The sequence below is a fragment of the Sorex fumeus genome, unplaced genomic scaffold, assembly GCF_029834395.1.
Source record: "Sorex fumeus unplaced genomic scaffold, SorFum_2.1 ptg000094l, whole genome shotgun sequence".
In the NCBI taxonomy this organism is placed as follows: domain Eukaryota; kingdom Metazoa; phylum Chordata; class Mammalia; order Eulipotyphla; family Soricidae; genus Sorex; species Sorex fumeus.
In genome coordinates this window covers 2,520-145,407 of record NW_026606151.1, presented here as the reverse complement: position 1 = coordinate 145,407, position 142,888 = coordinate 2,520, and the positions used below count along the sequence as shown (strand labels likewise).

The following is a 142,888-nucleotide window of genomic DNA, read 5'->3' as shown; positions in this document are numbered from 1 at the left end:
TTTCCTGCTTATATGCAGAAACACAAATTTTCTGCTTTGTAACAGTATTAAAATATATTAATAAAAGTCTTATGTAAAATATACTATTTTATAACTGAATATTTTATTCTAAAATAAAATAATTTACTCATAACATATTTTCTGATATTTGTTGATAGATTTTAACAAGTTTTGTTTTATATATTGCCTATAAAGTCTCTATTGATACATTTAATTAGCACTGTAGCACTGTCCTACTGTTGTTCATCGATTTGCTCAAGCGGGCACCAGTAACGTCTCACAATGAATTGTGAGACTTGTTACTGTGTTTGGCATATCAAATACATCACGGGGAGCTTGCCAGGCTTTGCCGTGTGGGCGGGATACTCTCGGTAGCTTGCCAGGTTCTCCAAGAGAGGCGGAGGAATTGAATCCGGGTTGGCCATGTCAGCTGAGTGCAAGGCAAATGCCTTACCCACTGTGCTGTCGCTCCAGCCCAAGTAAAATGACATAACTAAAAAAATTCCTCTGGTTTTTAGGCCTCATTCAGGAGTGCTCTGTTCTTCCTCCAGGTACTGTGCTCAGGGATCACTCCTGATGGTGCTCCGGGGACCCTATGAGGTGCTGGGGATCAAACAGGGGTTGACTGAGTGCAAGGCCTTCACTGTCACTGTGTCACTGTCATCCTGGTCTTCATCGACTGCCTTGAGCAGGCCCCAGTAATGTCTTCTTCGTCCTAGCCCTGAGATTTTAGAAAGTGCCACATTCGAGACTCTTTCAGGGTCAGGAGAATGAGACCCATCATTGTTACTGGTTTTTGGCATATTGAATATGCCACGGGGGGTTTGCAAGACTCTGCCATGTGAGCAGGATACTTTTGGTAGCCTGCCAGGTTCTACAGAGTAAGAACTTGATAAGAGTCTCTGGGTCTTGGCCGTTGATGGGTTTACATGGCGCCAGGGCCGTTGGTGGGTGTGATGCCTACATACTGGAAGGTGGGGGATCTGGGTGGAGGAGGCCCCAGTCCCAATCCGAGAAGGCTTAAGATCTACGTCCCAGGTCCCGCACACCTGGGTTCCTCGGCCAGTTCCTTCATGCGTGAGGCTCGTCCGAACGTGTGGAGAGTGGTCTTAAGCATGGCTGTGGCTGGAACCAGTGGTCTTCAGCTGCCAGGGCTCTGCTCGGGTGGGGAGGGAAACTCAACCCACCCTCCTCCAAGGGGCCCCAGTGAGGACAGCCAGACCCGGAGGCAAGAGATTCTGCCATTGATGAGGGCATAGCTCAGTGGTAGAGCATTTGACTGCAAAGCCTTAAGCCTTGTTTTATTTCTCTGGTTGGTAACAAACTCTTTAAGTGTTTCTTCTGGTTAAGAGACATAGTTCACTGAGCAGATGAGCTCACACATTAGCAGAGAAAATGAAAAAGCTCCTACTGTTAACTTGCTGAAAACCCCTGGGATTAAAAATCAGTGTAAGAAAACATAGTAGTCACTTTCCAATAATATGGGTGCTTGTAAATTAAATAACTTAAGTTAAATAATTTTCAAATAAATATTTATGCTAATCTCAAACATAAAAAGGACATAATTATCTGAAAAACCATAACTTTTGCCTTTCAAATGGACTGATCTCTAGCCATACCTGGCCATGTAGTCCTGCTCACACACATTTGGTATCAGTCTCCATTAATTGTTAAAGATATCCTTTCATGTAAATGCCAGCTCCAAACACAGGATGCTTCACATTAACTGTGTAGTATTTTTAGAATCTTATGGTTTCTTCTGTAATGACTGTGTTGCCATTTGCATCAGTGGTGCAAGGTCGGGGGGAGTAATACGACAGGTGCCTTAACACAAATCTAAGTAATGGCATCAGACTGCGATAGCTGTTGTGTTCTTTTTCTCCACAGGTCATAGCTTTTAGAAACTCAGTTTCACTGGAGAATGTCCTTAATGAAAGTAGCAACATTTTTTAAAAAGTGAAACAAGATAGTTTTAATTTTATTATCATTATTATCATTAGTAGTAGTAGTAGTAGTAATAGTAGTAGTAGTAGTAGCAGTAATAGTAGTTTTGGGGCCACACTTAGAGGTGCTCAGGACTTACTCCGGCTTTGCAGTTAGGAATCACTCCTGGCGGGCTCCCCTATGGGGTGCAGGATATCAAACCCAGGTCAACAGCAAGCGCCCTACCTACTGTACCATAACTTAGGCCCACAGGATAGTTTTTAATTGAACTAAATTTACTTAGAAAAATGTGAGGGAAAGAAAGAGAATGATATGTGTTCAAGAGAGAACACAGGCTTCTCCAGAGTGAAAAAAGCAGAAAGAGAGAGTGTGTTCAAGGGAGAACACAGACTTGGAAGAGCAGGTCAGCAAGCAAGCAAAGATACCAAGAGAGGCAAGCATTCTAGAGAGAGCATGGGTGGAGACAGCAAATGTTAAAAAATTGAGTCTTCTTCTCAGTGTATTTTAAGAAATATTCTTTTCAAAACCTGAAACAACTATCTGTAAAATACCACTTTTTGGTCCTTTGAGATAGTAAAGAAGGTAAGGCATTTGCCTTGCACTTGGCTGACTTGGGTTCCATCCTGGACACTCCATATGCACCCCCTGTCACCCCGCTCCCTGCACCACCAGGAGTGATCCCTGAACATTGACTGGTGTATCCACCTCCCCCCCACAAAAAAAAACAGAAAAAAAAGAAAAGAAACACTGCTATGTGCTGAAATTTGGTAACTGTCTATAGGAAGAAAATAATTTTTATTTATTTATTTTGTTGAATCACCGTAGGAACAGTTACAAAGCTTTCAGTTTTAAGTCTCGGTCATATAATGATCAAACACCCATACCTTCACCAGTGCACATTTTCCACCACCATCCCACCCCTCCCCCTGACTGTGTGGCAGATGATTTCCACTTTAATCTCTCTACTTTTATTACATTCAGTTTTTCTACAGAGACCCGCCATTATTATTTGGAATTTTCCCCCAACAGTCAGACCTGTTGAAAAGGCATCATTAGATATTTTGTTTTCTATTGCTGATAATGAAGAACATATGATGTCACAGCCATGTGATTTTGGATTTCTGATATTTTAGTAATTAAGTACAGAGGGATTTCTGCCAGAGCTGCTGGGTTCCGAGATTGGTTTGTGTGCCTCTGGGATCATGGCCATTTAGGAGCCAGAGGAGCTGTTTGTGGGCAGCAAATCGGGGTCTTGTCAGGGCGGGGAGAAGGGGCAGTTCCGCCCCTCATCCCGTGAGGTTCGGCATCTCTCATCACTGCAGGCTCGTACCTCTCTGTCCAATAGGCTCTGAAAGATGGTGGTCACCATGCTGACGCTGAGGGGAAAAGGCAGAAGGGACAATGCACTTTCCCACCTGGGGAAGCACGGAGCCATAGCTTAATTCACAGACCAGAAGCATTTCTGCCAGAAGCTGCTGGGTTCCGAGATTGGTTTGTGTGCCGAAAAGAAAATTTGGGTTGCAAGTTGAACTAGCTACTGTTTTCATGGGACACATTTTTTTTTCCACCTGGAAAAACATTGACAGAAACCTTTTTTTTTTCATACTTGGGTATTTGGCAAATATTTTCCTGTAAATAAACAAAGTGTTACTGATCCTTCAAGGAAAACAATGCTTAAATTTAAATTTTCCAGTGAACATTAGAAAGTTTGAGAGGCATCCTTTTGCCACTGTGGGCCACTAAAATTATCTTTCTGACAAAATTAGCAGCTGAATTTATAAATGTGATATTCTGATATTGTATGATGTGTGCTAACATTTCAAATGTTTGCACAGTTTCAGTTAAGTTAAAATACTCAGTCAAAATCTTTGGCTAACCAGTACCTAATGTCAATGAATCATGCATGGGTAAAAGATCCTTCAAAGTGCAAGACAGAGCTACCACCTCCCACACCCACCACCATGTTGACACAGGCCCTGCTCTGCTAATTATCAACTAAATCTCTGAGGAGATGCAAGCCAAACAGCTAAAATTCATGGAAACACAGGTCCCTATGGCTGAAAACTCCATGGTGCCCTTGGATGGGAGGCCGAGTACCCATACCCCCCCCCCCCCCCACACACACACACACACTGCAGTTACGCCAAGGGCTCAACTCCAAGACTTCACTATTGTCTCTGCAGAGACACCAAACTGCAGATAATTTCAGGTAACCTGGTACTCGGCTGAGAACTCTGGTGTCTTCTTGGAGTCAGGATGGGGAGCCTTCGCCCTTCATCCCTTCCAGAAGCCCTTGCAGCCAGCATTGCCCACCTCTCACAGCTGCCACCGTGTTGACTCATTGGCCTAGACAATAGATCCTAAAGTCTCTGGATGGTGCAACTGTGACACTTCCAAGTTCCTCAATACTGACATCCAGTAGGAGCATACCAAATTAGATGGGAAAGTAACATAGAAGCCAACTAAACTCAAGGAACAAAAATAACACAGAGACTCAACTAGCCACAAACAGCTCCATAAATCCTTAGACAAGGACTTAATAGCTTCATGATGAGATATAATAATTTTCATATCAAGACTGAGTTTTTGTACTTATTGATTTTAATATTGAAGCTTTGTTATCTAATCAATCTCAACTTTAGAATTGAGATTGTATCAATTCTGTATCAACAGCTCTGGCCTTTGTCTACATTAAAATTTAAAACAAAACAAAGTGCAAGACAGACCCAATAGTTTCAAGGGCTTCTTGTCTTTATTCCCTGATGAGATATTTAGACTCTACATTCTCTGAATTCTGCTTCAGGCCTCTTCATTGTTATTTCTCAATACTTAATGGGTAAAACCAACCTCCCAGACAATCAAATTTATTCTCTGATTTCTATTACTCTTTGTAAAGCCTTCATTCAGAACGTTGGTCATTTTGTTTTTAATAAATGTCAAATCTTTAATACAGCATAGGAGGTGTTTCTTGGCTTTGCCACGGCTCACCCCCGCTCCCCATTTCAGTTCATTCTCCTTAAGCTGATGTGATTATAGCTCTTATAAAAATCATGCTGATTCATGATTTGCTGCCTTCATATTTATTTAGTTTCTTTTGCCTGGAATGGCCCCCTCCTGCTTACTTGGAAAATTCCAAGTTATATCCACTAACGTTCTCTTCAGATGTGTTTTCCTCCAGGAAGCTAGGAAGCTTTCCTTGGCCTGACTCATACCAGTAAGAATTAATCACTTGATATTTTTTATGAGTTAACTTGTATTCTTTTTCTATTTTAGTACATAATTCTGTAATATGTTGGGTGTCTGTAAAATTCTTGCCACAGAATTCTCTCTTGGTTTAAAGATAATATCTATATTGAGCAACCATGTAGGAAAAAGGCTTTTGAAATATGGTGTTGGGAGATTGTTCATTTGATTACAAGTTTTCTTTTTATAGGTATTTAAAAGAAGGAATATTTTTCTAGTATCATTATATTATTTGTGATTCTTTGAGTTTGTTTTGAATGATAGCCACCGTTATTACCTTTTATTGAGATGGATGCTGGTAAATTTTGAGTCAAAATTATTACACTTCCAGCAAAAAGATTTCGTGAATCTATAGTTAGCCTAATTTTATTTTACATATTTAAAGTCTTAGATTTTTCTTTTCTTTTCTTCTATTTTCTTTTCTTTTTCTCTTCTTTTCTTCTTTTTTTGAGGGAGCACACCTGGAGGTGCTCAGGGCTCAGTCTTGGCTCTGTACTCCCCTGAGGGAGCTCACTCTTGGAGGGCCTTGAGGGACTATGTGAGTGCTGGAAACTGAATGTGGGTCAGGGATTGAACCCTGGTCAGCTGTTTGCAAGGCAAAGACTACCCCCTAACTATCCCTGCAGCCTCTTTCCAGAGATTCTTGAGAGATTGAGGGACTCCCCTAGCTGTTACCCAGCCTGACAGGTGCTCAGCCCAGGGAGTATCAAACCACACCCAGCATGCTCTGGGACCACCAGGACTACATTGAACAAAGAGCTGGGGTGGGAGGGCATGTAGTGTGGTGGATGGAACTACTACCTCAGGCATGCCCGGTACACACACTTCCACTTGGAGCTATCACCCCAGTTCCTAGTCTAATTTTTGAACCCAGTGAGTGGTCTTGATACCTGAGAATGGAAGTCAAGCACTGTCAGTTTCCCCAATTGACAGAGTACTGGGAAACGCTGTGGAAGCTGGGGGGTAGCTTTTTGCGGATTTGTTGCCCTCTGGAGGAATGGCAAGTGGGTGATTTTGATACTTCAGAGTTTAGGGAAGCCTTAAGATTGCATTTTCTTTTCTATAATTTACATTATTTCCCCCTTGTGGAATAATTCCCAACTTTTCCAAAACCAAAATGTTTCTTCCATTGTTTGAGGTTGTCTCCTTGCCTGTGTAGAAACCACAGGTAGGGCTGGAGCTGTAGTCCAGTGGGGTGTTTGCCTTGCTTGCGGCCGGCCTGGGTTTGATTCCCTGTATCCCATATGGTCCCCAGAGCACCACCAGGAGCAATTCCTGAGTGCAGAGCCAGGAATAATCTGAGCATCACATAGTGCCCCCTTCAAAAAATAACCCCACAGGTTTATTGAGAAGTGGAACATTGGTTGTCAAGAGGACCTGGATCCCCAGACTCCATCTCTTTTGGTGCAGAAACTGCACTTAAAACAATTTTTTTTTGATAAAAAGTCCCTGGAGTGATGATCAGTGAACGAGAACATGCAAAGCTGCGGAACAAGCTTCTTCCAAACGTATCATTTTGCCCCGTGAATAATTTTGAATTGAAGGCAGTAAAGCGTCAAGGACAAACTTGACCTCTCCGTCAAAGGATTCAGGTGGGGGAGGGTAGTTTCCCGATACGTATAGAGAGCTATTATCAAGGATGGATTTTATTTGAATCATCTATCTCTATCAAACAGCTAATCTTACTGTCCTACGAATTATTCTCCTCTCCACTGAAATTCCAGACTCCTTCATTCTTTAGCTCAGCATATGTATCTCATTTGACCTTTCTGAAGTTGAACCTATCATGTATGTGGGATCCCTGTAGTGTAAAATTAAATTTGCTTTTCTTCTGTTAATCTTTCTCCTGTTCATTCAATTATTAGATCAGAGGAAACTTGAATGATAGAAGATGCATTTTCTTCCCCAACACTAGCTGCATGGTTTCTGCTAGAGGAAACATAAGGCACTCAGTTTAATATCTGTAGAGCATGTAACTCAAGGACCTGAGTCTCTCTAATTTTTCAAGGATTGGTGTGACTATATTGTAGACACGAAAAGAATCGAGTCTCCTCTGGAAGATGCTCTTAAATCGAGATGAGGTCACCAACAGGAGGATATTAGAAAATAGAAGCCAGTTTTTCTCACACTGAACGGAGCTCCTGTTTTTACTGATTCCAAGAGATTATTATTAATTTATATTATGAAACCAACATGGAAGACTCAAATTGACTTAGGAGGGGAAAAGAAATAAAACCAAGATTCCTGGGGCTGGAGTGATAGCACAGTGGGTAGGGCGTTTGCTTTGCACGTGGCCAATCCGGGGTCAATTCCCAGCATCCCATATGGTCCCCCGAGCACTGCCAGGAGTAATTCCTGAGTGCAGAGCCAGGAGTAACCCCTGAGCATCGCCGGGTGTGACTCAAAAAGCAAAAAAAACAAAAAACAAAAAGCAAACAAGATCCCTAATGCTTTAAATGCTCATAACATTTAAGAAAAATTCCAGGTTGGGATAAAATCAAAACACCCTGGGCATCATTGTCATTCCATTTCAAGACTCAGCAGAGAAAAATTCCATTTTGTAACACGCACGATTAAGTAGCACTGTAGCACTGTTGCCCTGTCCTACCGCTGTTCATCAGTTTGCTCGAATGGACCCAGTAACGGCTCCATTGTGAGACTTGTTACTGTGTTTGGCATACTGAATACATCACTGGTAGCTTGCCAGGCTTTGCTGCGCGGGTGAGATACTCTCGGTAGCTTGCCGGGCTCTCGGATAAGGGTGGAGGAATCGAGCCTGGGTCAAGGCAAACACTCTGAAAGGGGCAGAGAAACTGAACCTGGGTGCAAGGCGAATACCCTACCTGCTGGGCTATCGCTCCAGCCTGCATAATTAAGTAAGTTTAAAAAATTAGTCTTTGGAGAACTGAATATTTTATGATTTTTCTACTTGAAAAAAGTTCCTTTCAAAGTTAAAAAATGGTTTCTGGTTCAGAAGTAAATATTATATTCTGATAAGTATAAGATGAAAAGGTACAAGCCCATGTAAAAGTAAATTATTAATGAATATGTAAACAGTGATCTTGCTTTCTAATGGATTTTCTCTTCCTAAAAAACTTTTTGTATGAGAAAAAAAAGAAACTATAATTCTGGTTTAATGGCCTCTGTGTCTCTGCTAAATTATAAAATAAAAATAAAACTTTTTAAGTTGGCTGTAGACCGATGGTTTTAATAGTTATAAAGAACTTAAAAAAATCCTTCTGCACTAAGAAGTTAAACCAGTACTTGGAGATTACTTAGTACAATAAACATAAGAGAATTTCATTTTAATCTAAGTTTATTTAATATTCTTGATTTGGATAAACACTTTTATAAATCAAATTATTTTGTGTATTTTTGTTTATGTCTGCTCTGACATTTCACCATGTATAAAGCAAAAATGCAATAAAAGCATCTTAGCCCATATAAAGTTGTGAATGCATTTTTATTATTATTATTTTATTTTATTTATTATTATTTTGTGGTGATTGGACCACACTTAGCTCAGGGAATACTATTGGTTCTGAACTCAGGGCTGTTCCCAGTGGTGCTGGAGGTTTGCGGGGGGTGGGGGGGGATGTGAGTCTTACTTGGGTCTTCTATATGTGAAAACTATATTCAGCCTTGGAGTTACCGCTCCTTCCTAGCAGGGGGTCGTGGGATCACTCTTAGGGATATTCAGTCTGTCTCTACTGGTCAAGGGTTCAGTAGTGGGGCCTGATAATGCAGTACTGCTTGGGACCCACAATGCTGGGGCCCCAAAGCTGTACCTTACATTGCCCCAGGAGAGTATATGGTGCTAGGAAAGAATTTGGGGCCTTCCCTGGTGCCTTAAATAGGATTTTAAAAGAAGTCTTACATGTATCAAAATGGTGTAAAAGACTTCTCAGACTTCTATGCCTGCATTCCTCAATTTTCCTATCAGTAAATCATGAATTTTTCTGCTTTGTTTGTTATATGAGCCAATACTGATGTATTATTATTAAAATTCAAGGCTTAGAGCTGGAGATATAGAACAGTAGGTAAGATGCTTGACTTCATGCAGTCAGTCCGGATTCTATTCCCATAGATTGTCCCCTAAGCCACACCAGGAGTGATTTCTGAACACAGGGCTAGGAATAAGCCCTGACCATTTCTGGGTGTGGTCTCCAAACCAAAAAGAAATAAATAAACAATAAAGTTCATAGTTTACATTAAGGCTCATTCTTTGTATTGTATAGGCTATGGTTTTGACAATTATATAAATACCCTTGCCATTACAGTATTACTCAGAACAGTTTCACAGTCCTGAAAACCTCCTGTGCTTCATCCATTTTTCCCACCTTCTTTCCTCTCACCCTGTGCACTGTTGGTAATCATTGATATTTTTATTGTCTCGATTGCTTTGCCTTTTTTCTGAATGTCATATAGTTGGAATCATACAATATACAGCCTTTTCAAAATGCATTTTTTTGCTAACAATATACATTTGTTTCCTCTATGTCTTTTCATGGTTTGACAGACCATTTCTGAAAACCACTGAATAGCATTCTGTTGTATTAATGTTTATTTACCCATTAACTATTGAACTAACCCTCTTGGTTGCCTGACATGCTAGATTAAATGGAATGTCCTAAATTTCATGCACTTGTTTTATAGAGCCAATTATTATTTATTAAATTCACATACAGGAATGTGTACCCATGAGAGGTTAAATAAATGGGCTACAGTATTATGATTTATAGATATATGTGCATTTGATCATCCATATGAACAAATTAATTTCTCATATTTATTTGTTTTTTTGTCCATACCTCCCCAAATGCTTGCAATTTCTTAAGTGTTGACAGCGATAAAGGAATCTTCTGTTACACAAGTGAAGTGTCTTGGAGTCAAGCTTGCCAATGGATCAAACACTGTGCCTCAAGGGTGGAAAATTATCATTGTATATTTTGAGCTCTGAGGAGGGCAGAGAAATTGGAGGTCAAATCAGTAGTCAATGGCCAATGACTTAATCACATGTATGTAAAGAACCCTTCATAAAACTCCCCCAAAAGAATAGGTTCAAAGGTTTCAGGTTGGTGAACACAAGGAGGGATGGGACAATGGTGCACCAGGCAAGGACATGGAAGGGCTGCCCCTTATCTCTCTCTCTCTCTCTCTCTCTCTCTCTCTCTCTCTCTCTCTCTCTCTCTTTCTCTCTCTCTCTCTCTCTCCCTCTTTCATTTTTGGTTTTCCAGTCCAGATATAGTATTCATTGTCTAAAAGCAGCAACATGCATTAAATAAAAATACTTCATTGTAAAATGTATCTGAACTTGAGACTTTAGCAATCAGTATTGCTCTTGTTAATGGAGAGTCTAGCTTCAATGTTGATAGCTGACTGATAAAGGTAGTGATACAGAATGTGGGGGGGAAGGTGACAGTTTCTTAAAATAAGACAATTATGTTTGCTGCCTTTGTTAATACTTCCTTATGCAAAATATTTCTCTGTAGTAGGTGGGCCACATTTTATCCAAAGTAGAACCTATTTCAAAAACCAGAGTCAATTCTTTTAAACCCCGTTGATGCTTTATCCACTAAGTTTAGTAAGGGTCTAAGTAAGTTGATGTTATTCAATAATGTTCATAGCATCTTCACTATTGATTCCAGCTCAAGAAGCTACTTTCTTATTTCATTTATGAGAAGGAGCTCCTTATCCATTAAACGTTGATTGTGAAATCATATCAGTTCAGTCACATCCTCAGATTCCACTCTTTTAAAAATATTTTTTAGTTTTATAAACTAGTTCACAATATTTTATTACATTTAATATTCAAATACCAATCCCACCACCATTACACCTTCCCACCACCACATTTTTGGTGTTTCCATCCAGAACCCCAATCCCTGTCTGCTTTTAGCAGAACCGAAATAATATATTTTGTATTATTTGTTATGAAAAACTGCTGAAAGTGCTACAGAAAAAGTATCCTTAGAGGTAAGAGGGTGAGGATTATTGTATTCCACCCAGAGGCCCTTCTAACATGTTGTTAGAAGTTGAGCCTTGTATGCTTTCATATATATATGTATATATATGTACATATGAATATATTTGGGCTGGAGCTATAGCACGGGGGGTAGGGCATTTGCCTTGCACATGGCCAACCCAGGTTTGATTCCTCTGTTTCTCTCGGAGAGCCCGGCAAACTACCAAGAGTATCCCACCCGCATGGCAAAGCCTGGCAAGCTCCCCATGGTGTATTTGATATGTCAAAAACAATAACACACCTCACAATGGAGGCTTTACTGGTGCATGCTCGAGCAAACTGATGAATAATGGGAGGACTGTGCTACAGTGCTACATATGAATATATATATATATATATATATATATATGTAAAAAATTTTTTTCCTAAGATTGGCTGCCTCCTACTTTGAACTCCCTTAAATGTGGTGCGGTACTCTTGGAGTATGGGTAGGGAATGTAGTATCAAGTGTTGAGCAGCCACAAATGCGGCTGCGTGGTTCAGTAATAGTTTCACTTGTGGTTGAGACTTGGCCCAAGCATGTGGAAAGCAGCCTTAAGCATGATGATGGTTGAGTTCTGGAGGTTTTCTGCTGCCAGGACTCGGTCCCTTGGGGTGGGGAGGGTTCTCTCCTGCCCCTCTCTGGGGCACCCCAAGTGAAACAATCTGACATGGGGTCCAGTGGCATGTTTATGGTGAGCGTCATGTTATGCTCCCTTCCAGGAGAGAAGGACATGCGATCTAGATGGGGGTCGAAGGTGAGATTATCTGGCTCCAGCCAGAGGTGGTTTATGGGTGTGACTGCTGAGTCACCAGTTATCCCTTTTCTCACCCACCTTTTCCTTTGCCTCACTTTCACCTGGCTGTTAATTAGTTGTATCCTTTTTGATTTTGTTTTTTTGTTTTTGTTTTTGAGCCACACCCGGAGGTGTTCAGGGTTTACTCCTGGTTCTGTACTCAGGAATCATTCTTGTTGGTGCTCAGGTGACCGTAGGTGGTGCTGGGGATGGAACCAGGGTTGGCTACATACAAGGCAAGTGCCCTACCCACTGTGCTATCACTCCGGCTCCGAGCTAAATTCTTTTATGAAAACTTAATGATTTAGTAAGCAGAATAGTTCTCCAGGTTTTGAAAAGCACTCAAGCAAATAAAGTGTTGGGGAAATTGAGTCCATAAGTGCAGGTTCTGAGATGGATTCTCAGCATTCTGAGCTGAAGAGATTCCTTTGGTAATTCAAATTTGTGGCAGATTTCTGAAGTCATAGCAGCAAGTGGGAATATGATGTAACTTTCTGGTCGATTGTGTCAGGGTCTCATTCTCAGACACCTTGCTGGCATCTGCATCTGAGAATTGCTTGGGGAAGAATTAGAGAAGCAGCCCCTGCCCTGTCCCCAACACTCATTTTGGAATTGGACTCAGGGACCTAAAAGAAAGATAGCGTTTCAGCATTCACTGTTGTGAAATATGCAGATTACCTAAATTACTCCACCCATGGTAGCAGTAGAGGTTAGGGTGTCATGGTTCTCTGGCCATATAAAAATATCACAAACATTTATTGTTTCTTTATTACTAACTTGATGTAAACTAAAGTCTCTAGTTATCAAATGACTGGATCCTTGAATGGTTATTTTATGCTGACATTGTTATGATCCCTGAGAATACGTTTCTTTTGTTTGTTTTCTTTTTGCCTTTTTTGGGTCACACCCTGTGATGCTCAGGAGTTACTCCTGGCTTCTCACTTAGGAATTAAATTACTCCTGGAGTTGCTCAGGGATGCTGGAGATCAAACCTGGGTCCCCTTGTTCAAGGCTGTATTATTGCTCCAGCCCATACCAGTACAGATAATGTTTCATTTCTTAGATGTCTGTCAATTACTTCAGGGAAGGGGGATCCCACATGGTGCACAGAGAATCCAGGGCCATTCTAAGTGATTCTCAGCCAACTGGGTGAGCAAGTTAATGTGAGACTCCTGGGGCACTGGGACCACCAAGACTACCACAATTGTGCTCAAGGACTTCAGGATCATACCTGATAATAGGGGATGGAGCAATAGTACAGGGAGTAGGACAGTTGCTTTGTACATGACTGACCTGGGTACAATCCCTGAAACCCCATATGGTACCTTGAACACTGTCCAGAGTGGTCCCTGAGCGTAGAGTTAATGAGTTGTATCCTTTTTGATTTTGTTTTTTTGTTTTTGTTTTTGAGCCACACCCGGAGGTGTTCAGGGTTTACTCCTGGTTCTGTACTCAGGAATCATTCCTGTTGGTGCTCAGGTGACCATAGGTGGTGCTGGGGATGGAACCAGGGTTGGCTACATACAAGGCAAGTGTATGTAGTCCTGAGCACTGCTGGGTGTACCCCCCACCTCCAAAAAAACGAAACCAAAAGCAAATATAGCCAGTGATGTTCAGTAGTGGTGGGGGAGGAGATGGACTGCCAATTTAATGGTTCACGTAAGGCATGATCCCTTACCCCTGTGCTACCCTCCAGCCTTCTGAGTAGACAACTGCATAGACAGTAAAGGAAACAGGCATTTGCATTTCTAACAGTCACAGTGTCACCTTCTGCTGAAGATATTGTTAAATATTTAACTCTGGAAAATAACTAACATATTTTCTATGTGAATCCAAAGATCCAGTAATAACCTTTGTTGGACTATCAAGACAAAATAGAAAAAAAAACTTGAGACTCTAAGAACTGAAATGTTTTACATCTCACTATCATTGTGATATGAGTGAGCCAAACACTGTGTATCAAACAACTGGGGCATGAAAAGTCCCTGAAAACCTTCCTGAGTGTTCAGGATACTGGGCAGGTCTAACTTCAGAGAACTAATACTTTTTTAAAAAGAATTTAATTTTTAATTTTGGTTTGCAATACTATTATTAATGGTTCCCATGGTCATAATTTCATTACGTCATCCATCACCAGTGTACCCTTCTACCTCCCCCAAGGACCTCAGCTCTCCTTCCTTCTATCCCCCCACAACTAAATTTTGTGGATCAGTTCTCCCATTGTGGGGAACTGATACTTCTTTGTTTACTCTCAAAAAAAAATCAGAGGTTCCTGCCTTGCACTTCAAAGTTACTTGGTCTTCTTTATCCACCATGGCCTTGTGCTTGCACCCAAGTTTGCTACAGTTCTTGAGAGTGGAGTCCTCAGATTGGAATACTTGTATTTCTGGGGAGTTCAGAAAACTTTTCAAGGTACATAGGCAGATAAATTTGAGGGGGCATACCCAGGGACTACTCAGGATTTACCCTCGGCTCTGTCCTCAGAGCTACCAAGAGTATCTTGTCAGCATGGCAAAGCCTGGCAAGCTACCTGTGATGTATTCAATATGCCAAAAACAGTAACAAAAAGTCTCACAATTTGTTATATGACGTTACTGGTGCCCACTCGAGCAAATCGATCAACAAAGGGTGGACAGTGCTACAGTACTACCAAACAATAGAACAGTTTTAAACTGGTGACCTGGAAGGCACGTTTTTGGGGGCTACACCTGATTGTGTTCAGGGCTTACTTCTTGTTCTGCACTCAGGGACCACTCCTTGGTGACACTCAGGGGATCAAATGGGGATAACAGGGATCGAATCTGGATTGGCTGTGTGTCATGAAAGCATCCTACCTGCTGAACTATCTCTCCAGCCCCTGAGGACACATCAAGTCATAAGTTTATGTCCAATTTACCATATATATATATAATTTTTAAAGTCTGCTATCTTCAACCATTTTTCCCCATCTCTCTCCATCTCCAGGAGATTTTTGGCACTACCTTGAGATACTTGAGCCACATCAAGGTCAAGGATTGGGAAGAATGCTATTGGCATGTCCTGGGTAGAGGAAGGAAGTAGGGCTGTTTACAATGCACAGAATGGTCCTCAAGGTCAAGGAAGCTTGTGTTAAGGATGATATATGGCAAAAGAAATGAGGGAGTTAGGGCCTTGATTACAATATTGTGGATGCAAATATTTCTAGAGTGGAGAAGGAATAACACTGACGATGATCATGATAATTGTTATGAATTTTTTAACATCGGTGAGAAATACTAAGGGAAGTAATTTTTTCATTTAATTCAGGTAATGAACTCACAAGCTTTCAGTTCTGATTATCTGCCTGAGACTGGGTTTATTCTCAATTTATAGAAAATCATTTATAAAAATCACCAAAGAAATACAAACTTTCTACAAGCACTCACAGTACTTGGTCAACCAAGTCCCATTCATTCGAGTCTCTTTTTTTTCCCTTCTTCCTTCTTTAGAAATTTTTTTTTTATTGAATCACCTTGAGAGTAGTTACAAAGCTTTTGGGTTTAAGTATCGGTAATACAATGATGAAACACCAGTGCCCATTCACCAGTGCCCATTCTACACCACCAAAAACTCCAGTATATTCCCCATCCCACACCTCCCCCTACCTGTGGGGCAGATGATTTCCACATTACTCTTTCTCTACTTTGATTACATTTAATATTTTGACACCAGACCCACCATTATTATTTGGGATTTTACCCCAACACACAGATCTGCTGAAAAGACAATTTGTTTTCTATTGCTGATTATGAATAACATATGATGTCATGCAGCCACAGTAGTGGCCACACGATTTTGAAATTCCAAAATTTGAACACTTAAATCTGGAGGGATTTCTGTCAAAATCTGCTGGGCTGCGATTTTTATTCCTGAGTCTCTGGGATCATGGCCGTTAGGCAGCTTGATCAGGAGCCAGAGAGGCCGTTCATGGGTGACAACTCGGAGTCTTGTTGGGGCGGGGAGGAAAGGGCCGGCTCCACTCCCATCCCATGAGGCCCTGTGTGTCTTGTCACTGCAGGCCCAAACCTGATTGTCCATTGGCCTCTGGAGGATGGTGGCCACCGAGCCGCCAGGGGGAAAGAGGCTAAGGCACAAAACCTATTCCCACCTGAGGTGGCCCTGTGCCAGTAAACTACTGCTGGGACCGGACTCATTTTTTCCAAAAGCCACTGGGTTCCGAGATTTGTTTCTGAGTCTCTGGGATCATGGCCATTAAGCAACTTGATCAGAAGACAGAGAAACCTTGCCTCCAATTATATAGCTGAGCAGGAAGTATTTTGTGGCTGCGTCTCTCACATACCTAAATTTGGCCATTTACTTTCTTGGTAAACTTGGCCAAAGGCACAGCAGCAATTTGGGGGTATCTGGAAGTCTGAAGGCATCCTCAGGCTGCTGATGCCCAAGACTCAACAGGTACAGATTGACCTGCTGGAGGCACCACACCCCAATCTCTGCTGTATTTCACTTATGAATTTTGGAGAATTTCAAAAAAGTGAAGGCAACATCTTCATATTTATTCTGATAGATCAACATCCCATTTTGCAGCAAATTAATATTGGAGACTTTATTAAGTGTTTTCTGGAACTTATTCAGACTCATAGGAAAATATTTTCATCATTTTTTAACCAAATGTTACCAGATTCTATAAATATATTTTTCTTCTCCCACCCCACTTTTTTGTTTGTTTTTGAGGAATCATAGGTGGCAGTGTTCAGGGGCTCAGTGCTGGGGTGTCTCTCCTGGTGGTGCTGAGGGGACCATGTTGTGAAAAGGACCTGACCAAGGCCTCTGCCTGGAGAGCATGCCAGTCCATTGAGAGACAGCCAGTCCAGTACACCTTTCTATTTGTGTTCAACTCTATTGCTACTTCCTTGCTCTTTTATTTTTTAAATTTCATTTTGTTTCTTAAAATTTGTTCAAAATAATTTATTACTTTCAATATTCCAACACCAATCCCACCACCATTACACCTTTCCACCACATTATTTTGAATTTCACCACCACCACCCAAGCCTGACCCCAAATCAGGTCCTAAATAATCTAGTTTGTATTGCATGTTATCAATAATGTGCAAAAAAATGATCCAATAAACTTTCCTTAGAGGAAAGTGTATGAAGATTGTTATATCTCATCCTGAAACCACTAAGCCCTTGTATGAAAGATTATCAACATGTTGTTACAGGTTGAGCCTTTGTGTGTGTGTGTATATATATATATACATATATATATATATATATATATATATATATATATATATACCATATTACACACACCCATATAATAGGATGAGATTGGTTGCCTTCTATTTTACACTTCATTAAATGTGGTATGTGATGTGCTATTCCTAGTACATCAGTGGTATATAATATGAGATGCTGGTCCAAGAATTCTAAAATTTAATAGGGTGATACAGCTGGAATTAAATTTTAACTGGATGGTGATTTGGGGTCAGGAGGCATCTCTGCAGCTTGTGGCTTTCTTCCAAGATTTACTTGTGAGTTTCTGTATCATGACCGGTTAATGAGCTTATGTGGTGACAGAGGCAGTTCACTGGCATGACTGCCAAGCTCCCAGAATAACAGGGAGATGGGGGGAGGTCGCCCATCCTGGACTCCATGAGAGCCTGGAGATTTCAGTCACAAAATCTTCATACCTGAGTTTTTCAACAGATTCATTCATGGATGAGGCTTGTGTGAGCCTGTGGAGATTGGCTGTGAGCATGATGGCGATTGTTTCTGGAGGTTTTTGGCTGCAGGGGCTCCACTGGGGCAGGTGGTGGGACTCACCTGGCCTACTCCAGGGTGCCATGGATGTGAGGTTCAGCTTGGCATGGAGTCTGGAGGCATTTCTCCAGCTTGTGGCTCTCTTCTGAAATATATTTGTGAGTGTCTGGATCATGGCCATTAATGCCTTGCTTTTTTATTTATTTTAGTCACATACCCATTAGGTTCAGATTAAACTGATACAAATTATTTTGTGGATTCTGGTACAAACAATGGATATAGTAATCAGTAGTATGATTTCTATAAAACTACACTTTATTGATAGTCTAATACTTTCCCTTTATTTTTCTGTTGCTTTCTGCTAAGTAGATTAAACTGTGTACAGAAATCCACTTATGTATGAATGCAAAACAAAATGTTCCCAAATGCAGTCTTGGGTGTAATGCCTTAAACTTTAGAAATCTAGGTTCATTTATTTTGGATTAATGTTCTCCCTCTTGGTTGGTGACAGACAGCTCTACATCTGTCAATGCATGATTACAAAATTAATCATTTTCTACAATGAAATGAAAACACAAACACAAATTAAAAGGTCTCTTACTATGTTGAACTTTTAAAAGGCATTTCCAAGTGACATACAAAATGGGGGAAAGTCTTTCTTCAGAACCTTTTAACTTTAAGCATCTACTTTTGTGGCTTTTTTGTTTGTTTGTTTTAAACCCCAGTTTCATGTAACTTGAGTTTTCACAAGTTTGGTGCCTGTATGTGAAAGATTAACAGGTATTTCATAATATCCTGTAAAGCTGTTTTGGTATACTTTTAAGAACTGAGAATTTGAAAGAATCTAATAAATGGGTAAAAATAGTTTTGCAAATTAGGTAGTTTCTAATTCAACAAAATAGAAGAGCTCTACAATTGAGCTGCAGAATATTTTAAAGTAGTATTTAATAGCAGTTCACTGTTATGTTTCACTTATAATGGAGAAAGAAATTTTGAAAATTGGGTGAAGTTGCTATAATAACATTTTTGCCCACTCACACATTGTTACCATATTTATGAGAACAAGGTTCTTTAGTTTTTTTTTTATGTGAAAGTTAAATATTTTTTTGCTATCATCTAGGTAAATAGGGCTACAGAGTTTAAAAGAATGAATAAAGATAACATAGAATCTAGCTTCATGAGAACAATACATAACATTTGTAATGAAGTTGGGAAAGTAAAGACCCAGTCCATTTCAGTTACAGAAATGCAGTTGCAGTTAAATTTTATTTAATTATTTTCAAAACGGTTTTTGTACTTTTATTTTATACTTCAAAGTTTATATATTCATTTACACAGACACATTATTTGTATTTTGATCAGATATATCTCTAATAGTTGTAAAATTATATGAATCTATCTGGGTTTTGATTATTTTGTTTATGCCACGACCCCATATCTATCTCCAAAGCACACACTCTGCCACTGAGCTATGTCTTTGACCCTTACCTCATATAACTTTTTGGAGGTCACACCTGGCACTATTCAGAAGCTATACCCCACACAGTGCTCATGAGTCACTCTTGTGGTAGTTGGAGGATCATGTAGTGCTAAGAATCAAACCCAGATCTCCTACACACAAAGCATACATGCAGTCATGTGAGCTATCATTCTAGCCCATCCCATGTAACTTTTAAAGCAGTTAAACCAAGAAATAAAATATTCATTTTAAGGATGTACCCTACATACCCTGTTTTAAAAAAGCAACAGGTGAATCAGAAAAGAATTTCCAAGAATAAAAATACATCACATTAGGATGTAGGCAGAGTTGAGAAAAATAATCCTATAAGAGGAATGGATTCAAAGAGGAAAAAAAGAAGAAGAAATATAAAATGTCCAAGTGGTAAGAGGTTGTTAGTGTATTTAAAAATAAATAATGAGAAGTCTGGAGAGAGAACAGAAGGTTAAGGTGCTGCCTTGTGTGTGGCTGACCTCGATTTGATCCGGGTCACCACATATGGTGCCCAGAGCACTACCAGATGTCATTCCTGAGGAATCGCCCTGAGCACAGCAGGGTGTCGCCCCAAAACAAGAACAACAAAAAGAGTTTGGGGAGGGCACCAGGACAGGGTGAGATCCCAAAGAACTGAGCACATATGTTGCATGCGCGAGGCCCAGGGTCAACCCCCCACTTTGCACGTGCCCCAAAAGTCATCTCAGTGACTCTTGAGCACTGAGCACAAACTGAACTGGGTGTAGTCACAAACTGAAACAAAAAGTACAAAGTGATTCTTAGTTTTATTTATGTGTATGTATGCAGAATGTCCGAACTGATATTCTTTACAAGCTCTTGAATCTACACTGAAAATTTTAGGTCAAACCTTTGCCTGTGGGAGGAGACACACAGAATTTATTTCACGCCATTTCCTTTAGGAGGTGTGAAGGGGAAACCACTGAACCCTTCCCCCTCTTATAACAGGAAAATGGATTAAACAAGGGGAGAAGAGGGTCAGCCTGGGTTGGGCAGACACCAAGGAGAAGACGTTTCTTACAGGCCTGGGCCAGGAAGCCCTTGTGAGTGGAAGAAGGAAACACACATTGCATCACATCGGGGTACTCTGGGGTCGCCCCACGCCTCCAACGACCCACCTCAAAGTTCCTTCCAGTCTAGTAGGTTGTTCTATAATTTTCAGCACGATTTTTCTAGAGCAAAGAATGAATTCCAACTCAAAGTCCTCCGTCTAATTTGCCTGAAGAAGAGGGTCTTCTTCAGGTGAAGAGGAAATGTCCCACGTGGGGGACAAATGAGGCTGGGGTGGAAGTTGGGAGAGTGGGTGAAAACGGGGTTATGAGCCTGTGGCCTCGCAGTAAGTACAGGGAGTGGCACTGGAAAGGGCAGTGCCCAGGAGGCACCAGGGGACACAGTGCCCGCCTCTGCCACGCGGTCTGCCCGGCAGCAGGACAAGGCTTCGCTCCACTAAACCCTAGGTCGGGGTTATGCGTGGGGAGTGGAGGGATTGGGGTACCAAGTTTCTGTGACTCCGCATTTGCTGAGGGCCTGTGGGGCGGGCATCCCCTCTGGCTAGCTCCTGTATGGCACTTATCACGCACCTAAGTGCTCACCTGGGGTTGCTAAAACGCTTGGAGTTCTGTTTGGGGCTGCTTCTCTGTGCCACAGGAGGAGCCCACCCTGGCTCTGTGAGCGGGACCGTCCGAGCTGCGGGGGACGGGGGGGACGGGCTCGAACCCGGGTCAGCCGTGCCGGAGCCCCACCCGCTGGACTGTGTGTCCACTCTGTGTTTGTTTCTGATCAAGCCTGGTTCCTGGTTTTCTTCCTCCGAATCATGGAATATTTGGGTCAGCGCGAAAGTTCCCGGGCATCCCTCTCGTGCGTGTCTGGCCCCTTGGCGACCCAAACGCAAACTGGACCCTGCAGTTCGGCCCCACTGCAGCCGACCTACCTCCCACACCCGCAGCTGCCTGGGCGCTGCGGGGAGAAGCGGGTCCCGAGTCGGAGCGTGCGGCCTGCAGGGCGGGGCCAGGCCTGGCAGCGTCCTTCCCTGGACCGGGTCCTCCTGGGGTTGCTCCGCGCGGTTCTGGACCCGTTGAGAGTAGCGTCCCCCCACCCCACCCCCTTCTCGCCCGCTCCCACGCCAGAGCCCCCGGCCCGGACCTTCCATCCGCGCGCGGCGACCGACCGGGAAATTAAGACGTGTCGGGGGACCCGGAGCTGCGGCTGTGGCGGGCGCTCGGTCACTTCGGGGGACCGAGGCTGGGGGTGGGGGCGACGGGAGGGGCCTAGGCAGGGATGGAGTCGCTGGGTGCAGGCGCGGGGCGGGCGGGGGCTTCTGCACCGTCTCTGGCAGATGCCACCTAGAGTGTAAGTCCTCCTCTGCTGGCAAATATGCATCTTGACGCACCCTAGAACCTTCTCTATGGACCGGTGGGGAAAGGACCATCAACCGCTCCTGAACAGAGGGAGCTGTGAGGGCGGGAAGCAGGGCTGTGGGAATATGGGGCTTGGGAACCCCAACACTGTTCGCGTTCTTAGTCCATTCCCGGACCTCGTCCACTACGCTGGATGCTTGTATAGACTTATGTACTGTTCTATCGTTGTATATTAGTACAATCAAATGTGCATAATATTATTAGATTATTTTATATATAACATATTATTTTATATATAATATTGTTTTATATATAATATTATATTTTATATTATATATAAAAGTATATAGCCTGGGACCGGAGGGGAAGTACAACAGGTTAAGATACTTGCCTTGCATGCAGTGGGTAACCAGGTTCCATCATCATCAACCCTCCTTGCCTCCCCCCAGCCACGTTAGTAGTGATCCCTCAGTAAGCCCTGAGGACTGCTGGGTGTGGCCACTATATATATATGTATATATATAGCCTAATGTAAATGTATATAGATATGAACTTATAGTGCACATATTTTGCATGAAATAGAAAATTCCAGCCTTTGCTATAGACGAAACTGTAGTTTCATGAAATAATTGCTTGAATATATTTGTGTGCATAGCAGGTATATAGATATATTTTTATGTAAGTAGGTATATATATGTAAACACACACTCATATATATATGTATATGTGAGTGTGTGTATACACATATACATAACTTCCTTTTTCTTTTTTGGGGAGGGCACAACTGGAAATGCTCAGGGCTTACTACTGGCTCTGTGCTCAGGGAACACACCTGGTGGGGCCTAGGGGAATATATGGGATGTTGAGGATGGAACCCAGGTGGCCAGCGTACAAGGCAATTGCCTTACTTGCTGACTATCTCTCTGCCCCCCATAACTTCTCTTAAGATTCTTTTCTCTGAATTTCTGGTGCCCTTGCTGCCAAAGTAACCTAGAGACATTTCCCCCACTCCCACCCTGAAGTCCTTCCCATCCCCTCTAAGGAAAGGAGCCGAGAGCCAAACAGTGACCTTCCTTCCAGAAACGATCTATCTGTGATGAAAGGGACCTTGCTCTGTCTGAAAGTAGCTGATGATTGGGTGACCACACAATGATCAACTCATCACTCATCAGTTCTATTGTATCCTACACTGTAATAACTACCTCGGGTAAAGCTGATTGCTATCTTCCCACAAAGAAAGCATGAGCCTTGCACCAGCAAGTTGCACCAAACACTAAAGGCAAAAGTAATTCCAATTCTACAGAAGTTCTTGTCAAATAAAAACAGTAAGAGCTAGTGCAGTGGTTATGATGCTAATTTGTATTTGGCTGACCAAGGTTCAATCCCTGGCACTGCATATGTTCTCCCCGCCATACCCCTGCCCCAGCACCACCTGGGTCTGTGGGTACAGACACAAGAGTAACCCTTGAGCACAACTGAGAGTGATCCCAAAACAAAACAAAACAAAACAAACAAAACCAAGTATGTACCTGCTATTCCTTCTATTTGATTTAAAGAAAAAAAATTTCCTGAGTTTTGGGCTTACTCCTGGCTCTGAGCTCAGGCATCACTCCTGGCATGGCTCAGGGGACTACATGTGGTGCCAGGATTGAACCCAGGCTGTCTGTGTGCAAGGCAAGCGTCCTACCCACCGAACTATCTCTCCGGCCCCACCTGCTACTTATTTCTGAAGGCTAGTTTGCTGGAGTGATAGCACAGCGGTAGGGCGTTCGCCTTACAAGCAGCCAACATGGCCAACCCGAGTTCGATTCCTCCACCCCTCTTAGAGAGCCCGGCAAGCTACCGAGAGTATTCGATATGCCAAACACAGTAACAACAAAGTCTCCAATGGAGACGTTACTGGGCCCGCTCGAGCAAATCGACGATCAACGGGAGGGTCTTTACCTTTAGTTTAACTTTTATCTAAAACTTTGACAAAGACACAAACAGCTCCCCCAACCACCCCAAAAGGGAAAATTACAAGTCAATTCCACTCATAAATATAAATGCATCTACAGTAATCCTAAAAACACAATTCACGTGGGATCTCACACAGTGAAAATATGTCTCACACTGAAATAAAAGATGAAAAATTCTGCTCAGGCCTGGAGAAGTGGTATGGGACTAAGGCATATGCTTTGCATGCCACCAAGCCAGGTTCAATCCCTGGCACTGTTCGCTTGTCCCCCAGAAGAAGTATTGCTGTGCATAACCCTGGAGGGGTCTCCCTCCCCAGCATTGCAGGGAGCCCCAGAACCTGAGCAGCACCAAATCTTCTGGCCCTACCACTGAACTGTTGTTTGAGTTTTGCCAGGGACCTCTGAGCACTGCTTGGGAGGAACTTCCTCAAAAAGGACAAACAAAAAAATTTATTTATTTATTTATTTATTTATTTTACTAATTGGGAGAGCTGAAGATTAAATAGTGACACTTTCCTTCTAAGGGAAAAAAAGGAGAAAATACATGTATCTAGAAGAGAAAAACACACACAGAGTTCCTATGGTTTCAAAAAGCTTCGTCTTGGGTGCAAGCTGAGGGAAAGCAATTTTCAAGGATGCTCCCAATTGGAACCTGTGTCTGCAGTCTATAAGCAGAATGGGGAGTATTCTACATCCTCAGCCTTGTGTATTCCAAAGAAGCATCCACCAAAATCAGAGAAAACTGTAACTTGATCGAGTTACAAAGAGAAACATGCGTGAAGAAACATGCACCAATTCCAGATTGACTGAAACAGGAATTGCAATGGTCCTGCTATTCCAGGGCTTCTCAAAGCGTGGTTTCTGCATCAGCAGCTTCAGCATCACCTGAAAAGGTGCTTAAAATGCCAGTTCTGGGGTCTGAGAGTTAGATCAGTGAGTTGATTCCCCGGACCCCATATGGTCTCCTGGGCCCCATCAGGAGTGATCCCTGGGCCCAGAGCTGGGAGTAAGTCCTGAGCACTGCTGGGTGCGGGCCCTTAACAAACAAACCAATAAAAAACAAAAGTCCCCATTCTCTTATCCCAGAACAGACCTAATAAGTGGAAAAAGTAGGCCCAGGCCCAGGAATCTGCATTTTAACAACTCTCCAAGCAAGTTTGAGGTACACGGGTATGCTCTGATTCAACTGCCAACACAAAGATCAGCCTTCACCTGGACACACCCCTCCAGTAACTCTGCAAAAATCTTTCAATAAAACAATTAGAAAACAAAAACAGATATTTCTCATATATCTGCATTTTCAGTAAAGCTTGTGCCTTGACATTAAAGTTTTTGGGGTCAGAGAGACAGTACAGGGATTAAAGACAGCTTGGCCTTGCATAGGGCTGACCCAAATTTGATCCCTGGCATTGCATATGAATGCCCTGAACTCAGAGCCAGGCGTAAGAACTGAATATTGCCAGGTGTGACTCCAAAACAAAGCAACAAGAAAACAGAAATTACAATTTTGAGGGCCAGGGAAATATTTTGAGTGGAAGGGCACATGTGTGTGAGACTCTGAATTCTGTCCTCTGAGAACCTAAGAAAAGCACCGTAGGGTATGGCCATAGTGAGCCTTAACAGCAATGGCCACACACACACACACACACACACACACACACGCACACACAGAAAGAGAGAGAAAGAGAGAGAGAGAGACAGAGAAAGAGACACAGACAGAGAGGGAAACAGAGAGACAGGCAGAGAGACAAAGATGAGAGAGAGACAGAGAGAAAAGGAGAGAGTTTGGAGCTGGTTAAGAAAAGATAACATAGCTGTCAGGCCCAGATGAATTCCTCTTATTTGACTTTTTTTTTAAATAAAAAATTTCTTTAAAATCATGTATTCTGCTTAGACTCAGCATGGAATCATCCCTCTCTGCTTGGTTTAGTCATTGTATAGTCTCCCACACTGTTAAAGAAAAAGTCCAGTAAAGCCATTTTATTATGTGTGTATGTGGAGTAAAATGCCAATCATTTTTTCCTCCTGGATTGACGGAAAAAAAAACTCATAAGTAATTTTTCTTGTGTGTGTTGTTAGCAACATTCTCGGAGAGCACATATTATTAAGATACATGAATGGTGAAGATTGCAAATGCTTTATAGGCGAAGGGTCATTTTATCAGGTCTGATCCGAAGTCTGAAGACGAGGGATTGGACAAATTATTCTTGTTAGAAATTCCGTTTACAAAGACAGTTTTATGTTGGAAAATGCTTTCATTGTTCTCCCTAGCATTGGGGGTGGGAATGAGCTCTTTTTTCCCCCCTTATCTTGCTGAGAATTTTGTTACCAGCATTTCAAGGCTAAGAACTAAAATTCCATTATTGGCATTGAACTGAAAAGAAGCAGGTCCTTTTTGAAAGTAAAATTTTATACTGTGAAATGGAAAATGGAATAGTAGAATTACTTAGGGAATAGGGGACTTTTAAGAACAGCCAAAGAGAAGCATAGGAAAGGAAGAAAGCAAGCTTTTATTATTCAAAGGTGACAGAATTATCTACACGAAAAGCACAAAAACCTTAAGATATGTGAATTAATAAGAAAGCTTAACTAGATGATGGGGTAAATAAATACAAAATTGATAAAATTTCACCATCAAAACAAAAAAGTAGAAAATGTAATAAAATGGTCTACTTGATAGTAAACTTCTAGAAATTGGGAATAAATTCTCAGAATTAAAAAACACGAAAAATCTGCTGCCAGATCCTGCACCAGACTGTTTTATTTGGGGTGCCTCGGAAGGGGGCGGGTGAGGTCCCTCCGTACCCCAAGGGACCCAGCCCCGGCAGTTGAAAACCTCCAGCACTCAACCATTGCAATGTTCATAGCTGCTCTCCACGTTCTCAAACTGAATCTCACCCACGAGTGAACCTATTCCTGCACATCTCATACCTCACACCACTCATACTCCAAGAGTAGTGCACCACATTTGATGGGGTTTAAAGTATAAGGCAATCAATCTTAGAGGGAAATATATTTTTACAGATATATGTATATATATATATATATATATATATATATACACACACACACACATAAGGCTCAATCCTTAACTACATATTAGTAAACTCTTATCAAAGGGCTGACTGGGTGAAATATAATAATCTTCACACACTCTCCTCTAAGGAAAGTTTTTGGAGCATTTTTAGCAGTTTATTCATAACAAACAATACAAAATAAATTATATCGGTTCTGCTTTGGGACAGGGGCTTGGGTTAGGAAGGGAAACATCCGAAATATGGTGGTGGGAAGGTATAATGGTGGTGGAATTGGTGTTTGAATATTAAATGTAACCAAGTATTGTGAACTACTTTATAAAAATAAAATAAAATTTAATTTTTTAAAAAAACATGGAAAGTCTTTGGTGTCTTTTTTGGGGGGCGGTTGCATCTGGTGGTGTTCAGGGCTTAGTCTTGGCTCTGCTCTGAGGGATTACTCCTGGTGGGCTTCAGGGGGCCATATGGAAAGGTGGAGATCGAACCCTGGTGGGCCTCATGCAAGGCAAGCTCTCTAACTGCCATACTATCATTCAGATCCCCAAACAGGCAAGATATTAAGGGGGGAAATGAAAAACATTGAAAGTGTGCTGGGAGATAGATGAAAAAGGTGAAGCAAATTCATTGCATGCTGGAGGCCCTAAATTTGGGCCCTGACACTTCAGAAACCCTCCCCCCCCATCCACCCCAATACTTCTAGTGTAGTCCTGGTGGTCCTTAACCACTCCCAGTGAACAATCAGTCCAGGCCCACACTACAGGGAGTATGTAGCTCCCAGACTCCAAGCACTGAGCCTCACCGGGGAGGTTCCTATAAAAAAATTAAAGACATTGAAGAGATCTTGTGTGAATGAAAAGGTTAGTAAATCTCAATATAGAAAAACACCAGTTCCCCCCAATATGGTCTATAAGTAATTCTTTGAGTGATCGCTATAGGCTGTTTCACAGAATTTAGAGAATCTGATCCTAAAATGAAATGAAGTAAAATTGTCCAAATGGAGCAACACAAGGTTAAGAAGAGGCAAGATGCCACAAAGACAAAAAGGAAGTTGGAGTTTTTCCTACCTCTAAAGCAGCTATTATAAAGCCACTGTGGTTAATACCACATGCTTGACAGAGGATGTGTAGACAATTAAACCAAGAGAACAGTAAGAAAGGACAGTACTAGATCCCCGTGTGTGTGTGTGTGTGTGTGTGTGTGTGTGTGAAGAATGGACACCAAAGACCAGTGGGTTGCCAGGAGTGACCTCAGAGCCAAGAGGCAAGGGTCAGCCCTGACTGAGCACTGCCAGGTGCGACCCCCCGAAAGACCAGTTGGGTAAAAAGAGGTGCCACTTAATAAATAACACTAGAAGAATTGGATATATATTCAAAAGATATCAGAATAAACTCTATATAAACTAAGGATCAAACTGTTGTAAACAAAAAATGAAAACTTTCAGATGAAAATGTAGAAGAAAGAAGTGTATGACTTCAAAGCATGGAAAACTCTGTTAAACAAGACAGGCTGAGACTACAGCACTGGGGTCATGGGTTTGTGCTTTCTATGTGCAGGAGCTTGATTTGGTTCCTGGTACCCTATGGTCCCCCTCTGGGGGAAGCCCTGGAACCCCTCAAGCCCTGCCTAGGAAGCCCTTGGTAGTCCCCTTCTCTGCAGGGCTTGAGCTGCACTGGATCCTGGGGCCTTAGCATCCACCTGTTGAGCTCAGTTGGCTGATTACTGCAGGGAGTGGGCCCTGCGTCCCCTAAGCATAAAATAAAAATAAACTAAAATAAAAGGTTAATAAATTCATCCACAGTAAAAGGAAAAACTCTTATCAAAGTTTACCATATAGGGAGAAAACCCAAAGGAGATGTTTACATCACATAAAATTTACATAAGATCACGTGCCAAAAATATAACTGTATTTCAAGAGAAAACTGGTCAAAAGATGAAATAAGTATTTTATTAAAAAGGGAGTATAGATGATAGATAAATATGCTTTAAAAATCAGGCAATCCACAATAATTGTAGGATTGTGAGTTAGAAATGCCTTTGGAATCTCTAATTTTAAAATCACTAGATGGATAAAAGTGGAAATGTCTGGCATCAAGGTACTTGGCCAAAGCAGAAGGAATTAATAAGAAGGTGGTAGTCCAAGGATTAAGCAAAGAGCGTGGGTGTGATGGGGTCAATACATTTAAGAATAGACAGTAAATGAGAAATATATATATACATTTATAGGGATTAAGACAAAATAAGCAAACAATTAAAATTTGGTGACCTTGGGGCAGAGATTTTTGAGTTGAGAAACAGATCTAGTTTGCCGATTGGTCCAAGGACCCCACAGCCTGCTGGCGACTCTAAAGATGACCGGCTGGCCTGTGCCCGAGGGGACTGGCCCTGGCTAGAATCTAGCAAAATCCAGTCAGGCAGGGCTGGGGCTGAGAGGCAAGGGTCACGAACCTGCATCTAACGGAGCACACTCAGGGATTAGACTGCTGTCAAGGCCTGGAGGATCTGAGTCCCAAGGGAAATTAATCGGAGGGTCCTGGTGGCCCCAGCTGCCCTGGCTGAATCTGGTCTCTCCTTTCAGAGGGTCCCTGCAGGGCGAAACAGGTGGTAGTTAGAAACCAAATCTGGCCCCTAGGGGAAAGAGGTAGCTTATCCCACTTGAGATGATCTGCGCTTCACATTTATTAATCAGATAAAAACTGGGGACAAGCAGAAGGGAAGAGGCAAAGAAAGCGGGCAAAGACAGCTGGGTCACAAGTGCGCAGTGGACAGACCCTGGTCCAGATTAGGCAAGTGCGCCCCCTCGTGGACGCTTCTTCAGCACACGCGGGCGTCCCTCAATCCAGGGAGGGGGAGAGGAAGGTGTGCTGATGCGCTGATATTTTTACAAATTCACCCCGCCAGGAAACCGGAGCATGAGTTTTTATTATCAGAATGTGTAACAAATTATCCTAACCATAACGGACCCGTTGGTTTAGTTTCAGAAGTGGTATGTCTCAGGACGGTTTACTGAAAAGCTGATTATAGAGTAGGAAAAGCCCTACAAGAGTGTGATTTAGGACTGCGGCTATAGGGTAGGGCGCTTCCTTTCACCCGGTCGAGTTAGGTTTGATGCCTGGCTCCCCATCCAGTACCTGAGCCTTGCCTGGAGAGATCCCTGAGTTCCCAGAGAGGACTAAAACCCGAGTACTGCTGGATGTGGACCAAAACCCAACAAATAAAAGAAAACGTTCTAAAGAGCATGATGTTGTATTACCTGGCATTTATAAATACATTAAACCTTACACTAAACAAGTTAAATATTTTGTAGCTGCATGAATAAGAACATTCAGTGTTAATATTCGTTGTGATGGTGGTTCTCTACTACCATCTAGTGGAAATTCGTTCACTTACACTTCATTCTTTTTAAAATATTTTATTTGAAAAAGTGATTTATGATACTCTTCACTGTCATCCTGTTGTTCATAGATTGCCTCGAGCAGGCACCAGTAACATCTCCTTCTTCCTAGCCCTGAGTTTTTAGAAAGTGCTACATTAGAGGCTCTTTCAGGGTCAGGAGAATGAGACCCATCATTGTTACTGGGTTTTGGTATATTGAATACGCCACGGGGAGTTTGCCAGACTGCCGTGTGGGCAGGTTACATTCAGTAGCCTGCCGGGTTGTCCAAAGTAAGAATAAGATAATAAGATGTCACTTCCAGGAGCTGGGTTTTATAGTCTCTGGGTCTTGGCCGTTGATGGGATTACACAGCGCTGGGGCAGTTGGTGGGTGTAACGCCTACATACTGGAAGATGGGGGGATCTGGGTGGGGGAGGCCCAGTCCCAATCCGAGCAGGCTTGGAGATCTATGCCCTGGGTCCCGCACACCTGGGTTCCTTGGCCGGTTCCTTCATGCGTGAGGCTTGTCCGAATGTGTGGAAAGTGGTCTTAAGCATGGCTGTGGCTGAAACCGGAGGTCTATAGCTGCCGGGGCTCTGCTCGGGGTGGGGAGGGAAATTCAACCCACCCTCCTGCAAGGGGCCCTGGTGAGGACAGCCAGGCGTGGAGGCAGGAGATTCTGCAGGCAGGATACTCTTAATGATGGGTTTTATGTATACAATGTTCTAACAGCACACCCTTCACCAGAGACCGCTTCTATCCACCATCATCTCAGGCTCCGCTCCCAACCTGCCTCTCCTTGGTAAGCTGTTTTGTAAACAAACCAGTTCCCAGGTTCTGTTATTTTCGACCATTTGTTATTACCCTGTGTTTCTTTATACCCCATGTATGAGAGATCATTCTGTGCCCCTTACCCTCTGAATGATTAATTCAGCATGATGCCTCTAATCTCATTCATATACTTGAAAATTGCATGATTTCATCTTTTCTTATAGCTGTGTTCATATATATTTATATATATAGCTTATAGTATTTCATAGTGTACATGCACCCTAGTTTTGTTTCTGTCACACTCTCACTGGTGTGAGATGATATCTCCTTGTTGTTCTGATTTGCATTTCCCTCATGATAAGTGACGGGTGGATTTCATCTACCCATTGGCCACTTTCTAAGTTAGTGTCTATTCATCTTTTCTTCCCATTTTTTATGGAGTTGCTTGCTTTGTGCTGTTGTTAAGTTTTACAAGTGATTTAAATAGCTTGAGTATTAACCCTTAGTCAGATGAATGGTAGACAAATGCTTTCTACCAGCCCAAAGGGTTTCTTTTGCTGCACAGAAGCTTCATAATTGGAAGGAGTTTTATTTATATATTTTTGTTTCCAAAATCACAATTTGTTCTTACAAACCAAAGGAAATACTGAAATTCATCCTTTGTAGTAAAGGCTCAAATCACACAGAAGAGAGAAGGGGGTCCCCTCTGCATGTCTCATTCTGCTCCCGCAGGCAACCATGCAGTGTGGCTGCATCCTGTTGGGATATTTCCTGTGCACATACAGGAATATGACAGGAAACACTCTAGCCCCCATGAGAGAGCCAAGGTGAAGGCCATTTCCTCTGAGTCTTTCTTCTAGGGGCTAATAGGGCATTTCCCCTTATGCCTTGGAAGACCACAGAAAAGTAGTGAGAAGACCCAAAGATTATAGATCTTGAATTTAAATTTTACTTTCGAAGACCATGGTGGAAGCAAGAGGAAAGACAGACGTAAATCAGCAAGTACCTGAAATCCAAGTGATAGAACTGGGAAGGGCTCCTGAGGGTGCAAGAGTCACTTTCCTTGCCTTGGAGTTGATGCGAATCCACAGGCTGAGAAGAGACAATGCCAAGAGTCCTTGTAAAGTAAAAGTAAAGGCCCTCCCGTTGATCATCGATTTGCTCGAGCGGGCCCAGTAATGTCTCCATTGGAGACTTTGTTGTTGCTGTGTCTGGCATATCGAATACTCTCAGTAGCTTGCCGGGCTCTCCGAGAGGGGCGGAGGAATCGAACTCGGGTCGGCCATGTTGACTGCGTGCAAGGCAAACGCCCTACTGCTGTGCTATCGCTCCAACCCTTGTACTCTGTTTTTTTAAAAATTTATTTATTTATTTATTTTTTTCAGGCTTCTTTATTTTTATTTACTTTTTTTATTAGTGAGACATCATGAGGTACAGTTGTAGACTTACAAATTTTGTGCTTGGGTTTCAGTTATACAATGATCGAGCACCCATCCCTCCACCAGTGCCCATTTCCCACCACCACGGATCCCAGTATTCCTCCCACCCCCATCCCCCCATCCCACCCTGCCTCTGTGGTAGGGCATTCTCTTTTGTTTACTCCCTCTCTCCTTTTGGGTGTTGTGATTTGCAAAAGAGGCAATGAGTGGCAATCATGTTTGGTCTATAGTCTATTTTCAGCATGCTTCTCCCATCCTGGGAGGATCCTCCCAACACTCTTTATTTGGTGCTCCCTTCTCTATCTGAGCTCCCTTTTCCTCTAGCATGTGTGGCTGGCCTCCAAGCCATGGAGCAAAATTCCTCGTACTAATCTCGGCCATTCTTGGGTGTTAGTCTCCTATTTTGTTAGTTTATGTTCCCCAGATGAATGCAATCTTTCTATGTCTAGCCCTCTCTTTCTGATTCACTTAGCTTAACATGATACTTTCCATGTAGTACCACTTGTATGTAAATTTCATGACTTCCTCTTTTCTAACAGCTACATAGTACTCCACTGTGTACTCTGTTTTATATTCATACCCGGTCATGGTTGATCATTGTCCTCATGTATTATTAATTAATTTATTTATTTTTGCTTTTTGGGTTACACCCAGCGATGCACAGAGATTACTACTGGTTCATGCACTCAGGAATTACTCCTGGCGGTGCTTGGGGGACCATATGGGATGCTGGGAATCAAACCCGGGTTGTCTGCTTGTGAGGCAAACGCCCTACCTGCTGTGCTATTGCTCCAGTCCTGTCCTCATGTATTTTGAGAATACAAGGAAGGATGAAATGTGTGCATGTTGACTTTATTTTGCAGATTATTACACATTTAAACAACATGTTTTTTAAATGTATGGGTCAGAGAGACAGTACAGAGGGTAAGTCACTTGCTTTGCACGTGGCCCTGCAAATTCTATCCCTGGCACTCCATATGGTCCCCTGAGCCCCTGCCAGGAGTGATCCCTGAGCACAGAATCAGGAGTAAGACTGAAACACCATTGGGTATGGCCCCCAAACCAAACCAAAGAGCCTGTCCATCTTCTGACATCACTCAACAGGGTGGCTGCTTCACTGCCAGGAAGATTGAATTTCAGGTTCCCTTTAGCCTCCACTGACACTTCAGAGGGAGCCTCATTATTGTTGGGTGGGAGCTGGAATTTCTCAGGGAGGGCTCCCAACTAGTGCTCAGGGCTCCCTGTGACACTGGTCTGTTGGTGATCCTGGGCTCAGCAATTGTGTTTCTCTGGTCTAGTAGTAGTGGGGCACTTCATGGTCACCCTGGCTGTGCTGGGGGAGGGGGCGGGAGGGAGGCATACAATGCTGGGAATCGTACTCGAGGCCGTGCTCATGCAGACCAGGTGCTCCTGGGGTGGGAATTCTGACTGTTGTTCGGTGTCTGCTAAAACCATCCTGGCTGGTAGTGGTGGTGGTGGTGATGTGTGTGTAGAGGGGGATGGTGTGAGAGATGGGGAGGTTAGGTAAGCCTTTTCCTACTTCCACAGGGAAGCAGAACTGAACCCATGTTGGGCCTGGGGACTGGAGGTGGGTAAGAGCCGAGTGTTTGCCTTGCCAGCTCTGAGTAATGACAGAAGTCTTGGTTTTGGGGGGCCACACCTAAAAGTTCTTAGGGGTTACTCCTGGCTCTGCACTTAAGAATTACTCCTGGTGGTGCTCAGGGGGTCATAATGTGGAATGGCAGGAACTGAATCTGAGTGGGCCACGTGCAAGGCAAACACCCTCCCTGTTGTACTATTGCTCTGGCCTCTGGGTAGTGACAGTCTTGGTCCTCCACCAGGCACTGTATGACCCCACTGCAGAGGGTGGGAGGAGGGGCTTCATGACAGGTGAGGGGTCTGGGGTTCTGCTGACATTGTGGAGCCAATGGTCCTTTTCCACAGGGAAGGGAGGAATGTTCTAGCTCTAGCTCACTTTCTCACACCACCCAAGTACATGCGTTGGGAGCTTCTCATTCCCTGGCCTTGGTTGCTCAGAACAAAGTCAGATCTGTGCGGGGTTTGTCTGGAGCTGAGCAGCTATCTGAAAGTTTTTTGAAGTCTGGGGTGATGGGGTCAATACCACAAGGTGTTGCGGGAATTCCCACCAAGAGCCAGTGAGAAACCAAAAAACCCACCTTGAGAGGTGGGAGACACTGTTTATTTTACCTCTGGACCCAGCTGAGTTCCTGCTACAAAGACTAGGTCCTGAGCAAAGGAGAGCGTCCATTTTATAGAATATCTGGGAAGAGAAGGGACATTTGCAGGCAGCTGTTGGGGGAGTACAAAAGCAGGAATTCCCAAGCATCCTATCTTGCAGAGTAGGGTCTGACCCCCTCAAGGACACGAGCACATTTGGATTACATTCACAGGTTACCAAGGACACAAGTGAGACTAGGACATCTCAAGGACATCCTGAATGCATTCTAGGTTACGTCATGTTGCCCAGACTCGACTCAACTGCCCTTGGCATCTCCTGCTCTCTGGTGTTAGCCTGTTTATGGTGTGGGCATTAGTCTGTTTTCCTCGCAAGAGAGCCTGCCTGGCAACCATGAAGTGGTAAATTTGACTTCTGGGGCCTCTGATGAGCTAAGTGGGGTCTGAAGACAGATCCTGTGGGTGCTGACCCACCACCAACAATCAGGGGCACAGAAGACTCACATCTGGAGTATGAGAACACAGCAGCCAGGAGTGCAATCTGACCAGTCCTGCGTGATCATGAAGGCTCCAGCTAGCACTGCGGTCAGAATGCTAGAATGCATCCACAGAATGCACACACCTCAGCTCTGTGTGTGTGTGTGTGTGTGTGTGTGTGTGTGTGTGTGTGTGTTCCCTGGTCTTTGGAAGAGTGTCAAGGGGAAAAATAATCATAAGGAAAAACATGAATATTTTCTGTCTTGTCAGGCTTGAATGTTAAAGCTGAGATCTGAAAGGCAAGTTTGGTTACTTGGGCCCTGACGGCCTTATCGATCTGTCTTTTCCTCTCTACTTTTTAAAGTCTTCCGGAATTCATTGTATAGTATGTTCAGGATTTTAGCAAGAGAAGTAAAAAAAAATACATTTACGCTATCTCTTGGGAGCAGGAGGTCTTTCCTTATTTATTTGGAAAACTACAACAAAATCCTTACCTATATCTAAGTTTATGGCCAGTGTTAATATTTTTTAAATGAATCTGCTATGTCATGAAGAATACATCCATGACTTTATAGTTTCATCCTCTGTTTGAAAGATATACACATTGAGATATCTTGTATTGTTTCTTTTTTTTCAATTTCATGCTTTATACTCAATTTCTATTGTTTCCCAGATGCTATCGTAATTTAACTTGTAATTTTTTTTTTTTGGTTGATCACCATCATGTTTCTCTGCAGCAACAAAGTCCCTCAACATAAAGTTTGTATGGAATAATGCTGGAAGTTAAATGTTTCTGTTTTCTATTTCTTGGCATGAGGGAGAGGAGATTGGGCCACAACCTGCAGTGCTCAGGAGGCTTCTTCTGGCTTGGTGCTTACGTGCTTTAACCCCCGTACTTCTTTCTAGCCATGAGAGTTAGATGTTTCTATTAATTGATTTATTGCTCTGAAGAATAGTATATGATAGAGCAAAAGAATATTTTTATAAATAATTTTTAATCATAAAATGCAAAATTATGGGACTGGAGAGATCCTTTTCAGCATCTTACCTGGACTACAGCAGGTTAGATATTTGCCTTGCACATAGCTAACCTGGGTTCAATCCTAGCACGAAATATGGTCCCCCAAGTCCCACTAGGAGTGATCCCAGAGCACAGATGCAGTAGTAAGCCCTGAACACCACCAGGTGTAGCCCAAGAACAAACAAACAAACAAATAAAGAAAAAGAAAGAAAGAAAGAAAGAAAGGCAAAATTATGTTGGTAATTAATATGATTTTTCACTTTATTTAAACACTGTGGTTTACAAAGTTGTTCATAATACATTTGTTCTGGGCATTCAATTTTCCAACACCAATCCCAACATCCGTGTGACCTTCCCTCTACTATTGTCCCCAGTTTCCCACCACCCCCCCAACACTGCCCCCTTAGAAGGAACAAAATGATTTATTTTACTTGCTTGTTACAACTAAATGACTCATGGAACTATCAAGAAATATTTCAGTAAAAGAAAGTTTGTGAAAATTGTTATACCTCACCATGGGATCATGAAGTCCTTTTTTTGAGGGTTTACTAGGCTGTTCTTGCTAGTTGAGCCTTCTGTGTTATTGTTTTTATTTATTGAGCATAGTAGTCCTCTACATTAGTTTCCCATCTAATTTGCTGTGCTACTCTGGTCAGTCAGTATTATGGAATTCGGAGGTGTCACATGGCCGAGTATGTGGCTGCCCCCTCCTATAACTCCAGGATCTACAGGACTTGGCCCGTAAGTTTACAAGATGGTAGCTGTGAGATGTGGCTGCGGCTGCCAGGGTTTCTGGAAATATGGGGAGTAGAGGGCTGCCTTCCCCCCTCAGAGAAGATCCCAGAAATTTCAGTCTGCAAGCCTGTGTACCTGGAAATTTTGTTGATTTGGTATCTCTGCAGAGATTAGCTGTGAAGCAGTGGAGTTGGACAGGACTGCAGCAGCTGTGAGGTGAGGGTGCAGCTGGGCTTCGGCAGGGCTGCGACTTGGCCTGCCCCACTCCAGAAGGGGCCCCAGACTATCTGTAAATTTTTGCAGCTTAGCTTGAATCTTCTTTTGAGACTTGTTGTGAATCTGGGAAGCTAGGCTGGTGACTTTACATGACTGTGGCTATGGGATGTGGGCATGGCCGCTGGAACTTCCAAAAGTAGGGGGCGTGAGTGTGGGGTTCAGTGATGACCATCTTAATGAGATAGGTGGGTTTTTAATTTATCTGTAGATGATAATATTTTGAAAATGAGACAAAATTTAACACCTTTTTATCTTGAATTTTCTTTTTATACACATTTAACGCTACAGCTATAGCACAGCGGTGAGGTTTTTGCCTTGCATGCAGCCGGCCCAACTGAGCCAGGTTCAATTCCTCTACCCCTCTCAGAGAGCCTGGCAAGCTACGGAGAATATCTCACCTGCACTGCAAAGCCTGGCAAGCTACCGGTGACATATTCAATATACCAAACACAGTAACAACAAGTCTCACAATGGAGACATTACAAGGCCCGAAGGGAGGACAGTGCTACAGTGTTATACATTTAGCATTGGAAACTTTGTGCATATAAAGATGAAAATTGGTTATAGCAAATTTGCTTAGCAGTTGGAATTTCTTTGTCGTTGCTTTGGGGCCTCATCCAGCAGTGTTCAGTACTTACTCCTGGCTCTACACTCAGGAATCATTCCAGTGGCTTGAGGTTTAATCCCGGTCAGCTGCATGCAAGGCAGGTGCCCAACCTGCTGCACTATCTCTCCGGCCCCAGCAGTTGGAATTTCTACAAAATTATATTTTCTAAATTGCATAGTGGTGAACTACCACCAAGATTACTTCAAGTGATATAATAACGATATTCAATAATATAATATTATTAAAATAATAGCATAATTAGGTCATCTTTCTATTTTGTTGGAAGTAAAATATTGGAAACCTTATAAAAAGATTTGTTCTCTTTCATTAGACTCATTTAATGTCTAAATTTCTGGGAAGAAATCCTAAGTTAAACATGTACACATTTCATTTAATTAAAGAGTTACAAGAGATGCTTCTATTTATTTAAAATATTTTAATGCTTTTATTTTTTTTTTAATTTTTATTAGTGAAACACCATGAGGTACAGTTGTAGACTTACAAACTTTCATACTTGAGTTTCAGTAATACAATGATGGAGTACCCATTCCTCCACCAGTGCCCATTCTCCACCACCAATGGTCCCAGTAACTCTCCCAACCCCCCCTCCTTGACCCTGCCCCACCTCTGTGGCAGGGCATTTCCTTTTGCTCTCTCTTTCCTTTAGGGTGTTGTGGTTTGCAATAGAGTATTGAGTGGCCATCGTGTTCGGTATATAATCTACTTTCAGCATGCATCTCCCAAACTGAGCGGATCCTTCAAAAACCCTTTACTTGGTGTTCCCTTCTCTATCTGAGTTGCTTTTTACCCCAGCTGCTGGGTAGCTTCCAAGCCATGGAGCTGCCAGCTTCCAAGCCATGAAGCAAACCTCCTGGTACTTATCTCAACTATTCTTGGGTGTTAGTCTCCCATTCTGTTACTTTATATTCCACAGGTGAGTGCAATATTTCTAAGTCTGTCCCTCTCTTTCTGACTCATTTCACTTAGCACGATACTTTACATGTAGATCCACTTGTATGCAAATTTCATGACCTCACCTTTTCTAACAGCTGCATAGTACTCCATTGTGTAGATGTACCAAAGTTTCTTTAACCAGTCACCTGTTCTTGGGCACTCAGGTTTTTTCCAGATTTTGGCTATTGTAAACAGTGTGGCAATGAACATACAAGTGAAGATGTCATTTCTACTGTACTTTTTTGCCTCTCCGGGATATATTCCCAGGAGTGGTATTGCTGGGTGAAATGGGAGCTCAATTTCTAATTTTTTGAGAATCTTCCATACTGTTTTACAAAAGGGCTGAACCAGTCAGCATTCCCACCAGCAGTTTAATGCTTTTACTTCTTAACTTACTGTTTCTGACGAATTTTACTCAGTGCTTAGAACCATTTGATTTTTATTTATTCCACTTGCTCCCTTTGTAAAAAATTTAAATTTCACCTTCTAAATCTTTAAAGATTAATTGTGATTACATTGCTCTGTATCTCAGTTGTAATGACTTTATGGTTTGGTACTAATTTAAACTGAAGTAACAAGTGACTTTTGATTACATGCATAATTGTTATTTTTGTTTTTATTTTAAAAAAAACCAAAAAATCCACCACTCTTCCTTAAACCCCCTTCTACTGTTTCCACCAAGACACCTTTAGTTCTGTTGTTAATTCCCACTGGTTTGGTTTTACTTTTTTTGTTGTCCATTCATCAGTTGTATTGCTTTATATTTTACATGGGTGAGATCATCCAATAATTGTTTCCCACCCCCTTCTTATTACTTAGTTCTGCATACTGCCTTGAATTCCTTTCATTTTGTTGCAAAACGACAAAAATCATACTTTTTTAGAAGTTGAATATAACTTTTTATGCTAACGTTTTCATAGTCCTTGGATACACACTCAGGAGTGGGTTGCCGGATCACGTGATGGCTCTATTTTCAGGCTTTTGAGGAAGGTTCATACCATTTTCCATAAGGTGATTGCATCAATTATAACTCCCACCAGCTGTGTAGGAAGGTTTCTTTTCCTCACATTCTCACCAATACTTACTTTTCATAGTGATGTAGCATTCTCACAGGTGTGAGTTAGTATCTTATTGTGACTTTTGGTGTGCGTTATTCTAATAATAAGTGATGATTAGCATATTTTCATGTATCCGTGCGTCCACTTTAAAGAAGTATTTATTCAAACCTCCTATCCACTTTTAATTGGATTTTTGTTTTGATTCCTGGTGAAACTCTAAAAGAAATTAATTCACCAAGAAAAAGAAAAGTTACCAATGATTTTTATGAATGTAATATTGCCCATGCTTTATTTTTTCAAATCTCAAAGTGGTAAATACATTAGTGTATGATACTAATAAAGTTAACTGCATTTTATTTATTTATTTATTCTCCCAATTTTATTTTATTTTATTTTTATAAAGTAGTTCACAGTAATTTCTTACATTCAATATTCCAACACCAGTTCCACCACCATAACACCTTCCCACCACCATCATTTCGAATTACCCACTACCACCCAAGCCTGTCACAAAGGTAGGTTCTAAATAATTTATTTTGCATGGCTTGTTATGAATATTGCATTAAAAATGAGAAAGTTTCCTTGAAATAAGATGTGTGAAAATGTGTGATAATTGTTTTAGTCCACTCTAGACCATTAAGACCTTGTATGTGAGATTACTAACATGCTGTTACACGTTGAGCCTTGTGTGCTAATATTTATTTATTTATTTATTTTGGATTGAGATCTATTGTGTTCTACTTTAACCTCATCAAATGTGTTATGCTACTCTTGGTACATTTGTGGAGTAGAGTGTAAAATCTCGTGCGGTTTCAAATGCAGTTATGCACTCCAGGGATTCTGAAATTTTAAATAGGGTGATACAACAGGAAATGACTTTGGGGTCCTGAAGCATCTTGTGGCTCTCTTGCAAGATTTATTTGTGAGTCTCTGAGTGAGGTTATATGGCACTGGAGGCGGGAAGACAGGGAAATGGGGGGATGTCACCCATTCCCAAATCCACGAGAGCCTGGAGATTTTGGTCACAAAAGCTGCATACCTGAGGTTTTCAGCTGATTCATTCTCATGCGTGAGGGGTTTGTCCGGAGCCTGTGGAGATTGACCGTCAGCATGGTGGCGATTGAGTTCTGGAGGTTTTCAGCCACCAGGGTTCTATTGAGGCAGAAAAAGGGACTCGCCCACCCACTTCTCCTTGTCCCGGATGAGGCTTAGCCTTGCGCTGCGTCTGGAGGCATCTCTGCAGCTTGTGACTCTCTTGCGAGATTTATTTGTGAGTTCTTTGTTTTTTTTAATTTAATTTTTACAAAGTTGTTGACAATAATTTATTACATTTAATATTCCAACACCAATTCCACCACCATTACACCTTCCCAATACCATTATTTTGAGTTTTCCTACCATGACCCAAATCTGTCCCCAAAGCAGGTCCTAAATAATTTATTCCGTAATGCTTATTATGAATAACCTGCTAAAAATGATCCCAAAAAGTTTCCTTAGAAGAAAGTGTGTGAAGATTGTTGTATCTCACCATGGTAAAGGTAAAGGCCCTCCCGTTGATCATCGATTTGCTCGAGCGGGCCCAGTAACGTCTCCATTGGAGACTTTGTTGTTACTGTGTCTGGCATATCGAATACTCTCGGTAGCTTGCCGGGCTCTCCGAGAGGGGCGGAGGAATCGAACTCGGGTCGGCCATGTTGGCCGCTTGTAAGGCGAACGCCCTACCCGCTGTGCTATCGCTCCAGCCCTCACCATGGAAGACACTAAATACTTGTATAAGAGATTACTAACATGTTGTTATAGGTTGAGCCTTATGTACTAACACACACACACATATATACATACATTTTTTAAATTGATATCAGTTGTCTTCTACTTTACATCCCATCAAATGTGCTTTGCTACTCTAGGTACATCTGTGGCAAAGAGTATGAGATGTTGCTCCAGAAATTCTAAAATTTTATTTATTTATTTATTTATTGAATCACTGTGGGGAAAGTTACAAAGCTTTCAGATTTAGGTCTCGGTCATGCAAATATCAAACACATTTCCTTTTACCAATACTTATTTTTCACCACGAAGAACCCTAATAAACCCCCACCGCTCAGAAATTCTAAAATTTTAAATAGGGTGATGATACTGCTGGAGTTAACATGTTACCTAAAGGGTGACTTTGGGGTCCAAAGGCATCTCTGCAGCTTGTGGTTTTCTTCCTGAGATTTATCTGTGAGTCTCTGGGTCATGGCTGTTAATGAGCTTATATGGCATCAGAGGCAGTTCGTGGATGTGAATGCCAGGCTCCAGGAAGAACAGGGAGATGGGGGAGGCCGACCATTCCTGACTCCTTGAGAATCTGGAGATTTTGGTCAGTAAACCGGCATACCTGAGTTTTTCAGCAGGTTTATTTTCATGGATTAAGCTTCTCCTAAGGCTGTGGAGATTGGCTGTGAACATGATAGTGATTGGGTTCTAGAGGTTTTCAGCTTCCGGGGGTGTTTGAGTGAGTGGTGGGCTCACCTGCTCCCTGATCCCCGGGGTGTCCCAGATGAGACTCAGCCTGGTGCGGGTCTGGAGGTATCTCTGCATAAGTTAACTTCATTTTAAATCTGAAGTTTGAAGCTTCTTTTCCTTATTTTGGGGGCCACATCCAGTGAGTAGTGCTCAGGGCTGAATCCTGGCTTTGCATTCAGGGATTACTCCTAGCAGACTTGGGGAACCATATGGGGATCAAATCTGGGTTGGCCAGATACAAGGCAAATGCCATCCCTATTGTACTATTGCTTTACCCTGAGGTTGAAGCTTTAAATAATATTATCTAACTATATGCATATATATTTTAAAATTTTTATTAGTGAAACACCATGAGGTACAGTTGTAGGCTTACAAATTTTTGTGCTTGGGTTTCAGTTATACAATGATTGAGTACCCATTCTCCACCAGTGCCCATTCTTCACCACCACTGATCCCAGTATCCTCCCACCCCCCCACCCACCCCCATCCCACTCTGCCTCTGTGGCAGGGCATTCCCTTTTGTTCTCTCTCTCCTTTTGGGTGCTGTGATTTGCAAAAGAGGCATTGAGTGGTAATCATGTTCGGTCTATAGTCTACTTTCAGCATGCATCTCCCATCCTGGGAGGATCCTCCCAACACCCTTTATTTGGTGCTCCCTTCTCTATCTGAGCTGCCTTTCCCCCTAGCATGTGCGGCTGGCCTCCAAGCCATGGAGTAAACCTCCTGGTACTTATCTTGGCTATTCTTGGGTGTTAGTCTCCTATTTTGTTACTTTATGTTCCCCAAATGAATGCAATCTTTCTATGTCTGTCCCTCTCTATCTGACTCATTTCACTTAGCATGATACTTTCCATGTAGTACCACTTGTATGTAAATTTCATGATTTCATCCTTTCTAACAGCTACATATTACTCCATTGTATAGATGTACCAAAGTTTCTTTAACCAGTCATCTGTTCTCGGGCACTCAGGTTTTTTCAGAAGTGATATTGCTGGGTCAAATGGGAGCTCAATTTCTAGTTTTTTGAGAATCATCCATATTGTTTTCCAGAAGGGCTGAACCAGTCGGCATTCCCACCAGCAGTGAAAGAAGGTCCCTTTCTCGCCACATCCGCACCAACACCAGTTGCTTTTGTTCTTTTGGATGTGGGCCAGTCTCTGTGGTATGAGATGATATCTCATTGCTGTTTTGATCTGCATCTCCCTGGTGATTAATGATGTAGAACATTTTCTCATGTGCCTTTTGCCATTTGGATTTCTTCTTTGAGAAAGTTTTTGTTCATTTTGTTGCCCCATTTTTTGTTAAGATTGGATGTTTTCTTCTTGTGGAGTTCAACAGTACTTTGTATATCCTTGATAACAACCTCTTGTCAGATGGGTATTGGGTGAATATCCTTTCCTATTCTGTAGATTGTCTTTGTATTTTAGTCAATGTTTCTTTTGAGGTGCAGAAGCTTCTTAGTTTAAGATAGTCACATTTGTCTATCTCTTTTTTTCACTTGCTTGGCAGTGGAGTGTCATCTTTGAAGATACCATTCACTTCAATGTCGTGGAGGGTTCTGCCAATCTTGTCTTCAATGTACCTTATGGATTCTGGTCTGATGTTGAGGTTTTTAATTTATTTTGATCTTACTTTTGTACATGGTTTTAGGTAGAGATCTGAGCCCATTTTTTTTGGCATGTGGCTGTCCAGTTTTGCCAGCACAATTTGTTAAAGAGGCTTTCCTTGCTCCACTTCACATTTCTTGCTCCCTTATCAAAGATTAGATGATGATATGTTTGGGCGGGTGGGGGAGAATGTCAGTATATTCAACCCTGCTTCATTGGTCTGCAGCTCTGCCTTTGTTCCAATACCATGCTGTTTTAATTATTACTGCTTTGTGGTAGAGTTTGAAGTTAGGGAGGTTGATTTCTCTCATTTTCCTTTTCCCAAGAATTGCTTTACCTATTTGTGGGGGCTTATTGTTCCATATGAATTTCAGGAGTGTTTGCTCCATTTCTTTGAAGAATGTCATGGGAATCGTTATAGGGATGTCATTGAATTTGTACAATGATTTGGGGACTATTGCCATTTTGATAATGCTAATTCTCTCTATCCATGAGCAGGGGATATCTTTTCATTTTCTTGTGTCCTCTTTTTTTTTTTTTTTTTTTTTTTTACTGAAGTAGCGTTTTGTAGTTTTCTTTGTACAGGTCTTTTATTTCCTTAGTTAAGCCAATTCCTAGGGGCACAATTGTGAAGAGGATTTTTTTTTATGTCACTTTCTTGTCTCTCTTATTTGCGTATAGAAAATCCATGGACTTTTGGGTATTGATATTATACCCTGCAACTTTACTATACAAGTCTATTGTTTCTAGAAGTTTCTTGGTAGAAGTTTTAGGGTTCTCTAAGTATAGTATCATATCATCTGCGAATAGTGAGAGCTTGATTTCTTCCTTTCCTACCTGGATGCTCTTAATATCTTTTTCTTGCCTAACCACTACTGCGAGTACTTCCAGTACTATATTAAACAGCAGTGGAGAGAGCGGGCATCCTGATCTTAGAGGGTAGGCTCTTAGTTTTGAGGATGATGCTTGCCATAGGCTTGTGTTAAATGATTTTAACTATATTTAGGAAAGTCCTCTCTATACCGATTTTGGCTAGGGATTTCATCATAAACGGGTGCTGGATCTTGTCAAATGCTTTCTCTGCATCTATTAATATGATCATATGGTTTTTATTTTTTATTTTGTTGATATGATGAATTATGTTGATTGATTTCCGAATGTTAAACCATCCTTGCATTCCCGGGATAAATCCCACTTGTTCACGGTGTATGATTTTTTTGATGAGTTGTTGAATTCTATTTGCTAGTATTTTGTTGAGAATCTTCGCATCCGTGTTCATCAGGGATGTCGGCCTGTAGTTTTTTTTTCTTGTGGTGTCTTTATTTCCTTTTGGTATTAGAGAGATATGGGCTTCATAAAAACTGTTTGGGAGAGTTTCTGTTTCTTCAGTTTCCTAGAAAAGCTTGAGAAGAGCTGGCAATAGGTCCTCTTTAAATGTTTGGAAAAATTTGCTAGTGAATCTATCTGGATCTGTTTGTTTTTGGGAAGATTTTTGATTAGAGTTTTAATTTCCTTGATGTTAATAGGTCTATTCAGGTACTCTAGATCTTCTTGATTCAGCCTTGGGAGATTATATGAATCCAGGAATTTATCCATTTCTTCTAGGTTCTCTTGTTTCGTGGCATACAGACTTTCAAAGTAGTCTCTGATGATCTTTTGAATTTCTTTGGTTTCTGTTGTGATATCCCCCTTCTCATTTCTGATTCGGTTTATTAGGATTCTCTCTTTCTTTTTCTTTGTGAGTTTTGCTAGTGGTTTATCTATCTTATTTATTTTCTCAAAGAATCAGCTCTTGGTTTCACTGATCTTTTGGATTTTTTTTTTTGGTTTCCATGTCACTGATTTCTGCTCTGAGTTTTATGATCTCTTTCCTTCTGCCTTATTTGGACTCCTTTTGTGGATCCTTTTCTAAGATCTTGAGCTGTGAAGTCAAGTTGTTTATGTGGGTTCTTCCTTCCTTCCTGAGAAATGCTTGCAGAGCTATAAATTTTCGCCCTTAACACAGCTTTAGCTGCATACCATAGATTCTGGTAGCTTGTGTCTTCATTCTCAATTGTTTCCAGGTATCTTTTGATTTTGTCCTAGACTTCCTCCCTGACCCACTCGTTGTTCAACATTGAGTTGTTTAATTTTCAGGTGTTTGAGTTGGTTCTCCGTGTCTGTGTGTGATTCACTTCTATTCTTAGTGCATCATGGTCTGAAAAGATTGTTGATACTATTTCTATCTTCCTGATTCTATTGAGGTATGTTTTGTGGCCTAGCACATGATCTATTTTGGACAATGTTCTGTTTACTGTAGAAAAATGTGTATTCTTTATTTTTTGGGGTGTAAAGCCCTGTATAGGTTAATAAGCCCTCTCTCTTCTATTTCTTCCTTTAAAGCCAATGTTTCCTTGCTGAGTTATGTTCTTGTTGATCTATCGAGAAGTGATAAGGCGATGTTGAAGTCTCTGAATACTATTGTGTTGCTAGCAATGCCCTCCTTAAAATCTGTTAGCAGTTGTTTTTATTATTTAGCTGTTCCCTTATTAGGTGCATATACATTTAAGAGTATGATTTCTTCCTGTTGTACATATCCCTTGATAAATAGAAAATGGTCTTCGCTGTCCCTTCTAATCTTTTTCAACCTGAAATTTATTTTGTTGGATACTAGTATGACCACCCCATCTTTTTTGAGGGAGCTGTCTGCTTGCAAGATTGTTTTCCATCCTTTAACTTTGAGTCTTATTTGCTCTGACTGTTCAGATGAGTTTCTTGTAGGCAGCAGAATGTTGGGCTCTGTCTCTGAATCCATTTTGCCACCCTGTGTTTCTTAATTGGTGAATTTAGACCATTGACATTGAGAGAGATTATTGTTATGGGCTTTTGTGTCATCTTCCTGTAAGGGTCTGTTGTGCTTGTAGAGTTTGTCTTGTCTCATAGTAGCCCCTTTAGCCCTTCTTTTAAGTTAGGTTTTGAGTCTGTGAAGTTCCTGAGCTGCTCTTTATCCACAAAATAGTGTACCGTTCCTTCGAGTTTGAGTGAGAGTTTAGCCGGATAAAGTATTCTTGGTGAAGCGTTCATTTCAGTGAGTTTTTCACTATATCCCACCATTGCTTTGGGCTTGGAGGGTTTCCTTTTATAGGTCTGCTGTGAATCTAAGGGGTGCTCCTTTGTATGTGATTTCCTTCTTCGAACTTGCTGCTTGCATATTGTGTCTCTATCCGCGGCATCCATTATTCTAACTATGATGTCTTGGAGTGTTCTTGTTAGTGTCTCTTTTAGATGGTACCCTTCAGGCTCCTTGAATCTGAATGGCTGCATTGTCAAACTCTGGGAATTTTTCAGCAAAGATTTGTTTAACCGTGTTTTTTTTTATTGGGATTGTTTCCCTGACATTCTGGTGCTCCAATGATTCTAATGTTGCTCCTCTTGGAATCATCTCCTAGGACTCTGATTTGCTGTAGAACTATTTTGTGGCCTCTTGCCATTGTTTGTTGTTGCCTGTTGGCTTGGTGCAGCTGATCTTCCAGCTCACTGATTCTATCTTCAGTTGTGGCCATTCTACTGTTGAGGGCACAGACTGAGTTTTTTCTTTCATCTATGGAATCTTTTATTCGTGACTTTTTTGTGCGTAGCTTTCCAATTTCTGATCTCATTTCTTCCCGTATTTTCTTGATTGTTTCTCTCATGTCCTCCTTTAATTTACTGAATATCTGTCTCATGGTTTCATTGAGTTCATTAAATATCTTCATTAATTCATATCTGAATTCTTTCTCAGAGAGGTCCCTTAGGTGAGTAGCACCTACTGAGGCTTCTGAACTCTTTTCATTGTCCTCTCCGTGGTGGGGATTTATGTTGTTTCTTCATATTGGTGTGGAGGTATAGAGACTGAGATGTAACTCAAGATTACTGGGTACGAGTAGATTACCTGCAGTGTTTCCTCCAGCCCAAAACCAGGCCACGCCCACTTCCACAGAAACCACACCCACTTCTGAAGAGGTCACGCACCCTACTGGTACCTGTTGTGTGTGTGGGAGGAGGGGTACAACCTGGGGGAGGAAGAAGACCAGCACAGTTTGGAGAAAACAGGAAGAGGCTCAGGAATGGTGAGCTCCCCGGGTCCTAGACGATGCCTGGGGAGCTTACGTGGAGAAAGCCACGTTCTGGGGTCCATACTGACGGACTAACTGACCTGGGGGAGGAAGAAGACTGGCACAGCCGATACAGCCTATATGTATATTCTTGTATGTGTAACAAACATAATGATAAGTTAAAATTAAAATATAATAGAAATAATTTTTCAAGATTGTCTTGGAGCTTCTTTCTTTTATTTTTGTTTTTCTTATATTTATTTATTGAATCACTGTGGGGAAAGTTACAAAGCGTTCAGGTTTAAGTCTTGATCATACAATGATCAAACACCTTTCCTTTTACCAGTACTCATTTTTCAACACCAAGAACCCCAAGTACCCCCTTCCCACCCCTCCCAATGCCTGTGAAGCAGATGATTTCTACTTAACTCTTCTCTACAATGATTACATTCATTATTTCGACAAAAGATGCACCATTATTGTTTAGAACCACCCCCAAACAATCAAAATTGCTGAAAAGGCATTGTGAAATACTTTGTTCTCTATGGCTAGTTATGAGAATCATATAATGATTTTGGATTTCTGCAAAGAGCCTCTTGCCCCCACGCCTGGCTGTCCTTGCCAGGGTCCCTTGGAGGGGGCAGGTTGAGTTTCCCTTCCCGGCCCGAGCAGAGCCACGGCAGCCGAAGACCTCCAGAATTTGCCACAACCATGCTGAGACCACTCTCCACACGCATGAAGGAACCGGTTGAGGAACACAGGCATGCGGGTCCTGGGGCTGAGATCTCCAAACTTGCTCGGATTGGGGCTGAGCATTCTTCACCCAGATTCTCCATCTTCCAGTAGGGGTCACACCCACAAACTGCCCCTGGCACCAGGTAATCCCATCAATGGCCAAGACCCAGAAACTATAAAACCCATCTCCCAGAAGCGCGAGGCCACATTTGCGGCCGCACAACATCTTATTATCTCATTCTTACTTTGGACAATCTTGCAGGCTACCGAATGTAACCTGCCCACATGGCAGAGTCTGGCAAACTCCCCGTGGCGTACTCAATATGCCAAATACCAGTAACAATGAGGGATCTCATTCTCCTAAGCCTGAAAGAACCTTGAATATGGCATTTTTTAAAAATTCAGGGCTAGGACGAAGGAGACATTACTGGTGCCTGCTAGAGGCAATCGACGAACAACAGGATGATCGTGATCATGATCGTGCAAAGAGCCAGATAATTACGAGATTGGTTTCTGTGCATCTGGTGTTATGGCTGTGCTGGAGAGCCGCTCGTGAGGGGCAACTTGTGACCTTGGTAGGATGTGAAGGACAAGCCGGTACCGCCCCCCTTTTCATGAGACTGTAGTTGCCCTGTCACCACCGGCTCATATCTGGCTTTCCTATAAGCTCTGAGGCGGCGGCCACCTTGTTGCTTGGGGGGGAAAAAGGCAGAAGGGAGCAACACCCTTTCCCTCCTGGGGAGGCATGGTACCATAGTTTAACGCATGGTCCATTCACTTTTCTGCCGCAAGCTGCCAGACTCTGGATTAAGTCCTTTTGCCCCTGAAGCCATAGCCATGCTGGAGAGCCGCTTGTGGGGGGCAACTTGTGACCTCGGTAGGGCGTGAAGGACAAGCCAGTACTGCCCCCCCTTCCCATGAGACTGCAGTTGCCCCGTCACCGCTGGCTCATACCTGGCTTTCCTATAAGCTCTGAGGCGGCGGCCACCTTGTATGCGGTCTGGATGCATTTCTGCCAAAAGCCACTGGGTTTTGAGATTTGTTTCTGAGTCTCTGGGATCATGGCCGTTAATCAGCTTGATCAGGAGCCAGAGAGGCCATTTGTAGGCGGCGACTTGGGGTCTCGTTGGGATGGGGAAGAAAGGGCCTGTTCCATCCCCATCTGGTGAGGCCCTGCGTGTCTCATCACTGCAGGCCCAAACCTGACTGTCCAGAGGCCTCTGCAGGATGGTGGTCACTGGGCCACCAGGGGGAACAGGCCAAGGCACAAAACCTGGAATGGCCCAGTGCCAGTAACCTACTGCAGGAACAGGACGCATTTCTGCCAATAGCCTTTGGGTTCCGAGATTCGTTTCTGAGTCTCTGGGATCATGGCCGTTAAGCAGTTCGATCAGGAACCAGAGAGGACTTGCCTCCAATTATATAGCTGAACCGGAGGTGGTTTGTGGGTGTGTCTCCCACATACCTAACTTTTGGCCGTTTACTTTGTTGGTCAACTTTGCCCCAAGTTTTTGGGGTCTGGCCAAAGGCACAGCAGCAATTTTGGGGTATCTGAAAGTCTGAGGGTGCCATGAGGCTGCTGATGCACTCTCCTCACAGGTACAGATTGACCTGCTGGTGGCGCCATACTCCCGGAGAGTTTCTTCCTTTTGAGGAATTAGCTCAGCTAACAAATCTCTTCTTAAAATTTTTAAAGTTCTGTAATTTAGGTAATGTGATTGTTAAGATCCGTGTTAATATTTTTCTTGTACATAGAAACTGTTTCTTCTCCATCTTCTCCATTGCTGTTCTGTCACCTCTAGTCCTCCCCTTCCTTCCCTCCTCCCCTCCCCCCCCCCCACACTGCTTGGTAATCTCAGTTTTGTAATCCAAGCCTAACGACTTGTCATTGGCTCAGTTTTGTCTAGTCCCTTGCTTTGTTTGTTTATATACCACAGATGGGTGAGATCATTTGGAATTTACCCCTCTCTTATTTCATTTAACATGATGCACCTCCAGTTTCATCCAAGCTACAGTGAATTAGCAGAGCTTTCTTAACAGAATATACTCATGAAATATCCTGATGATTTTTAGTGGTTTGTTTTCATATTTTCAAGTTATTAAATAATTGTTTAAAACAATAAAATCCATTTGTCTATGAGAGAATGAAATCTTCTAACTGTTAAACTGTTGAACCGTCTTTACTAAAATGCTTTATTGTAAGTCTGGTCACTGTCATGCAAAAACTATTGCTCACTCTGTTAACTGTGCTGTTATAGTCATTAGGGGACCAGTTTCCTCTGAGAATTTTTTTTTTTTGGCTTTTTGGGTCACACCCGGTGATGCGCAGGGGTTGCTCCTGGCTTTGCACTCAGGAATTACTCCTGGCGGTGCTCAGGGGACCATATGGCATGGTGGGAATCGAACCCAAGTCGGCCGCGTGCAAGGCAAACACCTTACCCGCTGTGCTACCGCTCTAGCGCTCCTCTGAGAATTCTTTATTGCTATTGTACCCTGCCTAAAACCAGATTCTGAATTCAGAACATTAAACTGTTGTTACCTTCTAGAGGTTAATTTTACCCCACAAGGTAGTATCTCCCTCCTTGGCCACTAGGTTGCACCAAAGGCTTAATCTTATAAAAATGGAAGCTAAAAGTGATCAGTTACATTTGGTATGCATTCCCTCTTTATAATTAATTCTATACTATTAGAACAGGCCACCTGGTGCAATAAACCTACAATGTGGAAAATACCGACAAATGAGAAATAGAGATTTAATCTCTTTGATTATTTTTTCCAGGTACAAATATTAATATATGCTAATGACTCTGTATTCCAGGAAGGGCAATACATACTTTTTCATAATTCAAGATTTGCACAGTGAAAATCAAAATGTCACTTTTATTCTCCCCCCTCCCCTTTATTTAAATTTTGTGGTTAACAAAGTTGTTCAGATGATTTGTTACGGGCATTCAATACTCCAACACCAATCCCACCACCGGAATGACCTTCCTTCTAACCAATGTCTCCATTTTTCCAACCACCTGTCAAGACTACCCCCATAGCATCCCGCAATAATACTTTTTAATTGCTGATTACTACTAAATGGCTAATGGAATTATCAAAAATATTTCAGTAAAAGAAAGTTTGTGAAAATTGTTGTATCTCACCATGGGAACAGTAAGTCCTTTTCTAAGGGTTTGCAAAGATGTTGCTGCTAGTTAAGCCTTCTGTGTTAATGTTTTTGTTAGTTTGACTTTGTTGGTTTCCACATTATATTATATTCCCAATCTGGCATGCACCTACTGAAATGTTAGTGTTCACAGTCATATGCTTGAGGAAATTCAGAATATTTAACTGGGTAGTGAGCGTGCATGGCAGAGGCAGTGGGTCGTGGGTGTGGCTTTTGGAGCTTCGGATGTAAGGGAAGGTGGGGGGGGGGAGTGATTGACCACCCCAATTTTGAGAAGGCCCAGAGTTTTCAGCCAGAAATACCTTGTGTACCTGAAATTTTCAGCAGGTTAGTGTCTCTGTGGAGTTCAGTCGTGAGGCAATGGTGTCCTGTCATGGCATGTTAACAGCTGTTGATGTGTGAGTGGGCTTTGGCAGGGAGGGAACCTGTCCCCTCCACCTCCTGAGGTTGCCCCAGCAGTCTCAGCGGGGACCAGGTATCTGAGAAATTTTGGTGTCTAGTTGATCTCTTTAGAGGTTTAATCATAAATCTCTGGAACAGGGCCTGTTGATGACCTTACATGGTGGTGATGGTGGAATGTGAATCCACTTTATATTTTTAAATCCAGTAATGGTTGGGTAGCCTTCTAAGCATGGAAAAATTATTATGTTCACATATGTCATAGTTAAAGGGAAATACTGAACTGGATATAGCAAGTCACTGTTAAAGAGAAAGGAGTGCAGTCTGTGGGTGAACAGCCCTCACAGCACACTGGTTCATAGTTTATTAGTCCTCACCTGACAGGTGGTAAGCCAGGATCACAGGTGAACTTTGGGTGTTTCAGAGGAAATGGGACTTCATCCAGTGTAGGCCCTGCAAGCAAAACTCTGAGGAGATCAGTTAAGGGAGGGTTCTTGTAATAAATGAGCAGTTGAATGGCAATAAAAGTAATTCTGATCATGATAGAAGTGATTAAAGTTATGACTTTATGGGCTATGAACTCTCTCTCTCTCGTTAATATCATAAGGTCTTTGCTTTGTTAACTCCACAGGGAAGAAGTCTTTGGGCCTTAATCCTAAAACATGCCAAATAAAAGAATCAAATTAGTTAATGAATTGGAATATTTCTGAAAAAAATCCTATTTGCTGAATTTTATATGTTAGGAGTTGGAGAAATGCTTAAAGATTCAAAATAGACCTGTGGAGTCAGGTCAAAGGCTAATACACATGCTTGGCATGTGAGAGGCCCAGGTTTAATCCCTGGCATCATCCCGGTTGATGGTGGGAGTAGCACCAAGCTGGGAGTAGTCCCTGAGTACCAGCCTCTGAGGTACAAAACACAGAAACCAAAACCAAAACCACATTTGAAATAACACACAATTGTGCTTGTTGATTTAATATCACACTTGAACTTTCCCTTATATTTCTGTCTAGTTGAAATCTGAGTGTACTTGAGATTATAGTTTGACAAAAAGGAATCCAGCTGGCCCTGAACTATTAGAGGTTAATCTATAAAAAACTGATAAGGTTTGATGGCTTTGCCTTTTCTCTGGTAAAGAAGATAACACCAAGGTTATGATTTTATTACTCTGTAGTACTTTAACCATCTCAAAGATAGCATTTTTTTCTGACTATATTCATCATTGATTTGTATCTAAACTTTTCTATTTTTCTGGTTCCCTCACTAATGAGCTTGAAAAAAATTTCTCTCAAAAATAAGGTTTTAGGTGAACACGCTGGAACAACTGGTGGGAGACTCGTTACTAAAGGTCCGATTCCTGCACCTCAGGGCGGGTCTGATAAACACATCACAACTGCTGCTGTTTGCTTTGTTGCTAGGACCAGAATCTGACAGAAACCACCACTGGAAAAATGTCCAAAGCCACTTCTGTTCTAGAAACTTCTCCTTTCCACCGCTGCTTCTCTCAAAGCCAGTTTCTTCTATTGTCACCTTTGTTGTGAAATGAATGCAGGTCCCATTTCCTCCTACAACTCAGCCTTGAACTTTGAACTCCGTGGATGCATCTGATTGGTGGATTTAGCTCCCATATTGATGGCCCAGCTTCAAAGTGAGGTAGAGGAAGTGAGTATTCTCAATTATGCTGTCTAGAGCAGGACTCCTATGGGAAGAGACACTTTACAGTAGTCCAAAGAAATTAAAATCCAATGGGCTGCCAGGACACAAAGCTGTGTCCCAACATGGATGGTAAAGTGTCATGAGGAGTGGCCACATGAGCAAGATCTTTGGTTCATGGGTCATTTCAAGGGCTCTGAGTAAACTGGGTAAACACTAGTTTAATCGTAGACTCCTAAGAGATAATAAAGTGATTGCTTAAGTGAAGTTTCGGGGTGGTGTGCAAACAAATGTAAATTTTGTGTATTTATTTTTTAGGTGCACATTTATTTATTTATTTATTTTAAAATTTTGTTGAATCACATTGAGATAGTGACAAGCTTTCATGTTTCGGTTACAATCACACAATGTGTCAACTCCTTAATATTGTTTCTGTGAGATTTATCCAAAGTTCATTCCTTTGTATTGATTGTATATTATTTCATGATAAAATAAACAACATTTTTCTGATTGAACTGCTTAATGACCATGATCCCAGAGACTCAGAAACAAATCTCGAAACCCAGCGGCTTTTGGCAGAAATGCATCTGGTCCCTGCAGTAAGTTACCGGTGCTAGACCAACCCAGGTGGGAATAGGTTTCGTTCCTTGGCCTGTTCCCCCAGACGGCCTGGTGGCTGCCATCCTTTAGAAGCCACTAGACAGTCAGATTTGGGTCTGTAGTCACGAGACACGCAGGGCCTCATGGGATGGGGGGAGCCGGATCTGGCCTCCCCACCCCAATGAGACCCCAAGTCATTGCCCAAGATTGGCCTCTCTGGCTCCTGATCAAGCTGCTCAACGGCCATGATTCCAGAGACTCAGGAGCAAATCTCAAAACCCAGGGGCTTTTGGTAGAAATCCCTCCAGATTTAAGTGTTAAAATTTCGGAATTTCAAAATTACATGGCCCTACTGCAGCCACGCGACATCATATGTTATTCATAACCGGCAATAGAACACAAATTGTCTACTGTTGCCTTTTCAGCAGATCTGAGTGTTGGGGTAAAATCTCAAATAATTATGGTGGATCTGGTGACAAAATATTGAATGTGATCAAAGTAGAGAGAGAGAGTAATGTGGAAATTGTCTGCCCCTCACGTAAGGGGAGGGTGTGGGATGGGGGTATACTGGGGGTTTTGGTGGTGGAAAATGGGCACTGGTGAAGGTACGGGTGTTTCATTGCATGACCGAGACTTAGACCCGAAATCTTTGTAACTGCTCTCACGGTGATTCAATAAATATAATTATAAAAAATTTAAAAAAAAAGTAAGGTGGAGTTCATGCACAATTCAATCAGCTAATCAGTGGCTGAATAAATAGCAGTACTCCTACATTAAAAAAAATAAATAAAATAAACAACATCTTTTTTTATCCATTTACTGTTGAGGGACCATTTTGCTAAACCATTTGGAATTATCTGTGGGCATTATGAAATTTTATTCCTGAATAACTCATATGTTTTTTTTTTTTTTGCCTTTTGGGTCACACCTGGCAATGCACAGGGATTACTCCTAGCTCTGCACTCAGGAGTTACTCCTGACGGTGCTCAGGGGACCATATGGGATGTTGGGAATCGAACCCGGGTCGGCCGCGTGCTAGGCAAATGCCCTACCCGCTGTGCTATCTCTCCAGCCCTCATATGTATTTTTTTAAGGGCAGTTCTCCTACCTAACCATAATTCCATTATCACACCCAGGCCACTTACAGTTGACACAATCTTGCCAAATACATAGTCCAGATTTCTCATACTGTCACAATAATGCCAGTAGTAAATGCTCCTTGATTGATGTTGAGGTTTTGGTGTCATTTGTTACAGAGAAATAGTTAACTAACACAGCGGGATTGATGATGCAGTGCAGCTGCTCCATCTAGCATGGATACACAGGGATGCTTGGGGCTTCTCAGCTCTCAGACCTCTCTGTGCCTGCTCACATGATTCCCTTTCCACATTCCAGGGTCCGTATCTACTCCAACCAGCAGCCTTATCTTAGTGTAAGACACCCTAAGCAATTAATAACAGTGCTACCACTACACAACTTTTATCTTTAGATGGTAGCCTGGAAAAAACATATCTCTACTCATTCTTCTTTTCTCTAGACTAAACATTCCCAGTTCTCTAAATGCTTTCTTTCTTTCTTTTTTTTTATTAAATAAACAGGTCACTATTTATTTATTTGTTTATTTATTTTGCTTTTTGGGTCACACCCGGTGATGCACAGGGGTTAGTCCTGGCTCTTCACTCTGGGAAGAGCCTGGAATTACTTCTGGCGGTGCTTGGGGAACCATATGGGATGCTGGGAATTGAACCTGGGTCAGCCCCGTGCAAGGCAAATGCCCTACCTGCTGCGCTATCCCTCTAGCGGTCATTATTTTTTTTTTAATGAGTCACTGTGAGATACAGTTACAGACTTACAAACTTTTGTGATTATGTTTCACTCATCCAATGAATGATCGAGTACCCATCCTTCCACCAGTACCCATTCTACACCACCAATATTCCCAGTATCCCTCCTGCCACCCCCACTCCACTTCACCCTCTGCCACTTCTGCGGCAAGCACATTCCCTTTTACTCTCTCTCTCCTTTGGGTCGTTATGGTTTGCAATACAGGTAGTAAGTGGCCATCATGTTTGGTCCATAGTCTACTTTCAGCATGCATCTTCCATCCTGAGTGAGCCCTCCAAGCACTTAGTGGTTCTTTCTTTATCCAGCTGCCCTTCCCCCAGCATGGGAGGCTGGCTTCCAAGCTGTGGAGCAATCCTCCTGGCCTTTATCTCTATTATCCTTGGGTGTTAGTCTCCCATTCTGTTACTTTATATTCCACAGATGAGTGCAGTTAATCTATGTCTGTCTGTCTGTCTGTCTGTCTCTCTCTCTCTCTCTCTCTCTCTGTGACTCATTTCACCTAGCATGATACCCTTCATGTTGATCCACTTATATTAAATGCTTTCTTTTTGATCTTAATTTCCAAACTATTTATCTTTAACTCTCTTTCCCTGAACGTTCTCCAGAGTTCCAAAGAGTTGAGCCACACATTGAAGAAACCGTCTCCAAAAGAGGCTAAAGAGATTGAAAATAGAAGCGTCAAGAAGTTTCTCATGGGGGTATGGTGCTGTCAGCAGGTCAACCTGTACCTGCAGGGCGAGTGCATCAGCAGTCTGATGATGCCTTCAGACTTACAGATTACTCCAAAATTGCTGCTGTGCCTTTGGCCAGACCCCAACAACTTGGGGTCAAGTTTACCAAGAAATTAAACAGCCAAAACTTTGGTATGTGGGAGACACACTGACAAACCACCTCCGGCTCAGCTCATTTATTGGCCTTATTTCAGAGACCCATAAATCTTAAAAAGAGATTAAAAGAAGCAGTTAGGACCAGTGATGCGGAGATAAGCGGGAACCTGTGTCTGAGATCACCAAGCCCGCTTGGATCAGGACTGGACCTCCTCACCAACCTCCCAGGTCCCAAATTTTCCAGTAGCTTGGCAGTCACACCCACAAACTGTGCACAGAAGTAGAGAGAGAGCATGGGGAAATTGTCTGCCACACAGGCGGGGAAGGATTGGAAAGGAGTGGAGGGATACTGGGGATTATGGTGATGGAAAATGTGCACTGGTGAAGGGATAGGTGTTTGATGATTGTATGACCAAAGCTCAAACATGAAAGCTTTGTAACTGTATCTCATGGTGAATCAATAAAAAAGAGGGAAAATAAATAAATAAATACAATTCTGTACTTATAAAAAAAGAAGTTTCTTATATAATTTATAAATTCACTTTATTGAAGAGAAATTAATAAGGGATTTAGTGGAGAGCATTTTTTGCCCCAGAAAGTAACTAGTGTAAAAGAAATTCAGAATAAAGAGCCTATATTTTCAATTGAAAAGAAACACATTTGTTTAGAATTATTAAAAAACTAATTTTAAAGGCCTAATATTCGTTAATTTATTTAATCCAGAACTAGGTAATTCTGCACTGTTGAAATTTGGCTTAATTTATTGTTTTGTATTTGTTTCCTCTTTGTGTTTGTTTATTTATTTATTGTTTTTAGTCACACCTAGCAATGCTCAGGGGTTACTCCTGGTGGTGCTCATGGGACTATATGGGATACTGGGAATTGAATTGGAATTGGCAGCATACAAGGCAAACGCCGTACCCACTGTACTATCACTCTGGTGCTTAATTTTTTAAGCAATCACCATCCATATTAAAAAATTTCTTTGTACCCAACTCATATTTATTATTGCATTGTATGTGATTAATCTAACTATATGGTCAATTTACACTATAATTAAATGTTGAAAATGTTAAAAATATGTATTGAATGAACATGAACATTGTCTTCGTGAGATTCAGCTGCAGTCCGACCTTTCCACACTCACAGTCAAAGTCGGTCAGCATTCATGCAGCTTGGCTAATGTTTGGTGTTACTAGAACGATGTCTGTCATCAACAAAGCAGAGGTGGTATAGTTGCTGATCGTCTATCTTCACTCCCATTCCTTCCCATTCCAGTCGTCGCATGATGTTCTAGAGGTTGGCATTGAAGAGTTTCGGTGAAATGGTATCACCCTGCCAAAACCCTCTCTTTACGTCGATGATCATTTCCTTGTAGAATGATGAGATCCTGGTGGTGAATCCGTAATACAGCTCGCAGAGGATCCTGATATAATGAGTTTGAAGCCTTGTTTGGCTAGGGCTTCAGTTTCAACAGAATCAAAGGCCTTTAAATTGATGAACATTACACAGAGCGGCATCTTGAACTCTTGCGAAACCTCAGTGAGCTTGGTCATCATGTGGATATAGTGGATTGTGCTGAATCCTTTTTGGAACCCAGCTTGCTTGCTTGGTTGTTCTTCATCTAGTGTTCTGCCAATACTATTCGAGATGACTCGAGTAACAACTTGTAGATGATGAACAACAGGTAGATCGGGCAATAGTTGCCGATGTCGTGAATGTCTCCCTTCTTGTACAACAGAACATTACTGCTGGTTTTCCATTGGGACGGAACCTTGCATTCAGACAGATAGTGTGTGAAGAGCCAAGCTAGTGTATTGACGAGTATTGGTGGCAGATTCTGAGAAACAAACTAGTTTCTGACATTCCATTTACTCTCAATGGGATGAACATCTCTGAATGCAGCAGTTATGTGTACCTGGGTCGAGAACTCAACATGATGAACGACTTGGAACCAGAACTACACAGAAGGAAGAGAGCAGTGTGGAACACCTTCAGAGTGTTGAGGAACTTAAGAGGATGAAGAACCTCTGGCTCTTGTCACATCTTTTCGACTCCACCATTCTTCCTGCAATAACATATGCCTCAGAGATCTGGGCCCTATGAAAACAGGATAAGAATGCTATTCAGATCTCCCAAAGAGGAATCGAAAGAGCTATGCTTGGAGTATCATGCTTCACTCAAGAGAAGGAATCTGGTGCTCTGACCTCCATCAGTGATTGAGGATCAGGGACGCTGCCTTGTTTGCCACAGTGTCAAAAATCAGATGGGCCGGACATGTAATTTGATTTGGAGTCGACAACTGGATTCCACGGGACATCAAAAGAATGCCTGATCGCCCACCTATGAGATTGTGGGACTTCTTCGTCAAGACCCTGAATGAACGGTTTGATGCTCTGTGTTCCTGGAGCGAGCAGACGCCACTGATCTACACTAGCATGTGACAGGGATGAATGGAAATGTTACTGGAGCCCACTCGAGCAAATCAATGAGCAACGGGATGACAAGTGATACAAGTGATGTATTGAATACTTTTTACATTTTATTCTAGTAAATGTAAAGCTACAGGGCTGGGGAGATGAGTCAAAGGTCAAGAATACATGATTTATACAAGAATTTATACAAGAATACAAAGGTCAAGAATACACCTGGAAGTCCTGAGTATGATCCCTAGCACTGTATGGTCCCCCAGTACCACCAAGTATGAGACTCCCCCACCAAGAAAGGAATATTTGCTTTAAAGAGTCACATGTCACTTTTGTAGCTTCAACTCACATGCTGTTTTTGTATGTAGCCTGGGATGAGGTAAAACTTTTACGTAGTGAGCCATTTTTCCTAATAATATCTATTAATGGTACATAATTTCCCCAAGAATTTTTGGTGCTGAGTTCATTGTGTGTTAGGTTCCTGTGTGTACATGAACATGTCTCTCAGTTCTCTATTTTATACCTCAGCTTGAAATGCTGTTTACTTTTCGATTTATCAAAAAAAAAACCCTTCCTTTTATTGGTTGTCATGGTGCTGGAGATTGAACCAGGCCTTATGTATGAAAGATATACATTTTACCACATCCTTGCCTTACTATGTCCTTTTGTTTTGTTTTTGAATCTGACCTGTCACTCAGTGCTTACTCCTGGCTCTGTGCTCATGGTGGGTCCTTGGGCGACCATATGAGAATGCCAAGAGTTGAACCCAGGTCGATTGCATGCAAAACAAGTGCTTTACCTCTGAACTATCTCTACAGTCACAAGAATGTCTTTTATATATATATCATAATGATTCATAGAATGTTTTAATGTTTCTTAAGGCAAGTTTTCCCTTCATATTGTTTTTTCCCCCTTAAAGGTCTACTTAACCAAAGGATTTTTGAGGATTTTTAGTACATTTTATATATTTTTTAATTTTTAAATTGAGAGTCTGTGGTTTGCGATGTTATTAAAAATGGTTTATCTTTTGGTACATCTACATAATGAAATACTATGCAGCTGTTAGGAAAGATGAAGTCATAAAATTTGCTTATAAGTGGATGGTCACGGAGAGTATCATGCTAAGTGAAAAGAGTCAGAAAGAGAGAGACAGACATAGAAAGACTGCACTCGTTTGTGGAAATACATAATATGAGATTGACACCCACGGACTGTAGAGACAGGGCCAGGAGGATTGTTCCGTGTTTGGAGGCCTGCCTCATGAGCTGCGGGAGAAGGGAGCTGGGATAAAGAAGGGATCACTAAGTCAATGATGGTTGGAGGGATTGTTCGGGATGGGAAATGTGTGCTGAAAGTAGATAAAGGACCAAACGGGATAGCTTCTCAATATCTGTACTGCAAACCATAATGCCCAAAAGTTGAGAGAGACAGAGTATGGGGGAAATTAGCTGCCAAAGAGACTGGGGAGGGGTGAGATGAGGGGGTGGGATACCGGGGACATTGGTGGTAGAAAATGTGCACTGGTGGAATGATGGGTGTTCAAACACTGTATGACTTAAACTCAAACATGAAAGCTTTGTAACTGTATCTCACAGTGATTCAATTAAAAAATAATGGTTTTTCATGCACATAATTCCAACACTACACCGTGTACCACCAGAGTACGCCTTCCCTCTCCCAAGGACCCTAAGACCTTAAAGCACCTCCTTCCTGATCCCCCTCGCCCCCCACCAACTCAATTATGTGAATCAGTTTTCCCAGTGTGTTGCCTTTGGGCCTTTGTTGTGTGTCTTTAAGTCCACATATGAGCAAGATCATTCTGTGTCTGTCCCTTTCTTGCTGACCGACCTCACTCAGCATGATCTCTTCTAGTTCCATTCATGTTGCTCAATTGCCCATAAGAATGGCCCACAAAGCAAAAGTCTAGAAACAGTCAGTGTTGGTGGGGTTGTGAGAAAGGAACTCTCATTCACTGTTGATGGGAATGTGCTGGTTCAGCCTTTATGGAAAGCAATACGGAGATTTATAAAAAAAAAAAAAAAGAAAAGGAATAAAAATATCATACAATCCAACGATACCCCTTCTTGGCATCTATCCCCCAAACACAAAAATATTAATTAAAGAGGATATATGTACACATATGTTCATCACTAAACTTAGTAAAACGGTCAAGATACAGAACTAATCCAAATGCCTAACTACAGACAAATTAATAAAAAAAAATTGTGGTATCTATACACAATGCAGCTGTGTGTGTAAACTATGCAGCTCTGAGAAGCATCATTTTTTTATTGGCTTTTGGGGTCACTCAGCAATAGTCAGGGGTTCTTCCTGGCTCTGACTCAGAAATCACTCCTGGCTGTGCTTGGGAGACCATATGGGATGTCAGGGATTGAACCCAGGTTGGCCACGTGCAAGGTCAACACCCTCTCTGCTGTATTATCGCTCTGGCCCCTGAGAAGCATCATTTTTTCTCTATTTATACCTTAGAATACATTTCTTTTCTTTTCTCTCTTTTCTTTTTCTTTTGTAGGGTTTTGGGCCACAGCAGACAGTGATCTGAGCTAACTTCTGACTCTGCACTTAGGGATTGCTCTTGGTGGGGTTCAGGGAATCATCTGTGAGATGAAGAGGTTGTGCCTGGGTCTGACATGTGCAAGGCAAGCACCCTACTCACTGTACAATTGCTCTGGGCCCTTAGAGTAAATTTCTTAAAAAAAAAAGTCAAGTGGAATTTCTTTTGGGATTACACTTAAATATTAATTTAAGGGAAATTCATTTTATAAGATTATAGTCTTGGCAGGGGATCACCCCATCTGTCTCTCATGTGTGAGGCCCCAAGTTCAGTTCATAGTACTGCAAGTGGGAACTCCTGGCACCAGAACCACCACAACTGAGGATTGTGAATTCTTTGAAGAACATGAAATCATCTGGGCTCTAAAAAAGTTATTACTATTATTTTTTTTATCAGATGTCATTAACAACTTAAAGTGTGGGGTTTTTTGGGGGGGGGGAATTTATCCATTTTACCACATTTGTTAGCAAATACTTTTTTTTGGAGTTTTTTTGGGGGGTCTTTTTGGGCGGGCCAGACTTGGCATTGCTCAGGGGTTCTGGACTCAGTGATCATTCCTGATGGTGTTCGAGGGACCATATGGGATGCTGGGGATGAAACCTGGGTTGGCTGTGTGTAAGGCAAGCGTCCTACCTGTTGAACTATCTCTCCAACCCCTCGCACATGCTTTATGATAGTCCATATTTCTGTTTCCTCTGTACGTATTCCACCATTTTCATTGTTTTTCCCCCCTACAATTTATTCATTACATCTTGTTCAATTCTGAATATCTTTCAAATTTTTGACTTAATAAATTTTCAGTAAATGTTTTTTTCCCCTTTACTAAAGTTGCTTTCTATTCTTTGCCCAATGACTTCCTTCTTTGTTTGGATTTGGTCTGTCACTTTTGTCTACATTTCCTTCCTTGCCCCACCTTTTTATTGGTTTTGTTTTGGGGCCGCACCTGGCTGTTCTCAGGGCTTACTCCTGGCTCACCATTCAGGGACAACTCCTGTTGGGGCTCAGTGAACGAACAGGGGTGCCAGGGATCCAGCCTTTAGGTAGGTAAGCTCCCTACCTACCCTACTGTCGCTCCAGTCTCTACATGTCTTTCTTGCTCTATAAATTAGAAGTCATGCAATCATTTCTGAGTATTGCCTTAGTTGCGCCCCACAAAACTTATTATATGTAATATTTTTGTCACCATATTCTAAGTGAGTTCATTTCCTGTAACTGTCTTCTAAATTCATGTTATTTATTAGTATTTTGTTAGTTTACAACTCATAAGAATTTTATGAGAATTAGATATTCTTTTGTGATCAAGTTCTAATTTAATTTGGTTACATGATGGAGACGTAACAAGAAGTCTCATAATGGAGACAGTACTGGGCCTGCTCGAGCAAATCGATGAACAATGGGAGGACCGTGACCATGACCGTGACATAACTTAATTTCATAGATACTAAGACATTGGAATTTATTGGAGTTTTCTCTATGATGTAATGGACATTTTATTTTAGTAAATGTTCTCTGACTTAAAATTATATATGTGCATGTTTTTAGATAGCTTATTTTATTAATTCATTTAGTTTTTTTGTTTTGTGGACACACCCAGTAATTACTCCTGGTGATACCTGGGGGACCATATGGGATACTAGAGATTGAACCCGGATCAACCATGCTCAAGACAAGAGCCTTGCCCACTGTCAAGCTCTCTCTAGGCCCTGAAACAGTTTTATTGAAACTTATATAGAAAGATGTGAAGGGGAAGAATGAGAGAATTATGTGTTCAGGAGAAAATGCCATATTCTCCAGAGTGGAAACAGGCAAGCAAATGAGACAAGTAACTGAGATACAACACTGGCCTGAAGAGCAAGCCTAGGTAGCTTAATTTTTTAAAAACGGATCTTTTGATTTGAATTGTGTATATAATTTCATATCCTTCTTTGCTTTCACTACGTTTGTTTAGCTCAGGGACAACTGTTCTTACCCAACTGTAACCACATCAGATTTGTGTTCTGAGAAACAAGCAAACAGATACATATGGTAACTTGCAGTATTGCCTGTTCCTTACAGTTAACTTTCATCATAGTCTATAGTAAGTTTTAAATTGGAAATTCCTAAATATTTTGAAGACCCTTTGCTTGTAAGCCTCAAGCCTGCCTGCCTGCCTTCCTCCCTCCCTCTCTCCTTCCATCCCTCTTTTCCACAGGCAAGGCAAGAGTTCTACTGCTGACCTACCTCCCCCATCCAAAGACTTTTGCAATTTTTGACTTGTTCCAGGAGCTTTCCCATTGGTGCCGTGGGTCATCAGGGCTACACTCGACTGTGATAGGGAGGCTATGCAGTGCCTGTGATTGAACCCGGTGCCACCCTGGGCACGCCAGGTCTGGTTCCAACCCTTTGAACCATTTCATTTTCACTTATTTTCTTCATTTCTGTATGCCCCAATTTCTTCTGCTTTTAAAAAAAAGTGAAACAAAAATAGTTCATTGGTTTGTTTGGTTTTGATGAGAAATTGACTAAAAGAAGTGTGAGAAGAGAGAAAGGGTGAAATGTGTGTTGAGGAAAGCACGGGCTTTTTTGGAGTTGAAAAGGCCTCTTTTTTTTTTTGAATGTGTTTGTCCTTGCTCAGATCCTTTTGGAACTCAGAGCAAAAGGACTGTTCCCTGTGTAATAATGAAAGGTTGTCTCCTAGTTTTCAAAGGTTTCAATCTCACTTTCACTCTCAAAGACTTTATTACTCTGCGATCCCAGGCATGCCCCTTACGAGTGGTCTCTGGTACTCAGTTAGGGAATTAGGGAAGCCCCTTCTCCAATTCCAGTTCTCATTTCTGGGAGATTCCCCTGCACCTTCCCACACACAGGAGTTCCTTTTTTGGTTCCTTCTGCCATAAAGACAATGTTTCTCTTGCAGAAACAGAACCTTCCCCCCCTCCCCCGCCCTTCCTCCCTCTGGCTCTCCAAATCTTGACTTTCAAATGTCACCAGCTTTTCTCCTCTTATCTTCTTTCTTTAGTTTTTTTCTCTTTTCTTGGTTAATGAAACTCTGGTACATCTACACAATAGAATACTATGCAACTGTTAGGAGAGATGAAATCATGAAATTCACATATAAGTGGATGGACATGGAGAGTATCATGCTAAGTGAAATTAGTCAGAAAGAGAGGAACAGACATAGAATGACTGCACTAATTTGTGGAATATAAAGGTAAAGGCCCTCCCGTTGATCGTCGATTTGCTCGAGCGGGCCCAGTAACGTCTCCATTGGAGACTTTGTTGTTACTGTGTTTGGCATATCAAATACTCTCGATAGCTTGCCGGGCTCTCCGAGAGGGGCGGAGGAATCGAACTCGGGTCGGCCATGTTGGCCGCTTGTAAGGCAAACGCCTTACCGCTGTGCTATATAAAGTAGCATAATATGAGACTAAAACCCAAGGATAGTAGAGATAAGGGCCAGGAGGACCACGCCATGCTTTGGAAGCCAGCCCCACATGCTGGGGGGAAAAGGCAGTTGGAATGGAGAAGGAACCACTAAGTAAATGAAATTGGAGGGATCGCTCAGGATTGGAGATGTGTGCTGAAAGTAGACCAAGGAACAAACATGGTAACCTCTTAATATCTGTATTGCAAAGAATAATGTCCAAAATTAGAGAGAAAGAAGGATTTTGCCACAGAGGCAGGGAGCGGGGTGGTGTGGGGGTGGTGCGTGGGACACTGGGAACAATGGTGGAAATGTGCACTGGTGGAGGGATGGGTGCTCAAGCATTGTGTGACTGAAACGTAATCATGCAAGTTTGTAGCTGTATCTCACGGTGATCCAATAAAACTTCTTAAAAAATAATAAAATAAGGGGGTATGGTGCCGCCAGCAGGTTAATCTGTACCTGTGAGGTGAGTGCATCAGCAGCCTGATGGCACCTTCAGACCTCTAGATACCCCAAAATTGCTGCTGTGCCTTTGGCCAGACCCAGAAAAACCTGGGGCAAAGTTGACCAAGAAAGTAAATGGCCAAATATTAGATATGTGGGAAACACACCCACAAACCACCTCCAGCTCAGCTATATAATTGGAGGCATGACCTCTCTGGTTCCTGATTGAACTGCTTAATGGCCATGATCCCAGAGACTCAGAAACAAATCTCGAAACCCAGCGGCTTTTGGCAGAAATGCGTCCGGTCCCTGCAGTAGGTTACTGGTGCTGGGCCAACCCAGATGGGAATAGGTTTCATGCCTTGGCCTGTTTGCCCCAGCGGCCCAGTGGCCGCTATCCTTCAGAGGCCACTGGACAGTCAGGTTTGGGCCCCCAGTGACGAGACATGCAGGGCCTCATGGGATGGGGATGGAGCCGGTCCTGTCCTCCATACCCCAACGAGACCCCAAGTCATCACCCACGAATGGCCTCTCTGACTCCTGATCAAGCTGCTCAACGGCCATGATCCCAGAGACTCAGAAACAAATCTTGAAACCCAGTGGCTTTTGGCAGAAATGCGTCCGGACCCCACAGTATGTTACTGTCGCCGGGCCACCCCAGCGAGGAAAGGGTGTTGTCCCTCCGCCTGCTCCCCCTTGGTGGCTCAGTGGCCGTCATCCTCCAGAGGCCATCGGTCAGGTCTGGGCCTGCAGTGACGAAACTTGTTGGGCCTCATGGGAAGGGGGGGAGCCGGGCCTGTCCTCCCCACCCCAATGAGACCCCAAGTCATCGCCCATGAATGGCCTCTCTGGCACCTGATCAAGCTGCTTAATGGCCATGATCCCAGAGACTTAGAAACAAATCTCGAAACCCAGTGGCTTTTGGCAGAAATGCATCTGGATTTCTCAGTACTGTCGCCGGGCCACTCCAGGGGGGAAGAGTGCTGTCCCTCTGCCTGCTCCCCCTTGGCGGCTCAGTGGCCATCATCCTCCAGAGGCCATTGGACAGTCAGGTCTGGGCCCGCAGTGACGAGACATTTGGGGCCTCACGGGATGGGGGTGGAGCCGGGCCTGGCCTCCCCGTCCCAACGAGACCCCAAGTCATCACCCACGATTGGCCTCTCTGGCTCCTGATCAAGCTGCTCAATGGCCATGATCCCAGAGACTCAGGAGCAAATCTCAAAACCCAGGGGCTTTTGGCAGAAATCCCTCCAGATTTAAGTGTTAAAATTTTGAAAATTCAAAATCACATGGCCCTACTGCAGCCATGCGACATCATATGTTATTCATAACCAGCAATAGAACACAAATTGTCTACTGTTGCCTTTTCAGCAGATCTGAGTGTTGGGGTAAAATCTCAAATAATTATGGTGGGTCTGGTGTCGAAATATTGAATGTGATCAAAGTAGAGAGAAAGTAATGTGGAAATCATCTACCCCACAGGTAGGGGGAGGGTGTGGGATGGGGGTATACTGAGGTTTTTGGTGGTGGAGAATGGGCACAGGTCGAAAGTACGGGTGTTTTGTTGTATGACCGAGACTTAGACCCGAAAACTTTGTAACTGCTCTCACGGTGATTCAATAAATAAAATTATAAAAAATGAAAAAAAAGTAAGGTGGAATTCATGCACAATTCAATCAGCTAATCAGTGGCTGAATAAATAGCAGTACTCCTACATTAAAAAATAATAATGAAATAAAAAACTACATTAAAATTATGTAAAAAGAAAATAATAGTGGAGTAGGTAATCTTTTTTTTGTTTTGTTTTGTTTTGATTTTTGGGTCACACCCGGCAATGCACAGGGGTTACTCCTGGCTTTACACTCAGGAATTACTCCTGGCGGTACTCGTGGGACCCTATGGGAATCAAACCCAGGTCAGCCGCGTGCAAGGCAAATGTCCTACCCACTGTGCTATTGCTCCAGTCCCACAGGTAGTCTTCATTGTTGCTGTTGTTGTTGTTTCTTTTTGTTTTGAGGCTCAGGAGTTACTCTTGGCTCTGTACTCAGGAATCACTCCTGGAGGTGCTCAGGGATCCATATGGGATAACAGGGATAGAACCAGGGTCAGTTGCATACAAGGGATACAATTGCTCAGGCTCTGATACCAAACCCCTAAGTGCCAGCTAATATTCTAGGATAAAAAGAAGAAACTCTTATAAACCTCAAGGGAATGGAAAGTTTATGAAGTAGTCAAGGGAAAATCTAGCTTTATAGTTATTATTTTGGTCTTCGGATGACACTTTGCTGTATTCATGGCTTTCTTTTGGCTCTGAGATCAGGGCTCACCTCTGGTGGGGTTTGGGGGAACATAGAGTGGTGCCTGGCATTACACCCCTGTTTGCCACATGCAAGACAGGTGCCTTACCTGCTGTACTCTCTCCAGCCCCAAGATCTCAGCATTTGTATTTACTGTGACTGGTCTAGTGGCTTCACTCTGTGTAAGCCTCCATTTGTCCCTAAGTAGAAGTAGTAATAGTACCTATGTGAGATTTTAAGACTATATGTGAGATTTTATTTGGGTTCTAAGTGATGATTTTTTAATTTGGGGGGTCTTTTTTGTTGATGGTGGTGGGAGGAAGCCAAACTCATCTGTGCTTCAGGTCTTACTCCTGACTCAGTGCCCTGGGATCACTCCTGACAGTGCTTTGGGGTCCATACATGGTGCTAGGGATAGAACCTGAATAAGCCTTGTGCAGGATAACACCATACCTGCTGTACTATCTCTCCAACTCCTCTAAGTGATGTTTTTTCATTTGTTTTGTTTTGGGATAACACCTGACAGTGCTTGGGGACTACTTCTGACTCGGTGCTTGAGGGTTAATCCCTGAACTGCTTGGGCGATCAAATAGTGCTGGCATCAAATCTGGGCTCAGCTTGTTGAACCATTTCTCTGGTTCTAAGTGATGAAGTTTATAAGCACTTAATAATATCTGATTCACTAAGTGCTGCTTTTTCGTTATTGTTATTCTTTGAAATCCACAGCATCTTTCAAAAATGTAAGTGTCTATCATGAATTAGTCTCTCATGTGAACAAAAGCATTAAAGAGGAATTCGTTCACTTGGGAATCTGCTGGTGCTTTTAGCTGATTCTGCTATATATAGCGGACTTATATAAGTCAGAGCCTTAATAATCTCCATCTCTTCTCACACCCTCATCCTGTGGGCATCAGAATGAGGCCTTTTATTATTATAATTTGTTGGGGGGGCCATACCTGGTAACGCTTTGGCATCACTCCTGACTCTGCAGTCTGGAATTTCTTCTGGCAGTGCTCAGGGGACCATATGGAATTCTGGGTGCTGAACCCAGGTAGGCAGTATGAAAGGCAAGTGTCCTAGCCACTGTACTATCTCTTAGGCCCCTTATTGTTGTGTTTACAAATCACTCCGTATGTGTCACTTTCATATACAGGGACCTTTTGGGCCCTCTCTGGAACCACATCTTAGGGGGACGAAGGCATATAGAGGTTCTGCCACCATCTGGGGTCAAAGAGCCTCTTTCCCCTCTTAGTTGAGCTCCCTGAACACCCATCTCCCATCCATCATACCAGGCTATGTTCCCAGATTTTTTTTATTGCAAAATAAAAAAGGGGAAGCTGGGGAAGATTCATTCATCATAGAATTTTGGCAACTCATCGCCCAAAATTACTCGATGGTCCACACCAGCAGCTGTAATAGTGACCAGGTAGATGACACCCCCACTAGAGCCATCTCGGTTCATGGCCAGAGTGATAGCTGCAGAGTTTCAAGTTGGAGAGAGTGAGAGAGAGAGAGAGAGAGAGAAAGAGAGAGAATGGTTTAGCTTCAAAGATCTTTCCTTCCCCTCCTGTCTACATGCCCACTACCACATGCAGATTTCAAAAACCATCTCCTAGAGAGGCATAGTGTTGTCATGATAACCCAATATGAAAAAGAACAGTGCCTCCGTTTGTAGCATCTCCTGCTGCCCATGGCCTCAGTATACCCACTAATATCAATTTCAAGTTAAAAAAAAACCTCAACAAGCAGTTCACAAACCCTTGATTTAACCATTTGCTCCCAAGTTAGCTCCCGCACACCACGGGTTCTTAAGGCAGTGAAACATCTTATGCTAGTGCGTTTAGAACTGTCCCATTTATGCCACTTGTCTTAATGTTCCAGTGAGGTTAGCTTTTATTCTACCGCTTCTACTGCAAAGGTTTCCTGGCTTGGAAGTTAAATGATCCCCTCATATACTCCTCTCCCTCTTCTGCATACTCTTTCCCAAGTTCAAAACCCTCCCCTTGGAAGTTACCATCCGTAGTGAAGCGCCTGCACTCCTCAGGAGTCATGCCTGGTTTATATGCTGCGTCCACATAACCGTAGATGTAGGTGCTGCCAGAGCCACCGACGGCAAATGGCTGTCGAGTCAGCATTCCTTCCAGGGTAACATAAACCTGGCGAAGGCAGACACACGTCAGATCACAGAGTCATCGACCCCCTCCTTCCCACTGAGATAAGGAGGTGATGTCTGCCTCTGCAGTGAAGCCCCAGGATCTCATACCCACGGTGATTGAGACTGTACAGTGGTTCTAGAAGTAACATCTGTGGAACTCATCAGTGGAATAGATGTGATCTTCATATGACAGAGCTCTGTGGGGCCCCCCTGGGAGGAAGTGCTTTAGGATACACTTACCTGGCCTCCTTCACGGTGATCCCAGCCAGCCACCATGAGATGTGCCGACAGGTCGTCTCGATGTTTATAGGTGATATTTTTCACCACATTAGCAGCAGCCATTACAAGTGGCTGTTCTTCCAGTTCCATCCTGAAGGAAACATTAGGAACAGAAGTCAGTATAATTTTCTGAAATCCACCTCCTGTGTGCGCCATTCCGCCAGACTTGTCAGGGGCCACCGGAAACCTAGAGCTTCAGAGGTTCAAACTCCAGCCCCCAAGAATAGGGGAACAGAGTCTCACATCACTGTTTGGTAAGAAAACACCCATGTTCCCTTCCTTCACTGGCTACATTCTCCCCAAACACAGATAAATGACGTAGCTCTTTCTTGGTCGCAAAAACCCTGCCCTCACAGGTGAACGCAGATAAGCTTCATTTCCGCCCCAACGACCTTGGCTTCTCCTAGCTCATGGTGGTTATATGTTGAGCCACATTATCACTTTTCTTCCTCATGTTTTATGAAGGTAGTGATTTATAGTTTGCAAACTGCCTTCACATATACCATGGGATCCTCAGGATAACCATCGGGTGAGGTAGGGGAGATGCTATTAGCTCCACTTATTCTATATGGAAACCCAGCTTCAGCTTATTCAAGTGCCAGTTCAAAGCCAGCAGAAGCCAGAGCCAAAACAAGAATTTTTTTTTTTCATTTCCTGTTGCAGGCTCCTGGAGCACCCAGGCAGGATATGGGGGAAGGAGGACCCAGAGCTTCATACGCATGGAGTTCCAGCTGGTAGGCAGCTATGTCAGCCACGGCCTGGGCGTCAGCAGCCGAGCCAGAGAGCGCGCAGTAGATACGGTCATGCAGGGGCGACAGCTTGTCAAACACTCGGTTCACCACTGCCCGTCTGTCGGGAACAATAGGTATCAACTGAGAGTTGCATGAATTTCTGAGGTTCGTCGTCTAGTGTTGCTCATATTTATTTAAGAACAGCTCGGAGTTCAGGAAATGCCATGCTTTGATGAAAGCAGGGAGCAAAACTCCGCTCAAGTAAATGAAGTATTGCGAGTAATAATTGAAGTCAGACTGTATGCAGGGCTTTGAATTTATAACGAAACCAAAAACACTAAGACTAATGTTACTCTTGCTAACTTTCCTTTACTATCAACCATATTGAAAAAGTGATATGAGATATAAAATAGTGGGTAAGGCACATGTCTTGTAGGAAGTTGATTTGGGTTTAATCCCTAGCACACCATACAGTCTCTGGAGCACTGAGAGTGATCCCTGAGTGCAGAGCCAGGAGGAAACCTGGAGTACCATCAGGTATGGCTTAAACACATACACATACACACATTATGTGTTTACGAAACATACAGTGACATAGAACTACCCTTGTAGGTATTTGAGATTTTTGCATGTGAGGGAAAAAATAAAACTGGCCAGGGGAAGAAAGACAAAATTAGTACAACACATGATAGAGTAGAAACTAAAACCTGCTCAGCAGAACCATCTTGAAACACAGAGACAGTTGTTCTCTGAAATTGTCTTCCCTTCTCTGTCATTCCTCCCATGGACAAGTCACCTGTGCATTCAGACTGAACATTTCTCTCCGCAAACAGAAACCTGAGCACACACCAGCTAGTTTATTATGGTGGCTTTTCTGAAAGGTGAACTTCATTTCTCCAAAACATGACTTTCTTCACAAACAAATATTTTAAAAAAAGTGTTTGGGTCTATTAGCTTCTTCCCCAAAGCACCCCCCTTCACCAGCACTTACCCTGCAGATACCCGAGAATCTGAACCCACCACAACGCCCCCGTCAAATTCAACAGCCATGATGGTGGTCTGTGGAGACATAAGGGGGAATGCCAGGGCAGTCAGAATCTAGACCCCCTCTTTAAAAAATAGTTTAAGGGGTACAGCCAGTGGTTCCCAGGTCTTACTCCTTGCTCTGTACTCAGGGATCACTTTTGGCAGGCTGGGGAGGGGGGAGGTGTCATATGGGGTACTAGGAATCAATCCCAGGTCAGCCATATTCAAGGAAATTGCTTTACCCACTGTACTATCTCTTCGACCCGCAACAATAACTTTGATCCAGGTGGGGAAACATTCCCAGAGAGAGGAGACTCACTTGAGATCACAGTGACTCAGGGCAGACCCCACTCCCAGCACAGGGTTAGTTTTTCATCTTCCCTTTTCCTCCTGATTGCTTCAGGGAGTGTCACAATCAGGCTGTGGTAAGGCACTGGAAGAACCGAACCTCGAAGCCAAGAACTTCCTAAGTGAGACTCTTTCCACTGTGAAGAGAGGTGGGCGGAGGTGCCAGCAGCAGAGGTGCCCCTCTTGAGGGAAGGGCTCCATGGGGCATTTCCAAGCCTAGGAGTGATTCACCACCTCACACATGCTTGTCTGAGTTGGTGTGCAGCAAATACTATGGAGATAGGAAACAAACTCGGGTGCTTTGGGACCCTGAGGTGAAGGATTTAAACACAAGTGAGTTCTTCTGGTTTAGTGATTGCACATTGAGGGAGTCAGTGGTTAATAGGGTCGAGTCAAGGTAGGAGAGATGCTACAAGGAACATGAGATAGTTTAAATGTTTCATTGAATGGGGTTGGGAGATGGCTCAGAGGGTCAGACACAGTTGCATGGGGGAACTCTGGGTTTGATCGCTGGCTCCACCTGGGCCTCCTCCTGCCAACTATGCTGGGAGTGGCCCCCAGCACCACAGGGTATGTCTCTACCAAGGGCTGGAGAGACCACACAGGGGTAGAGCACTACCTTGCATATAACTAACTTGGGTTCTATCTCTGGTTCTGCATATGGTCTCCTGGGTCCTGCCAGGAGTGATCCCTGAGCACAGAGCCAGGAGTAAGACCTGAGCACTGCAGAATGTGGTCCAACATCAACAAATAAAATGGCTTCACTTAAAGATTTCTGACTAAGAGGTAAATAGATCTTGGTAGCCACAAGATGAGATCTATCTCTTCCCCAGGAAAAAATGTTAAATTTTTCTATCTGTATGCTGTTTCTAAATCTCTTTGTAGAGTCCTTCAACATGTGGCATCTGAATTATCTCCTAGTACTTGTTAAACTTTCTTTTTAATGGCTTCAACTTTGTACTGGTATATTGTATTTATGGGCTGGAGCGATAGCACAGTGGGTAGGGCATTTGCCTTGCACGTGGCCAACCCGGGTTCAATTCCTCTGTCCCTCTCAGAGAGCCCGGCAAGCTACTGAGAGTATCCCTCCTGCACAGCAGAACCTGGCAAGCTCCCTGTGGCATATTCGATATGCCAAGAACAGTAACAACAAGTCTTACAATGGAGACGTTACTGGTGCCCGCTGGAGCAAATCGATGAACAATGGGATCACAGTGCTACAGTGCTATATTGTATTTATAAACTTTGTACCACAGGCAGAGTGTAGCAGCCGCTCTGCAGTGCCATTACACAGAAGAAAGAAACTTCATGCCTGTTGCTGATAATGAAGGTGATGAAATAAAACCTATTGCTAGCAAGAGTCTTACTGCTGCTTATCCTCTTTTTGCAAGGCTTTGTAAAAAGGAATCCTAAGAAATCAGTACCGAGGAGGCCATTAACGAGCTTTTCTTGATCGTGAATTCTGAATTTCAGGGGTCATGATTGTTGTGCTATGTACTCAAGTCCCTGTAATAAAAGCTTTTGTTATGAAAGAAAAATCCTCTCTGTATCAAGAAGCGTGTGAGCTGACATTCCAAATCAAGAAAATTAATTAAGAAAAAAGAATTTAGAAAAAGTGAAGGGGGATAAAGCCACAAGCTTCCTACTCTAGTTGAGTAGGAAAGTCTTAAAAAGTCTTGGTTCAAATGAGGAAACTAAGTCACAAAGAACTCAAATGACTTCTTTAAGGTCAGAAGAATTGGTAGCGAGCCTGGACACAAATCCAGTCCTGCCAACCACCTGGTTTTCTTTTTCTTTGCTTTGCTTTTTGGGTCACACCCGGCGATGCACAGGGGTTACTCCTGGTTCATGCACTCAGGAATTACTCCTGGCGGTGCTCAGGGGACCATATGGGATGCTGGGAATTGAACCCAGGTCGGCCACGTGCAAGGCAAACGTCCTACCCACTGTACTATCATTCCAACTCCCAACCACCTGGTTTTGACGTGCTGCTCTCCCTGCTCACCTGGCAGCCAGAGATACCCCTACCCTTACCCGGGTGCTGAATTTCTCAGGACTCCAGAAGTGGTTCTGCTCCCAGGCACAGTTTCCTGGAGCGTGTTTTCTAGCAAACTGTTTTGCCAGGGATAGAAAGCAGAGAAGAGGAGCAGCCCCTACTGTGAATGCTATTCCTCTACCGCAAAGGGGTTCCCCAGTGGGGGGCGGGTGACAGTAGCCTTGGACTGCAGGCTCCGACACCCAGCGGAGTGTCGGAGCGGATAGCGAACACCCCGGGAAAGACGGGGTGGGGGCGGGGGAAGACCAGGGCTACGCAGGAGTCTTCTGAGCCCAGCCAGGGAAGGGCACCACCAGTCCTAGCTCAGTGCTGGGGCAGAGAACAGTGTTTGTGTGGTGACGCCTCCCCTCTTCATTAATGCCAGTACCCCCCCCCCCCTTTCCCGCGCTGTCCTTGACTTAGGGCCCGGGATCCCAGCCCTTTTGCGCCTACTGCAACCCCCTCTCTTGATTTAACAGCCCACTCCCTCTTCAGTTCTCAGTGAAAGCGAAAGCGCTTTAAACAGCTTCCCCTGAAGCTAGCAGTTAACTGCCAAAGCACCGCCGTCCCACCGACCTCGTACACCCAAACCCTTCGCGGACCCCTAGCACGACCCTTTCGGAGTAGCGACGCCCCGTATTCCCCGCAGAGCGCCAGCACGGAGCGCTCCCGGCTGCTGCTTCACTCTTTCTAGCCCCCCGCAGTCACTCCTCAGCGCTTCTAGGGTTCCCCCGGTCGCCCTAGCGATCATTTACCCAAACCCAGATCATTACCCCCGTGTGGACTTCTCCGGTGCGGGGAAAGTCCCCGGCTGATGCTCCGACCCGCATCATCCCCGCGCCGCACACGCTCCCGGCCGGCCGCTGCCCAGGTTCTCGATCTCGACCTGCACGCGGCGCGCCGCCTGCAGCCCCGCCCCTTCCCACGCCCGCCAGGGGGCGCCCGCGTCCTCCGCGCGGGGCTCAGCGCCCCGACGCCAACCCGTGCGGGGATGGTCTGCCCGGAGACAAGTGACGCCAGGCGCGCCCGGACGCCAGGGTGGAAAGCTGCCTGTGGATCCCGCACGGGGCGGGGGCCGGGTGGGCGTGACGGAGACGGAAGGACGTCAAGGCTGTCCCCCCAGACTCAGACCTGGCTTCTGCGCCCTCTGCCCAGTCAGCCCTTGGCGCGCCGGCGTCCAGTGGGCGGTCCCGGCCGGCGCGCGCCGCTGTCATTTTCGCTTTCCCCTAAACGCTTCATTTCCAGCCTGCGCGGCCGGGCGGAGCCGGTTCCCGGGACTCTCCCAGGGCCCCGCCCCGCCCGCTCCCGCCTCCTGCAGCCGCGGGGGCACTGACGGGCGGGCCCCGAGAAGTGCCCAGCGGGGATCGCGGAGAGCCCCAGATCCGGGGTTACCCGGAGCGTCCCCTGCGCCCATGGCCTGCCCGGACTCCCCCGCTTCCGGCGGGTCCCCCTGCCTGGTCCGAGCGCGATGCGCGTGGCTGGGGACCGCGCTGCTGCTGCTCGCCGACTGGACGCTGCTCCGGCCAGCGCTGCCCAAGCTCGGCTCGCTGCTGGTGCCCAGCGCGCTGCCGCTGCTGCGGCTGTGGACGGCGGGTCTGAGCCGCGGGGCTGCGCTGTGGCTGGGAGCATGCTGCGTCCTCAGGGTCGGTGCCCAGAGCCCGAGCGCAGGAGCCCCGGGCTGGCTGGCGGCTCTGCAGCCCCTGGCGGGGGCGCTGGGCCTGGCCCTGCCCGGACTCGCCTCGTTCCGCGCGCTGCGCTCCTGGGGAGCCGCCGGGGACCCGGACAGCAACAGGCTCCTGCACTGGGGGACTCGCCTGGACGCCTTCGCCCTCTGCTACGCCGCCGCCCTGCCCGCCGCCGCCCTGTGGCATCAACTCGGGAGCCTCTGGGCACCCGCTGGGCGCGGGGGGTCTGGAGACAAGGTGCGCCGGCTTCTAGGCTGTTTGGGCTCTGAGACCCGCCGCCTCCCGTTCGTTCTGACCTTCTTGGTACTCTCCTGTCTCGGTAAGCGCGTGGAAGGGTTGAGCCCCAGGGCCGGGAGTGAGTGAGGGGGGAGGGTGCGGGTTATGGGGGTAGAGCCCAGCTCGGGTTTGAGAAGCGCGCTCCAGGAAGGAGCCCTGCCCCGGGGGGCTGGGTGGGAGTCAGGGGACCTGGGCGCCCCAGCGTTGCTTCAGTGGGCCGCACTGGGAAGGCTTTCCTCTAGGGTGCCATATCGTCTCTCCAGTTTGACCTCACTATCCCCTGCCCCCCGCCCAGGATGGTGGTGCCGGCTGGGTGGGCACATCTGGCTCCAGCTGACTCCTTGCACCTGGCATTTGTAACCGAGGGTCTCCCCACTTTCTCCGCAGGAGAGATGGCCATTCCCTTCTTTACCGGCCGCCTCACCGACTGGATCCTACAAGATGGCTCAGGCACGGCCTTCACCCGAAACTTGACCCTCATGTCCGTTCTCACCATTGCCAGGTCTGGAAACAGGACCTCAATGAAGAGGAAGTTGGGGTTGCCATCAGAAGTTCCCTCCCGTGGGGATACCTGAGCCAGCTCTCTGCTACCCCTTCCCCCTGACGTACCCCCCCACCTTCGTCTCTGTCTCCTCAGTGCGGTGCTGGAATTCATGGGAGATGGCATCTACAACAGCACCATGGGCCGCGCTCACAGCCACCTGCAGGGAGAGGTGTTCCGGGCAGTCCTGCGCCAGGAGACAGAGTTTTTCCAGCAGAACCAAACAGGTCTCTCAGAAGTGCTTTTCATTATGCGTCTGTTGGCTCTCTTTACCCCCATACACCCTCTGCACAGCCGCTCTCTTTCTTCCTTCTCTTTAACCCATACATCTTTCCCGTGCCACCTTGACATTGCATGTGTTGTCTCTGTCAACGAATGAACACGTTGCTGTTTCTTTGGGGGAGGGGGGCGCCCCAAGCAGTGCGTTAGGGGAACCAGGGCCCCCTCCAGCAATTCTCCACCACTTAGCTCATGGGTTTACTGAAATAGCCCAGAGGATGCGATGCTGCTGTTTGAGCCGCCCTGTTGGGGGCACCCAGGCCTCCCCAGGAGTGCTGAGGGCCTCTGGCTCTGTACTTCATGATGCTCAAGGGACTAGGTGGTGCTGAGAATTGGGCCCAGAACTAGTGCATGTTAGGCATCAACTGCTGGATGATCTCCTGGCCCCACATTGTCTTTTCTTATTCTTAAAAAAATTGATTGCAGGCACCATAGTTTACATTATTGTTAATGATACTGTTTCACGTGTTAAGGATAGTTTCACGTGTAACATACAACCCTCCCCCCCAGGGTGAATGCTTCCCTCCATCATTGTCCCAGCATTCCCCCCTCCAACGCACACCTGAGCACACTTTTCCCTCCCCTGCTTTTCTTATTCTTGATAATACTATAAGAGCACACTTTTGTGCACCTTGAGAAAGCTTAGATTTTCCATCTAGGATTTTTTTTTCGTTAATGGCATATGTGTATTTAGATAGAACCATAGCATTTAGAAATTTTTTCTTACCAGGTTCCTCACATTAATTGATTACATTCAATATTTCAACACCAATGCCACCAACATTACACCTTCCCACCACCATTATTTCAAATTTTCCCACCACCGTTCAAACCTGCCTGCCACAGGCAGATTCTAGATAATTTATTTTCTATTGCTTATTAAGAATATCATGAGAGGTCATGCGGCTGCTCTTGCAGCCAAACACTCCTGGAATTCTAAATATGTAAATGGTTGTGGCCCAAAGACATCTCTATAGGGAGCTAATCCATTTTGAGATTCATTTGCGAGTCTGGATCAAGGCCAGTGTGTGCTTAAATATGGCCAGGAGGCAGTTCGTGAGTGTGACAGCCAGGACCCCAAAGGGGCGGGGAGATGGGAAGGGACTAACTGTCATGTGGCCTGGCATCTTCAGACCCTGTTCCTGCGTACTTCGGATTTACTTCTGAAAGTTTGTGGCCACTGGGGGATCACTTGGAGCAGGCGGAGCTGGGATACCCACTCTATCTGATGAACCCCAGTGACATTGACTGGCTCGGCACCAGCCCGGAGAGATCCCTGGCGAGCTTCTGTCTTCTGGGATTCACTGCTGTCTCTCTGGATCAAGGCCAGCGGTGGGCATAAATATGACCCAGAAGAACCACACCATTTTAAAACTTGGAAGTGTTGAGATCACACAGCACAGCTGCCTCATTTTATGGAGACACAAAGAGTGTCTCCTAAGTGCCGAAACGTCCATGGTCACATATGGACAGACAGAGCTTTGTGGTGGAAGCTGGTCTCTTGATTTCTAATCCTTTGTGCATCCTCCAGCTCTGTTCTACGTCCAGCACAAGCTCCTCCCCTCCTCTGTGTGCAGCCTGGGGTTTACATGTTCCCTTGGGAGCAGAAAGCTGCTGGAGAAACAGAAATGTACAGGGACAGTCATTTCCTCGTATTCTTGCGCAGGAGAGAGTTCTGTGTCTGGAGCACATGCTCTGCCAGCAGTAGGCACAGATTCAGTCCTACTAGCAGATGCTCCCCGAGCACTGTCAGGAGTAACTCCCAGAGCACGGAGCTGGGAGTAGCCCTTGAGCAATACTAGGTTGACAACCACACCCTTCCATCTGCCAAAAAGAGATTCTTCTTTTTTTAAAATTTTTTAATTTTTATTAGTGAAACACCATGAGGTACAGTTGTAGAATTACAAATTTTTGTGCTTGGGTTTCAATTATACAATGATCAAATACCCATCCCTCCACCAGTGCCTATTTTCCACCACCATGGGTCCCAGTATCCCTCCCACCCCCCATCCCCCCATCCCACCCTGCCTCTGTGGCAGGGCATTCCCTTTTGTTCTCTCTCTCCCAAAAAGAGATTCTTAGGCCAGACTTTTCCTCTATTACATATTCATGCTTCACCGAGACCCCTCCAAACTTCCCTAAACCCTTCATATTATCTTTTTTGTTTGTTTCGGGGTCACACTTGGTGGTGCCCAGGGCTTAGTCTGAGGGATCACTCAGAGTAAGGCCTGCACTCAGGGGTCACTCCCGCTGGGCTCAGTGGACCATATGTGGTGTAGGGGATTCAACTTGGGTTGGCCGTGTGTAAGGCAAACACCCTACCTGCTGGACTATATCTGCCCACCTGCCCCTCACTTTGTCTCAGCCTCCTTGGGACACCATGCTGACACCTTGTCATTGCTGATCCCTCCTTAGCTGAGCCTCTTGTCACTCTGCTCTCTTCTCCCCACCATGGCAGGTGCCATCACATCTCGGGTGACAGAGGATACATCCACCGTGAGTGAGTCTCTGACGGACAAGCTGAACTTACTGATGTGGTACCTGGTGCGGGGGCTGTGTCTCCTGGGGCTCATGCTCTGGGGGTCACTGTCTCTCACCATGGTCACCCTGCTGGCCCTGCCCCTGCTCTTCATTCCACCGAAGAAACTGGGGAAATGGCAGCAGGTTTGTCCAAGGACTTGTCTCAGTGTTCACAGACCCCTCTTCTAGACTTGTCAAACCCAGTTCCTCTCCGATTTCTTTCCTTAGACTTTCCTGCATGTCACTGATCATCCCTCTTCCCAGGACTTTCTGTCCTGTAGCCTGTGTTCTCAGATGCTCAGTGCTGGTCTTCATATCCTCTGTATTTTATCTCCAAGTTTCTGCTCACAACTCTCTTTAAGAGTATCATCATCTGGGCTGAAGAGTTACTAGAGTGGGTAGGATACTTGCCTTGCATGTGTTGCCTCGGGTTTGAACTTCAGCACCCATATGGTCTCCTGAGCACTGCCAGGAGTGATCCCTGAGCACAGACCCAGGAATAATCCCTGAACACATCTGGGTATGGTTAAATGTCCCTCTGTTCCTCTCAAAAAAGAGCATGATCATCAGCCGTCAGTTTAAAACTATGATCCCTTATGACCCTTCCTTTTCTCTGTATCTCTCTTCTTTGGGCAGGGGTGTTGGGTGCTGGGGGTCAAACCCAGGTTGGCCATGTGTGCAGCAATTCCCCTACATGCTATTCTATTTCAATGTCCCTTCTTTATATCTCTTCAGCATAGCTATATGTCTCCCTTTCTCCTCTCTTCTGTTCTCTTCTCTCCTACGTCTTCTCACTGCTAACCAGGCAGCACAGGTACTAGTGTTCCTGACGGTTTTCCAAACATCTATAACATCTATGGTCCTTGTTCCATAGCACATGGCTGCACAGGTGCAGGAATCTCTGGCAGAGTCCAGCCAGGTGGCCCTTGAGGCGCTCTCTGCCATGCCTACAGTTAGAACCTTTGCCAATGAAGAGGGCGAGGCCCAGAAGTATAGACAAAAGCTACATGATATGAAGACCCTCAATCACAAGGAGGCTGTGGCCTATGCGGTGAACCTCTGGACCACCAGTGTGAGTATCTAAAGATGAATCCATTTTCTTTAGTCTCCCCAAAGACTCGGCTCCATGCTCTGTCCCATGTCCCAACTCTATTCTTCTCTTCAATTGGAAAAGAGGTGGTTGTTTTCATGCTCTCATCCAGATACTCTGACACTCAGTTATCTACTCTTTGTCCTCACCCCCTCACCGTTTTTATACATACTTGATGGTTTCCTATCACTGTGGGGCACAATATCCACCCAGTCCCTGTGTGGTCCAGTTCTAGGACCTTCTTTAGATTTTTGCAAAATATTCTCCATTTTCTTTTGCAAAATGCTCCCCAGGGAAGGTGATGATGGTTACTGTGATCATGATGACATTCTATTGTTGTGGTTTTGGGGCCACACATGGTGGCACTCAGGGGTTGCTTCTGGCTCTGTACTGAGGAATCATTCCTGGTGGTGGTTGGCGGAACCATATGGGATGTTGGGCATTGAACCCAGGTCAGCTGTTTGCAAGGAAAATGCCCTCCCAGCTGTAATATTGCCCCAGCCCATAATGATAAGAATTTTGATTATATGTAATTGAGGAAGACTCCATGGAGTCTTTTCTACCTGTTAAACCTGGTAGAACAGCCTTTTAACCTCCTGATTCTGATTCCTTGAGCTCCCTCTAGAATTTTCTAGCACAGTCCTCTCTTTCATCAATCCACAGATCTCAGGGATGCTGCTTAAGGTGGGAATCCTGTACATTGGCGGGCAGTTAGTGACCAGTGGGTCTGTCAGCAGCGGGAGCCTGGTCACATTTGTTCTCTATCAGAAAGAGTTCACCACAGCAGTGGAGGTAAGGACCCTCTAGTTTCACTCCTAAAGCTTTGCCTGTCCCTGTCCCATTACTGTCTCTGTCACTTTCCTTCCTTCCCCTTCTTACATCATGGTATCCTGGCAAACAGACTAGGCCTCCCCACCTGCTTTCACTGTCTAACTTCCTCTCCAGGTACTGCTCTCCACGTATCCCAGTGTGCAGAAGGCCCTGGGCTCCTCAGAGAAAATATTTGAATACTTGGACCGGATCCCTCACTGCCCAGCCAGCGGTACGCTGACATCTGTAAACCTGGAGGGCTGCGTCCAGTTCCAAGATGTCTCTTTTGCCTACCCAAACCGTCCCGATGTCCCAGTGCTTCAGGTACCACCCACCCATCCTTCCCCCCTAACCAACCATCCCTTCAACCTTGCCATCCAAAATATGCTTTCTGCCCCCCAGACCATGTAAACACACACACACACACACACACACACACACACACACACACACACACACACACCCCACAAAGATCCTTCCTAACCTTCTAGAGATGAAAACAAGGATCAGCTAAGCCAGAGTTTCTCAACCTTTCCTGATGGTGTTCATGGCCCCCTGTCCTACTGTTGGCCTTCTACTCTTGTGCCATGATCCCCCCATTTATGAGGTTTTTCTTATGGCCCCATCGGAATATCCTGGGAGTCCACAGGGGCTATATCCCCCAGGTTGAGAAACACTGATACAATCCACCAGACTGGCCCAAACTCAAGAACCAATGTGGAGCTCCAGGGAGAAGAGAAGGATCAGGGAGAAGGCTGTCATGTCTTAAGGATTATGACGCAAAACTTGCTGTCACCAGTTTTCTATCTTTCCTTCCCTTTTGTGCATCTGCTCTCCTCTCCCCGTTTTCTCGTGGCATCCGGACAGTGGCACAATGGTGCATCGTCTTTGCTGTTGTCTTTGCCTCCCTGAGGAGGTGTTGTCCCCCAGGAATTAAAGCCTGTGCATGTGGGAGGTAGACTTTACTTTATTTCCCCATTTTTGTCTGTATGTCTTTGGTGAGACACTTTGCAATAGGACATGAACTTAACAGTCTCTCTTCAGGGGCCTTAGTGGTCCTGTCATCATGTGACTCTCTGGCTTCCAGGGGCTGACATTCACCCTGCACCCTGGTAAGGTGACTGCACTGGTGGGGCCCAATGGATCTGGGAAGAGCACAGTGGCTGCGCTGCTGCAGAATCTGTACCAGCCCACAACTGGCCAGGTGCTGCTGGATGGGGAGCCCCTTCCCCAGTATGAGCACCGCTACCTGCACACAATGGTGAGCAAAATGGCAACATGGAGGAGGGAGGGCACTTCAAGTAAGAAGAGTGCCTTCACTGAGCGTGACCTCTAAGCACTATAAAAGAGGTTTAGGAGTGATTGGCATAGGTGGAGATGGGGGATCCGAGAGAGGGATTGAACTTGTGTTGGTCACATGTAAGTAAGTGCCCTATCCGTCTCCAGCCCCTGATTCTTCTTTGTATTAAATCAGGTAGCTGCGGTGGGCCAAGAACCACAGCTGTTCGGAAGAAGCTTTCAAGAAAATATTGCCTATGGCCTGCTTCAGAAGCCAACTATGGAAGAGATCACAGCTGCGGCCATGGAGTCCGGAGCCCACAAATTCATCTCCAAATTGCCTCAGGGCTATGATGCAGGTACTGGGTCTCCACCTTTCCTAGTCAGTCTTTGCCTTTCCTTATCTCCAGTGGCCTTGCCTCCATGCACACATTTCTGCTGCCCCACTGACCCACTTGGGAGACATAAGATCTTGTTCTGATGATTCTTCCTTAGAACGGTTTCATCTTTCCAGAACCTTCTCTAGCCAGTTGCACCCATCAATTCTTGGTGGACATAGGTATATTGTGAGTGTGATGTGTGTCACATGTATGGTGTATGATGTGTGTGTGGTATGTGCATATTATAGTGCTTCTTGTGTGATGTATGACATGTGTCCACGTGTGGTGTGTGTATTCTGTGTGTGATGTATGTGTGCTGTGTACATGTTGTATAGGATGTGTGTACGAGTGTGGTATGCATGTGTGTGTTTCTCTTTATGTTGTTGTCCTGCTCTCACACCATTGACTCTTACCTCTGCAGAGGTAGGCGAGGCTGGGAGCCAGCTGTCAGGTGGTCAGCGACAGTCAGTGGCCTTGGCTCGAGCATTGATCCGGAAACCCTGTGTTCTCATTCTGGATGATGCCACCAGCGCCCTGGATGCAGACAGCCAGTCAAGGGTGAGAGTCATCTGCTTGGGGCCGGTTTCCACCCCACTGCCCTCCTCACTCTGCCTGTGTTAGTTAGACCAACTTCATGGTTTCTCAAACCAGTGCTTGTAATTCTTGATTTCTATGAGCATTTCCTCAACATGTTAAAAGAGAACCAGCTAAGGGAGAAGACCTATGAACTCTGCAGGCAAACAAGGAAAAGATCCTATGAATAAAATTAATATTCGTTGAGCTAGAAGCTGCGCAGGTGGCATCTCACTCATTTATCCATTGTGAATGTTGTGAGCTAGGGGTTGTGATCTTCAATTTTCAGATGCTAAAAGATCAAATGAAGATCAGGAGAGGTTGAATAACTTGTTTGGTGTTTGTCAAATTGTTTGTCAATAGTTGACTGGCAGAGCTTGCCCCCAAACTTAGCTCCACTTGACTTTAATATTCATCTTCCTTGCCACTAAGTTACTCTTCCTTAGAACAGAATGCCAGAATTCTCCACCCACGAGTCTTCACTATTTTCTTATAAATTCTGGCTTCCATCCCTCTATTCCCATGTCCAGCCAATGGTCCTTATGAAACCAAAGGTTTGGGGGTGGAGCCATAGTACAGTGGGTAGGGCATTTGTTACCCAGGTTCAATCCCTGGTACCCCGTGTATTTCCCTGAGCACTACCAGTAGTGATTCCTGAGTGCAGAGCCAGGAGTAATCCCTGAGCACCACCAGGTGTGGCTCAAAAACCAATAAAAGAAAGAAGGAAGAAAAGAAAGATAACCAAAAGTCTAGTGGGAAAGCCCTCAGAACAAGAATCCTCCATCTTCTTGGGGTTTCTTCAAGTGGGCAGTGATCCCGTGAATTCTGGAAAGTGGGATGGCTGCTGGGCTGATCGAGGCTCCCAGGTCTGACAGAGTTTAACTTTTCTCAGGTGGAGAAGATCCTGTATGAGAGCCCAGAGCGGGCCTCCCGGGCAGTGCTGCTCATCACCCAGCGTCTCAGCTCAGTGGAGCAGGCAGATCACATCCTCTTTTTGGAAGGAGGCATCATCTGTGAGGAGGGAACCCACCAGCAGCTCATGGAAAAACAGGGTCGCTACTGGACCATGCTGCAGGCCCCTAGTGGCACAGGTGTCCCGGAATGAAGGACTTCGGAGACCCTATTTGTGGTGGATAGTCTGGAAGTGTGACTATTCCCTGAGCTGGAATAGGGGGGTCCCCCAGGAGAAGTTACATCCTAAAGCTGATGCCTGAACTGCCGACCTCTCCAAGCTCCTGCCCACAACACAGAGTTCTTGAGAAACAGGGGTTGAACTCCTTAGAACATACAGAAAGGGAAGATTACTTACTTCCCAAATGCGACCAAAGGTATACACTGTCTTATGTATTGTTGATATTTATAATAAAACTGGTATTTTGTATGGTGGTTTCTGGAGTTGTCAGCACCTTTTGCAGACTGTGATGGAGCCTGATCTTGCTCTCCACCATCCTCAATGTTTACAGCACCCCCAAGTACACCATCTTCTCTTTTATGTTTTTGTTTCTAAGGTTGCCCATTATTTTCTTCTCTCTCTCTCTTTCTTTCTTTCTTTCTTTCTTTCTCTCCTTTCTCTTCCTTCCTTCCTTCCTTCCTTCCTTCCTTCCTTCCTTCCTTCCTTCCTTCCTTCCTTCCTTCCTTCCTTCCTTCCTTCCTTCCTTCCTTCCTTCCTTCCTTATCACCGTGAGATACACAGTTACAAAATTGTTCATGATTGGGTTTCAGTCATACAGTGTTTCAACACCCTTCCTTTCACCAATGTTCATTTCCCACCACTAATGTCCCCAGTTTCCCCATTAGTTCTCCACTCCCCCCACCTCACTCCAACCCCCACCCATAATCACCCTCAAGGATGAACCGGATTAGATGCAGCGCCCTCCAGGGCACCAGCAGCTGCAGCTCGCAGAAGGGTCTCTGTGCAAGAGCGAACGCGGGTGCGGGTTGCGCTGAACGCGAGACGATCAGCTGGGGCCACTTGGTCCTTGCTCTAGAGCTCACCCGGCTCAGGCATCTCCCCAAGGCACGTGGCCTCGGCCTGGGGGGCGGGGCTTCTCTCAAATTTCCTCCATTCAGAGGCCGCGTCCTCGTGACGTAAATGGTTGCTGGGCAGATTAGGTCAGCGGAGGTTGCCCCTGAGAGGCGGGGCTTGCAGGTGTTAAACTTGCACGAGCGCGCGCCCCAGCGCAGGTAAATCGAGGCGGTCTGGCAGGTAGGATCTTACTCGTGGGTGCAGGGAAGGAAGAACCCTGACTCCGGAGCGCCCTAGGAAGAACCGGCGTCCTCTCCTGCCCGCACGCTGCTGGGGTCGATCTGTGCCGACTGGCTCAGGCCCCTCCAGGCTGCACGCCCCTACGTACTCCGACCCTTCCCCTGCTTGAATAAAATGACGCTCCCGCGAACACCCTCTTCCCCATCCCCACATGAAGTAACTCTAGCTTCTTACCCGGCCCCTCCCGGGTAGAGATTGCCCCCCCCGAGGGTGCCCCTGCAAGTCGGGGGGCCTGGCGCCCCCCGGCCGCCCCCCGGGGGTTCTCCCGCAGCCCCGCGCACTCTCTTCCTCCCTGCGCTCGGCCACCGTGACGCACCGTGTTCCCAGCCTCCGTGGGGACGGTGCGGGGCCGGCGGAGGGACGGTCACCCCAACCCCCAACACGACATCCAGGGGCGGCGGGCCGGGGTTGGGGGAGAGTCTGTTCCCTCCCCGCCAGGGCTTTCGCTTTCGCTTCCTCGTCCTGGCCGCGGCCCGCGGGTGCCCACGGCCATGGCGCTGCTGGAGGTGTGCGGAGTCCCCGGCGCGCGGCGGGCTGGTTGGGAGCTCCTGGGCGCCGACTGCGGGGCTCGCCCGGACCCTGGACACTACAGCTTCTCGCTGCGATCTCCGGAGTTCGCCGTGCCGCGGGGACTGCAGGTCGGGGCCGTCCGGGGACCCCCTGAGGGAGGCTAGCAGGCGCGCGCCGACGGTCCCGGGGGACGTCGGGGCCGCGGCTGGAGCACGGAGAGGCGTTGTGCGCGGGGTTGACCCCCGAGGGTGGGCCCTTAAAGTTGGGGACTCACAGGCAGAGGGTGAAGGGGGGCTCCCAGGGGGGGGAAAACTAAGATTTTTCTGCCTTTTCTCCTTTCTCCAAGGCACAGAAACGAGAATGCCTGGGGGTGGGGGTGAGAGGGGGCGCGCGGGAAGTGGGGGCGCTATCCTAGGGTACGGGGGCTGTGCAGTGCCTGGAAACCTGTGAATAGTTGTGGGTCAGCTCGCGTTGGAGTGCCAGCCCAGGTCGCTCACTCTCAGGGATCTTCTGTAGAATGGGGGCTCTGGCTCTCAAGCATATTGCTTATTGATCTTAAGCATAAGGTAAAAGGAACTATGAATGGAACACGCTGAATCGCCCTTAAGTTGATTGGTTAGGGTAACACTTCAGTTCCATCGCACGTATCAAACTAACGCGGTGAGATTCGTGCGCCCCTTCTCCAGGTTCTCACTTCCTGGTAGGGGCCGGTTCTGACGGTGTGTTTCAGTTATAGAGAACTTATTTGGAGTAAGTTCCACTTACTCCAAAAACCCTTTCCTGGAGTCTCTCCTGCTGCAGGAGATTTTCATTCCTCTATCCGGTGATTCTCTTTAGCCCACAGACTTCCTCCAATCTCTGAGCGGTAATGGAGAAAGCAACGTGCAGATTGAGATGGCGCATGGCACCACCACGCTGGCCTTCAAGTTCCAGCAAGGGGTGATTGTGGCGGTGGATTCTCGGGCCTCTGCGGGGAATTACATCGGTGAGTGTGTGTTCCTGCGGACAGGCAGGCGGGGATGGGGGGGGATGGGGGGGTGGGGGGGGGGTCTGCAACCCTTCTCTCAGAAGAGGCCCCAAGGCCTGGACCAAAGTCATAGACAGGTATGGGGTAGGGAGAAAGCTATGGGGGTGAATTCCTCACCTTTCTCAAAAACCTCTTCTTCTCCCAGCCACCTTAAGGGTGAACAAGGTGATTGAGATCAACCCTTACCTGCTGGGGACCATGTCTGGGTGTGCTGCGGACTGTCAGTACTGGGAACGGCTGCTTGCCAAGGAATGCAGGTAGGTCAGGCCTGGCTCCCTTCTAAGCCATGTGTTCCATCCTGAATCCTCCATCGTCGGGACACGGCTCCTCACTCTTTCTCCCTGGGGTAACAGCTTCCAGGGCTAACTCAGTATTTCACAAAGCAATCTTTTGTTCTCTCTCTCTCTCTCTCTCTCTCTCTCTCTCTCTCTCTCTCTCTCTCTCTCTCACACACACACACACACACACACACACACACACACATGCACACACAAACTCTTCGTCCTGCCAATTAAACCAGATAACTTGTCAGCAAAAGCAAATTAGCCAGAAAATTCTTTAGCATTGATAGAGACCCTCCATCTCTTTTGGTTTTTTTGGTGGGATTTCTTCAGGTGGTTAGACACTTAGAATTGCAAATCATGCCTTGATTCCTTTCAAATGCTTATTATTATCTCTCTAATCCTTTGCTGCCAAGTGGGCCTTTCTGCTCTAGCCCCCTCCTTGCCTCCTCTGTCTCTCAGCTCACTGCCCTGTTCCCCACCAGGCTGTACTACCTGCGGAATGGGGAGCGCATCTCCGTGTCAGCAGCCTCCAAGCTTCTCTCCAATATGATGTGCCAGTACCGAGGCATGGGCCTCTCCATGGGCAGTATGATCTGTGGCTGGGACAAGAAGGTGGGTGCTTGGCATTCCCCATACCCCTCACTCCCCATGAGCAAGCTCTTTCTCCTCTGCATACCCCCAATTCCCTGCTTTTCGAGACATGACCCTTCTGTTCTAGAACAGTCTCAGAAGAGACTGGTGATGCACAGAGGTTAATCCTGGCTCATGCACTCAGGAATGACTCCCTGCTGTGCTTGGGGGACCATATGGGATGCTGGGAATTGAACCTGGGTCAGCTGCATGTAAGGCAAACGCCCTACCCGCTGTGCTCTCGCTCCAGCCCCTTCAGACTGTTTCTTGATTCAGATGTCCATTGACACCTACAGCAGATGTGTCTGTTTCATAAGCCTCATGGTCATGATCACGGTCTTCCCGTTGTTCATCAATTTGTTCGAGCGGGCCCAGTAACGTCTCCATCGCTTGTTGTTACTGTATTTGGCATATTGAATACATCACAAGTAGCTTTCCAGGCTTTGCTGTGCGGGCGAGATACTCTCAGTAGCTTGCCGGGCTCTCCGAGAGGGATGGAGGAATCGAACTCAGGTCGGCCATGTTGGCCGTGTGCAAGGCAAACGCCCTACCTGCTGTGCTATCGCTCCAGCCCATAAGCATGAAACAAATATTTTGAAAAATAGCTGATTCTGAGGCCAAAGAGATAGTGCAGCGGGTAGGAAACTTGTCTAGCATGCAGCCAACCCAGTTTTAATCCTCGGCATTCCATATGGTGCCCTGAGCCTGCCAGGAGTGATCCCTAAATGCAGAGCCAGGAGTAAATCCACAGCACCGCCAGGTATGGCCCCAAATCAAACAAGCAAAAAAAAAAAAAAAAAAAAAAAAGCACAAAAACCTTGATTCCAAGGTTGCTTTTCCTCTTTCTAATTTACAGAGTTCCATGATTGACACCAAAGTGCTATCCTAGTTCAAATGTTCCTGTGCTAATTTTCACTCTAGCGTTCACTGTCTTATGATTCTCATCCTCGAGCTTGTATTTTATCCAATTCCAACTGGGAAATAACAACTTTTTGTACCCCCTAGGGTCCCGGACTCTACTATGTGGATGAAAATGGAACTCGGCTCTCAGGAAATATGTTTTCCACGGGGAGTGGGAACACCTATGCCTATGGGGTCATGGATAGCGGCTATAGGTACGATCTTAGCCCAGAAGAGGCGTATGACCTGGGCCGCAGGGCCATTGTTCACGCTACCCACAGAGACAACTATTCCGGAGGCGTCGTCAATAGTAAGAAGCAGCTTTTCCTGGTGTCGTGGGAAGCGGGATTTAGAGTGGGGGGTCTCAGGAGACAGAGTTGCTGGGTGATTTCCAGGCTTAGAAGTGGGGCCTTTGAGCCCAAACAGTAAGTGCTTTCAGTGTGTGCATTGTTATTGTCACTCGCTACGTAATATTGCTAACAGGAACTTGCTGAAGTCCCAGGTGACTCCATGTTTGTCTGTCTGTCCACAGTGTACCACATGAAGGAAGATGGTTGGGTGAAAGTGGAAAGTACAGACGTCAGTGAGCTGATGCACCAGTACCGGGAGGCCTTGCAGTAGCAGCTACTGCGGCTGGGTAGCCCCATCTGGGAAGGCCTGGCTGGTCAGGGGCCTGGGCCAGAGAAAGGGGCCTCTCCTGAGCCCGGAGATGGAGACCAGCCACAATGGGGCCTGGCGTGGTTTACCCTTTTGTGGTTCTCGATTTCAACAAGCATTCTCTCACCCTGCCCCCCAACTATCTGGGTGTTTCAGGAAATACAATAAAGAAAGACGGTTATACATATGTCTGTATGTGGCTGAGTGGATGAGGGTTTGTGGGAGGCAGAAAATAATGGGAGATTTTTCTTGAGAAAAGACTCTAAAACCCTTCCTAAGGAATAAAGTCTCACCACATCTTTCTCCTGGTTTTCATTGCACTTTTGTGTTCCCAGGACCTCAGAGAGAATGATCACTGTTTTCTGTGGACTCTTACCATCATTTTTAATTTAAATCATGGTCTGCTCTGTAGGAATACAACCTGGAAGCACTGTAGGGTTCATTAGGAACTGTTTGGGTGTCTGGGAGGTCACCTGGAATAAATGCTTTTGATTTTGTAGCATGGATGAAGCTATACAAAGAGAGGAGTTCCACCTCACACATATGCAGTGATTCCAAGCACGAGTTCACTTACCTTAAAGAACACTTGGAGATATTGGATATTGGAGGTGAAGAGGAACATTAGGGGTTCAGTTTCATGATGTGTCACGCTCAATGGCAAGGGGACAGGGCCATGATTGAAAAGGAAGAGAGAACTCCATCGAGTGAGGGCAGGAGAAAAAAGATTTAGACTAGAGAAGTGAGACAAACATAATGAGATTTCCTGTAGGAAGGAGGATGGATAATCACCCCACGAGGGGGGCTGGTCCTTGGAAGAGCTTGAATTGGGAAGGAGCTGAGCACAAAACTCATTTTTATTAGGGAAAGATACTTAAAATTTCAGAATAGACAGGGTCACAGGAATTTGAGGAAACTGTTGATATAAATTGGTACTACTTCCTCCCCTCCCCCCCATCCTAACTGAAAGTTGAAATGACTCATTCGCAGTCACACCAAAAAGAGTGGTTTGGGGTCCAGAGAACAAGTACAGTGGCAAGTACAGCCCTTGCCTTGCATGTGGTTGGCCTGGGTTTGAATCTCTAGTGCCATATATGGCCCCCTGAGCACAGAGCTAAGAATAGCCCCTGAGCACTGTTGGATGTGCCCTCCTCCCCTGTTCTCTCCACCCCCATCCAAAAGAGTGATTTAGAAAACAAGTGATCCTCCCTTGGGGACCTCAAAATGGTTTCAAGGTAATTTCCACCTGAGGAGTTATTTGGAATACACAAATCTCTATGACCCATTGAGGCATTCTGGCTCAGGCTGGACCCACAGAAGCTGGATTACTGGACAAATTGGAATGAACGCAGACCAAGAAATAAACTCCATTTCCCCCACCTGCCATGCTAACCTGTTCTCAGCATAATTTGGAGCAGAATTTTATTTATTTATTTTTAACTTTATTTCATTTTTATAAAGTAGTTCACAATATTTGATTACATTTAATATTTGAACACCAATCCCACCATCATTACACCTTCACACCACATTTTGGATGTTTCCATCCTGAACCTCAACCACTGCCCCAAAGTAGAACTGAAATAACTCATTTTGTATTGTTTGTTATGAATAAACCATAGAAAATGGTCCAAAAAATCTTTCCAAAGAGGAGAGTGTGTGAAGATTGTTGTATTTTACCTAGAGGCTATTGAGCCTTGTATAAGAGATTACTAATATGTTGTTAAGGGTTGAGCCTTGTATGCTTATATATATGTGTATATATATGCATATATATAAATTTATTTCCCTCTAAGATTGGTTGCCTTCTACTTTAAACCCTATCAAATGTGGAGCGCTGCTCTTGGAGCATGAGTGGTGTGAGGTATGAGATGTCCAGGAATAGGTTCACTTGGGTGAGGCCCAGTCCAACCATATGGAGAGCGGCTGTGAACCTTTGAGTTCTGGAGATTTTCGGCTGCCGGGGCTGGGCCCCTTGGGGTGGGGAGGGGCTTCACCCGCCCCCTTCAGGGTGCCCTGAATGAAACAGCCTGACACAGGGTCTGATGGCATGGCTGTGGCGAGTCATTTTATGCTGTCTTCTGAGAGATTAATAATGAGTCTCTGGATCATGCCCATTGATGAGCTCATCTGGTGAGAGCCAGAGGCGGTTTGTGGGCCTTACTGCCAAGTTGCCGAAAACAGGAGGGACATGGTTGACAAATATCCATTCCTGGTTCCATTGAACCCAGAGTTTTCAGTCACAGGTCCTGCACTACCTGAGTTTTCTGTGGATTCACTCATGGGTGAGACTCAGGCCGAGCTTGTGTAGAGCGGCTGTGAACATGGTGGTGGTTGGGTTCTGGAGGTTTTCGCCTGCTCGGGGTGGATTCCTTGGGATAGGGAGAGGCCTGGAGCAGAATTTAAGAGACAGCTTTGTTCCAGGTGTTTGGGTTGAGAAGATCAGATCAAGATAAAGGGCCAGGACTGCCTCATTTCAAATTCTGTACCAAAAAATCCTTTAGGTCCTTGTGAGAACAGCTGTAGTATTTGCTTTAGGAGAGGTCCTGTGTTTCTTAAAATACAGCTCTTCAAAAAAAAATTTAGTCAAGTGAAGTTACAAAGTTATTCATGATTAGGTTTCAGGCATACATGTTTCATCACCGATTCCCTCACCAGTCTCCACTTCCCTCTCCCAATGCCCCATCCTCATTTGTCACTCATATATTCATACACACAAACATATATACTATGTATGTATGTACATATATGTATATATGCATCACTTAATCTTATCACTTAACTTCCCGTTAGTCATCAATTTGCTCGAGCGGGCGCCAGTAACGTCTCCATTTGTCCCTGTCGCGTGCTAGTGTAGCCCAATGGCATCTGTTCGCTCCGGGAACATGAAGAGCCTCAAACCTATCGTTCATGATCTTGACGAAGAAGTCTGACCATCTGGTAGGTGGGCGGCCACGCGGTCTTTTGACATCCCGTGGAATCCAGTCGGTAACAGCTCTAGTCCAGCGGTCGTCTTTAAATCTCATTACGTGACCAGCCCATCTGATTTTCGACACCTTGGCAAATGAGACAGCGTCCCTGATTCTTGATCGTCGACAGATGTCAGAACTCCGGATTCTTTCTCTGATTTGAGTGAAACGTGATATTCCAAGCATAGCTCTTTCTATTCTTCTTTGGGAGACCTGAATAGCATTCTCATCTTGTTTGCGTAGGGCCCAGGTCTCTGAGGCATATGTTAATGCAGGAAGAACAGTGGACTCAAAGAGATGTGCCCGGAGCCGGAGGTTCTTCGTCCTCTTAGCTATTTCTTCAAAGTTCTTGAAGGCGTTCCAAGGCGTTCTCTTCCTCCTGCGCAGCTCGGGTGCCAGGTCATTTGTCATGTTGACCTCTCGACCTAGGTACACATAGCTGTTGCATTAGGAGATGGTCGTTCCATTGAGAGCGAATGGGGCCTCAGGAACGAGGCTGTTAAACATTGTCTTCGTAAGATTCAGCTGTAGTCCTACCTTTCCACACTCACGGTCAAAGTCGGCCAGCATTTGTGCCGCTTGGCTGATGTTTGGTGTTATTAAAACAATGTCATCAGCAAAGCGGAGGTGGTGTTGTTGCCGACCATCTATCTTCACTCCCATTCCTTCCCATTCCAGTCGTTGCATGATGTTCTCGAGGGTGGCACTGAAGAGTTTTGGTGAAATGGTATCACCCTGCCGCACCCCTCTCTTGACATCAACGATCACTTCTTTGTAGAATGGTGAGATCCTGGTAGTGAATCCGCAATACAGCTCACGGAGGATCCTGATGTATTGGGCTTGAATGCCCTGATTGGCTAGGGCTTCAATGACCGCTTCCATCTCAACAGAATCAAAGGCCTTCTTTAAATCAATGAACATTAAACAGAGCAGCATCTTGAACTCCCGAGAAACCCCAATGAGCTTGGTTATCGTGTGGATATGGTCGATGGTGCTGAATCCTTTGCGGAACCTGGCTTGCTCGCATGGTTGTCCTTCATCTAGTGTTCTGCCAATCCGATTTAGGATGATTCGAGTGAACAATTTGTAGATGACAGACAATAGGCAGATCGGGCAATAGTTGCCAATGTCATGGATGTCTCCCTTCTTGAACAGTAGTACGGTCCTGCTGGTTTTCCATTGGGATGGAACCTTGCATTCAGACAGGTAGCGAGTGAAGAGCCAAGCCAGTGTATTGATGAGTACTGACGGCAGGTTCTTCAGGTGTTCAGGTCTGACCTTTTCTGGGCCGGGTGCTGTTTGTTTCTTTACCGATGAAATGGCGTGTCGGATTTCGGAAGGGAGAACATTGGGAACGACATATCCATCCTGTGGAATTTGGTATGTCGGCAAGTGGACATGGCTATCGAAGAGATTTGAGTAGAAGTCATGGATAATCTTCTCCATTGCCGTTCTGGAGGATGTGATGGATCCATCAGGACGTCGGAGGGCAGTCATCTTGGTCTTGTAGTTGGCGAAGGACAGGCGGGCATTACGAATACTTTTCCCGGCTTCTGCCGCATCTACCAGTACTTCTGCTCTTCTCTCTTTGAGGTCTTCCTTGATTGCATCTCTATACTGCTTTGCAAGCTCAGATGTTAGCTTGTGGTTGCCTGAGGCATGCGCCAAACCACGCTGGCGAATTAGCTCAAGAGTTTTCGAAGATAGGCGATTTTTTGTGGCTATCTCTCTCTTGGCATTCCTGAACCAGTCGATCGTATTCCTCGTCAATGTTGTCAACAATGGCATCTTTCCATGTTGCCGCAATAGTACCAAAGAGTTCCCAGTTGGTAGTCATTCTGGGAGTTCTCTTTTTGAACTTTGCAGCCCTTTCTCCCCGCTCTGTGAAGTAGAATTTTGCACGAAGGAGACGGTGGTCCGATCCCGTTCGAAATTTTGGGACAACAGCGACATCAGTCAGGCAAAACCGTTAATTGAATATGATGTGGTCTATTTCATTGTGGAATCGTCCACCGGGAGACTCCCATGTCCATCGTTTAGATTCTGCCTTCTGGAACTGTGAGTTACCATGAATGGTCTTGGTCGACATGATGAACTCAGACAGTCTCTCACCCTGTTCGTTCCATTCTAGGCCATGGGTCCCGATGTGAAATTCTTTAGCTGATCTTCTCGGTCCTATCTTGGCATTAAAATCACCCACAATGATCTTGTAGAAGGTGTGGTCTTCTTTATAGAACTTCTCTAGCTCCATGTAGAACTTCTCGATTTCTCTTTCATCATAATGAGATGTTGGTGCATAGACAACGAAGATAGAAACTGCAGGCAGTGAGCCACATCTATTCAAATGTAAACGTCCGATTCTGGTTGTTAGGCATTCGAATGAATCAATGCTCTCGGCCAAGTTTGTGTTGACAAGGACATCGACGCCTCCAACACCTCTTTTATCGCATGTTCCGAGGAACAATTCTTCTCCAGTGTCGAAAACGGCATGGTGAGATTCGTGCCTTCTTGTCTCGGTCAGACCAATGATGTCGTACTTGATCATTTGCGCTTGTACCATCAGGTCCTCGATGGATGCATCTGATGCTAGCGTACGTGCATTGAAAGTACAGACGATCATTTTTGTCTTCCTTCGTTGTGGCAGCCTAGGTCGGCCTTGAGATTTTGTCAGCCTCTCCTTTCTCATCCTTCTCAGTGCTGCCATGTCGGTGAAGCCTTCAGGGTCAGGTGAATGAGACCAGTTGTAGTTACTGGTTTTGGCATATCGAATACACAACGGATAGCTTGCCAGGCTCTTCCGTGCGGGCGGAATACTCTCGGTAGCTTGCCAGTCTTTCTGAGAGGGATACATATGCATACGCATACATATGATATACATGTGTTTATATGTGTGTGTGTGTATATATATATACATATATATATATTGCACTGTGGATTACAGTACCCTTGCTGATAGGGTTTCATACATAACACTTTTACCACCTTTCAGCACCATAACCTTCTCAAAAAAAATATCGGGCAGTTTTTAGCTCCCGTTCCACACTGGATCTAGGGCGTGGGTAAGAGGGTGGATCAGCTCTCAAAAAGGATCAGAGCTTGAAGGAGTCAGAACTTAAGGTCAATCAATCCCGTTGTCCCATTGCAAAGCAGCCCATCCTTGAAACCGCTTTGTTTCACTCAGTGACAATGTAAAAAGCTTGCAGTGCTTTTCCAGAATCAGTTGCTGGTGCAGTTCTGGAAAGACTGGAGGCTGTAGAGCGAGAGCGGCTTCTCCGTCTGCAGGTTTCGCGCGCCCCCTGCTGGCCACCTCGCCCATGGCCTCTTCAGGAAAAGCGAAAGTTGGTTGGGAAACGCGGACCCAGGTCGCCAGGTGTAGGCGGGCGACACTGCGGGAAGCTCGTCTCAGAACTCAGTTCACGAAAAGATCTTAGAACTCAGTTCACGGAAAGGAGCTGCGGGTTCTAGTAGGTGAGTGCATATGCCGGGAAGCCGGAGCGATAGCGGGCCCTGTCGACCCCCGGAGCCCAGAGTGGGTCCCTCGGGGTGGGAACCCCCCAGCTCGCTGGGACTCGGCGGCCGCAGCTGGGCAGGAAAGGAGAAACTTAAAACATTTAATTTTTTTTGTTTTGTTTTGGGGCCACACCCGGCGATACTCGGCGCGTCCTGCTGGCTCTGCGCTCAGGGCTCACTCCCGGCGGGGTTCGGGGCACCCTATGGGGTGCCGGGGACCGAACCCGGGGCGCCTGCGTGTGAGGCTAGTGTCCTGCCGGCTGGGTCATCTCTAAGCCACTAAGCATTTTAATTTGAATTTTGTGCCTTTAAAGGATGAGGCTCCGACCTGCGGCGGGTCTTCCTGTTTAGGAAGCAGGTGCTGATGAGCACGGGGCAACCAGGGGACCCTTTGGGTGCAGGGTGGGTGAGAGAGGAGTCAGTGACCGGGCGGGGCGCGGGAGGATCCAAGGGGCCTGGATTCCCTAATTCTTCACTTTTTACCCCAGACGACTGCCATGGGGCTCCCTGACCCGCGCCCCTGGGCGCTCCTGCTGCTGGCGGACACGGCGTTGCTCTGGGTGCTGCGGGGGTCCCTGGGGGCACTTCTTCCCGGGGGGCTAGTTGGCCTGTGGCTGGAGGGGGCCCTGCGACTCGGGGGCCTGTGGGGACTGCTCGGGCTGGCGGGGCTGCGCGGGCTGAGGGGGTCGCCGCCCGCCCTGCTCGGCCTGCTGACGCCGCTGTTCGTGTCCCTGCGGGCCCTGGTCCCCGGGGCCCTGGGCGCGCCCCCTCTCCGCGTGGCCTCGGCCCCCTGGACCTGGCTGCTGCTGGGCTACGGCGCTGCGGGGCTGGCCTGGGTCGCGTGGGCCGTGCTGAGCCCCCCGGGAGCCCCCGCGGAGCAGGAGCAGGACCGCAAGAACAACCGAGCCCTGATGTGGAGGCTGCTGAAGCTCTCCAGGCCCGACCTGCCCCTCCTCGGGGCCGCCTTCATCTTCCTCATTCTCGCGGTGCTCGGTGAGTCCCAAGGGGCCCGAGAGTGGGGTCTGGGGGAAGCCCCCAGACCCAGCGCGTTCACCTGGCTCTTTGTGCGTCTGCAGGGGAGACTTTAATCCCGCACTACTCTGGCCGCGTGATTGACATCCTGGGAGGGGATTTTGACCCAGACACCTTTGTCAGTGCCATCTTCTTCATGTCTCTCTTCTCCATTGGAAGGTAGGTGATGGGTACCACTGTGAGCCCCCAATTCTCTGCAGGGGCTTCACTTTCCTACTCTTAATTCCAAACCTTTCTGTGTGCACAAAGCACCAATTCTGTTTGCTTGTTTGGGGGCACACACAGAGAGGTGTCCAGGGCTAAGTACTGGCTCTGTGCTCAAGGGACCATTGTCACATGGATGGAACCAGGGAAGGCGGATGGCAAGGGAAATGCCTTACCCACTTTACTAGCCCCAAAGCATCAATTCTGGAAATATGTATCTGTGTTTTTTTCAAATCCCCAATTGTATTTCAACATCAGTTCATTTCTTATACCCCCATTTTTTTCTAGCATTTTCAAAGTTTTTAGATACAAACTTAAATGCATGTCATATAGAAGGAGTTTGTGTGGATTGGGAGGATGAACAGTGGGCTGAAGTGCCCACTATGCATGTGGGATTAATCTGGGTTAGATCTCTGACTTGACCTTTGCGTGATCTCCAGAGTTGGGAGTAGCCCAACTCTGCAGGAGTACTGCAGGGTGTAGCCCCAAGTTAAAAAAAAAAAAAAGAAGTTTGTGTGTCAAATGAAATGTCTCTTGGTTGATTCTCAACATTTCTGCCTCCTTGAAATTCAGTATCTCTTTTGTGCTTTTCAGAGTTTGTTTCCGAGCTTTTCTCTCTTTAGAGGATAGTTTTCTTCCTGTTGATTTTCTTTGTGCCTTGTGGGTCCCCAGAGATCTTACTCTGAAATGTTCACTTTTCCCCCTAGCACCTTTATTCTTTTCGTCTGCATTTGCTTTCCCGGGTACCCAAGGAGGTCCTCACTCCCTAGGTCGTGCAGATGTCTCTCCTTACCCTGGAGCTAGCTGGTACAACCGGGTCCCTCAGCACTGCCAGGAGCAACCGCTGAGCACAGAATAGCTCCTGAGTACTGTTTAGTGTAACCTCCAAACTAACAATAAGGGAATATTTTTTCTGCTGGCTAACTCATCTCATCTCTGCAGACTCCCAGAGCCCCTTGCCAGTGCTCAGAAATAGTCTTACAATTTCTACCCACTTGACTTCTCTACTCTCTGGTGACAACCATTGTCTCACACTCCACATACCCAGAGTTTGAAATGCACCACTCTCTCTCCTGACTGTCTCTTACTTCCTTTCACAGAACCATCATATCCCAGACTTCGAATAGGAGAATGCTTGAGGCCTTTTTCATCTTCTAACCCTGTCATCTTCTACTGTCAAAATGTTTCTCTCTGGAACTGGAGATACAGTACGGTGGGTAAGGTGCCTTGCATGCAGCTGACCCGAGTTTGATCTCCAGCATCCCATATGGTCCCCTGAGCACCACCAGGAGTGTCTCGTGAGTGCAGAGCCAGTAGTAAGCCCTGAGCACAGTCAATTGTGACCCCCAAACAAAAAAACAACCAAACAAAGAACAAAGAAACAACAAAAAATGTTCCTCCTTGGGGCTGGCAATAGTGGACTTGCCTTGCATATATGAGGTCCCTGGTACTGTCAAACAAGCAAATAAACAAAAAGTTTTCTCCTATGGCTTTCTTCTCTGCATTCCCACTATGATCAAGTCCAAACCATCATCCCTGTATGACTATGCCAACGGCCTTCTACCCAGAGTTCCTAGATTTGTACTAGAAATCCATTTGTAAAATATCAGTTTCTGTACTTTCACAATTCCCTTGTAATTGTTTTATTATAAATTTTAGTTTGTCAAATAGGAATTCTCCAATTTAAGGGATTGTAAGGATGAGGAACAGAATGACTCTAGGGCTTATGTGAAGGGATGGCCGGGGGTCCATGCCCTGGTTCCTAGTAGGCAGGATCTGGGGAGGGAAGAGGGACTTGGGGTATGGGGAGGAAAGAGACCCAGGCAGAGGGGAAGCTGGAAGGACAACACCTAGGGGGTCAGACCAGAAGCTGGCCAGAGGCCATTTCTCATCCCTTCTTCTGTGTTCTTACCTTGTGAGTCCATAGACGGTTGCAAATTTTTTGTGAATTGATTTTGCTCAAATGTCCTCATTTTTTTTATAATGTAGGGGTACTGCTATTTATTCAGCCATTGATTAAGCTGACTGAATTGGGCAGGAACTCCACATTACTTTTTAAGATTTTTTAAAAATTTTATAAGTTAATTCACAATGTTTGATTATATTTAATATTCAAACACCAATCCCACCACCATTACACCTTCCCACCACCAAATTCGGGATGTTTCCATCCCAAACCCCAATCCCTGTCCCAAAACACAACTGAAACAATATATTTTGTATTGTCTATTATGAAGATCTGCTGAATAGATGCTTACAAAAAAGTGTTCATATGGGAAACAGTGTGAAGATTGTTCTATTTTGGCACAAGCCGTTAAGACATTCTATAGGGTATCACTAACATGTTGTTAAAGTTGGGGTTATGTGAGCTTTGGTATACATACCTGAAAATATGTATATATGCATATATATATTTCCTTCTATGATTTGTTGCCTACTGTCTGAACCCCATCAAATGTGGTGTGGTATTTATGGAGCATGGATAGGGAGTGTTTTATGATGTGTCCAGGAATATGTTTAGTCATATCGGCCCAAGCGCCTGGGGAATGGCCTTGAATGTGGCGGCAGTTGGATTGTGGAGGTTTCTGGCTGCCGGGGCTGGGTCCCTTGGGGCGGGGAGGGCTCTCACCCGCCCCCTCTGGGGTGCCCTGTGTGAAACAGCCTGGCACGGAGTCCAGTGGCATGGCTATGGGGGCCTCATGTTAAACATTCTTCTCCTTTCGGGAGAAGAAGCTGTGTGATCTGGATACATCCTCATTTTCTTCCTCTAATTTTTCCTGTGCCTCTGGTTGCCCCTCTCTTGCTCCTCATTCTCTGCTTCCATTCGTCCCATGCTTTCTTCCCTGCTTCTCTCCTCAGTTCCCTCCTTTTCTGCCTCTCTGTCCCCTTCACCCACCCACTGCCCCCTCTTGCCCTGCAGCTCTCTGTGTGCTGGCTGCCGAGGAAGCGTCTTCACCTTGATCATGTCTAGAATCAACCTGCGGGTCCGAGAGCAGCTTTTCTCCTCCCTTCTGCGCCAGGACCTTGGTTTCTTCCAGGACACGAAGACAGGTGAGGCCAGGAGTGCAGGTCTGGGATCCCCCTAAGCCCCGATATTTTTCCCCTTAATTTCCCTCCATGCACACACATCTCCTGTGCCATGACACCAGGGTCTGGGCTGTCTTTCCCTCTTGGGGTCATTGTAGTGATGGTCACAGACTCTGCAGGTGAGGGAGGGTGTTTAGGGGAGGAGGCTGTTTCAGAGGGAAGGTCAGGGGGGAGTTTGGAGGTGGTCCTGCATTGCATATGGCCTCCCCATCTGCTCTGACCTCCCCAGGGGAGCTGAATTCCAGGCTGAACTCAGACACCACCCTCATGAGCTGCTGGCTCCCTCTCAACGCCAATGTGCTTCTGCGGAGCCTGGTGAATGTGGTGGGGCTGTACGGCTTCATGCTCAGCCTGTCCCCGCGACTCACGCTCCTCTCTCTGCTGGAGGTGCCGCTCATGACAGCCGCTGAGAAGGTCTATAATGTTCGCCATCAGGTACCTGCCTGCCAGAGCACCCCAGGAAGCATTGAGCTCCTCTGCGGGTTTATAGTCCTCAGACCAGCATTTCTTATGGCTTTAGGGGTCCATGACCCGCTGGGACACTGTGATCCCTTTGGGACACTGTGTGTGTGTGTGTGTGTGTGTGTGTGTGAGAGAGAGAGAGAGAGAGAGAGAGAGAGAGAGAGAGAGAGAGAGAGAGAGAGAGAGAGAGAAAGAGAGAGAGAGAGAAAGAGAGAGAGAGAGACTTGGGGGTGAGAACAGGGGAGGGGGAAGGAGGGCACAAATAGATCCCCCTTCTCTGGAGGTGGGGAAAGGACAAGTTTTCATTAGACTCTCCAAGGGTCCAGATGTATCTTTCCCACTGAGGATTAAAAATGTTATCTAAGAGGGATTTTCATCATGAGCATTCCCATCCACGTCCAGCAGGAGGAATTGCCCAGCATGGAGAGGAAGTGCCTTACACACTCAGGAGCCTGAATGTTTGTTCTAGCATCTCCTTCCAATCTTTTTCTCATTGCAGTGAAATATAGATAGGATCAAGCTGTGTTCAGCATTTTCACACATGACGTTTCAATGGTATAAAGAACATTCTCATTGCTGTGCAGCCACCACCGCCAACCACGCCAAAACGTTTTTCTTTTTCCCAAACTGAAAGCACACAGCAGTTAAGCAGCAGATCTTCATTTCCGACCCCCCGACCCCCACACCAGCCACCACGCCCCCCAGCCACTTTTCCTCTATTTCTGTTTTCCAGTTTGACTTCTTTAGGCGGGCATCTCATGCAATGAGATTGTGTGTCTTGTTCTTTTGTGACTGGCTTATTTCAGTGTCATCCACGTTGTAGCATAAATCAGAGTTTTCTGCTTTGCAAAGGCTGAATGTTTATTTGTTTATTCATTTGTCTGTGGATTTGGCAAGTGAATCATAAGGCAGTAATGGGCATGATGCACACACATCTCTGGGAGACTTTGCTTTAAACTTTATTTTTCTTTTCGGGTCACACCCGGTGATGCACAGGGGTTACTCCTGGTTCTGCCCTCAGGAATTACTCCTGGCGGTGCTCGGGGGACCATATTGGATGCTGGGAATCGAACCCAGGTTAGCCGTGTGCAAGGCAAATGCCCTACTCGCGGTAATATCGCTTCAGCTCCTGCTTTAAGCTTTTTTGGGGGAATATCTCTCTGGATATAGAATTGCTGGATCACATGGAAATTCTATTTTTAATACTTTGAAGAGCCTCCATACTTTTTCTCCCATAGCAACTGCACCATTTTACATTCTCACCAATAATACACAAGTATTTCTGTTTATTCATAGCCTCTTCCACTTGTTATTTTGTGTGTGTGCGAAGTAAAAGTTTAATTTAGAATTATGAGAGAGAAAGGAAAGGGAGGAGAGAGAGAGAAGGGGTGGGAGGGAGAGGACAGAGCACTGTAAATTAAAAGAAAAAGAATTATGTACCTTGAATGGAATGTGGGTAATTCCAGGATGGAGTGTGCCAGTTTTTTTGTTTTGATAACCAGTCATCCTAGTGGTTGTAAGGTTGATTCCTCATTGCTGTTTTGCTTTGTGTTTCCCTGATATGTGATACTGAGTGGCTTTTTAAAATGTGCTTTTTGAAGCTACATATGAAGGCATACATATTCAAATCCTTATTTAAAAAACACATGATTTTTTAATTGGTGAGTTCTTTGTATAGGAGTTCTTTATATATTTTGGCCATTAGCCCCTTATCAGATGTATAATTTGCAGATATTTTCTTTTCTTCTATGGTGTGCTTTTTTGTCTGTTAATATAACCTTTTGATTAATGAAAGGGGATGTGTGTATGTGTGTGTATGTATATGTGTGTATTTTTTTTAATGAGGCACATCTGGTGATGCTCAAAGGTTACTCCTGACTCTGCATTCAGGAATTATGCCTGATGATGCTCGGGGAAATCTTGCAGGATACCAGGGATTGAACCCAGGTTGGGCATGTTCAAGGCAAGCATGCTACCCACTATAACATATCTCCAACCCCAGATTAATGAAAGTTTTAGATGTGATGATGTCCAAGATATTCTTTTGTTGTTGTCTGTGCTGTTGGTGTCATATCCAAGAAATCATGCTAAACTCAGGTCAACTGCTTCTTATTTCAATGTAAGATTTTTCTTCTCTTTCTCTTTTTTTTGGGATGTGGGTTGGTGGGTGGTTAAGTGAACTGTACCTGGTGGTTCTCAGGGATTACCCCTGGATCTGTACACAGGGATCACTCCTGGCAGTGCTTGGAGGAACATATGTGGTACAGAGGATCGAACCTCATGCTCTACCCACTGTATTGTCTCTCCAGTTTTCATCTAAGAGTTTTATGGTTTTAGCTCTGATGCTCAGAGTTTAAAAAAATTTTTTTTAACGAATCACCGTGATTTTCAGATTTTTGATTGACTTCAAAACACACCTCTGCCTTCTATATCTAACTTTGGTTCCTTAGAAAAACTTCCTCTTCTTTATTTGTTTCGTTTTCTTTTTTCTTTTTGGGTCACACCCAGTGATACTCAAGGGTTACTCCTGGATCTGCACTCAGGAATTTCTCCTGGCGATGCTTGGGGGACCATATGGGATGCTAGGGATTGAACCTGGGTCCAACGTGTAAAAGGCAAATGTCCTATCGCTCTGTCCTCTCCTCTTATTTCTTAAATCAGATACCAGGGATTGGTAGGAAAGACCTCAAATACCACTTTAAAATAGCACAGATCTCTTTCACCACCACGCATTGAGAACTCACTTCATTCCCCCCTCCTTCAATCTCATCAGTCCTTTTGGGAAGAAATATACGGAAGAGGGAAAGGGAGCAAGAGCATGAATTATTCTCGGTCATGGGGAAGCATGGCGCAGTCTGGAATGGGACCTGGGGTTCCGCTGTCTGGTTCTCAGTTCTCAGTTCCCCCTGTCATCCTCCAACCCCCTATCCAGGAGTTGCTTCAGAAGATCCAGGATGCGGTGGCCAAGGCGGGCCAGGTGGTGAGGGAGGCTGTTGGTGGGCTGCAGACAGTGCGCAGCTTTGGGGCAGAGGAGGAGGAGGTGTGTCGCTACAGGGCTGCCCTGGAGCAATGCCGGCAGCTGAGGTGGCAGAGAGACCTGGAAACGGCCCTCTACTTGCTCCTGAGGAGGGTGAGAGGCTGGGGAAGTGCGTGGGAGGGCAGGAGAGGGTGGGCTGTGTTGATGGATGTGGTCTCATCCCTGCTTCCTTCCAGGTGCTGCAGCTGGGGGTGCAGGTGCTGATGCTGAACTGTGGGCTGCGGCAGATCATGGCGGGGACCCTGAGCCAGGGCGGGCTGCTCTCCTTCCTCCTCTACCAGGAGAACGTGGCTCAGTACCTTCAAGTGAGTCGGGTCTGCTGCTCCTCTGGGCTTCTGGGTCCAGGACCTTTGTTTTCTTTGTTTCTCTCCCTTAAAAATACAAATGCAAAACGACCTAACCCAGCTCTTTGTTGTTATTTTTTTGTTTGTTTTTGAGTCACACCAGGTGGTGCTTAGGCCTGACATTTGGTTTTGAGCTCAGGGAGCACTCTTGGTGGGATTTGGGGGACACTCTGTGATGCCAGGATCAAACACGGGTCTCTCCTGCCTTGCAACTAGTTTTGTTGAGACTTTCACGATCACAATCACGATCATCCTGTTGTTCGTCAATTGCCTCGAGCAAGCACCAATAACGTCTCTTTTGTCCTAGCCCTGAGATTCTAAAAAGTGCCACATTCAAGGCTCTTTCAGGGGTAGGAGAATGAGACCCATCATTGTTACTGGTATTTGGCATATTGGGTATGCCACGGGGAGTTTGCCAGACTCTGCCGTGTGGGCAGGTTACATTCGGTAGCCTGCCAGGTAGTCCAAAGCAAGAATGAGATAATAAGATGTCAAAACAAAACACAAAAACAAATCAAGTGGCTGGAGCGATACTCAGGGGTACAGGTGCTTGCCTTGCATGGGGTTCATGTGAGCCGTCTAATGTCCAGCCATGCATAGGTCTCTGAGCATTGCCAAGAGTGATCCCTCAGAACCAGGATAAAGTCCCGAACCCTGCCAAGTGTGGCAAAGCCTCCCATCCTCCAAAAGAGACTGCCTAATAATCCAGGTTAGGAATATTTCCAGTTTCCAGGTTTCACCATCACATACCGATACATTATATTCTAGACGTATTCCAGGAGGGGGCTGTCAACTTGAAGAGGTTCATTTTTCCTGAAAGGGGTTCGATTTTAATAGACAACAGAAAACTTTCCAAAAAAAGGAATTCCCTGTAGTGTTTGCCCATCTTTCCCCCCATGCATAAAAAAAAAGAAAGAGATGAATTATAACAAAGCTTTGTGAGTTTTTTTTTTTGTTATATTTATTTATTGGATCACTGTGGGGAAAGTTTCAAAGCTTTTAGGTTTAAGTCTCGGTCATACAATGATCAAACACCTTTCCCTTCACCAGTACTCATTTTTCATCACCAAGAACCTCAATCTACCCCCCTCCCACACTTCCTAATGCCTGTGAGGCAGATTATTTCTACTTAACTCTCTCTCTACTTTGATTACATTCATTGTTTCGACAAAAGATGCACTATTATTGTTTAGAGTTTCCACCCATCTATCAGAACTGCTGGGAATCGAACCTGGGTCGGCCGCGTGCAAGACGAACGCCTTACCCGCTGTGCTATCGCTCCAGCCCTGCTGGAGCGATAGCACAGCAGGTAGGGCGTTCGCCTTACAAGCGGCCAACATGGCCGACCCGAGTTCGATTCCTCCGCCCCTCTCGGAGAGCCCGGCAAGCTACCGAGAGTATTCGATATGCCAGACACAGTAACAACAAAGTCTCCAATGGAGACGTTACTGGGCCCGCTCGAGCAAATCGACGATCAACGGGAGGGCCTATCAGAACTGCTGAAAAGGCATTGTGAAATAATTTGTTTTCTATAGGTGATTATGAGAACCATATGATGTTGCGTGGCCACAATAGCAGTTGTGCAATTTTGGATTTCTGTTATTTTACTAATTAAGTCTGGAAGGGTTTCTGCCTAGAGCCAGATAATTACGAGATTGGTTTCTGGGCGTCTGGAGCCATGGTCGTGCCGGATAGCTGCTCGTGGGGGGCAACTCATGACCCTGGTAGGGCGTGAAGGACCAGCCGGTACTGCCTCCCTTCCCATGAGACTGCAGTTGCCCCGTCACCGCCAGCTCATACCTGGCTTTCCAATAAGCTCTGAGGTGGTGGCCACCTTGCTGCTGGTGGGGGGGGAGGGGGAGGAGAGGAAGGCAGAAGGGAGAGACACCCTTTCCCTCCTGGGGAGGCATGCTGACATAGTTTAACGCATAGCCCAAACATTTGTGAGTTTTTTAATACCACTTGTTTTCTATTTTGCTTTGGGGGGCACACCCAGCAGTGCTCATAGCCTCCTACTTTAGACATTATGCTCAGGGATCACTCTGGGAATGTTTGGGGAATCATTAGGGATGGGCCTGAGGTCAGGGGCATCAAGACAAGTGCCTCACCCCTATACTTTGCTGCCTGTGTCCCCCAACTCCCATTTTCACTGTAATCAATGCATGGCCACTATTGTTTCTTTGTATCTTCATCCATATTATTTTGAAGCAAATCCAAGATACAGTTTTACTTGCACATATTTTGATATTTATCTCTAAAACGTAAATATGCAAATGAAATACAAGCACACAGTCTAAAAATTCCATCACTATCACTATCACCCCATTGTTCATCGATTTGCTCGAGCAGGCACCAGTAACATCTCCATTCATCCCTGTCAGGTGCGAGTGTAGCCCGATGGCATTTTGGGAGCTCTTTCAGGGCCAGGAGAATGAAGACCATCATTGACACTGTTTTTGGCATATCAAATATGCCACAGCTAGCTTGCCAGACTCTGCCACCTAATTATTAATTAGTAATTCCATAATTACTAAAATTCATCAAATGCAGCAGTAAATGGCCCTATTTCTACTTGTCAAAATCACGCCTTTAACACACATCTTTTTCATATATCTGCCTTTTTTTTTTAATGTGACAGCATCAACCACTGATGTTCAGTAAGTAATTTGATACATCACATTGACGCTGGGGTTTGGTACCACATTAAACTCCATCCACGTTGCAGATGAAGCGCAGAGAACATCTCTCGAACTCAGGGAGAAGCATGGCTGGGGTGGCGCGCCTAGGGTGAGTGAGGAGTTGGGATGTACATTCTATGACCTTCCACTCCTGTTTTCCAGACCCTGGTGTACATATGTGGGGACATGCTGAGCAACGTGGGGGCTGCGGAGAAGGTGTTTCACTACCTGGACAGACGGCCACAGCTGCCTCCTTCCGGCACGCTGGCTCCGTCCTCTCTGCAGGGCCTGGTGCAATTCCAAGACGTCTCCTTTGCTTATCCCAGCCGCCCTGACCAGCCCGTGCTAAAGGTGCTTGAAGGAAGACTCAGCGGGGAGGGCCAGCCCCCTGCCCCTGGCTGCTTATGCCTGATCAGAACTTCTGACCTCTGACCCTTTGCCTCTGCGGGGCTCATCTCACCTCTGATAGAATGAGAAAGGATGTGCCCCCCCCCCCAACTTTTGCCTTGCTTTCCTAGGGGCTGACATTCACCCTGCGTCCTGGTCAGATGACCGCACTGGTGGGGCCCAACGGGTCCGGGAAGAGCACAGTGGCTGCGCTGCTGCAGAATCTGTACCAGCCCACGGCCGGCCAGCTGCTGCTGGATGGGGAGCCCCTTCACCAATATGAGCACCACTACCTGCACCAAAAGGTGTGTGGGTGGGGGAGAGGGGCAGGAGGGAGGAGAGAAGCAGAGGGAGAGCAAGGGGCACTGTGGGCAGAGATGCCAGGAGCCCATTGTGAGGGAGGAGGGCAGGGAGGGGAGGAGGTGCCTGCCTGGGGCTCACACACAGTCTCTGCCCCCCTCGCCCCTGCAAAGGTGACTGTGGTTGGGCAGGAGCCTGTGCTCTTCTCTGGCTCTGTGAGGGACAATATCACCTACGGGCTGAAGAGCTGCAGTGATGAGGAGGTGATGGCCGCTGCCCGGGCTGCCAGAGCTGATGAGTTCATTGAAGAAATGGAACATGGACTGCACACAGGTGCCGTGGCAAAAAGACACAGGACTTTACTCTTGGGATGACGGTTGCTGTTCCCTTGGCTTCCACTTTTCTCCTTCCCTGGTTGCTTGCACTTTGTAGCCACCATCTGATGGAGTCTGTCCTCAGACACTGCTGCTTCCTCTAGAGAGCCTCTGCAGGCCTCAGACTTCCTTGTGCCTCCTTATCAGGCCTTACACCAAACCACACAGCTCCTCACAAGGCTTCACACCTCCTATGCCAGGTCTCAAACCTCCTTGGCAGAACTCACACCTCCTCAACAGGCCCTACTCCTCCTCATCAGATTTTACATCTCACCAGGCCTCACACCTTTGTACCAGATCACATGCCTCCTCTCCAGGCTTCACATCAGGCCTCATACTTCATTACTAGACCTCACACCTCAGTAGGCACCAAACCTCTCCACACCAAGCCTTATACATCCTCACCAGACCTCACACCTCTTCACTATATCTCTCACCTCCTCACCAGGCCTCAACCTCCTCACAGCAGCCCTCACACCAGGCCTCACACCTCCTCACACCAGGCTCACACCTCCTCACACCTCCTCACCAGGCCTTTCTCTGCCTAACTGGAGTGGAGTTAGCAGGTGGAGTTCCCTAGGCCACAGTCCTGCTCCTGGACAGGAAGTTGTCATGTTGGCCCTGTGCAAGTTCAGGCCTTTCTCTGCTTTCCTCAGATGTAGGGGAGAAAGGGAGTCAGTTGGCTGTGGGACAGAAACAACGCCTGGCCATTGCCCGGGCCCTTGTGCGGGACCCGCGAGTCCTCATCCTGGATGAAGCCACCAGCGCCTTGGACGTCCAGTGTGAGCAGGCTGTGCGTACTGACTGGGGCAGGTGGCAGGAGATGGGAACAGTGGGACTTGAGGGCAAGGATTGGCCAGGGGGAAGGCAAGTGGCGTCATCCATTGGTAGATCAGAACATCTGCACCTTCTCGGAAGGGGACATGGAGAAAATGGTGATGGGTGACACCCCCACATGTGGATACTCCAAGGCCATTCTGCCCATCCTTCAACTCCAATAGCACAGTTGAGCAATCTGGGCAGGGAGGACCTTATTTTCCACTATTCCACTTTCTCATCCTCACGTCTTTCCCCTGAGTTGCGAGAAACAGTGCCTGGTGGGAATGTAGCATTGGCCCATTCTCACCATCCTGAACGCTGTGGCCACCCCCTCCAGCTGCAGAACTGGATGTCCAGTGGGAACCGGGCAGTGCTGGTGATCGCGCACCGGCTGCAGACCATCCAGAGCGCCCACCAGGTCCTGGTGCTGAAGCAGGGAGAGCTGCAGGAGGAGGCGCAGCTCCTGGAGGGCGACGACCTCTACTCCCGCCTGGTGCAGCAGCTACAGAACTGAGGTGCCAGGGGCTCTGGGCCTGGCTCTGGGCCATCCTCGTGATCCAGAGCACCCTGCTTGGAGTCTCTCTGAGGCTGCACCCTTAGCTCTGGTTTCTGGAACTGGAGGCACCACAAGCGTTTGGTCAGCCTGAGCTTGGTTTTGTGTGTGTGTGTGTGTGTGTGTGTGTGTGTGTGTGTGAGACTCTGTGTGTATGTGTGTTGGAAGACTGTCTGTGTCCAAGAATCTTTTATCTTTCATTGGCAGCTTTGCTGTGTGCGTCTGTGTGAACAGCAGTAAATAAATATATTTCAAAATATTTGTGTTTATTGTATGACTAGAACATTCCTTTGGAAAAGTAAATTTAACCTTCGATTTGCTTCCTGAAATAAATGAGGTGACTCTATTTTATTTATTTATTTTTTGGTTTTTGGCCACGCCTGGCAATGGCCAGGCTTACTCCTGGCTCTGTGCTGAGGGATCGCTCCTGGCTGGCCTGGGGGACTATTTGAGGTGGTGAGGATAAAACTGAGGTTGGCTATGTGCAAGGCATGTGCTCTGCCCTTTCTAGTCTCTCTGCAGCCTTAAGGTGAGTTTATTCTAGCAGTCTTCTTTCAGTCTAGTATTAGCTAATCTGACATAAATGTTCATGTCTTTGCCATTCTCTGCCCTTCCCGGAGCCCACCTGTGGCTGCTACTTTGGAAGTACAGAATGTAGTTCCTTAAACAATGGCGTTAACAAAGCAGTGCTAAACAGCTACCATTAATAGTTTTAATATGTTCAGGAACTATACTAAGCACATTTAATTTTTACCTTCAGTCCTACAAGGTTAGTTACGCATTATAGATGAGGAAACTGGAAACTGAGTCTTGAAGAGATTAAATAAATTTTGCCAAGATTATAGAGGGAGGGAGTATGCTGTAGCGATAGCACAGCGGTAGGGCGTTTGCCTTGCACGCAGCCAACATGGCCGACCCGAGTTCGATTCTTCCGCCCCTCTTGGAGAGCCCAGCAAGCTACCGAGAGTATTCGATATGCCAAACACAGTAACAACAAAGTCTCCAATGGAGACGTTACTGGGCCCGCTCGAGCAAATCGACGAACAACGGGAGGGCCTTTACCTTTACCTTATAGAGGGAGTTTGAGGTTTTTTTTTAATGTAAGAGTACTGCTATTTGTTCAGTCATTGATTAAGTTTATTGAATTGGGCAAGAACTCCACATTACTTTTGTTTTAAATTCAGAATGTTAATTTTATTATTATTATTATTATTATTATTAATCATCATGGGATACAGTTATAAAGCTTTCCTGTTTGAGTTTCAGTCACACAATGATGAATCACTCAACCCTCCACCAGTGTACATCCTCCACCACCAAGGTCCCCAGTATCTCCCCTATCCCACCCCTCCCCATGCCTCTATGGCAGACAGTCTCCCCCATACTCTCTTTTGTATTGTTTGTTATGAATAGCATAAGATGTTGTGGCCACCTTCTTCTGGATTTCTAAAATTTCAGATAATTAGGGTCTGGAGAAATCTCTACAGCGAGCTGCTCAGTTGGTTTGGAGGTTCTTTTGTGTGTCCCTGGATCATGGCCTTTTGTGGGCCACAAAGCAGTTTGTCATTGGGTTCTGGAAATTGGCAGCCACTGGTATTTTTAGGGGGCAGGTGAAGGGATGACAGCTGCCCCCATCTGAGGTACCTCGGTGAACTCAGCCTGGCTTGAAGTCCAGAGGCATCTCTGCAGCGAGCTGCTTGGTTCGGAGATTCTTTTCTGTGTCTCTGGCTCATGGCCATTTTTTCCATCTTTTCCAGGAAAAAAAACTATTGACATATACCCTGGAGTGTGCCATCTGACCTGCAAAGCTTGTGCCAATGACCCTAATTGCATCTTTGGATCTCTTTTGAGATTTATGGGTCCCTGAAATAAGGTCAATAAATGAGCTTGTATAGCTGAGCTGAAGGTGGTTTGTGGGTGTGGGTCCCACATACCTAACTTTTGGCCGTTAAATTTCTTGGTAAACTTGGCCCCCATTTTTTGGGATCCAGCCAAAGGCAGAGCGGCAATTTTGAGGTATCAGGAAGTCTGAAGGCACCATCAGGCTGCTGATGCATTCGTCCCACAGGTACAGGTTGACCTGCTGGTGGCACCATACTCCCTGTAGTTTGAGTTTGAATGTAGGCTTGACCTGGGTGCATATTCTCAGCAAATAAATGATATTTCCTCTTGTGTTCCTGACTAGTCTTCTTTTCTTCTTCTTCCTCTTCCTCTTCTTGTTCTTTTGTTCTTGTTCTTCTTCATATTCTTCTTCTTTCTTCTATTTCTCCTCCTCCTCCTCCTCCTTCTTCTTCTCCTCCTCCTCCCTCTCTTCCTTCTTCATCTTCTTATTCATCATCATCATCATCTTCTTTTTCTTCTTCTTCTTCTCCTCCTCCTTCTCCTCCTCCTCCTTCTCCTCCTCCTCCTTCTCCTCCTCATTCTTCTTCTTGTTCTTGTTCTTTTTCTTGTTCTTCTTCCTTCTTCTTCTTTATCATCTTCTTCTTCGTCTTCTTTTTAATTTTTATTTATTTATATTTTTTTATTACTGTAGGAGTACTGCTATTTATTCAGCCACTGATTAGGTTGATTGAAATGGGCCTGAACTCCACTTTACTTTTTCATTTTTTATAATTTTCTTTACTAAATCACTGTGAGAGCAGCTACTAAGCTTTCAGGTTAAAGTCTTGGTCATACAATGAAAAACCCATACCTTCACCAGTGCCCATTCTCTATCACCAAAACCCCCGGTATACCCCATCCCACATTCTCCCCCTACCTGTGGGGCAGATGATTTTCACATTAATCTCTCTCTACTTTGATTACTTTCAATATTTTGACACCTGACCCACCACTATTATTTGGGATTTTACTCCAGCACTTGATATGCCATAAAGGCAACAGTAGACAATTCGTTTTCGATTGCTGGTTATGAATAACATATGATGTCACGTGGGTGCAGCAGTGACCACATGATTTTGGAGTTCCGAAATTTTAACAATTAAATCTGGAGGGATTTCTGACAAAACCTGCTGGATTCCGAGATTTGTTCCTGAGTCTCTGGGATCATGACCATTTAAAGGCTTGATCAGGAGCCAGAGAGGCCATTTGTTGGCGGTGAAGAAGAAGAAGGAGGAGGAGAAGAAGAAGGAGGAGGAGAAGAAGAAGGAGGAGGAGAAGAAGAAGGAGGAGGAGAAGGAGGAGGAGGAGGAGGAGAAGGAGGAGGAGAAGGAGAAATGAAGGAAGGAGGAGGAAGAGAAGGAGGAGGAGGAGAAAAAGAAGAAGGAGAAATGAAGGAGGAGAAGAAGTAGTAGAAGAAAAAGAAGGAGGAGGAATAAGGTGAAGAAGAAGAAGCAGGAGGAGGAGGAGAAGGAGAAGAAGGAGAAGAAGAAGGAGGAGGAGAAGGAGATGAAGAAGAAGGAGAAGGAGTAGGAGAAGAAGAAGAAGAAGAAGAAGAAGAAGAAGAAGAAGAAGAAGAAGAAGAAGGAGGAGGAGGAGGAGGAGGAGGAGGAGGAGGAGGAAGAGGAGGAGGAGGAAGAGGAGGATAAGGAGGAGGAGGAGGAGAAGTAGAAGAAGAAGAGGGATGATGAGAGGAGAAGGAGGAGAAGACAGAGAAGGAGGAGAAGGAAGGAGGAGGAGGAGGATGAAAAAGAGAAGGAGGAAGAGGAGGAGGATGAAAAAGAGAAGGAGGAAGAGGATGAGAAGAAGAAGAAGAAGAAGAAGAAGAGGAAGAAGAAGAATGAGGAGGAGGAAGGAAAGGAGCAGGAGAAGAAGCAGGAGGCGAAGAAAGAGGAAGAGGAGAAGGAGAAGAAGGAGAAGATGGAGAAGCAGAAGAAGGAGTAGGAGAAGAAGAAGGGGAAGAAGGAGGAGGAGGAGGAGGAGGAGGAAGAGGAGGAGGAGGAGACACACCCACAAACCACCCTTCCCTCAGTTATATAATTGGAGGCATGGCCTCTCTGGTTCCTGATCCAACTGCTTAATGGCCATGATCCCAGAGACTCAGAAACAAATCTTGAAACCCAACGGCTTTTGGCAGAAATGCATCCAGTTCCTGCAATAGGTTACCAGCGTGGGTCACACCACGTGGGAATAGGTTTCATGCCTTGGCCTGTTCCTCTTGGTAACCTGGTGGCCACCATCCTCCAGAGTCGACTGGACAGTCAGGTTTGGACCCACAGTGACGAGACTCGCAGGGCCTCATGGGATGGAGCTGGAGAAGGCCCTTTCCTCCCAGTCCCAACAAGACCCTGAGTCGCCACCCACAAATGGCCTCTCTGGCTCCTGATCAAGCAGACATGATGAGATTTCCTGTAGGAAGGAGCATGGATAATCACCCCACAAGGGGGGCTGGTCCTTGGAAGAGCTTGAATTGGGAAGGAGGTGAGCACAAAGCTCATTTTTATTAGGGAAAGATACTTAAAATTTCAGAATATACAGGGTCGCAGGAATTTTAGGAAACTGTTAATATAAATTGGTACTACTTCCTCCCCCCCCCACCCCCAACACATCCTAACTGAAAGTTGAAATGACTCATTCGCAGTCACACCAAAAAGAGTGGTTTGGGGTCCAGAGAGCAAGTACAGTGGCAAGTACAGTACCGTTGCTGATAGGGTTTCATACATAACACTTTTACCACCTTTCAGCACCATAACCTTCTCAAAAAAGCCGGGCAGTTTTTAGCCCCGGTTCCACACTGGATCTGGGGTGTGGGTAAAAGGGTGGTTCAGCTCTCAAAAAGGATCAGAGCTTGAAGGAGTCAGAACTTAAAGTCAACCAATCCCGTTGTCCCATTGCAAAGCAACCCATTCTTGAAACCGCTTTGTTTCACTAAGTGACAATGTAAACAGCTTGCAGTGCTTTCCCGGAGTCACAGTTGCTGGTGCAGTTGCTGGAGAGGGAGAGCGGCTTCTCCGTCTGCGGGTTTTGTGCGCCCCCTGCTGGTCGTCTCGCCAGCGCCTCTTCAGGGAAAGCGAAAGTGGAAGCAGCGGATTTAGGGTGCGGGGTGTAGGCGCGCGACACTGCAGGAAGCCCGTCTCAGAACTCAGTTCACGGAAAAGTCATAGAACTCAGTTCAGGGAAAGGAGCTGCGGGTCCTAGCAGGTGAGTGCATATGCCGGGAAGCCGGAGCGATGGCGGGCCCTGCCGATCCCCGGAGCCCAGAGTAGTTCCCTCGGGGTGGGAAACCCCCAGCGCGCTGGGACTCGGCGGCCGCAGCAGGGCAGAGGAGGAAAAACTTAAAACATTTTAATTTTTGTTTTGTTTTGGGGCCACACCCGGCGATGCTCGGCCCCTCCTGCTGGCTCTGCGCTCAGGGCTCACTCCCCGGGGGGGGGGGGGGGCAGGTTTCGGGGCACCCTATGGGTGCCGGGGATCGAACCCGGGGCGCCTGCGTGGGAGGCAAGTGTCCTGCCCGCTGGATCATCTCTGAGCCACTAAGCATTCTAATTTGAATTTTGTGCCTTTAAAGGACGAGGCTCCGACCTGCGGCAGGTCTTCCTGTTTAGGAAGCAGGTGCTAACTTGCACGGGGCAACCAGGGGACCCTTTGGGTGTAGGGTGGGTGAGAGAAGAGCCAGTGACAGGGCGGGGCGCGGGAGGATCCGAGGGGCCTGGATTCCCTAATTCTTCACTTTTTACCCCAGACGGCTGCCATGGGGCTCCCTGACCCGCGCCCCTGGGCGCTCCTGCTGCTGGCGGACACGGCCTTGCTCTGGGTGCTGCGGGGGTCCCTGGGGGCACTTCTTCCCGGGGGGCTAGTTGGCCTGTGGCTGGAGGGGGCCCTGCGACTCGGGGGGCCTGTGGGGACTGCTCGGACTGGCGGGGCTGCGCGGGCTGGGGGGGTCGCCGCCCGCCCTGCTTGGCCTGCTGACGCCGCTGTTCGTGTCCCTGCGGGCTCTGGTCCCCGGGGCCCTGGGCGCGCCCCCTCTCCGCGTGGCCTCGGCCCCCTGGACCTGGCTGCTGCTGGGCTACGGCGCTGCGGGGCTGGCCTGGGCCGCGTGGGCCGTGCTGAGCCCCCCGGGAGCCCCCGCGGAGCAGGAGCAGGACCGCAAGAACAACCGAGCCCTGATGTGGAGGCTGCTGAAGCTCTCCAGGCCCGACCTGCCCCTCCTCGGGGCCGCCTTCATCTTCCTCATTCTCGCGGTGCTCGGTGAGTCCCAAGGGGCCCGAGAGTGGGGTCTGGGGGAAGCCCCCAGACCCAGCGCGTTCACCTGGCTCTTTGTGCGTCTGCAGGGGAGACTTTAATCCCGCACTACTCTGGCCGCGTGATTGACATCCTGGGAGGGGATTTTGACCCAGACACCTTTGTCAGCGCCATCTTCTTCATGTCTCTCTTCTCCATTGGAAGGTAGGTGATGGGTACCACTGTGAGCCCCCAATTCTCTGCAGGGGCTTCACTTTCCTACTCTTAATTCCAAACCTTTCTGTGTGCACAAAGCACCAATTCTGTTTGCTTGTTTTGGGGGACACACAGAGAAGTGTCCAGGGCTAAGTACTGGCTCTGTGCTTGAGGGACCATATGTCACATGGATGGAACCAGGGAAGGCGGATGGCAAGGGAAATGCCTTACCCACTTTACTAGGTATCCGGCCCTAAAGCACCAATTCTGAAAATATGTATCTGTGTTTTTTCAAATTCCCAGTTGTATTTCAACATCAGTTCATTTCTTTTTTGTTGTTGTTGTTTTATTTTATTTTTGGAAGCTTTGTATCCATTAGCATTTTAATTTTTTATCTTTTATTAATGATCTAGGGTTTTTAAAAAACAAATCTTATATTGCTAGGAAGCCTCATATACCTCTCATATATGCTATATGCTTGTATATATTATATGTTGTATAAAGGGGCAGAACAATAGTATAGGAGGTAGGGTGTTTGCCTTGCATGTGGCTGGTTCGGGTTCAATCCCAATCATCCCACCTGGTCCTCCAAATTCATCAGAAGTGATACCTGAGTGCAAAGCAAGAAGTAAGCCCTGAGCACTGCTGGATGTGGCTTCAAAACAAATAAACAAAACCCTCAAAAACTGCATAAATAAGATAATGCAAATATGTATTAAATATTTTTAAATTTTTAGTTTGAAATAATTTGTGTTTATAGAAGAGTTGCAAAGACGGCATGTCCATTTCCTCTAATATTGACATCTTATGTGAACATGGTTGATGATGTCAATGTAGACTTCATATTGGCATTTGTTGATGCAGTGCTATTTAGTGGATGGTTTGAGCCGCACTTAGTGATTCTTGGAGTTAACTCCCAACAGTTCATTTCGTATACCACCAATTTTTTTCTAGCATTTTAAAAGCTTTTAGATACAAATTAAATGAATGTCACGCAGAAGGAGTTTGTGTGGATTGGGGGGATGAACAGTGGGCTGAAGTACCCACTATGCATGTGGGGTGGATCTGGGTTAGATCTCTGACTTGAACTTTGCATGATCCCCAGAGTTAGGTGTAGCCCAACTCTGCAGGAGCACGGCAGGGTGTAACCCCCAAATTAAAAAGAAAAAGAAAAGAAGTTTTTGTGTCAAATGAAATGTCTCTTGGTTGATTCTCAACATTTCTGCCTCCTTGAAATTCAGTATCTCTTTTGTGCCTTTCAGAGTTTGTTTCTGAGCTTTTCACTCCTTAGAGGATAGTTTTCTTCCTCTTGATTTTCTTTGTGCTTTGTGGGTTCCCAGAGATCTTACTCTGAAATGTTCACTTTTCCCTAGCACCTTTATTCTTTTCCTCTGCATTTGCCTTCCTGGGTACCCAAGGAGGTCCTCACCCCCCGGTTCGTGCAGATGTCTCTCCTTACCCTGGAGACAGCTGGTATAACCATGTCCCTCAGCACTGCCAGGAGTGACCCCTGAGCACAGAATAGCTCCTGAGCACTATCTAGTGTACACTCCAAACTAACAAGGGAACATTTTTTCTGCTGGCTAACTTGGCTCATCTCTGCAGACTCCCAGAATCCCTTGTCTGTGCTCAGAAATAGTCTTGCAATCTCTACCCACTTGACTTCTCTACTGTCTGGTGACAGCCATTATCTCACACTCCACATACCCAAGCTCGAAATGCACCACTCTCTCTCCTGACTGTCTCTTACTCCCTTCCACAGAACCATCATATCCTAAGCTTCAAATAGGAGAATACTAGAGGCCTTTCTCATGTTCTAACTTTGTCATTTTCTACTGTCAAAATGTTTCTCTTTGAAGCTGAAGATATAGTACAGTGGGTAAGGTGCCTTGCATGCAACTGGCCCGAGTTTGATCTCCAGCATCCCATATGGTCCCCTGAGCACCACCAGGAGTGTCTCGTGAGTGCAGAGCCAGGAGTAAGCCCCAAGCACAATGAAATTTGATCCCCAAACCAAAAACCAAACAAACAAAAAACAAACAACAAAAAAGTGTTCCTCTTTGGGGCTGGGAATAGTGGTCTTGCCTTGCATATATGAGGTCCCTGGAACTGTCATAACAGACAAGCAAATTAACAAAACCGTTTTCTCCTATGGCTTCCTTCTCTGTATTCCCACTATGATCAAGTCCAAACCCTCATCTCTGTATGTCTGACTATGCCAACAGCCTTCTACCCAGAGTTTCTAGATTTGTACTAGAAACACCTTTGTAAAAGACCATTTCTATATTTCACAATTTCCTTTTAGTTGTTTTATTATAAATTTTAGTTTGTCAAATAGGAATTCTCCAATGTAAGGGATTATAAGGATGAGGAACAGAATGACTCTAGGGCTTAGGAGAAGGGATGGCAGGGGGTCCTTGATCTGGTTCCTAGAAGGCAGCATCTGGGGGAGGGAAGAGGGACTTGGGGGATGGGGAGGAAAGAGACCCAGGCAGAGAGGAAGCTGGAAGGACAACACCTAGAGGGCAGCCCAGTGGACAGAGGCCATTTCTCCTCACTCCTCCTGTGTCCTCCACTATTGAGTCCATAGACAGTTGCGAATTTGTTGTGAATTGATTTTGCTCAAATGTTTTCATTTTCTTCCTCTAATTTTTCCTGTGCCTCTGGTTGCCCCTCTCTTGCTCCTCATTCTCTGCTTCCATTCGTCCCATGCTTTCTTCCCTGTTTCTCTCCTCGGTTCCCTCCTTTTCTGCCTCTCTCTCCCCATCACCCACCCACTGCCCCTCTCTTGCCCTGCAGCTCTCTGTCTGCTGGCTGCCGAGGAAGCACCTTCACCTTGATCATGTCCAGAATCAACCTGCGGGTTCGAGAGCAGCTTTTCTCCTCCCTTCTGCGCCAGGACCTTGGTTTCTTCCAGGACACGAAGACAGGTGAGGCCAGGAGTGCAGGTCTGGGATCCCCCTAAGCCCCGATATTTTCCCCCTTAATTTCCCTCCATGCACACCCATCTCCTGTGCCATGACACCAGGGTCTGGGCTGTCTTTCCCTCTTGGGGTCATTGTAGTGATGGTCACAGACTCTGCAGGTGAGGGAGGGTGTTTAGGGGAGGGGGCTGTTTCAGAGGGAAGGTCAGGGGGGAGTTTGGAGGTGGTCCTGCATTGCATATGGCCTCCCCATCTGCTCTGACCTCCCCAGGGGAGCTGAATTCCAGGCTGAACTCAGACACCACCCTCATGAGCCGCTGGCTCCCTCTCAATGCCAACGTGCTTCTGCGGAGCCTGGTGAAAGTGGTGGGGCTGTACAGCTTCATGCTCAGCCTGTCTCCACGACTCACGCTCCTCTCTCTGCTGGAGGTGCCGCTCATGACAGCTGCTGAGAAGGTCTACAATGTTCGTCGTCAGGTACTTGCGTGAGAGAGCACCCCAGGAAGCATCGAGCTCCCCTGCGGGTTTATAATCCTCAGACCAGCATTTCTGATGGCTTTAGGGGTCCATGACCCTCTGGGACACTGTGACCCCTTTGGGACACTGTGTTTGTGTGCGGGGGGGTGGGGTGGGGTGGGGGTGGGGTGGGGAGATGCGTAGGGGGAAGGAGGGCACCAATAGATCCTCCTTCCCAGGAGGTGGGGAAAGGACAAGTTTTCATAGTCTCCAAGGATCCAGATGTATCTTTCCTATTGAGGATGAAAAATGTCATCTTAGAGCCAATTCCATCATGAGCATTCCCCATCATGCCCAGCAGGAGGAATTGCCCAGCATAGGGAGAAAGTGGCACATACACTCAGAAAGTTTGAATGTCAGTTCTAGCATCTCCTTCCAATATTTTTCTAGTTGCAGTGAAATATAGATAGGAACAAGCTGTTTTCAGCATTTTCAGACATGACGCTTCAATGGTATAAAGAACATTCTCATTGCTGTGTAGCCACCACCACCAACCACGCCAAAACGTTTTTCTTTTTCCCAAACTGAAAGCACACAGCAATTAAGCAGCAGATCTTCATTTCCGACACCCCCGACCCCACACCAGCCACCACGCCCCCCAGCCACTTTTCCTCTCCTTCCTAGTTTGACTTCTTTAGGCATCTCCTGCAATGAAATCCTGTGTCTCGTCCTTTTGTGACTGGCTTACTTCACAAAGTATAATGCCTTCAGTGTCATCCATGTTGTAGCATAAATCAGAGTTTTCTGCTTTGCAAAGGCTGAATCATAAGGCAGTTATGGACATGGTGCATAGATATCTGTGGGAGTCTTTGCTTTAAACTGTTTGGGGGGTACCTCTTTGGATATACAATTGCTGGATCATATGGAAATTCTATTTTTAATACTTTGAAGAGCCTCTATACTTTTTTTTTCCATAGCAACTGCACCGTTTTACATTCTTACCAATCATATACAAGTATTTCTGTTTATCCATAGCTGCTTCTACTTGTTATTTTGTGTGTGTGTAAAGTAAAAGTTTAATTTAAAATTATGAGAGGAAGGAAAGGGAGGAGAGAGAGATGGGGTGGGAGAGGGAGGACAGAGCACTGTAAAGTAAAAGAAAAAGAATTATGCACCTTGAATGCAATGTGGGTGAGTCCAGAATGGAGTGTGCCTGTTTTCTTGTTTTAATAACCAGTCATCCTAGTGGTTGTAAGGTTGATAACTCATTGCTGTTTGCTTTGTGTTTCCCTGATATGTGATACTGAGTGTTTTTTTTATTGTGCTCTTTGAAGCTACATATGAAGGCATATATATTCAAATCCTTATTTAAAATCCGCGTGATTTTTTAATTGGTGAGTTCTTTATATATTTTGGCCATTAGCCCCTTATCAAATGTATAATTTGCAGATATTCTCTTCTATGGGTTTACGTTTTTGTCGGTAAATATAACCTTTTGATTCATGAAAGGGTGTGTGTGTGTGTGTGTGTGTGTGTGTGTATGTGTGTATAGGTGTATATATGTGTGGGTTTTTTTTTTATGGGCCACATCTAGTGATGCTCAAAGGTTACTCCTGACTCTGCGTTCAGGAATTACTCCTGGTGATGCTCAGGGGAATCTTGCAGGGTACCAGGGATTGAACCCAGGTTGGGCATGTGCAAGGCAAGAATGCTACCCACTAAACCATCTCTTCAACCCCAAATTTATAAAAGTTTTAAATGTGATGATGTCCAAGAAGTTCTTTTGTTGTTGTCTGTGCTATTGGTATCAGACCCAAGTAATCCTGCCAAACTCAGGTCAACCGCCCCTTTTTTTCATGTAAGATTTTTCTTCTCTTTCTCTTTTTTGGGAGGGGTGAGTGGGTGGTTAAATGGACTGTACCTGGTGGTGCTCAGGGCTTAGCCCTGGCTCTGTGCTGAGGGATCACTCCTGGCAGTCCTTGGAGGATCATATGTGGTCCAGGGGATCGAACCTCATGCCCTACCCACTGTACTGTCTCTCCAGTTTTCATCTAAGAGTTTTATGGTTTTAGCTTTGATGTTCAAGGTTTTTAACAATTTTTTTTTAACAAATTGCATTGATGTTCAGATTTTAGATTGACTTCAAACCACATCTCTGCCTTCTATATCTAACTTTGGTTCCTTAGAAAAACTTCCTCTTCATTCTTTGTTTTATTTATTTATTTGTTTGTTTATTTATTGCTTGTTGGGTCACACCCAGCGATGCTCAAAGGTTACTCCTGGATCTGCACTCAGGAATTACTCCTGGCGATGCTTGGGGGACCATATGGGATGCCAAGGATTGAACCTGGGTCCAACATGTACAAGGCAAATGCCCTACCGCTGTACTATCGCTCTGACCTCTCCTCTTATTTCCCAAATCAGACACCAGGGATTGGTAGGAATGACCACAAATACCACTTTAAAATAGCACAGATCTCTTTCACCACCTCACATTGAGAACTCACTTCATTCCCACCCCCCCCCCCGACCCCCAATCTCATCAGTCCTTTTGGGAAGAAATATATGGAAGAGGGAAAGGGAGTAAGAGCATGAAATATTCTTGGTCATGGGGAAGCATCAATTTGTTACTGTGTCTGGCATATCGAATACTCTCGGTAGCTTGCCGGGCTACCGAGAGGGGCGGAGGAATCGAACTCGGGTCGGCCATGTTGGCTGCGTGCAAGGCAGATGCCCTACCCGCTGTGCTATCGCCAGGGCTGGAGCGGTAGCACAGCAGTAGGGCGTTCGCCTTACACGCGGCCAACCTGGCCGACCCGAGTTCGATTCCTCTGCCCCTCTCGGAGAGCCCGGCAAGCTACCGAGAGTACTCGATATGCCAGACACAGTAACAACAAAGCCTCCAATGGAGACGTTACTGGGCCCGCTCGAGCAAATCGATCAAAATCGACGGGGAAGCATGGCGCGGTCTGGAATGGGACCTGGGGTTCCGCTGTCTGGTTCTCAGTTCTCAGTTCCCCCTGTCATCCTCCAACCCCCTATCCAGGAGTTGCTTCAGAAGATCCAGGATGCGGTGGCCAAGGCGGGCCAGGTGGTGAGGGAGGCTGTTGGTGGGCTGCAGACAGTGCGCAGCTTTGGGGCAGAGGAGGAGGAGGTGTGTCGCTACAGGGCTGCCCTGGAGCGATGCCGGCAGCTGAGGTGGCAGAGAGATCTGGAAAGGGCCCTCTACCTGCTCCTGAGGAGGGTGAGAGGCTGGGGAAGGGCGTGGGAGGGCAGGAGGAGGGGGGAGGTGGGGCGGTAATGGCGCTCTCATCCCTGCTTCCTTCCAGGTGCTGCAGCTGGGGGTGCAGGTGCTGATGCTGAACTGTGGGCTGCGGCAGATCATGGCGGGGACCCTGAGCCAGGGCGGGCTGCTCTCCTTCCTCCTCTACCAGGAGAACGTGGCTCAGTATGTGCATGTGAGTCGGGTCTGCTGCTCCTCTGGGCTTCTGGGTCCAGGACCTTTGTTTTCTTTATTTCTCTGGCTGGAGCGATAGCACAGCGGTAGGGCGTTCGCCTTACAAGCGGCCAACATGGCCGACCCGAGTTCGATTCCTCCGCCCCTCTCGGAGAGCCCGGCAAGCTACCAAGAGTATCTCGCCCGCAGGGCAGAGCCTGGCAAGCTCCCCGTGATGTATTTGATATGCCAGACACAGTAACAACAAAGTCTCCAATGGAGATGTTACTGGGCCCGCTCGAGCAAATCGACGATCAACGGGAGGGCCTTTACTTACTTTACGCTCCCTTAAAAATACAAATGCAAAACGACCTAACCCAGCACTTTGTTGTTATTTTTTTGTTTGTTTTTGAGTCACACCAGGTGGTGCTCAGGCCTGAATTTGGTTTTGAGCTGAGGGAGCACTCCTGGTGGGATTTGGGGGACCCTCTGTGGTGCCAGGATCAAACACGGGTCTCTCCTGCCCTGCAACTAGTTTTGTTGAGACTTTACATGCAAAAAAAAAAAGAAAAGAAAAATAAAAAAGAGAGATAAATTATAATAAACCTTTGTGAGTTTTTTAATACCACTTGTTTTCTATTTTATTTTGGGAGGCACACCCAGCAGTGCTCATAGACTCCTACGCTTGACTTTATACTCAGGGATCACTACTGGCAATGCTTGGGGAATCATTAGGAATGAGTCTGAGGTCAGGGGCACTCAAGGCAAGTGTCTCACCTCTGTACTCTGCTGCCTGTGCCCCCCAACTCCCATTTTCACTGTAATCAATGCATGGCCACTATTTTTTCTTTGCATCTTCATCCATATTATTTTGAAGCAAATCCAAGATATAGTTTTACTTGCACATATTTTGATATTTATCTCTAAAATGTAAATATGCAAATGTAAAATTGTAAATGAAATACAAGCACACAGCCTAAAAATTCCGTAATTACTAACATTCATCAAATGCAGCAGTAAATGGCCCAATTTCTACTTGTCAAAATCACGCCTTTAACACACATCTTTTTCATATATCTGCGTTTTTTTTTTAACATGGCAGCAACAACCACTGATGTTCAGTAAGTAATTTGATACATCACATTGACGCTGGGGTTTGGTACCACATCAAACTCCATCCACGTTGCAGATGAAGCGCAGAGAACAACTCTCGAACTCAGGGAGAAGCATGGCAGGGGTGGCGCACGTAGGGTGAGTGAGGAGTTGGGATGTACATTCTATGACCTTCCATTCCTGTTTTCCAGACCCTGGTGTACATATGTGGGGACATGCTGAGCAACGTGGGGGCCGCGGAGAAGGTGTTTCACTACCTGGACAGACGGCCACAGCTGCCTCCTTCCGGCACGCTGGCTCCGTCCTCTCTGCAGGGCCTGGTGCAATTCCAAGACGTCTCCTTTGCTTATCCCAGCCGCCCTGACCAGCCCGTGCTAAAGGTGCTTGAAGGAAGACTCAGCGGGGAGGGCCAGCCCCCTGCCCCTGGCTGCTTATGCCTGATCAGAACTTCTGACCTCTGACCCTTTGCCTCTGCGGGGCTCATCTCACCTCTGATAAAATGAGAAAGGATGTGCCCCCGCCCCAACTTTTGCCTCGCTTTCCTAGGGGCTGACATTCACCCTGCGTCCTGGTCAGATGACCGCACTGGTGGGGCCCAACGGGTCCGGGAAGAGCACAGTGGCTGCGCTGCTGCAGAACCTGTACCAGCCCACGGCCGGCCAGCTGCTGCTGGATGGGGAGCCCCTTCACCAATATGAGCACCACTACCTGCACCAAAAGGTGTGTGGGTGGGGGAGAGGGGCAGGAGGGAGGAGAGAAGCAGAGGGAGAGCAAGGGGCACTGTGGGCAGAGATGCCAGGAGCCCATTGTGAGGGAGGAGGGCAGGGAGGGGAGGAGGTGCCTGCCTGGGGCTCACACACAGTCTCTGCCCCCCTCGCCCCTGCAAAGGTGACTGTGGTTGGGCAGGAGCCTGTGCTCTTCTCTGGCTCTGTGAGGGACAATATCACCTACGGGCTGAAGAGCTGCAGTGATGAGGAGGTGATGGCCGCTGCCCGGGCTGCCAGAGCTGATGAGTTCATTGAAGAAATGGAACATGGACTGCACACAGGTGCCGTGGCAAAAAGACACAGGACTTTACTCTTGGGATGACGGTTGCTGTTCCCTTGGCTTCCACTTTTCTCCTTCCCCGGTTGTTTGCACTTTGTAGCCACCATCTGATGGAGTCTGTCCTCAGACACTGCTGCTTCCTCTAGAGAGCCTCTGCAGGCCTCAGACTTCCTTGTGCCTCCTTATCAGGCCTTACACCAAACCACACTGCTCCTCACAAGGCTTCACACCTCCTATGCCAGGTCTCAAACCTCCTTGGCAGAACTCACACCTCCTCAACAGGCCCTACTCCTCCTCATCAGATTTTACATCTCACCAGGCCTCACACCTTTGTACCAGATCACATGCCTCCTCTCCAGGCTTCACATCAGGCCTCATACTGCATTACTAGACCTCACACCTCAGTAGGCACCAAACATCTCCACACCAAGCCTTATACATCCTCACCAGACCTCACATCTCCTCACTATATCTCTCATCTCCTCAGAAGGCCTCACAGCTCCTCATACCAGTCCTCATACCAGGCCTCACACCGCCTCACACATTCTCACCAGGCCTCTGTCTGCCTAACTGGAGTAAAGTCCTCAGGAGGCCTCACACCTCCTCACACCAGCCCTCACACTAGGCCTCACACCTCAGTAGGCATCAAACCTCTCCACACCAAGCCTTATACATCCTCACCAGACTTCACATCTCCTCACTATATCTCTCATCTCCTCAGAAGGCCTCACAGCTCCTCATACCAGTCCTCATACCAGGCCTCACACCGCCTCACACATTCTCACCAGGCCTCTGTCTGCCTAACTGGAGTAAAGTTAGCAGGTGGAGTTCCCTTGGACACAGCCCAGCTTCTGCACAGGAAATTGTCATGTTGCTCTTGTGTGACTTCAGGCCTTTCTCTGCTTTCCTCAGATGTAGGGGAGAAAGGGAGCCAGTTGGCTGTGGGACAGAAACAACGCCTGGCCATTGCCCGGGCCCTTGTGCGGGACCCGCGAGTCCTCATCCTGGATGAAGCCACCAGCGCCTTGGACGTCCAGTGTGAGCAGGCTGTGAGTACTGACTGGGGCAGGTGGCAGGAGATGGGGACAGTGGGACTTGAGGGCAAGGATTGGCCAGGGGGAAGGCAAGTGGCGTCATCCATTGGTAGATCAGAACATCTGCACCTTCTCGGAAGGGGACATGGAGAATATGGTGATGGATGACTCCCCCACATGTGGATACTCCAAGGCCATTCTGCCCATCCTTCAACTCTAATAGTACAGCTGAGAGAACTGGGCAGGGAGGACTCTTATCTTCCACTTTCCCACTTTCTCATCCTCACGTCTTTACCCTGAGTTGCGAGAGACAGTGCCTGATTGGAACGTAGCATTGGCCTATTCTCTCTATCCTGAGTGCTGTGGCCACCTCTTCTAGCTGCAGGACTGGATGTCCAGCGGGAACCGGGCAGTGCTGGTGATTGCACACCGGCTGCAGACCATCCAGAGCGCCCACCAGGTCCTGGTGCTGAAGCAGGGAGAGCTGCAGGAGGAGGCGCAGCTCCTGGAGGGCGGCGACCTCTACTCCCGCCTCGTGCAGCAGCTACAGAACTGAGGTGCCAGGGGCTCTGGGCCTGACTCTGGGCCATCCTCGTGATCCAGAGCACCCTGCTTGGAGTCTCTCTGAGGCTGCACCCTTAGCTCTGGTTTCTGGAACTGGAGGCACCACAAGCGTTTGGTCAGCCTGAGCTTGATTTTGTGTGTGTGTGTGTGTGTGTGTGTGTGTGTGTGTGTTGGAAGACTGTCTGTGTCCAAGAACCTTTTATCTTTCATTGGCAGCTTTTCTGTGTGCGGCTGTGTGAACAGCAGTAAATAAATATATTTTAAAATGCTTGTGTTTATTGTATGACTAGAACATTCCTTTGGAAAAGTAAATTTAACCTTTGATTTACTTCCTGAAATAAACGAGGTGACTATTTTATTTATTTTTTTGGTTTTGGGGCCACGCCTGGCAATGGCCAGGCTTACTCCTGCTCTGCGCTCAGGGATGACTCCTGGCTGGCCTGGGGGACTATTTGGGGTGGTGAGAATCAAACTGGGGTTGGCTATTGCAAGGCAAGCGCTTTGCCCTTTCTATTCTCTCAGCAGCCCTAAGGTGTTTATTCTATCAGTCTTCTTTCAGTCTAGTATTAGCTAATCTGACATAAATGTTCTTGTCTTTGCCATTCTGTGCCCTTCCCGAAGCCCACCTGTGCCTGCTGCTTTGGAGGAACAGAATGTAGTTCCTTAAACAATGGTGTTAATAAAGCAGTGCCAAACAGCTACAGTTAATCGTTTAATATGTGCAGGAACTATGCTAAGCACCTTTTCTTCTATTATTACGTTTCATTCTTACCCACAGTCCTATGAGGTTGGTTATGCATTATAGATTCGATGAGGAAATTGAGTCTCAAAGAGCTTAAATAAATTTTGCCAAGGTTATAGAGTGGAGTTGAGTTTGATTGTAGGTTTGACTCGGGTGCACATTCTCAGCAAATAAACCATATTTTCTCGTGTTCCTGACTAGATCAAGAGAGATACTTTTGCTTTGGTCTGAACAGCTGTGAGCATGTTATCTTCTCTCTAGTCCTGTTGTGAGAATTTCTTAGTCTTAGATGAACTTTGTTTCCAAAAGGTTCTCTGTCATCAATTCACATTTTTGGGGGGTCTTGTTTCAATGTCACACCAAGTAGTGCTGGGGTGGCAGTGGGGAGGGGCTGCTTTCAGTTCTGTGCTGGAGGTGGGGGGTCTCCCAACAGAGCTGGAAACCACGGGTGCTTGCAGGGATCAAACTTTGGGCCCCCCCAAAATGTGCACTCTTTAAGCTATCACCTCGGTCCCCATTGAGCCATTTCTTTCAGTCATTCATCAGTCACCTTTCTTCCTAGGAGTCACAAAGAACAGAGTCACATATAGAGCATCCTGTCTTTTAAATGCTTTTAACCTGTATCTGTTCAGATCTTCCTCAGCACACAAAGCTTTCCAGTCTGCTGGTCTTGCCAGTTCCTGTTGCATTAACCTCAGTCAAAACTAACTTCTTGACCTTTATACTTTGCACCTGGTGTGTTCTTGCCATTCTCTGCATCCTTCCTGATCAACTTTTAAAATTTACGTTGAATTCTTTACTACTTAATGCAGGATTTAGGTGTTCCAGGAAATCTTCCCTTAGTATCACTGTAGCACTGTAGCACTGTCCTCCCGTTGTTCATCGAGTTGCTCGAGTGGGCCCAGAAACGTCTCCATTGTGAGACTTTTTGTTACTGTGTTTGGCAAATCAAATACGTCATGGGGAGCTTGCCAGATTTTGCTGAGCGGGCGAGATATTCTCGGTAGCTTGCCGGGCTCTCAGAGAGGGGCGAAGGAATCGAACCTGGGTTGGCCGGGTCGGCCGGGTCGGCTGAGTGCAAGGCAAACTCCCCACCGCTGTGCTATCACAGTCTGGAGAAAATGTCTTTTGCATAAGCTGCTAGCGGAAGACCACATAGCTTATAAAATTTCCTATCTACTGCATGGCCCAAGACTGGGTTCATAGTAAGCAGTAAGTAAATTAGCAGGTTTCTCTCCTGCACCGTGCCAGCACTGAGTCCAAACTTGGACTGTTCCTGGGAGGGATTTAGCTTTGAAGCCTCCTGTTCTTGGAAAGAGAAACTGACACCTTCCCAGAAGTAGCAGGGACTTTCCAGGCTAGCAACTGGCTCCTCCCTGGAATTGTTTTCTGCCTGACAGCCACTGGGGGGCAGGGTGTGGTGACAGAAGTTACTCCTGAAAACGGACCTTTGCTGACTCCTGTTGTGTCTTGCCTCTATATGTCCGTTTCTCTCTTTAATGCCACAGAATTGAATTTGCTTTTGGAAATTCCTTCTTTCCGCACCAAATGCTCTTTCTCTATTAACAACATGGGGGCAATAATTCCTATATTTCCGGAGGAGGTGCAGACTTGGATGAACCTGTAGCACAGTAAAAGATGATATTAAAGTTTTTTTTGCTAATCTTAGCAAATTACACCCAGAGACTCCTACCCTCAGCCTGGAAAACACTTTGAAGATAATAGAGCAGTCACTCTTAAAATGATATAGAGAGTAACTGGTCTGAAATCACACTCCTGACAGTGGGGGAGTGGGAGGAAATCCACCTGATGTTGGGCAGTACAGGAAGATGCAGCAGACTGGAGCATCTTAAGGTTCCCTGAAATGAGGCCAGGGATAGGACAATGGGTGAGGCATTTGCTCTGCATGCTGCCAACCTGAATTTGATACCTGGCATCTCATATAGTCCCCAGAGTCCTGCCAGGAGTGATCCCTGAGCGCAGAGTCAGGAGTAATCCCTGAGTACTGCAGGTTGTGTGTGAAGGGGATGGGGTGGAGGGTGGGAGGGGCACAAAAACAAAAGACCCCCTCGGGTCAGAGACACAGAACAATGTTTCTTGAAGGTCAGAGTATTCAACCTATATAGACAAATCTTTACACGTGGGGTCTGGTATGACAGATGTTAGAAATTCTGTTTGGTCCTGGAGTTCTAGTTCTAATTCTTTTAATTCATCCTTTTTCATGCTCTAAACCTGCCCCAATTTTCTTTTTTTTCTGTCACTTAGATTGAATATCTTCCCACTCAGTTCCATTTTATCCTTTTCAAAGTTAGATTTGAATGGAGACAGAGAAACTTAGAAAACACCCATGCTGCTGTGTTGGGATCGAACCCCATCGAACCTGCATGCAACATGTGCTCAGCCTGTTTTTTTAATCTCATTTTTCTTTTATTTTTTAATTTTTTAAAGTTGAATCACCGTGAAATACAGTTACAAAGCTTTCATGTTTGAGTTTCAGTCATACAATGATCGAACACCAATCCCTCCACGAGTGCTCATTTTTCACCACCAATATCCCCAGTGTCCCACCTCTCACATCCCAATCCTCCCCCTGTCTCTATGGCAGACAATTTCCCCCATACTCTCTACTATTGGGCATTATGGTTTGCAATATAAATACTGAGAGGTTATCACGTTTGGTCCTTTATCTACTTTCAGCACACATCTCCCATCCCAAACGATCCATCCAACCATCAATGACTTAGTGATCCCTTCTCTATCCCATCTGCCTTCTCCCCCAGCTCATGAGGCAGGCTTCCAAGTATGGGTGCTCAGCTTGTTGAGGTCACTCCCAGCTACAGTGGAGAATTTGGAGTCTTGTCTGCCACTTGCAGTCACAGAGCTGTCATGAATGAGAGTGAATCTGTTAGGGGTTTTGGGGAAAGAAAAAATTCCTTATTCTCGTTTTTTTGATAAACATCCATATTGGTGAATGGGCACTGGTGCCGGTATGTTATTTAGCCATTCACCTCTTAATGATGGGTAATTAGGTTGTTGAAAGTTTTTTGCTATTATAAACTATGTTTCATACAGATATTGTAATACACTCTTGCATAAAAAGGAAATCCTGAGCATTACTTAGTCCAAGTGTACGTAAAGACTATGAATATTAATAGCTTCAAAATTGCCTTCATGAGAGGTTTCATTGTTATTTTTCTTTTCTTTTTGGGTCACACCTGGCGATGCACAGAGGTTACTCCTCCTGACTCTGCACTCAGGAGTTAATCCTGGCAGTGCTCAGGGAACCATATGGGATGCGGGGAATCGAACCCGGGTTGGCCGTGTGCAAGGCAAACACCCTACCCGCTGTGCTATCTCTCCAACCCCTCATTTTTATTTTTTACACACATATATTTAAAAGTTTCTGCATGTAAGGCCATCTCCAGTTCATCGTGGGACCTGATCTTTGCATTATGGCCAGGCCTGGGTAACTCTGACATGTCAGATAAAAATTAATGCTGTTATTGGTGTGTATCCTGTCTTTAGCCAACCCCACAGGACTTCTCAGTAAGTAATGGGGTACCCCAAATGCAGAGTTCTCTAATCTTGCTGATTTATGCAAAAGAACAAGTCAGGTTTGTTAAGCCATCTGGCAAAATTTTAAAAAATGAAGATGGAGAGAGAAGGATTTACTCCTGGCTCATGCACTCAGGAATTACTCCTGGAGGAGCTCGGTGGACCATATGGGATTCTGGGAATCAAACCTGGGTCAGCCGTGTACAAGGCGAACACCCTACCCGCTGTGCTACTGCTCCAGCCCCAAGAACGAAGAAAAATTAAGGGAAAATTTGAATAGGTTTATAAGAATACAAAAGAGTGTTATCCAAAGGAAAGAAAAGGTAAGAGAGAGAAGAAAAGAGTCTGCCACAGTCTGGAGTTGGGGTGGGAGGGAATCTGGGAAACTGGGAACATTGGTAGCAGGAAATGTTCACTGGCAAAGGGATGGATATTGGAACATTGTATGATTGAAATTCAAACAAGAACAACTTTGTAACTGTGCATCTCCTGGTGATTTAATAAAAAATTTAAAAATATAGTGGTGATATAAAATTTAAGCTTTTTCTTTTTGATGGGAGTTTTGAAACTACACCTGGCAGAGTTTAGGGGAACATGTCAGGTCTACCACATGCAAAAGACAAGTGTCTAAACCCTTGTTACTTCTTTGGCCTAGAACTGAAAACTCTTAAACCAGTTAGGGGGAAATTAGAATACTTAACATTTTAGTTCGTGTACTAAAAGTGATGAAAGGAGAGAAGAAAGTGCATTATATAAAAATAAAAATTTCAAGAGCATTCCTACTTATACTCCTTTTAGAATATCTGACAAATTGAAACAATAAAACAAAAATTATTCAGTGAAAATTTTAAAAGGAAATACAAGCATCCCATGCTTTTAAAAAAAAGTTCATGCTGAATCAAAACAACAATGAGATAACATCTCACACCACAGAGACTGGCACACATCCAAAAGAACAAAAGCAACTGGTGTTGGCATGGATATGGGGAGAAAGGGACTCTCCTTCACTGCTGGTGAGAATGTCGACTGGTTCAGCCCTTTTGGAAAACAGTGTGGAAGATTCTCAAAAAATTAGAAATTGAGCTCCCATTTGATCCAGCAATATCATTTCTGGGAATATATCCTGGAGATGCAAAAAAGTATGTAGAAAAGACATCTGCACTTGTATGTTCATTGCATATTGTTTACAATAGCCAGAATCTGAAAAAAAAAAAAAAAACCCTGAGTCTCCAAGAACAGATGACTGGTTAAAGAAACTTTGGTACATCTACACAATGGAATACTATGCAGTTGTTAGAAAACATGAAATCATAAAATTTGCATATGAGTGGATCAACATGGAGAGGTTCATGCTAAGTGAAATGAGTCAGAAAGAGAGGAACAGACATAGAAGGACTGCACTCATTTGTGAAATATAAAGTAACAGAATGGGAGACTAAACACCCAAGGAGAGTAGAGATAAGGACAAGGAGGATTGCTCCACAGCTTGGAAGCCGGCCTCACATGCTGGGGGAAAAAGACAGCTCAGATAGAGAAGGGACCACCAAGTAAAGGAGGTCCTGCTCAGGATGGGAGATGTGTGCTGAAAGTAGACTATAGACTGAGCATGGTGGCCACTTAATACCTGTATTGCAAACCACAACTCCCAAAAGGAGACAGAGAGAGTAAGAGGGAGTGTTCCTGCCGCAGAGCTGGGGGGGGGGGGAGGGATGGGGTGGTGGTGGGAGGGATACTGGGAACATTGGTGTTGAAGAATGGGTACTGGTTGAGGGATGGCTACTCGATTACTGTATGACTGAAAGGTAAGCACAAAAGTTTGTAAGTCTGTAATTGTACCTCATGGTGATTCACTAAAAAAAAGAAAAAGGAAAAAAAGAAAAGAAAAGGAAAATATTGGTAAAATAAAAAAAAGGTTCACGCTGTACCTGTTTCCATGAGCAAATATTGAAGAGGATTTTTCTTCTAAGACAAAAAGGGGGAGCAGCAAAAATAGAAACTAGCATTTGGATAATTCCCCCCCTCCCAATCACTGCCATAGTCTCATATGGAACAGTGCTTACCCCAGCCATGAGAGTGGGTAGCTCTTAACTTCTTAGGAAACTTAAAAAATGTCTTAAATTAAAGAACTGTTGGGGACTAAATAGATAGATAGAGGAGAAGGGCAGGAGGAGAAGCTTATGGGACCTTTCAACTCAGAATGCTAACGTAAGAAGCAGAAGCTGCCCTGTGGGGGTCTGTAACTACTCCCTCTCCTGGAAGAATCTACCTGAGAGAAAACTCAATACAAATATATTTATCCCAATAAACTAAGGTCCTTGGGTGTGTAACAGTCTAGTCTGGATAGATGAAGAGATTTAGGCGTTTTACTAAAGAATGTTGTTCTCCTTCTGATGATGACTGGTTCTAAAGCAATAAATATTGTGGTGGATACTTGGGGCTCTCAGCCCATGAGGCTGTTAGTCCCCTGAGCCCGTACTTTTTCTCTTATTTCTGACTCTTTTTGCTTTTTGGATCACACCCAGCGATGCTCAGGGGTTACTCCTGGCTTTGCACTCAGGAATTCCTCCTGGCTCTGCAGTCAGGAATTACTCCTGGTGGTGCTTGGGGAACCATAAGGGATGCTGGGAATTGAACCCAGGTAGGCCGTGTGCAACGCAAATGCCTTACCCACTGTACTATCGCTCCAATCCCCTCTTTTCTTTTTTGATGAGAAAGAAGCAGTTTTGTTGTTGTTGTTATTGTATTTTTTTTAAAGAATTACTGCTGTTAAAGAATCAAAGCAGTTACACAGCTTTCATGATTGAGTTTCAGTCATACATTGATCGAACACCCATCCCTCCACCAGTGCACATTTCTCAACATCAATATCCCCAGTATCCCTCCCAACAACCCCACCCCATCCCATCTCCTGCCTCTGTGGCAGTGATAGGTACCTTTCTTCCTACTCTCTCTCTACTTTGGTCCTCACGGTCTACAATTCAGATACTGGAAGGCCATTATGTTTGGTCCTTATCTGACTCTTTTTGTAATCCTCCTGGCATTCCAGCTTTAGACCTGTTCACCTGGTGCCTGTCCCTGGCAATGAACCATGATTTGCAAAGTAATTGATAGTTGAGTTTTAGGAATATGATATTTCAACACCAACTCCACCACCAGTGTTGATTTCCCTCTACCAGTGCTTGCATGCTCCCTCCGGCACTGACCCTCACCCCCCATGCCCCCACAACCTGCCACCCTGACAGGCACATTTAAAAGTTTGGTGGTCACAGCTCAGATCTCATGTTTTCAGTGTTACTGAGTCTGTGCTTTGGAGGTACAGCTGTACCACTCTCCCACATCACCAGTATAACCAAGAACCCTGATCTCTCTTGCCCCATTTCTTCCCTTTCTCATTTTCTTCCTCTCTACCACCTTGATTTCTTTCCTTCTTTGTCCTTATCCCTATTATCTGGGATCAAGATTGATTTAAGTATCTCCTTTTACTGTGTTTCCTCATCAGTTATTGTATCTTAGAGAGCTATTTCTAATGTGCTATACATAATTTTTGCCTTTAATGCATCACCTTTTTTTTTTTTGCTTTTTGGGTCACACCCGGTGATGTCCAGGGGTTTCTCCTGGTTCTGAACTCAGGAATTACTCCTGGCGGTGCTCGGGGGACCAATGGGATGCTGGGAATCAAACCCAGGTCAGCCCAGTGCAAGGCAAATGCCCTACCTGCTGTGCTATCACTCCAGCCCCTAATGCATCACTTTTGCATTAGTGTTAGGTGTTACATGGCATGACTTGATTCCTTCTGTCAAATTTCAGTTCAAGTCCATAACTGATATAGATATAAGCTTTTCTGTGATTTTTCTCATCAGGGTGCTACCGTTTCACCGAAACTCTTCAATGCCACCCTCGAGAATGTCATGTGACGACTGGAATAGGAAGGAATGGGAGTGAAGATAGAGGCCAGCAACTACACCACCTCCGCTCTGCTGATGACATCATTCTAATAACACTAAACATTACCCAAGTGGCACAAATGGTGGCCATCTTCTACCGTGAGTGTGGAAAGGTCAGACTCCAGATGAATCTCATGAAGACAATGTTTATGAGAAACAGTCTTGTTCCTGACATTCCATTTGCTCTCAATGGAACGACCATCTCTGAATGCAACAGTTATGTGTACCTAGGTTGAGAAGTCAACATGATGAATGACCTGGCACCTGAGTTGTGCAGGAGGAAGAGAGAGGCTTGGAATGTCTTAAAGAGCATTGAAGAAATAGCTAAGAGGACGAAAAACCTCCGGCTCCGGGTTTATCTCTTCAATTCCACTGTTCTTCCTGCATTAACATATGCCTCAGAGACCTGGGCCCACAAAAACAGGATGAGAACGCTATTTGGGTCTCCCAAAGAGGAATGGAAAGAGCTATGCTTGGAGTATCACATTTCACTCAAATGAGAGAAAGAATCCAGTGTTTCAGTCTCAGTTGACTGTCAAGAATCAGGGACGCTGTCTTGTTTGCCAAGGCGTCAAAAATCAGATGAGCTGGACATGTAATGAGATTTGGAGACGACCGCTGGGCTAGAGCCATTACCGACTGGATTCCACGGGACGTCAAAAGACCGCGTGGATGCCCACCTATTAGATGGTCAGACTTCTTCGTCAAGACCCTAAACGATCGGTTTGAGGCTTTTCGTGTTCCTAGAATGAGCAGGCACCATTGGACTACACTAGCATGTGATAGGGACTAATGGAGACGTTACTGGTGCCTGCTCAAGCAAATCAATGAGTAACGGGATGTCAAGTGATCAAGTGTGATTTTTCTCTCTATTCTTCGTTGTGTATTCCTCTTTCTTTTTTCCCCTGTTCTCTTCTAAAGCCTAACTTCTTAAACTCTGGGTTGCAACCTCTGGGGTCACATGTGAGGATCACGAAAAAATTGGCAACAATAAAAGTTTTCTTAATACCTCATGATTGAAACATTAATTCAAAGGCTAGAGAGAGAAGAGGGGTGGAGGCACGTGCCTTGTATGAGCCTGACTCTAATTTGATCCCTGGAACTTCATGATCCCCTGAGCTGATGGGTGTAACCTTGGAGGCCCCCCAACAGTACCCTTTGTAGCCTTGGTCAGCCCTGGCACTGCAGGGCCCAAGCAGCACTGTGTGTTACAACGCTATTGACTAAGAAATTGAGTGTCGCTGGGAGTGGCTCCCTGGGTCCCTGGGCACTGCTTGGGAAGGCTGCTACTAAAAAATAAATTAAAGACCAAAAATGGAACAGAAGTTGCTTGTGTGGCATTTCTCAAACTTAAAAAAAAGGTCTCAAGTGGAGTAAAAAATAAGGGGGTCTTAAGTGGAATAAGTTCTGCTCTAGGGAACACAGGAAGTTGCATGCAATATATGTGATTGTTCCTTGCAGATGGTATAGAAGCATTATTCTTCTAATTGCCTGAAACAAATATGCCTTCAATCACTAATCTCGTGACTTTGGATTAAACACAACTATTCAATATACGCATATGTTTATTTCTGTGCTCTCTATTGTGTCCCATAAACCAGGATGTTCATTTTATACCCGTACCATAGTATTTTGATTACTCAAGCTTCATAATACTGTATGAGAAATATAGTTTGGAAGAGGATCAAAATATTCTACATTCTTCAATTAAACATGTGCCCAAGGGGCAGGAGTTATAATACAGTGGGTTGCCTTGCATGTGGCTAAACTGGTTTGATGCAGGCATGCAATATGGTACCCTGAGCCTCACCAGGAATGACTCCTGAAGCGCAGAGCCAAAAATAAGACCTGAGCACCACTGGGTGTGACCCCAACACCCCTCCCAAAACGAACAAAACCCCCCTAACCTCCCCAAAACCAAAACAGAAAACAAACACCAATAACAAAATCCCAAAACAACAACAATAAAAAACAAACCAAAAAAAATGTGCCTGAACACCACACTGAAGAGTGGGACTCTAGACAAATATATCAGTTAAGCGCTTGAGAACTGTCAGTAGGTGCGTGGAAACTTAGGTCATTGCAACAATCACCACATAGAGAAAGGGAAGAAGAATCAAAACAAGCAAACCAAATAACCCACCATATCTTCCCAGCTCATAGAAGTAAGGCATAAAAATAAAAATGTGAAGAAAAACCAAGTCAGAATTTCTGTTAACTGTACCCCCATAATTGTGTCAGTCTGGGGCTGGAGCTATAGGACAGCGGGTAGGGTGTTTGCCTTGCACGCAACCGACCCAGGTTTGATTCCCAGCATCCCATATGGTCCCCGAGCACCACCAGGAGTAATTCCTGAGTGCAGAGCCAAGAGTAACCTCTGCAGAGCCAGGTGTAACCCCTGGCGTCACCGGGTGTGACTCCCCACCCCCAAATTGTGTCAGTCTGTTTGAAGAGCCTGGGGAACCAATATCCTTCCACTGCACACACAAACACTAAGCATGGAAAATGTCTCAACAAAGTTTCTCACTGGACAAATCAGATGCTTCAGTTTATGAAAGATGGCCAGTCTCAATGGTCAGTGGCTAGGGATATTCATACCTCTAAATTCCTTCAATTTCTTGCTTGTAATATGAGACCCATGAGATAAATATAATGGTGACCTATTCTTGCACCAAATTATTGTAATACAAACCTTCAGTTACTCTGCCCTTTAGTTAGTTTTGAGGTAGTTAGTAAGGGTCCATGACAATGAAATTACTGGGAAGTAATAAAACCAATAGCCCTGAGGCTACAAAAAGTCCACCTTGCAGATGCAGGAACCAAGGTCTGTTACCTGGCACCAAGAGACCTGAGAAGGCTGAATCCCCTCCCACTTGGCAACTACCCAAAGAACGGACCCTTTCTTAGCTAGAAGCACCACATGGGGAAAGCATGGAGAGATCCTATAAAATCCACTTTGAACAAAGGAAGAACATGTATATGCTGCCCAAGTTCATGTGCTGCTTGTGCCGACATGGCCGAACACATGTGATGCCAAGCACATGGGTTGCACCCATTCTCTGTTGAATGTGTTACTCTCTCTCCCTTTATTCTCCTTCCTTCCGCTTCATAATAGCCTCCAAATAAAATCTGTTTTTACTTCACTGCTCATCTCCTCCTGAACTTCTTTTCTGTGATACAGGACAAAACCCTGCAAGGTCTGGGTAAGGCCTAGGACTGACTTTTCTTTCCTGCAGAGAGAAATTCCTCACCCCAGCCTGAGTCTGTGGCTCCCCAAGAAACGGGGTGTTGGGGATCAACTCTTGTGCTGAGAAGACCTCAGGTGTGGCTTGATGGTCACCTGATGGAGCTGGTGGCACTCTGACTTATGCCATACTAGGACTCCCTGCAGACTTTTTCAGTCCTGGCCTTCATAGCCGGTTCCCTGGGTGGTAGAGGTGGTGGATTAGGACAAAGTGAGTATCTCTCTCTTCTCCACTTCACATAAGCTAACTGTGGGGGCCCACTGACTTCAGCTTTTCACTAAAGTCTAAAAATGCATGTATAAAAATCAAGTTTTCCTTGGGATACTGAGTTAGAAATAAAATACAATGGGAAAGGACAGCCTAAGGACTTAGTAGTTACTTGAACTTTAGTTCATGTTTACATTATTTTATCTACAAAATATCATGATTGCTTTAACTGTGAAGGGCTGGTCTCATGGTAGTCCTGCCTTATTAAACCATTTTAACTTTCATTTATTATTGTTCTCAAGTGCATAGAACCAGGTTAATCCTATTGACATTAATCCTCCCCTATCACAGCACTTTCAATTCAATGATTGTTGCAAGGACTCCCTCCTCTCCTCTTTTGCTTCCATTATCACATCTCCCTTTAAAAAAATATCTCCAGGGCTGGAGTGATAGCACAGCTGGTAGGGCGTTTGCCTTGCACGCGGCCGACCCGGGTTGGATTCCCAGCATCCCATATGGTCCCCTGGACACCGCCAGGGGTAATTCCTGAGTGCATGAGCCAGGAGTAACCCCTGTGCATTGCCGGGTGTGACCCCCCAAAAAAAGCAAAAAAAAAATATATATATATATATATATATCTCCATGGAGGGACTACAGCAGGCAGCGTGCTTGTTTTACAAATGACTGATTCAGGTTCAAACCCCAGCAGCCTGTATGGTCCCCCGAATTTGGCCAGGATTGATCTCTGAACAGAGAGTCAGGAGGAAGCCCTGAGCACTGCTGGATTGGTCCTCAAACAAACAAACAAACAAACAAACAAAATAAAAAAACAACCCTTCAATGGAAAAATGTTCTTTGCCCTTAAACTGTCGCTCCATCTACCCTACTCCCCTCAGTGATTGGAATCATGACCCCCAGCTCTCCCAAGCATCTTTTATTCTTCCCCTTCACTCCGCAGAATTCTGAGGGAAACAGGACGCACCACATCTGCTTTCTCACATCTCTCTGACTCTCTGTTATCCCAAAATCAACTTTCATTTAGTCCCCTCCTGGTCTGATTCTTGTTGCTCTAACACTCTCCTAATTGCTTTTCTGCCTCCAGTTTTATGTTCCTCTATTCTATCCTTCCACTTGAGTATTCTTCTGTGGACTGAACTGTGAAGCAGTTCATTAGTTTCCTCGCTCTCAACTTGCACCCTGGTCCCTATTGGCTGCCCTTAGCTGGAGCGATAGCACAGCGGGTAGGGCGTTCGCCTTACAAGTGGCCAACATGACCGACCCGAGTTCGATTCCTCTGCCCCTCTCGGAGAGCCCGGCAAGCTACCGAGAGTATTCGATATGCCAGACACAGTAACAACAAAGTCTCCAATGGAGACGTTACTGGGCCCGCTCGAGCTGATGAGTGAAATGTCTACCTCCCATTCTGAATTTCAACTTTCCCTCTGCTGCTTTACCATCCCCAAACTCTTTCCATGTCTCTTTTCTTTTTCTTTTAGATTTTTATTAACAATTATAATTTATAGTTTTATTCTAGTCACCGTAATTTACAAAGTACTGTCAACAATATGATTTCACACACAGAACAGTTCAACCCCATACCCTCCACAGAGTGCCTGTTTCCCTCTCTGTGTTTCAGTCTTGCTTGTCTTTGCTGATTTGAAGTGTTTTGTCCTCAGTTTGGAGGCATGCCATGCCTTTTGAGATATTGCCAGTGAGTCCCCTTTATGGGAAAAGAAGACCATTTGTTTTTTCTTACAAATATTTTTTTTCCTGAGTATATTTTTGTTGAGTATTGATTTTGCTGAGTTTTGGTAGTAAGCTTGAGCGGGCCCAGTAACGTCTCCATTGGAGACTTTTGTTGTTACTGTGTCTGGCGTATCAAATACTCTCGGTAGCTTGCCAGGCTCTCCAAGAGGGGCGGAGGAATCGAACTCGGGTCAGCTCCCTTATGGCTGGAGCGATAGCACAGCGGGTAGGGCGTCTGCCTTGCACGCAGCCAACATGGCCGACCCGAGTTCGATTCCTCCGCCCCTCTCGGAGAGCCCAGCAAGCTACCGAGAGTATTCGATATGCCAGACACAGTAACAACAAAGTCTCCAATGGAGACGTTACTGGGCCCGCTCGAGCAAATCGACGATCAACGGGAGGGCCTTTACCTTTTACTTTTACCTTGGTAGTAAGATCCTATGGAATGTACCTGGAAACAAGGATTTCCCCCATGTTGGGTTTGAGACTGCTTTTCTGCTCCTGTTCTTTGGGAAGCTTCTTTGCTTTTATCATTGATCCATGGCACGTGTGTCCTTGTAGGGTACGATGGCAGAGTTCTGTGTAAGGAAAAGGTAGGGAGGCAGCTGCTTGAAGGCGGAGAGTTTCCTCATCTCAAACATCTTCAATAAACCAAGGGAAAATTAGCATGTTTATTATGTTTTGTGGCACACCTGTGGTGCTCAGGGATCATTCCTGGCCGGGGCTCGGGGACCATACCGTGCTCCTGTATGCTGGCCACATTCAAGGAAAGTATCTAACCCCCTGTACTATTTCTCTAGCCCAAAGCAGCAACAAATTGAAACAAATCGAGTTTTCATGCACAAAAGGGACAATCAAAACGTTAGATTAACCATCAAATAACATTCCGTTTGGGAAAAATTTAGAAATTAAACGTTCCTAAACTTGACATGGGTTAGTTACAGAATAATTGGAATTATTGTTCCGGGAATATGTGATGTGGCATATCACCGCCAGATGGCGATAGAGACTGAAATAAAAGTTACATTTCTGAACTCGGGGCCCGGAGTCCCCTGGTCGTTTTGCCAAGGGGCTTCCCCACGTTGCCATTTGCATTTCCTTCCTTTTCGTTTTGTCTGTTTTCCGAGTTCTGAGGGAGCTTTGGGGTACAGGGACTTTCAGAAAGCGGAGGAGGGCGACACTGTGGGTCCTGCCAGGTTTCTCACTGCCGTCCCTTGAGCTCTGACGTTTTCTTGGCTGCTCCTAGTAAGGGCGGTGACCTCCTGTGTCCTGACAGTTTGCAGCTGACTGGAGATAGTGGTGGTGGTGGGGGGTAGGGGGGGTGGGGTTCTGGGTCACAGTTTAATTTAATGTATTATTTCGTAAAACAGTCTTACGGATACAGTTAAAAAATCAAGTTTATTAAAACGTAAGCGATACCAGAAGCAAGCATATTGTATGAATGGGCTCTTCTGTGACCTCAGGAACTGGTGGAATCCTCAGACATACTGTGGCAGGGCTAAGGCATGGAAGAGACAATATACAGGGTATCTGGTTCAGCCAGTGCATTTTTCAGAATATGATAGGCTGCTCCTGAGTTTCAGTAGGGCAGGAAGCTGCCTATTACACTTCACTGACGCCCCAGTGTCTAGAACACACCACTAAGAGGAATTAATTTCCGAGTTTGTGGATCCTTGAGTGATATAGGAAAAGATACAAGGCTCCAGATGCTTAAGAAGTGATAGTTACTTATTTAATAGTTTTAAGAAGATTGTTTTGGATCCCCCAATGTTCCATGTCCTGGACTCATGCTGATTCCTCTGTTCATTGATTGATTGATTGAATGATTGGGGGGGGGGGCCTGGTGGCAATGTATCTTGTCACTCTAAGTCCATACTGGTCTCTCACTGGTTCTGTCTTTCGAAGCTCACTACTGGTCCATCCTTTGTAGTCTGTCCTTGGGCTTCAGGCCTATCTGGGGGCTTATGGCCCAGTGGTTCCCTGTCCCCTCAGCTTTCCTTCACTACCCAAGACACAGTCACGAGCACATAGGTGAGAGCTTCCACTGTCCTGCTGTGCATCTGGTATGAGTGTGGGGTCGAAGGGAAGATGCCTGACCAGAGGGTCCCTTCTTAAATCTTATTATTTTCCTCCATTCAGTCCCATTACTTAGTTTATAGGGTGTATTTTTGGCAGGTGAAATTTCAATATTAACTAATTAAGTTAACCAGATGCCCCTCCCCTCTCATCCACTTGCATGGTAATAATTTGTGAGTAGTCTCACAACACTCTAGAAAAATGAATTTCTTGATAAATTTAACTATAGTTAATTGATATCGTAGGCAGAGTGTTTCCTAATGACATTATTGCTGCCATTTAGGAGAACACGGAATCCTTCAGAATATATCATTTTCCTTGGCCGAAGACCGGACCGGCTAGCTTCCGCCGGTCACGATCACCCTTCCTCCTCCTCCCTCCCTCCCTC

At 45.6% G+C, this 142,888-nt stretch overlaps 5 protein-coding genes across 5 annotated transcripts; 4 read left to right on the top strand and 1 right to left on the bottom strand.

The window, feature by feature from the left end:
- Nucleotides 1–69,411: 69,411 nt before the first annotated feature.
- On the bottom strand, nt 69,412–75,488 carry PSMB9 (proteasome 20S subunit beta 9). The gene is made up of 6 exons (XM_056132514.1): nt 75,411–75,488; nt 72,220–72,287; nt 71,215–71,346; nt 70,459–70,588; nt 70,078–70,219; nt 69,412–69,539 (listed from the first exon to the last, which is right to left on the bottom strand). Exons 1-6 carry the CDS (start codon nt 75,468–75,470, stop codon nt 69,412–69,414), a joined length of 660 nt encoding a protein of 219 aa, XP_055988489.1. The 5' UTR covers nt 75,471–75,488.
- Nucleotides 75,489–76,016: 528 nt separating this feature from the next.
- On the top strand, nt 76,017–85,432 carry TAP1 (transporter 1, ATP binding cassette subfamily B member). The gene is made up of 11 exons (XM_056132408.1): nt 76,017–76,641; nt 76,986–77,100; nt 77,236–77,366; nt 79,877–80,082; nt 80,813–81,010; nt 81,692–81,820; nt 81,974–82,162; nt 82,926–83,099; nt 83,313–83,475; nt 83,918–84,054; nt 84,962–85,432. Exons 1-11 carry the CDS (start codon nt 76,050–76,052, stop codon nt 85,172–85,174), a joined length of 2,247 nt encoding a protein of 748 aa, XP_055988383.1. The 5' UTR covers nt 76,017–76,049; the 3' UTR covers nt 85,175–85,432.
- A 1,337-nt stretch (nt 85,433–86,769) lies between these two features.
- PSMB8 (proteasome 20S subunit beta 8) lies at nt 86,770–90,521 on the top strand. The gene is made up of 6 exons (XM_056132484.1): nt 86,770–86,973; nt 87,683–87,830; nt 88,018–88,129; nt 88,639–88,768; nt 89,792–89,996; nt 90,219–90,521. The coding sequence occupies exons 1-6, from the start codon at nt 86,827–86,829 to the stop codon at nt 90,305–90,307; spliced, it is 831 nt and encodes a 276-aa protein (XP_055988459.1). The 5' UTR covers nt 86,770–86,826; the 3' UTR covers nt 90,308–90,521.
- Nucleotides 90,522–96,678: 6,157 nt separating this feature from the next.
- LOC130040300 (antigen peptide transporter 2-like) lies at nt 96,679–110,188 on the top strand. The gene is made up of 12 exons (XM_056132331.1): nt 96,679–96,777; nt 97,308–97,812; nt 97,896–98,010; nt 100,976–101,106; nt 101,372–101,577; nt 104,537–104,734; nt 104,818–104,946; nt 107,826–108,014; nt 108,182–108,355; nt 108,524–108,683; nt 109,381–109,517; nt 109,881–110,188. The coding sequence occupies exons 2-12, from the start codon at nt 97,317–97,319 to the stop codon at nt 110,055–110,057; spliced, it is 2,112 nt and encodes a 703-aa protein (XP_055988306.1). The 5' UTR covers nt 96,679–96,777; nt 97,308–97,316; the 3' UTR covers nt 110,058–110,188.
- Nucleotides 110,189–115,068: 4,880 nt separating this feature from the next.
- LOC130040299 (antigen peptide transporter 2-like) lies at nt 115,069–127,253 on the top strand. Its single transcript, XM_056132329.1, is given in 13 exon segments — nt 115,069–115,175; nt 115,717–115,863; nt 115,865–116,222; nt 116,306–116,420; nt 119,211–119,341; nt 119,607–119,812; nt 122,838–123,035; nt 123,121–123,249; nt 124,532–124,720; nt 124,887–125,060; nt 125,229–125,388; nt 126,300–126,436; nt 126,801–127,253. Coding segments are annotated over 12 exon segments (2,112 nt in total). The 5' UTR covers nt 115,069–115,175; nt 115,717–115,725; the 3' UTR covers nt 126,978–127,253.
- The last annotated feature ends 15,635 nt before the right edge of the window (nt 127,254–142,888 follow it).

Bases quoted from the DNA above. Each gene is read 5' to 3' on its own strand.
- TAP1 (XM_056132408.1), top strand. From the start codon at position 76,050: ATGGCCTGCCCGGACTCCCCCGCTTCCGGCGGGTCCCCCTGCCTGGTC. The intron at 81,011-81,691 runs GTGAGTATCTAA...ATCAATCCACAG, and splicing joins TGAACCTCTGGACCACCAGT to ATCTCAGGGATGCTGCTTAA. The intron at 84,055-84,961 runs GTGAGAGTCATC...AACTTTTCTCAG, and splicing joins ATGCAGACAGCCAGTCAAGG to GTGGAGAAGATCCTGTATGA.
- LOC130040300 (XM_056132331.1), top strand. From the start codon at position 97,317: ATGGGGCTCCCTGACCCGCGCCCCTGGGCGCTCCTGCTGCTGGCGGAC. The intron at 98,011-100,975 runs GTAGGTGATGGG...CTTGCCCTGCAG, and splicing joins TCTCTCTTCTCCATTGGAAG to CTCTCTGTGTGCTGGCTGCC. The intron at 108,684-109,380 runs GTGCCGTGGCAA...TGCTTTCCTCAG, and splicing joins GGAACATGGACTGCACACAG to ATGTAGGGGAGAAAGGGAGT.
- PSMB8 (XM_056132484.1), top strand. From the start codon at position 86,827: ATGGCGCTGCTGGAGGTGTGCGGAGTCCCCGGCGCGCGGCGGGCTGGT. The intron at 88,130-88,638 runs GTAGGTCAGGCC...GTTCCCCACCAG, and splicing joins CTGCTTGCCAAGGAATGCAG to GCTGTACTACCTGCGGAATG. The intron at 88,769-89,791 runs GTGGGTGCTTGG...TGTACCCCCTAG, and splicing joins TCTGTGGCTGGGACAAGAAG to GGTCCCGGACTCTACTATGT.
- PSMB9 (XM_056132514.1), bottom strand. From the start codon at position 75,470: ATGATGCGGGTCGGAGCATCAGCCGGGGACTTTCCCCGCACCGGAGAA. The intron at 72,288-75,410 runs GTAATGATCTGG...ATGTCTCCACAG, and splicing joins CCGGAGAAGTCCACACGGGG to ACCACCATCATGGCTGTTGA. The intron at 70,220-70,458 runs GTAAGTGTATCC...TGCCTTCGCCAG, and splicing joins ATCACCGTGAAGGAGGCCAG to GTTTATGTTACCCTGGAAGG.